This window comes from Panthera uncia, chromosome A2, assembly GCF_023721935.1.
Source record: "Panthera uncia isolate 11264 chromosome A2, Puncia_PCG_1.0, whole genome shotgun sequence".
NCBI lineage: Eukaryota > Metazoa > Chordata > Mammalia > Carnivora > Felidae > Panthera > Panthera uncia.
In genome coordinates, this window is record NC_064816.1 from 135,818,493 (window position 1) to 135,938,247 (window position 119,755).

Below are 119,755 nucleotides of genomic sequence, written 5' to 3' on the forward strand. Positions count from 1 at the left end.
TCAGACCACAGTGGTGAGAAGTCCAGAGAGCAATTCAATTCAGAGAGATCTTGGGCAGAAAAATCTGTCCTGTGTGGCAATGTCAGCAAGAGGGTTACAGAGTTGCAGAGAGGCATGAGGGGAGGGGTGGTGGGCAAGATTCCATCCCATATTCATAAATTTTAAAGATTAGAATTTAAGTTCATAATTTTAATTTTCAACAGCCAACACTTTATGTAGCTCATAAGCAGAAAACAGACATCTATACTGTGTTTGGATTTATAATATACAATCATTATTCGTCATCATCATCCCCCCAAAAGACAGTATTGTGACACATTGGAAAGACTAATTGAAACAACAATAGTAAAAACTGAATATGACAGACAATGAAACTTGTTCTAGTGTGTTGATAATGGTAACTAGCCCTGGAGTCTAAGATTTTGAGCTCTGCTTCATACTGGCTTCTATTATACGACCTCTGAAATGTCCTTATTTTGTGTTGTAAAATAGCCCAAAAGGATAGTTGGACAAAATTTTGTAAAAGCAGTAAGATTTGAGAAAGTATTTATTAGAGAGAAGTGTGAGGAAGAATAAAAAGGAATAAAAATAATGCCAGGAACATTTGAAGAATTAGAAAAAAAACTGTCAGAATTTAAGCTTTGTCAGAAAGGTATAACTGGATAAAATACAATGGAATTAAAGTGCTTAAGAAATCCAAGGAAAAATGATCTGAAGTTGAATAGGTAAAATCCACCCTCCTGAGTTATTTATAATTAGGTTGGATAATTTTCCAAAACTACAACATAGTCAAGGAAAGAAGAAGAACCAAAGCATCTTTTTCATATTCAGTCCCTCCAAGTACTTTTATGGTTGTGACTGGAGTTTTGCACTGTTTACAATCAGAGAAGTCCTATTTCTCTATAGCATCTTTTTCCACTTGTAAGAAATAATGTACTCATATTGTGCACAGCATTTTGTGGTGCGTAATACTACTAATCAATTTCTTCAAGCCAATCTTCTATCTTTCTACTGAACATCTACTAAACCATTAACCACCATTAGTTTTTCTTTACCATAGATAATTAACCAAGCTATAATTAGCTCTTAATACCCACATGTCAGTATACAGTGGTAACTTAAAGTGTTGGCTGATGGTGTTTACCTCAACTACAAATAAAGGGGGGAGGGGACTTTCTTATTTCCTAAAAAGGGCTTTTCTTGCCAGATTTCAGAAAAGCATACCTTTTCTCAAATAACTTGATAAAAAAATGATCTATGTAATAAAATCCAACTCAGATGTTAACTTTTCAGGAAGCCATGCCTGATTCCCTATAATCAGAATCAGTTTATATCTTCTTCTTTTTTTTGTTTCAAGAGAACTCTATTATTTTTTGATTCAAATAATGGTTTTGAATAACTGCTTCATCAACATAGGACAAGAGTCTCAGAAGTTGCCACTCAAAGAAATATCATCCACTTTTTCCCTTCAGCCACCAGCTCTCCTTTCTGGAGACAAGCAACATAATTAATCCTTGAGTGTCCCTCCAGATATATTTCTTAGTACTCAAACTATATACATATACATGAACAAATAAATATAAATACAAATATAAGTATATCCCTTTCTCAGAAAAATAATGGCAGTATTCTATACACATCTTATTTCTTAAAAATGTTAAATATATGTATGAATATGTATATAAAACAAATATATACCTTAAAGAATAATTATGGTATCTGGTGAATATCCATGTCAATATGTAGAAACAACTTCATTCTTTGTATAGTTGCATAATATTCCATTGGGTAGAAGCCCACAGTTTCACAACTTCTGAATAATGGACATTCGATTCCAAACTTGATGATTATGGGCAATGCTGCAATGAATAACATGGAAGCAGAATTTCTAGGTAAAAAGTTTTGTGCATTTGTAATTCAGATAGAAATTTCCAGTTTTCCGTTTCCTTTGGGAATGCACCATGGTCAGTTACTCTTTCCTCATTACAAACAATTTGGAGTCTGTGCCTGCACATTTTACCTTGCTCAGATTTTTACCTTGTTAAAATATGTATGCTATACAGAGAGATGGGTGCCATTTGTAAAAAAGCCAGTCCAACCTTAGTTTCAAAGACATTCCTGTCACAACTCAGGCAGGATATAAAATTAAGCCATTAAATTAAATTAAAATATTGTGATCTGACTACAACCTTTGGTGTCTCACATGCCTGCAGCTTCCACTCCAATCTTGTGCCCTGACATTCAGACCTAGTATGTGAAGAATCCAAGTCAAACTCTCCTGTGTAAGTATGGTTCCTGTCCCCAGGCCTGGGGTTCTGCCTCAGCTCCCCTTCCCTAGTTTCTGTTTGTTTACCCTGCCTAATATCCCAGTTCTTCCAGTCAATGACTTGGGTCATATCTTGGAGGAAGGGGGTGTTGTAAGTTATCATCTTGACTATGGACATTGAAAGGACTTATGTAACATTTCACAGACCACTAGATTGATTTACTGTTCACAAACATTAATTAGAAAGCTGAAGATTCAAATTAACCTAATGTTATTTTAAGGAGCTTAGTTAAAAACAGGTTGACAGAGGGAACATTTTATGCAAAACGTGGTCCTGAGACTTTGTGTGCTTTTCCAAGAAAGCTGTTGATCTTGGCTGCAAGAAATTTCAAGTCCTAAAGGAAAGTAATACTTTTTGACAAAGACTAAGTATATACACTCTTGCATAAGGACAATTATACTCTCTTTCAGATAACATTTCATAAAATGCAAATCGTTCTTGCTTCATAAAAAAATGTGGCCTTTCCCACTGAAGAGCGAATTTTCCATGAGCAAGAGCGACACTGAAATAGTCATTTTTATATACTCACAAAACTTAAGTTTATCTTTTAGGAAATGAGGGAAGAGAAGGGAAGTGGTTTTATACAATCAAGATAGTCCAGTAGTTTTAAATTTTGTTCAGACGGAGGGACATCAGTGCTCTTTGATGTAACACAAAATAGAGTTATAATAAAACTCAGTACCTAATGATGAATTGTGGGACTTAAAGGATATCATCATAGAGTGGATTCTATTTAAATCAATGGCACTGAGTTTTTAAGAAAAATGTAGGGGAAAAACTTAATTGAGAAACTTCTATCCATCAAAGTGTATTTTTTCTCCTGCTGGAACAGCCAATTTTCACAATGTTGATATTTCATGAGAAGAATTTAAGAAACATCAGGATAAGACACCAGTTACAATCAGACTAAGGCAGGAACATCCTTCAGAGGGAAAAACAGAAGCCTGTTATTGGCGTTTGCTTTAATAAGCTTTTATTAAAAGCAGATTAACAATTAGTTCTGCAGAGCTGAGGGTACAGCTTTGAACTCAGTGGCCGTGCTGTAGCTTCCATTCTGATAAATATTTATGCTTATAGTTCTATTATTAGCAAAATATCACTTTGGCCAACCCTTTCCTCAAAGGTTTGGAAATAAAACATTGCATTTTTAAATTTCCAAAAAAACGGGGTTCATTGGGATCCCCATTTAGGGATTAGGACTTTGAGGATACCTTTTTAAACCTTATGGATTTAGAGGCAGACACTTGGCACCTTAAAGGTTTTGATAAAAAAAATCTCAATATCATGAAAAAAAGAAGAGTTGTAGATTTGGAAAATTAATTCCTTTCACAAATACATTACTGGATGGGTGTGTATGTTTTTCAAAGCATTCCCAGAGTATTCCCCTCTATTTAGAATTTGGAGTTGCAATCACAATTAAACGCAAACTAGCAGGATTAATTTATAGATTTATAATATTATTAGTTTTCATTGTGGCGATCATTAAAAACACCGTGAACTTCTGAATATCTGGATTCCACGACATTCATCTGTGTTCCGGATTATTCCAAGAGTCTCCTTATCGGCTTCTGCTGCTTCTCTCTTGTGCCCTTTCCCTTTCAGGCTGGCCTCAACACAGCAGCCAGAGGAATCCAGTTAAGCCCAGTTCAGACCAGGTCGTTCTTCTCTCAAACCTCTCTAATTCTTTCCCATCACACGTAGAGTGAAAGCCAGAGTCCCAACAAGGCCCTACAAGACCCTGTCTCTTACCTCTCTCTTTTATCCAGTCACCGGGTTGTTTGAAGTTTTTCAAACAGGGCAGAGATCCTCCTGCTTCAGGGCCTTTGCATTTGTGTTCCTCCCATGCTTTCCCAAACTTCCAGGCTTACTCCTTTTCTCTTTCAGATCAGTGAAGCCTTCCCATCTAAAATGAATCCTGCTTTATTTTTTTCTCTGCCGTTACCACCTTCCAAGGTACTATCTACTTTATATACTCATCTTGTTTATTGTCTGTCTCCCCTGCAAAGATTCAAGACTTGTAGGGCAGGGGTTTTTGTTTGCTTTGATCAGTATTCCTAGGACTTAGGGTGGGAACCTGGTTTATAGAAGGTGCTCAATAAAAATTTCCCGAATGCTCAGTAGTGTCTTTACACAGGTGTCAATGCCCCGAAGACTGCTGGGAACGCACCTACAGTTAACTGGGTTGGGTTTATTACGGGTTCCAGCAAGGGAAAATGCCCAGCATGAGAAACTGTGAGGTTGCTCAGTAAGAGGGTTGTCAGCAAGAGCCTATGACAGAACTCAGGATTTAGCTGAGTGACCTGGCAGAAGGTCTAAGAAAATGGAGATTTTCTCCATATTGGATGTTGTCAGAAAGCAAGCACATATCCATACTTGGGTAAGGAATAGCAGTCATTCCGGCAACAGGAGAGAAGGATGTTTGATATTTTATGGGTTGCACAGTGACCTTGTTTTTATGTGTGCTTGGACAAAATGAAAAAGTGGCCTTGCTCTGTCTCATTTTATTACAGTCTGAGATTAAACTTGTGTGAGGTCGGTATTCTGTGAAATTGTTTGTCTAATAGGGGAATAACACGACATAGTTCTAAGTGCCTCCAGTTTCTGAAATCTGGATGTTGCTTTTTTTTTTTTTTTTTTTTTTTTAACGTGTCACAAGCAACTAAACTTTTGTGGGGAAGGAGTGAGAGGGGAAATAGTAAATGGAGGATAGAAACTTCTCTGCAGACTCTTGTATCTGCACATGGCACGACTGTCTCTCTCAAGGGCCCCTCCCCCCCCTTCTTCACCATCCTTCACTGTCAGGATGGGGGAACCATAATGAGGTAAGGGTTGAGGCCTGCTTGATATAAGGCGGTCCCCACTTTTCTGTTATTTTTTCACATTCTCCTTTAGTGGGCTAAGAAGAACAGAACTGTGAAGCTGAGTCAGAGTAGTTTCAGCTAAACCTTCCTCACTATGGCTCTTCTCTCCAGCAGGGCACGGGTCTGAGGAGAAAACCACCTCCCATTACCCTCAAGTTTTCAGGGATGTGCCACTCTGCTGGGAATCATTTGTTCAGGGGCCTTCAAAATGTCTTCGCAGAAGTTTCCCTGTGGAAGGAAGGGAACCAGTTCTTCATACATGTTCCCAGAACAAACCCTGTTCCTATGAAGAGAAAACTGGTGATAAAATTTAGGGGAGAAGTCCAAGTGACACTCCTCACTCATCCCCACCCCAAATATCTTGCCAACTCTTCCTAAAATTCCAGCAATTAGAGATGTGCTTAAAGAAGCAGACCTTTCTGGGTAGATTGCAAGAGGGGGGGAGGAAGAAAGAAAAGGAAGGTTGCTGTTGGTGACTCATGGTTAAGGGTGGGTAATTGCACAGACTGTTACGCTGTCATGACTGGTCGAGATACAGGTAGAGCTCAGTGGGGATTTGGGTGGCACGGGCAGGATGAACTAAAGGGGGTCCAGAGGAGTTCTGAAGCAAAGGGCATGTTGGGAGGGAAGGCGTGCATAGGTTCCCTGGTGAAAGGGTGGGTAAGCAGGCAGCCAATGGCTGCATAATGGGGGCAGGGGACCAAAAAACTTTCCAGAGGTGCCAAGTGAAGGGATCTCCTCCCAGAAAGCCATGTTTAATTAGGAGAGTGACAGAGGGTGTACCAGCACCGTGACCTGCCTGCGTGGGAAGCAGAAAGCTGACACATACAGCAAGCAGAAGACACAGGCACTGAACTTTCCTTACTTACCTTGCCCGTATTTGTTGTATAATCCGTACATTTGATTAGGAGTTTGGCCTGCCACCTGCCATGGAGCGTGTACCTTCCAGTAACCAGAATAAGGGGAATAATAATGTTCCAGGATAAGGAGAAAAGAATAACTTGGTAACTTTGTAATGAATGGGTGAAGATTTGCAGGCAGTAATGAGGGGGCTGACCAAAGGGGAAACAATAATCAGTGGAAAGCTATGTTTTGAATAAAACCCAAAGCAGAAAGTGAGTGTTCTGATAGGTTGTGTATATATATATATATATATATGTGTGTGTGTGTGTGTGTGTATATATATACACTTTTTTTTGGTATACATTTATAGCCTTCTCTAACATGAGCTGAATTTTACGTTTAAATAAAAGCTTTTCCTCCCCTATTAATGAACACATATGCAAGTAAATCCATTTTTCTTATCCTAAGGCAGAATATAATAAAAAATCAAAGAAAAGGGACATTTTAAAGGACCACGATTCTTGTTGTATGCATAAAATTATATCCTCTTGAAAATACTGTTCTCTTCAAATAAGAATTTATACCTTCAGTGTGACATATTTCAAGTTACTAAGATAAGCAATCTTATCCATCTTCGTGTTGTGGAGGAACACATATTTATTCAATTCACAGATGAAGAAAATACCTCCATAATTCTTAAAAACTTATATATATATATATATACACATATATATACACACATATTTTAATGTTTATTTTTTATTTTTGAGAGAGACAGTGTGAGTGGGGGAGGTGCAGAGAAAGAGAGGGTCAGAGGATCTGAAGTGGGCTTTGCACTGACAACAGGGATCCTGATGAGAGGGTCGAACCCACCAACTGAGAGATCTTGCCCTGAGCCAAAAGTCAGGTAGCTCAACTGACTGAGATACCTAGGTGCCCCCAAACTGATATTTTGCTTATATCCATTTACTTAGCACTTCTTAAACGTCTTTGAATAAAGTTTTACACATTATTTTAGTAACTGGTCTGTTCAGGTTTTCTATTTTTCATAAATCATTTTAAATTTTGGCTTGCCTCAGTGTCCTAGGTCTCACAAATGCTATACGGTTTAGCTGGTGACATCTAGCGGCTAAAAATGATAATTACATACAATATGCAGCACACCGCTTTGCGGACGGAAATACTCAAAAGCCACAGATTCCATGGAAAAAAACCTCCGTCAGCCAGACTTCCTGGTTGTAACGAACCAAAACAAAACCTCACTGACTTGAGCAGAGAAGTGCTGTCCCATAAGGACAATCCTGCCACTTAACACCAACACCATGGATAGCAGGTTCTGAATGCCCCTGAGAGGCCCTGCCATTTATGGACGCCGGAATTTCTGGCCCCACCACCTTTCAGGCTTTTTGATTCCCAAGATCTCAATTCAAAGTCCAGAGTAGGATGGATCCTGACTGCGATTGCATATCAGCACCCTAGCTGCAAGGAAGGCTGGGAAAGCATCTCAACATTTTTGGCTTAGTGAGATAATACAAAGTTATTATAAGATTAAATGAGATGAATTTTTTATAAAGTACTTAAGCTTAATGCCTAGGATTTGATGACTTTTCAAAAATGATAATGGGTATAATTTTACATTTTTATTTGATCATAAGCTTTTTCAAGAGCAACCACAAGTGAATAACCACATCTTATTCACTTTGTATTCTGGGCATAGGGTCTGAAGTTCCATGAATTTTTATTGAATTGCATTGCTTGCCCCTGAATGGAAACTCAGTCACTACACTTGCTTCTGTATCTCAATTTATGTATAGTCGTCTTTAAAATCTAATAATCTACCAGTATTTGAGTCTTTTTCCTCAAAATTATCACTAATAGAAAATTACTTCTCCCTACAGGTCTTCCACAGTACCTTAAGGCGGAAGATAAGGTTTTATCTTATCATGAAAGTATTATCGGAAGGACAATTAAGGTTTTGTGTTGTTCAACCAATACATCTCACATCATGGCTGCTCATATTCTTTATTCTGAAGTCTATCTCTTCTCTAAAACCTGCCCGACTTCCAATTTATCAAAGGAAACCTTTTATAGCTGCTTGGAATGCTCCAACGGATCAGTGTTTGATAAAATACAATATAAGACTAAATTTGAAAATGTTTCAGGTGATTGGAAGCCCACTGGCCAAGGCCAGGGGACAAAATGTCACCATATTTTACGTCAACAGATTGGGATACTATCCATGGTATACATCACAGGGGGTTCCCATTAATGGGGGTCTCCCTCAGAACATAAGTTTGCAAGTACATCTAGAGAAAGCTGGCCAAGATATTAATTATTACATCCCTGCTGAAGATTTCAGTGGACTTGCTGTTATCGACTGGGAATATTGGCGACCCCAGTGGGCCCGTAACTGGAACACAAAAGACGTCTACAGACAGAAGTCAAGAAAGCTGATTTCTGATATGCAAGAGAATGTATCAACTACTGATATTGAATATTTAGCCAAAGCAACATTTGAAGAAAGTGCAAAAGCTTTCATGAAGGAAACCATCGAATTGGGAATGAAGAGTAGACCCAAGGGCCTATGGGGTTATTATTTATATCCTGATTGCCACAATTATAATGTTTATGCCCCGAATTATACTGGGTCATGCCCGGAAGAGGAAGTGTTGAGAAACAATGAGCTCTCTTGGCTCTGGAATAGCAGTGCTGCTTTGTATCCTTCTATTGGTGTCAAAAAATCTCTCGGAGACAACGAAAACATTTTGCGCTTCTCGCAATTTCGGGTGCACGAATCCATGAGGATCTCCACCATGACATCCCACGATTACGCTCTGCCTGTGTTCGTTTACACAAGGCTAGGCTACAGGGAGGAACCTTTATTTTTTCTTTCTAAGGTAAGACACCCCTTGCTGAGGGTGGGGGGGATTTCCTCCCTAACTCTAAAAGAAACATTTCTTTTGTTAATTATGTTCATTGAAGAATTCCCAATTAGTGGTCTTTTAGAAAGGAGCCTAATTCTTTGACTAGCCATCCTCTTAGACTCTTTACTTATGCAAACTGAATTTTAATGATCTTATTTAGAATTATTCTTTTAAGGAACATAGTATGGAGGGAAGGTTTAAAGGTGATAACAACTATTATTGCCTCCTCCCCAGCTTTGATGACCGTCCCTCGCTATTGGCCTTTATTGAAACGGTTGGTGGCAAACAGGCTGGGAAATCAGGGAGGATGTTTTAAAATGGAATAATTTGGGGCCCCTGGGTAGCTCAGTTGGTTAAGTGTCCGCCTTTGGCTCAGGTCATGATCTCCCGGTTTGTGAGTTTGAGCCCGGCTTCAGGCTCTGTGCTGACATCTTGGAGCCTGGAGCCTGCTTCAGATTCTCTATGTCCCCGACTCTCTCTGCCCCTACCCCCACTCACACTCTGTCTCTCTCTCTCTCTCAAAAATAAATAGGGGTGCCTGGGTGGCTCAGTCGGTTGAGTGTCCAACTTCGGCTCAGGTCATGATCTCGCAGTTCGTGAGTTCGAGCCCCGCGTGGGGCTCTGTGCTGACAACTCAGAGCCTGGAACCTGCTTCAGATTCTCTGTCTCTGGCTCTCTCTGCCCCTTCCCCCACTCACACTCTGTCTCTCAAAAAATGAATAAACGTTAAAAAATAAAATGGAATACTTTGCTCACACATGTGGAAGTGTAATTGGAAGCATTCTTGCTTCTGGCCTCACCATCTAAGGTCAAGAGAAAAAAAAAAGTTTTTCTTTTCATGTATAATACCAGTTTTCATAAAAGGTGTGAGGCACAACAATGCGAATATATGTAACACTACTGAATTTTACCTTTAGAAATGGTTTGGGTAATAAATTTTATATGTGTCTGTTTACCATAATTAATAATTTTTTTAAACTGAAAAAAGTTTTTTCAAGAGGCTTAAGGGTGAATCTGCAAAAATAGGTGGCTCTATGGATTTAGCCCTCCCCTTGCCCCCCCCCCCCCCCCCCCCCGGCCAATCAGGTGGGAGATGTGTGATAGTCCTCAGGCACTCCTGGCTGCCCAAGAACAAAGGAAAGGGGAAAAACAAAGGGTTAACTGATAGAGTTTATAGTCTGCAGGACCTAAGTCTCCATCACCCCTCCATAGTGATGTGGGAAACACAGGCAGGAGGAAATGGCAGATAGAAAACTAAATTTCCTTATAACCTGCAGCCCATTGACAAATACTTGAGGCTGGCAGAGTAAAACTTTCTCCAGGAACTCCCTGCTGTCTTAATGCTAATGCTTTCCTAAAGGGAAAAACAGCCTTAGCTTGACAATAGCTAGGCCTCCAGTATCCTGGGAATCTTCTTTAGCATATGAAAATCTCACTGGAAACTTCCCCAGGACTTCCCCCCACCCCCAATTCCATAGTATATAACCAGTTTCTCCTCATGGTCCTGGGGCAGCAACTCTTTCTGCCCATGGATCCTGTCCCTGTGCTTTAATAAAATCACCTTTCTGTACCAAAGACATCTTCAAGAATTCTTTCTTGGTCATTGGCTCCGGACCCCACAAACCCCACTGTCACCCCCAAAAAACCTCATCATTACCCACAAACCATAAGGGTAACTTTTAAAATAGATGAATTTTCAGCCCAATTTCTCTCCCTTTTTCTCCCTTTGCTACTGTAGTCACTCAAATGGAAACTTCTAGAGATAAAAATCTAAAAGTGGATGCCACTCTAATGGTTGGACTTGGGCAATTATGTGTAAACTTTCTATGATAAGAAAACTGGAGACTTGTTCAGGCTTTCACATGGGTATTTTAAGATATTACTGGGTACTATGAGTTTATCACACTTCTTCCTTTCCCACCATTACAAGTTTCAATTCACCAACGTGTATTAAGATATAAAGATGTTCTGAGTGTGAGATATCTAAAGGAGGAGGCTCAGGACATACCCAGGTGAGGGCTTTAGCATGACCACTAGGCATGTATGGTGCCTTTATTTTTATTTGTTTATTTATTTTTTAACGTTTTATTTTATTTTTGGGACAGAGAGAGACAGAGCATGAACGGGGGAGGGGCAGAGAGAGAGGGAGACACAGAATCAGAAGCAGGCTCCAGGCTCTGAGCCATCAGCCCAGAGCCTGGCCCAGAGCCTGACGCGGGGCTCGAACTCACGGACCGTGAGATCGTGACCTGAGCCGAAGTCGGTCGCTTAACCAACTGAGCCACCCAGGCGCCCCATGGTGCCTTTAGAGAGTACAGCTTAATCCTCAGAGGAGGAAAAGACGCGATGTATCAGGATTTGGTAGATGTTATGCCTTGGATGCCATTAATGAGACGAGTAAGGGAAAAAAAAATCTCTATTGTGAACTGGTATTTGTACTTCCCAGAAAAGTCAGCAACAAATGATCAAGGATGATAGGAAATCAGTACTGCCTGGTAGGTTTACAAAGTTATCTAGATCTTTACAAAATAGTCTTGACCCTGGAGCTTAAATACTACTTTCTTCTATGAAACTTCGTTTCGTTTTCTATATTTGGCTCAAACAAGTTTCTATCTTTAGTGATAATAAATTCACTTTTGGAAGAAACAACAAACTTTAAGGGACAAAGTGTTCATTTCAAAAGATTAGTTTAGACTATTGGTACATTCTGCACAGTCTGTAAACCTAGATAAGTTTCCTTGAGTAGGCACAGCCTCAGAAATACTTGTTCTAAGTAAAGAAGGAACAACAGTTAGGGTCTCATCTAGCAACAGTTCTCTTTGGCAGTCCCAGGACTCATTCTGTATCATTCTGAAAACTTTCGGAATGGCAAGGTATTTCCAAATGTTTTAAACCCTCAATTTACCCACCATTTTACTGTATTCTCCATAAAAATTCTGCCCACAAATTTTTAAAAACCTGATATTCATTTATACCAAATCATAAGTGACTAATAATGGCTTCCATGTCCAATCCTCTCAAAGATATCTGCACTGTATTCTTTTTAAGATTATTTATTTATTTTTGAGAGAGAGTGAGAGAGAGAATGAGTGGGGAAGGGGCAGAGAGAGAGAGGGCAGAGGACCCAAAGTGGGCTCCGTGCTGACAACAGAGAGCCTGATGTGGGGCTCGAAACCATGAACCATGAGATTATGACCTGAGCTGAAGTCAGACGCTTAACGGACCAAGCCACCCAGGCACCCCAAAGATATTTTAGTTTTAAGTAATCTTTACACCCACTGTAGGGCTCGAACTTAAAACCCTGAGATCAAGAGTTTTATGCTCCACTGACTGAACCAGCCAGGCACCTAGATATCCGCACTTTAGAGAGTGTGTGTGTATGTGTGTGTTTGTACATGTGTACACACGCATATACAGTAAAACCTTGGATTGTAGGTAACTTGTTCTGTGAGTGTTCCTCAAGACAAGCAAACTTTTCTAATAAATTTTAACTTGATAAACGAGTGATGTCTTGCCATACGAGTAGTACATGATGCCCAATTTCATATGATCACAACTGAGCCAATGGGTCTCTCTCTCTCTCTCAGTCTCTCTCTCTCTCTCTCTCTGCAGGGATGTGGGCAGTCATTTCCCATGCTCCGATGGTCGGTCTCAGGCTGCGTTGTTTGGCAGAAATCAGTGATTTTTCAGAACGTTGGAAGGTGCCCACAACTGGCACTCGTGTATTTTTCGTCAATTCAATGTACCTATGGACAGTTCTTTGCTTTTCCCTTCAAGAGTAAGCTTAGGAATGCTTTGCTTCATTCTAGGTCAGGCTACCTGCAGATAGAGACCATTTCCTCTGCTGCCTTATTTCCAGTTACATTAAATAGAACATATGGCAAGAATTTATTAATACTAAACTATAGTCAACATCCATTAGTGATGGTGCAAGTCGTCCTACACAATAACCTTCGTCTCTCTGGAGGGTTTGATATACAAGTGCTTTGGATTACAAGCATGTTTCTGGAAAGAATTATGCTTGCAAACCAAGGTTTTACTACAGTTAGGATTAGAAAAACAATTTATCAATAAGTAGCAAATTTCTTAAGCTGTCAGACCTCAGTGCCTCATTGTTTTAATCTATAAAATGGGACAGTATTACCTGCCCTACCTACCTATCAGGAGTATTATGAAAATCAAATGAGAACATTGTATATGAAAATTTGAGGCACTACAAAAATATATGTGGTATAGCTGTCACTTTTGAACAGGTACTGAAGCCTTAAACTCGGAAAGGGAATATGTAGGAATGGAATCTCAGTCAGCAGCCATTGCTTGATGGGATGACATAGGGGCAGTTAGCACCTTATTTCACATGAAAGATTGTCTATGCTACTTACATCTACACAACCTAAATATAACTTGATGCTATGTTTTAAAAAATAATGAAAGGACTTTTCTTGACTAATAGATTTAAAGATGTTTTTCTCTAAAATTAATTAACCTTCCCTCTGCTGGTGCACCAAGGGAAGCTCATTAGTGATGTTCCAGTTTCCCACAGTGGGCACCTTCCTTACATGCACTGTGCTGAGCATCAGGCAATGAAACCCGAGTATGGAGAAAACACTAGGACCTGGCCTGGAAGATTTGTTGCTGTTACATCATGCACTATTGTCTTATTTCTTCTTTTGTATGACATCCCTCATGTGGCTCATGCTCTCATGTGGTCCCTGTGTATTCCCAGAGGCATCTTACCTGTGACTTCCCTCACTGAAAAGTACCCTTGCTCTTTTGGTCCTCAAACATAGCCGCTCTGTGATTCATTCAACACCCTGCTCTCAGCTAGGTGACAGTGGGCTAATTTGGTAGACAAATTTGCATTAATATCTGGCATTGACTCCTCATCTCCAGTCAACATGTGCATGAAGACTTGCCATTTTGAATCCCTTCCAATAAACTCTACTCTGATAATGATGCTAAAGGACACATTGGGAAGAAACTAACATTCCCAACTGATAATCAACTTGGGAAGGTGTGGGTTTCACCACAAACACCTGCAGCTTCCTTACTTGCTGAGTATGGATCAATAACTATCAATATGAAATGCAAATGCTGTGTCTCCCTCTTTCCTCTGATAACAATGCTTTAACCCAAAGGAATTCATGGGAGATTTGGGGTTTCCAGCTCAGCATGGTAAGAAGCTTGGACGTTGCCACTCCATCCTAAAAAGTAAAAAGCAAAACAAACTGAAAAATCAACCCCTCTTAGATTCAAAGAGAAGTGAGGACACAGAGCCAATTGCTGCCCTCAAAGTTAGGCAGATAGGTGAGTATAGAGAATCACAGCTTATTAGGTCAGAAACCTCTGTGGGGACCACTGCCAGAGTTGGGAAACCTGAACTATAATTGACGAATTGCTGGAGGCTCAGTGTGAAGTCCAGGGGACTCAGTCATGGGTAGGGGGGATATACTTTTGTGAGTTCTACCTCCAAAAGCTTATCAAGTACTCACAGTGAATATCACAGAAAAATCTCATGCATCTGGTAGGGAGGAGGAGGAAAAGAACCATTTTGAATACTTGAGAGCCTTTTGTTCTTTTTTGTTGTTGCTGTAAGTTTTTTAAAATTTATTTTGAGGGAGACAGAGAGAGCAGGGGACAGGCAGAGAGAGAATCCCAAGTAGGCTCCTTGCTGACATGGGGCTTGATCTCAGGAACTGTGAGATCATGACCTGAGCTGAAATCAAGAGTCGGATGCTTAACCGACTGAGCCACCCAGCTGCCCCAGAGCCTTTTATTCTTGTTAACAAGGTCTGCCATCAGGAGAAGCTATTTTAACCAGAGCCAAACCCCCTGGGGACTTACCAGAGACTAAGTGAACTAGTGGAAGGGAAATACTCAACTCTAGTTGGCTCTAGTCTTCCACTAGGGAGAAGGCAAATGCCCTGCTCTAACCCCATCCTACCTGAGAAGGGGGAAACATAACTGATCAGCTTGTGAATTTCACAGTCCAGAGGCAAAAGCTCACTAAAAGACTGAGACTTAATCATAGGACTATAGAACCCTTCCATTCCCCCTACATCTTACTAACACATTACTAAGTGCCTATTTATAGCAGTTCCTTTTATGAGCTATTTACCTATCAAGAAAAGATTAAATCATGTCTAGCCATCAAAAAAAAAAAAAAAAAAAAGCTACAAGACATTCTAAAAGGCAAAAACAGAATTCGAAGAGACAGAGCAAGCATCAGAACCAGACTCAGCTATGGCAGGGATGTTGGAATTATCAGACTGGAAACTTAAATCAACTGTAATGAACATACAAAGGGCTCTAATGGATAAAGTAGAAAGCATGCAAAAACAGGTGGGCAATGTAAGCACAGAGATGGAAATTCTAAGGAAGAATCAAAAAGAAATGCTAGAGATCAAAAACACTGTAATAGAAATGAAGAATGTCTTTGACGAGTTTATTTAGTAAACTGCACATGGCTGGGGAAAGACTTTCTGAGCCAAAGGATATCTCAATAGAAACCTCCAAAACTTAAAAGCAAAGAGAACAAAGACTGAAAAAAACTGGAAGAGTCAAGAACTAAGACACCTGGAAAGGGTGTAACATACAGGTAACAGGAATTCATGGAAGGCCATTGGGAGATTTTGACCCCTCTGATTACATCGTGTGAATATGGCTTCATTGCATTCAAAGTGAGTGGAGGGAGGAGTCCTACTCCATTATATCTTTGCCAAAGGAGGCAATGGACACGGACCCAGTAGAGTACTCCTTCTGGGCACCACGTGGCTGGCTCCTCCTCTGTCCTATATTCATCATATCATAGATAATCTTCAAAACCATTTCACTTCCGCTAACTCATTAGAGCCTCATGAAACTCCTTCCTTTCTTGTTATGTCAGGTCTGACCTATTCAGCAGACACTGTGGTCACAGAAATGGAAACAGATGTGAGCCTGAAAGAGAAATTAGTTCAAACCAAAATCTCTTCCTTTTTTGAAGATTTCCAGGAAAAAAAAAAAACTTAAAAAAATGAGATTGTAAAGACTTCAATTTGAGTGGACTATAAGAGTGTCAGATAAGATTTATCTCTCAAGTGTCGATATTAATATAAAATGCCCCAGGTAAAATTCAATTATAAAGTTCTGGTTTTATTTCCCACCAAATCATCCAGTTACATTTTCCAGCATATAGTTGGTGGAAATTCATCCTTGGAGTAAAAGGTGAATGCTTAGTATCTTTTTTTGTTTTTTAAAGTTTATTTATTTATTTTGAGACAGAGACAGAGAATGACAACAGGGTCCGCACTCTCAGCACAGAGCTCGACCACACGGGGCTTGAACTCACGAACTGTGAGATCATGACCCACGCCAAAATCAAGAGTTGGATGCCTAACTGACGGAGCCACCCAGGCACCCCTGAATGCTTAGTATCTTAAACAGTGGGAGAGTATACTATAATTTAGTAACTTTATTTAGGAAGCCTACCATAGGAACTTAAATTAGAAAAACAACTGTTAGGGAAAAATCCGTTATATGATGGCCAACAGGACTGATAAGGAAATTTCAGCCCCTGCCTGAAGACTTCCCTTCCAGGTTCTTGTTCCCACCCTGTTTGCCTCAGGCACCAAATTACTACTAATGAGGAATGCAGAAGTAACAGACCGCAAATTGTCCCCTCTGTTGATGCTCTGGGCTCAAACGTCTGGAGAATGATCTCCTCTGAGCCCACCAGTGTAAAATAAACCTCCTCCTGCCTTCCAAGATCTCTGAATGCTGCTTGGTTCTTCTGCCGGGTGATCCAGACCAGTTCCCGTAACACAACTTCATACCTTTAAATCCTAATTTCCTTCTGAAATGGCCTTGCTTCATGTTAATCTTTAAACACTAAAACAATAATCTTTTAGGATTACAAAACCCAAATACCCCTGGTGAGATTCTATTTTTGTTTACCTTAACCATATTGAGAAAAAGGCCACGACTAGATGAATCACAAATAAGGCCCATTAAATCAGATACTTTGAAATGATACACAAATAATTTCGGAGACCAAATATAAGGGCTGGACCAAATCAGAGCCTGCAGGTCCTTAATACTATGTTACTTTGCCTGGCCTTGGGATCCAAGTGACACAAAACCCCTCTGAGTCACTGCGGGGGGTTGGGGGGGGGAAGTTCTCAGGAAGGGGAGGGGGGCGTTGCACACTGGAAAGAGAATTTAGCCAAAAGGAAGGTGAGGTATTCTTCACATTTAGAGAAGCAAACACTTTTGTAACACTCTGGGTCATGTACATAAGGCTGGTTTGTGTGCACGTGCCCCTAGTTGACTTCGATCAAACAGCTTCTGGTGGCTATTTACAGGCTGATTGTCATCGAAATAATACCTTGTTTGGCAAAATGCAAGTTCTTCTTCAAAAATATTTAACGTTTTTCCATATGATTATGGAGTGTAATTTTTGAGCCTTGGTTCATTCAATATGTGTGTTACTCTAAGAAAGTGGAGAATAAGGATGCTTGGCTGGCTCCGTTGGTGAAGTGTGCAACCCTTGCACATTGATCTCAGGGTTGTGAATTCGAGCCCCACGGGTGTAGAAATTACTTAAAAATAAAGTCTTAAAAAGAGTGGAAAATCATCCTATTATAATGAACTCAGCCTCCAACCCTAATCCCTGGCACGCTGTTTTATATCCAAATGAATAATAAACTCTACTCTCTTCAATCTAGCAAGATCTAATCGGTACTATCGGAGAAAGTGCTGCCTTGGGAGCTGCAGGCATTGTTATCTGGGGAGACATGAACTTAACTTCATCTGAGGTAAGGCAGTACCTCAAAGGCATAGTTAATATTATTTAAAGTATTTGTTCTTTTCTTCTAGAGCTAACTCCAGTTGCAACTCTCCTGGCTCCCACAATAAACCAGCTTTAGAATTTAAGTCCGAATCGGTGCCCAACACATAGAAGGTGCTCAATAATATTATTAACATTTGTTAAGATAGTAATCAGAATACTGACATTTTTTAACCATTCATTTATAGGCTACGGTTGTGCTAAATGCTCTTTGTTTTGGACTTAGTTACTTACTGGTCATAATAACCCTTATGAGGTAGGGCCTACCATCCTCATTTATAGAGGAAGACACAAGAGAGGAAATCCAACTAGAGTAACATCTAGTTAGGCTAGTTAATGGTGAAGCTGGCATTAACCAGAGTTTGACTCCGAAGCCCTTCCATTTAACTACTATTAAATGTGCTATATCCTATTTTGAGAAGAAGGAACAGATGGTATCTTTTTAATCTCCACATTGAACGTATTTGTCCTCTATGGGGAAATTAGCTAAAAATTAAGAGCGTTTAAAATGAGATTTATATGTCTCTTCAAATTTCTCCCAGTTCACATCTTACTCGAAGAAGTCTTCCTAGTTTTCCCCAATTCACATTAGTCACAATCTCTTCTGTATTTCCAGATGTTGTTTGTTTATATCTCTATAGTGTGATACATTTTCCTGGAATTGTAATACTTGTATCCTCAAAACTTTGTTAAATTGAATTTTTTGCAAGTTCATGATGATCTGATATTATTCTCAGAATTTCAAAGGCTCAGCTTGTTGCTGCCAAGATATCTTTCATGAAGCTGTGATAATATAAGGTTAGGTCTCCTCTGTCCAATAGGAGAATTAGGTAGAAATGGGAATTAGGTAGAAAAGGAATTCCTGACTCTCCAGGTGTGATAGTTCTCCTCCAGCCCATATGACTCACGAGAAGCACTTCATCAGGAAGTTTAATGCAGGAAGTGCATAAACCAGGTGGTCTCTGTTTAGAACACATAATGGAACCACAAAAAAAAGATCTAGTCATCCTTCTAAGCTTTCTTGTGTTTGAATTGTATACACAAATTCTAGAAGTCTAGAAGCCAGGGCAGTTGATATTTGAGCATAATTAACAGGAAAATCCAGGAAGCTACAGGTTGACAATAAATCGGTAGAATATGAGGATTCAGGTTCCTACACAACCATGAAAGGTACCACAACACCCAAAAGGTGGCCAGAGGACAGCAGCTGTGGCATGATTTCTAATTTAGGTTTGTTCTTTTTTTTCACATGCATTAACTTGGGAGCTAGAGGGAGAAAAAGAAGATGTAAATTGGAAGCAGGCAAGGTCATTATATGCTGACCCTGGGGCCCATTTGCAAGTTCAGTTGCTTAGCCCCTAGTGTAACAAATGTTCCATCTCCTGCCCCTTGGACCTTTCATCTTTTCTGATCTAGATCCCCTGTGTTACAGCACCTGAGCCTAAGAGATCAACCACTGACGCCAAGATGTTAGGTGTCACTCGAGTCCAAAGAACTGCCTCGTGGGCATAGATGTTCTAACCCTCCCGGTGCCAGAAAGAACACTAAACCCGTTCGTTTCTGCATTTCTAGGGTAACTGTACAAAGGTGAAGCAGTATGTGAGCTCTGACTTAGGGTGCTACATAGTCAACGTGACCAGAGCTGCTGAGGTATGCAGCCTTCACCTCTGCCAGAGTAACGGGAGATGCATAAGGAAGATATGGAACTCTCCGGATTACCTTCACTTGAACCCTGCAAATTACCACATAGAAGCCTCCGAGGATGGAGAATTTACTGTGAAAGGAAAAGCATCTGATACAGACCTGGAAGTGATGGAGGAGAAATTTTCCTGTCACTGTTATCAGGGATACGAAGGAGCTGACTGCAGAGAAACGAAGACGCTGGATGGCTGCTCTGGGGTTTTCTCTTTTTCCGGCTCACTGATAACACTATGCCTGCTGGTTTTAGCAGGTTATCAAAGCAGTTGGTTGTGAGATAATTGAGTTTAAAGGGAATTGTATGGCCTGTAATCACTCAGAGAAGAGAGGAAACTTAGGACAGTTTTTTTCTCTTATGAAATCCATTGAGAAGTATCATAAGTAGACATTATGTATGTCACTTAACATAAGCAGGAACATGCTGCTTTATTTGACTCCGATTTGGCTGAGAAACCAGATCCAGGAATAAAATCAATGCACTCTTCTTCATTACTGGAATGTTTAAGTTGTGTTTAAACCGGAGCTAGTATATTTTAGTCTTTATATGAACGTGTGTGTGTGTGTGTGTGTGTGTACACACATATATTTAATTATTGGTTTCAAAGACTGTTTTTTCTGGCTAGCAATTTATTAAAAAAAATTTTTTTTAATCTTTATTTTTGAGAAAGAGAGAGACAGAGTGTGAGCAGGGGAGGGGCACAGAGAGAGGGAGACACAGAATTCGAAGCAGGCTCCAGGCTCCAAGCTGTCAGCACAGAGCCCAATGCGGGGCTCGAACTCATGAAACGTGAGTCCATGACCTGAGCCAAAGTCGGACGCTCAACCGACTGAGCCACCCAGGCGCCCCTCTGGCTAGCAATTCATTAAGGACAGATTACTAATTATCTGATTCAACAGAAGAGGACACTGCAGGGTATGAACTGGTCACTCAGTCTACTGAAGAGGACCAAATGCAGAGTGTCTGTTCCAGCCTTACGTTCACACTGGGCTTCTCTTCCCCACCTGAGCTCACTGAGCACAGAACCAGGTCCTGGTGTGACTTCTCATAGGGGTGCAGAGATTGAGGCAAGGGGAGCTGTTCCCAATTCATTACAAAGCCGTCTCTTCTAATATGGTGCTTCTCTCACCCACTATGAGTCCTTCTCTTACAGACCCTGGCAATGTAAATACTGTGAAAGGCTTCAGAATAGTATCCACACTTGCCTAGACTGACATTGCTCTAGATCCAGAAATTGATGTTTTGCTAATAAAAAGGTGGTTTGTGTCTTTGCGAGCAAAAGTCATCACTAAAAGAAATATTTAATAAACAGTTAAGAGACCTAGAAGTGCTATTGGGAAGGGGTCCTACCAATAAATATTTGATATTTTGTCCCCATATATAAGTTTTGAGCAGTGTGGTTATAAGGTCAATTTGAACTTAATTTGAATCGTGGTTTCATTACCCATCTGGACGTGTGACTCTGGGCAAGTTATTTATATTTCCCATTTTCTTGCTGACATTTGATAATATAATTCTCACCTCAGTGAATTATTCTGCAGAGTAAATGGAATAGCATGTCCCATGCATACTTTGGCTCTTAATATATGTTGCTAATCTTCAAGTATCTCCCTTGATCACCAAAGTAATGGAAACACTTATGATAAAACAGGGTCTTGGGTAGTTTCCTCTTTCTGATGTTACGTTCTGTTTATAACCACTTATGCACTGTGTTCTCTTGAGAGGCATGTACAATTGATAGGATTTCCTTCCCCTGGAGAAAATCTCCTCCAAAGGTAAACCCAAGATAGGTATGATGCTATTTTGGAGGCATGAGAATTGATTTAGCCTCCTCCACTTCTTCTCCCTTTCTAGAAACATTTGCAGCCCAGGTGTGCTGTTTGAATTCCAGGTCCAGCTTGTCAAAGTTACCGACATGGTTAGGGTTCAATTTCTAAATGTGAAATACAAACAAAATGACATAAAAACCTTTTATAATACTATGAATTAAAAATATCATTGCACAGATTAACTTCTTTTTTTAATTTTTTTTAAAATGTTTATTCATTTTTGAAGGAGAGAGAGACCAAACATGAGCGGGGGAGGGGCAGAGAAAGACGGAGACACAGAATTCAAAGCAGGCTCCAGGCTCTGAGTTGTCAGCACAGAGCCTGACACGGGGCTCGAACTCATGAACTATGAGATCATGACCTGAGCTGAAGTCGGTTGCTTAATCGACTAAGCTACCCAGGCGCCCCACACAGATTAACTTCTTAAAAATTAAGATTTTTTCCAAATCAAAGTTGATATAATCACATAATAGAAAATTTGGAAAATAGAAAAAATAAGGGAGGTCACCAATAATCACTGTAACATATATTGGCAACTTTTGGTATATTTTTTTTTAGCATTTCTTCTAAAGACTTTTTTTACATGATTGTAATAATGACATATGCATAATTTTACATCCTGTGCTTTTCACTTAACCATGTTGTAAGTAGTTTTCATGCTATTTCATAATCCTCACCGATATTATTTGAGTATCATCTTTAAAGCCACAGAATAGTCTGTCAACTGAATGTGGAAAAATTTAATCAAATTTGCCTTAAGTTTTAAGTTAAAAAAAATTTTTTTTTAACATTTATTTATTTTTGAGACAGAGAGAGACAGAGCATGAACGGGGGAGGGGCAGAGAGAGAGGGAGACACAGAATTGGAAGCAGGCTCCAGGCTCTGAGTCATCAGCCCAGAGCTGGACGCGGGGCTTGAACTCATGGACCGCGAGATCATGACCTGAGCTGAAGTCAGACGCTCAAACGACTGAGCCACCCAGGTGCCCCAAGTTTTAAGGTTTAAATGTCAAGCTTTTACTACTTAGCCACCTAATCAGAGAATATTTCCCAGATTACCCTCCTAATTCATTCATTCACCTAATATTCAGTTTTTACATTAATCAATTTATTAAGCATTACTTATCAGGTACTATTGAAACATATCCTTGAACAAAACAAAGAACTTTGTCTTCTTAGAACTTACATCTAGATGGACATTAAACATACCAATTAGCAATTTAAAATATTTTTTAAGTTTAAAAAAAAATTTTTTTTGAGAGAGAGAAAGTGGGGGGAGGGGGAGAGAGAATCCCAAGCAGGCTCCATGCTGTCAGCACAGAGCCCATTGTGGGGCTCGAACTCATGAACTGTGAGATCATGACTTGAGCTGAAATCAAGAGTTGGATCCTTGCTGACTCAGCCACGCAGGTGTGCCCCGTTAGGAAATTTATATTAGATATGAAATCTATGGGGAATAAAAGAGAGAGCAGAGTGGGGAAGGATGGGATTTTTCATGTATTGAGCCTCACTGAGAAGATCCTGTGTGAATGAGAGAGAGTTAGCTATGAGAATGTTTGGGGGAACAGTATTTCAGGCAAATGAATCAGCTGGTACACATTTGATAGCAGGTGTGGTGTATTCAAGGAAGAGCAAAGAAGGCACTAGGGCTGGATCTTCTCTTCACCATTAACTTCCTTTTATTTTTTGGTTGGTAGCATTTATCACCATCTGACATAGTGTATATGACATATTTGTCTCTTTCTTTCTTCCCTTACTAGAATGTAAACTAGAAAAATGACAACTTCATTGTGTTCAGTATTTGCTAGAACACTACTTGCTACAGTGCCTACCACATAGTATGTGTCCAATAAGTATTCTGAGTTTTTTTCTTAAATTTATTGAGGTACTCCCTACGCCTCATGTGGGGCTCGAACTCATGACCCTGAGTCTGAGTCACATGCTCTTCCAAGTGAGCCAGCCAGGTGCCCCCCAGAATTAATGAATCAATCAATGATTCAGAAATCTGAATCAGTGGAAGCAATATATTTGTCATAAGTTTTTTTTTTTAAGTCTGCACATTAATAGTAAGTTATTGCAAAGCCATACTTAAGCATTAGTGTTCTATTCTAATCCTAGCACATTAGCCTCTGAAATCTGTAGTTTAACTCCACTGTGAAGATCTCAGACCTGAAGAGAAAAAATCGCTTGGCAAAGTCAAAGAGTCAGTTTGTAAAAGAACCCAATCTGGGGGTTACGGGATGAGTGAAATAGGTGATAAGCATCAAAGAGTACACTTATTACGATGGGCACTGAATAATGTATAAAATTGTTGGATCACTATATTGTATACCTGAAACTAATATAACACCGTATTTTAACTCTACTGGAATTAAAATTAAAAACTTAAAAAAAAAAAGAAAGAATACTTCCCACACCCCCAGCAAAAAACAATAACAAACAAAAAAAATGCCCAATCCAGAATCCGAGTTGCCTAATTTTCTTTCATCATAACTGGCTGTAATGGAATCCAAATATATTCATTCAGCTTTGATTATGAATTCAATGCTTTTCAAAAAATTAATTTGGGCTACTATTGCTAATTATGTTCAATCAAACTCCAGATATTCCAGTTTTAGATCCTCTGTTTAATTTGACTCACTTCTGGAAAGGAAATATACATCCTGAGCTGCTTTAATGACCACAGCTTCTTTAGATTGTCCTAACTTCCCTTTACGGAAACAACAAAGTACTTAGCCTCTCTAATCTGCCATATTCTCTTTTATAAAAGGAAGATAATAATGGTATCTTTTGTCTTTTTATACAGATGTAATGAAATCAAGTACGTAAAATACTTAGCATAAAACGTGGCACATAAAAAATCCCTAGCAAATGTTAGCTATTATTATCAAGTACTTTCAATATTGCTTCCCATAAAAGCTGTGATAGGCAATATTATCTCTATTTTGAAGTAGAGTTATGTATGATTTAGAGTATTGAAATGACTAACTTAATATCACAAAGAAGTATCGAAGCCTGAACCCTTTTTAAGGAAATTTAAAGTAGTTATCTTTTCATCAGATCTCAGCAGAATACAGAAGACTTATTTGTACCAAGTTTATTTTTACTAATTTACGGGGATACATAAATTACAAGCATACTGATTCTGTTTTCAGATAATCCATGCTTTTTTTGACCCCATGTAGGAAAACTGTTAAATTAACCAATCTACTAGCAATGTACCCTTAGCTTGCATAGTCTAAATATCTAAATGCCATTTACCTATAAAAGAAACCAGCGTCTCTTAGGAGAATGTCTGATTCTAGGTCTAAGACAGGAAATGTACAAAATCTGAAACATCTTGTTATACCATTAAGTAAGGATGCTATCAAGGATCACTAGACTTGTATCATAAATACTCACTAGCCAACATAAAGAGTCTTCCGCTGCCAAAGGTGGGAAAATTCAAGAATCACTAAAGAAATAACTGCAATGGATTGAAATGCATGAAATGTATTTAAATCCATGAGGTCAAAGAGATATTAAAGAAAAACCTTCATTGACTGCTTTGAAGAATGTTAAGGAACCAACCTATTATTCTGAAAACTGGTAAATAACAGGAAAGAATCAACCATTTATTGAGCTATTTCCTATATGAACTCTATATACCTCAGGGTAACCAAATAATGGAAGAGGGAAATTTTCTTTTTCAAGCCAACGAATGAAGAAGGCATGATAAAATTAGAATATAACCATTTTGCGATTCCTAATGAATTACTGGCTCAGGCACAGATCATCAATGGCTGCTAATATCATGAAAAGAGATAAAGCCAGACATTACCTACCACCTAACTGAAGTATATAACACTAGCTAAGAACAAATCCTTCCAGAAATCAAACAGAAATCTGATCAGCCTTCTACCAATTCACAGGAAGCATAAGGAACAAAGGAAAATGCAGAACAACATGACAGGGATATAAAGATCAAAATTCATATCCTAGGGAGCTTTGTAGGACAAATAATCCGGTTTTATCAACAAATACATTGTGAAGGAAAAAAAAAAGGAGAAAGAGCCAATATGTATATCAACATGGGCTTGTTAAATGAATTATAGTAGATTTATACAATGGGATAACGTTCAGCTTTAAAAGGGAATGAGGAAGTTCTCTGTAGGCTGATGTCAAAAGACGTTTAAAATACAGTTGTCTTGTTTAGGCTTCTTTTTGACTTCTGTCTAATCACATTGGAGGAAACTCATGATCTTATACATTAGAAATGTATTTCCAACCACATTTTAGAAAGACTTCCTGGAGACAGCTAAACTAATCTAAAGTTTCTTATGGTCTAGTAGGTATTGTACTCTGAGGTATACAAACACAAGGGCCATAAGTGATTGACCATCTAAACTCAAGGAAATGATAATATCATCAAGAAAAGGGAAACAGAATAAACCATTATTAAGCCATGTACCTCAAATAAAAGTAATATATATATCTATCAATATTTTTTAGAAATTTGCTTATTCTAAATTTGGAGTGGCAGCTCTATTATGTTACATTTTAAAATGATAGAATAAAATTTAATAACAGGAAAAATAAATACTGTGTCAAAGTGAATGTTAATATTGCGCTTTTTGTTTCTACTAGAGAACTAAATGTAAACACTTGCTGCTTCCTTTGTCTTTAATGTTAATTTTAAGAACTTGGAAAATTTTTAACGTTGCTGAACATTCGTTTACGAACTTGATACTTTGTTCTTCTCTGCAGAGCCAGGAACCATCAATTTTTCACTTCAAATATCCCTTTTATTATGCAAACTTAGAACTCTGTTCTTTGTGTCTGGAAAGTAAAAGTCTTAGGTCTTCATTGAGACCACTTACTCCATTTTGTTCTACTAAGATACTAAGAGAAGTAATTTTATGCATTCAAATTTATTGATACCCCCAAATAACTTATAATTCCTTTGTCAAGGAAAAATAGATAATAAATGTACTACATGTTGGAATGTGTTTGCACTCCTAAGTATAAGAGCATGCTATACTCTCACTTAGGAACATTTACTCATTTTAATTTGTGTGTATTCTTATAATCTATATTTCCCCCGGGATATATGAAATCTGCCCTTCCCCCTTTTTAAAAATATTAATTTATTTTGCCCTTTGGAGGCAGATAGTGCAAGACTGCTCTACAAAGTGCACAGGGGCTAAGAATTGTAAGACTCACTACTTGATCATCTTAAGACGGTAGGTGATATTCTAGCTATCACATCTGAATTCCAGGCAGCCCAACGGAAGAAAATCCAAAGAAGAAATAAAGCAAACACAATAAATCTCCTTTAGAATATTTCCCAGAAACTGGGGAATACCTGTTTATATCCTTTGGCAGAATTTGTTCAGTTGACCCCGTCCAACTGCAAGGAAGACAGAAATGTGGTCTTATTTCTGACAGCCATTTGGCTAGTTTAAAATCTATTACTATTAAAAAAGAGAACAGGAGATTGGAGAATAACGGACAGTCTATGCCACTCCTATATCCTGTACAATGGACACTTTTTTCATTCCACTTTCTTTTCCCCCTGTTCACCAAATCTTCCTGAACAGTGGGGACTATCTTGTTCACCATTGTATCTCTAGGCCAAACTCAGACCAGGCACATAGGAGGTACTTGAAAAATGTTTGTTAAAACAGAGAATAATAATTCAGTTTTTCCTAGCCAGAGATGCATGTTAAAATCACTTGAGGAGCCATCCCAAAACAAGTTACCACCTCCTGTGGAGTCAGAAGTCTTGAGCTGACATCATATTCTGAAAAAGCTTCCCAATCAGCTATAATGTGTATTCCTAGTGAGAAAAACATTAAAATATATAATAAGAGAAGAAAAAGTAATGTAATCTTTAAAAAAGAAACAAAAACATTAATTGGTATTCTGCTTCACATCCTAAGTGGTAGAGACAGAAAATAGATTGTTCTTAGGGATTGTGAGAGCCGTGATGCTGAGATGCTTGTCTGTCCCTCCTTCCTTCTTCTTTCTCCCTCTTTCTTCTTTCTTTTCTCCTTTCCTTTCTTTTTACCTTCTCTTCTTCTAGTTAAATTGGCATTTCTGTCCAGTATTTTAGTTCTTTTCACTTTAATTTCCCTAATTAAACATCATTATTATTTTTATTAAATATGGACATAGTTTGATTAGATTTACTTACATATTGACCTTTTATTCCCTCATTTTACTATTTTATATATCAAACTTCTGTCTAGGATTACTTTCCTTATTACCGAGGATCATTTTTTATAGTTCCATTAGTGAAAGTCGACTGGTGGAGAACTCTCTGGGTTTTTAATTTGTTAATTTCTTAATTTTACCCTTAATGTAGAAAGATAGTCTTGGTGGGTATAAAAGTATAAATGGATAGTTATTTTCCCTTAAGATTTTTGTAGATCTTTATCATAGTTTTCTATTGTTTTGGGGGATAAAAAACTTCTTTCTATCCAATTGCCTTCCTTTGTAAGTAATCTGGCCCATTTTACAATGTTATGTCTCGTTTTGGAGTTCTATAGTTTTGTTTAGTGTTTTTTTTTTCCTGCTTATCCTGTTTATCATTTGATAGTCTTTTGCTTAATCATTTTTATGATTCCATATTTTTACTTTTTAGTATTTAATTTTTACTTTATTTAGTACTTAATATTTGATAGTTATAATTCCTTGAACATTAAGAGATTCTATATCTGTTTTTTTTTTTTTAATTCTTGCTAACCTCAGTAATATTAGCTTGTTATTTGTGTGTTTGGTAAGTTTTGAGAATGAATCCATATTTTGTTGATTTTAGTCTGCGAGAATTTTAAGTGTCAAAATTTGGGTTGCTTTCCTCTAGAGAAGAGAAGATTTTTTTTTAAATTTAAAAATTTTTTTTTTATTTTTGAGACAGAGAGAGACAGAGCATGAGCAGGGGAGGGGCAGAGAGAGAGGGAGACACAGAATCTGAAGCAGGCTCCAGGCTCCAAGCTGTCAGCACAGAGCCTGATGCGGGGCTCGAACTCACGGACCGTGAGATCATGACCTGAGCCAAAGTTGGACGCCCAACCGACTGAGCCACCCAGGCGCCCTGAGAAGATTTTTTTAAATTATACAACTTGAGATATAATTCACATCTTATACAATTCATCAATTTTTTTTTTTTTTTTGAGACAGAGCATGAACGGGGGAGGGGCAGAGAGAGAGGGAGACACAGAACCGGAAGCAGGCTCCAGGCTCCGAGCCATCAGCCCAGAGCCCCACGCGGGGCTCAAACTCACGGACTGCGAGATCGTGACCTGAGCTGAAGTCGGACACTCAACCGACTGAGCCACCCAGGCGCCCCTACAATGCATCAATTTAATTTGTTATTTGTTATTTGTTATCATCAATTTAAAGCATCCATGTCAATGGTCTTTACTATAGTCACAGAGTTGTGCATTAATCACCCCATTAAATTTTAGAGCATTTTTATCACCCCACAAAACCCCCAAGCCCATTAGCAGTCAGTATTCATTTTTCCCCAATCCCTCCCCTCCAACCCCAGGGAACATGCACATGCCTGAGAGTGGCAGGTGGAAGAAAGCAGCCCTAAATTGGGTAATGCTCTGTCCTAGAGAAGTGTTTGTCACTAAAAGAGTCATGAGTCTTTCAAATGTTCTCAGCTTGATACTTACAAGATAAAATTTTACTTCACAAGAGGTAAAAGCAAGACCTTTCCTTAGTGGAGCCTATATCTTCCAAGAAGAAATAGTGTGAGATGCTAATGAGAGTCAATATCAGGGGCTATTTTCCAGTTGCTCCCCAGAAATATAGCAAAGACGTTCTTTATTAGCAATGCTAATAAAGCAAGGCTAAATTTAGCAAGGCTAAATTCTGTGTTCCTTAACCAAGATTAAGCATCCTCTTTTCAATCCATTGCCTCTTTTCATAGACTCCCAAGATCTAACCTATAGTTACTTATTTGGCCTTCAACTTATTGAAAACTGACTTTTCCCATAACTTTGGCACCATCAGGTTTGATTGTGAAAATCCAGGAAGAGGTGAGGGAAAGGAGAAAAAAAATTATCCGTGAATAATCATTAGTGACTAGGTCACGTTGGACTAAATTGTCCTGATTAGGTGGATTTCTTGTGTTGCTTAGTTTTATAATTAATCACAAGTAAATAATAAGAGATTTCCACATTGAAATGTTGGGTTTAAACTTCTCTATTCTTTCCTTTCGTTGACCCTTGACCCACATATTATTAATAGACACTGGCAATGCCACACAGATCCCCCAAGGTCCCTTACATAATTTGTTGTGCATCCCCCCTTCCATATTCAGTGTGCTTTCCATCCTCACTCCTTCCCGTTCAGTGTGGTTTTGCTTCCCACAGCCCTTCATTGGATCCTCTGTGTGAGCAGGCTTATACTGCCCTCCTCAGGAGCTTATTGAAATTACACCATTTTTGTCTACATCTCCTTTCTTCTGTTTCTTTCATTCTCTTGAGTGCCTTTTCCTGTGAAAACTTCCTTAATAAATCACTGCACAAGAAACCTTATCTTGGGTTAGCTTCTAGGGAACCTGACCTGAAATCTTTTTGCTCTCCAAATATTTAGAGTCAAGCATAAAAAAAAGGAAGTTTGCCTTTTACATGGAAGCAATATCACAGACAAGTTTAAAATACAAATTGGAGAACACACTTAGAACATGCGGGACTCCTGGAGTGGCTCAGTTTGTTATGTGTCTGACTCTTGATTTTGGCTGGGATCATGATCTCATAGTTTCTGGAATGGAACCCTGTGCTGAGCTCTGCACTGACAGCATGGAGCCTGCTTGAGATTCTCTTTCCCTTCTGCTCTCTGCCCCTCCCCTCTCACACACACACATGTGCTTGTGCATGCATGTGCACTCTCTCTCTCTCTCTCAAAATAAGTAAATATTTGAAATAATAAAAAATAAATAAAATAAATAAAATTGAACTTTCCTAAAAAAAGTGCTCTCTTTAAAGGACACTTAAGCAAATGAATTCAAAACAACCCAAACCTAACATGGGAAAAGGACATAGAAAATCACAGCAAAGAAACTATGAAATGGCTCAGTTTTTCAGAATAAAAGAAATAGCGATTCAAGTGACAATGAGATACCACTTTTGCATTACTTAGATTGGCAAAGCCTTTGCAAAGCGTAATAACATAGTGTTAGCTTGGATGTGGAGAAATCAGCCTTCTTAATTTTTGGAGGGAGTGTTAACTGTTAACTGATACAATATCTTTAAGAGTCCACATTATATACTAACTTGAAAATGGACAAACCTTGCCTTTTCAACCCTGATTATTTTTCTCATTCTTCTTTTTGAATTCTGTAATAACATTTGCTTTAGTCTCAATATTTGTGTCCCTTAAAAATTCATATGTTGAAATACTAATAGCCAGTGTGATTGTATTAGGAGGTGGGTCTTGTATTAGGAGGTACATGTATGAGGTCATGAGTTCTCATGAATGGGATTAATGCCCTTATTAATGCCTTAATGGGAAAAGACCCCACAGAGCCTGCTCACCTTCTTCCACCATGTAAGGATACAAAGAGAAGTCTGCAATCTGGAAGACAGCCCACACCCAACTATGCTGGCATCTAGATCTTAGACTTCCTGCCTTGAGAACCGTAAGAAATAAATTGTTGTTGTACATAAGGTACTGTGTGGTATTTTGTTAGAGCAACCCAAATGGATTAAAACAGTATTTATCGCTCTAAAATTGTCTCTTTATTTACTTGCTTATTGTCTCCTCGCACTAAATGCAAACTCCAAAGAGCTTGTCCCTTGTCCTCCCTAAGTCCTACATGGTGTCCTCCATGCCCGTGCTTCACATATAATAAATGCTCCATTTAAAAGAGTTGAATTGGGGCTTTTGAATGCTCAGTCTGCAGAGCATGTGACTCTTGATCTCAGTGTTCTAAGTTCGAGCCTCATGTTGGGTGTGGAGATTACTTAAAAATAAGATCTCTAAAATACAAAATAAAATAAAATAAAATAAAATAAAATAAAATAAAATAGTTTAAGCAATAAATTAAGTAATCAGCACCTATGGTATAGCTTGAGATGCCCCAGTGACTCTAGGACATCTCAATATTCTTCTGCGATGTCTGAAATTCTCACTTGGGCAAATAATGAAGACACTAAGGGAGCCTATTAAACTATTATATCATGAAAATCTAAGAAGAAGTAAATTAGCTAAGGAGTTGGAGCAAGAGACTGAGGTTGTGGGCCAGGTAAGATCAGAATCATGAAGTAGATCTTAATTAATTGCAAGCAAGTGGATGGCAGACTTTGGCAGCAGTGTGGAAAGACTTACTTAGGTTGTAGAGATGATAACCAAGAGAAGATTTAAGATAAAGTACAGAGGAGAAACCAGAATTGAAACCAAAGCAGAGAGAGTATTACAGTGTTCACCAGAATGTTCTAAGCAGAGAAGTGAAAAACAGTGAAAACCAGGGCATAGGGGAATATCCTTTAGTCATCAGAACACATCAAGCAGTGAGAAGCAGTGGGTTATAGTCCAAGCTTAGAGAGACCAGGCAGCCCGTGAGTGCAGGTCCAGAGGAGTTATGGGGAACCCACGACATTATTTCTGGGTGAAGAAGGGGAGGCATTGGAAGTGCCAGCCAATTTAGGCAAATTATGACAAAAATATTGGAGACTCCCTAGTTTTGTCACCAGTAAGAATATAGAAGGGGCCAGGGTTGAGGTATGCAACAATTCTATTCCTTCTGCTGGTACCCTATATTGACTACAGACAGCAATGCAACTAGAGACTGAGGGTTTCTGGACACAGTCTAGTTTTAGTCAAACCTCTGGTTTGGGACCTTGGTTCAAGCCACACCTCTTTGGGCTCTTTCTAGAGTTCTCTCCTTCAGATGTTAAAATTTGATTCTAAATCTTTGAAGATAGCCAGAAACATCTCACACATCACCCCAGGTAGCTTTTTGATGAAACAAATCTCTTGAACTGAAGAACCCACCTGGCCTCACAGCAACTGGTTTACCTTCCTCCTTTGAACTGCTGAGCTAAGGCCCTCCAAGACTTTGGCAACAGAGTAGATATGGCTCTGAAATCAGAACCTAAGGGATTCAACTGAGACTTGCTTGCCTGAGGAGGGGGAAGTGAGTAGTATCTATAAAACAGGGACAACACTTGTGCCTACTACCTCTTAGGGTTATTATTAGGAAGAGATGTGTTAATAAGTATAGCGTGTCTGAGAGAGAGAAGGGAAGAAGGGAGAGGGTGGGAAGGAAAGGATGAAAATGAAAATGTAGTGTTTATTTAACTGTCTTCTCAGATTTGAGACTGAGGCTAGACTCAAGCCACTGGCCCTTTGTCCTCTGTTTCCTCAACATACTTTAAATGACAAAAATGCGTAGGCTTGGTACTGATGAGCCCATAATTCGCCCATTCCACTCTCTGTTCCCGAGAAAGTTACATGACAAAGATATACTTAAATTTATCACTGTTGGCAAAATTAGAAGGTAACATACATTAACCAGGAAGTAAAAGACCACCATAAATAGTTCAAATTTACCTCTAATTTAGGGAAAGTGTCAGTCTTTTAGTCTAAAGGACTTCTAACTTCTTAGGTCCTGCGATATGGAAAGTTCGTAACTATGAACACAGCATTTCCATTTTCCTGTTCAAAACTGAGCAAATGAAGTAAAAATATAGAACCTAATTGCCACATTTATCTAATCATCTGGAGTAAGTGAACAAAAAACAATAGCTGTGCAAAAATATTAATCAAAGAGTACCCATTCTGTTAAACTTCCCTAAACCAAAGCAAGCTGGTGGTTTAGAAGTCAGAGGTCTGACTGCAACGAGGTCTAACTAACTGCGTACCTTTAAGGATACTTAGATTGGACTTGAATTCCTTCTTCTCAAGTGAGGTTGATTCTAATAGCAAAGTATAATGATTAATTATGCCAGTGGAACTATATCCATATCTACGTACTGTACTAGACAATTAAAATATTCAGTTTCCCTCAGAAAATATCCTCTTTCATATATTCATCTCCGTAATAATAGTGACTTGTCCAGCAAAAAGCAAGAGCTTCAGAATTAGCTAGAACTGGGTTGGTGGGCAAGTTATTTAATTTTTGCTAATGCTTACTTCCTCACTTAGAAAATGAGGATGATAATTCTTACCCCAGAGTGTTATGGAGACATTTGAATGCCATAATTAATTGTTTAGTAAAAATCCTTAAATGACTTCATAATTCATTATTGATTATCTGATTTTAGGGACTTGGTTGAAACTGCTTTCCTGTAAACAGTCTCTTCATGACATTTTAATTAGAGGCTTGCTCTACTTAGGTTACCATTTAAGATATAACAAATACTGCACATTTGTTTAAAGCAGTTTAGGCACCCAATAAATACTACTTGTATCTTGGATTTTTAAAGTTGTAGCTATTGCATATTAGGAATTAAAAACAAATGAGCCATACTCAATTGAATAAAAACAGTATTTTGGGGGGCACCTGGGTGGCTCAGTCAGTTAAGCATCCGACTTCAGCTCAGGTCATGATGTCGCGGTTCATGGGTTCGAGCCCCGCGTCCGGCTCTGTGCTGACAGCTCAGAGCCTGGAGCCTGCTTTGGATTCTGTGTCTCCCTCTCTCTCTACCCCTCTCCCGCTCATGCTCTGCTTCTCTCTCAAAAATAAACATTAAAATAATTTAAAAATATTAACAAATAAATAAAAACAGTATTTTTTCCCTCAAAATTATAAACATTCATTGAGTAACTAAAGTACTAATTATATTCAACCTCAAGAGACTCACTGCCCTTTAATTATGTTGACAAGTGAACCTGTGCCTTGGAAGTTTCTTTCTGAATCTTTGAAGTTATCTCGTTATCTGTTTGTTTTGTGTGTGTTTGGTTTTTTTTCAGCAAAAGAGTAGGTTTCATAAAGATCTTGTCACCATCCCCCGACCTCACACTTGGCCCATCCCCCAACCTCAGAGTTGGTCACAACTCTTCAAAAATTCTGAAGCAGAATTTCTGGTGCCGAAATTCTGTTTTCCCCATTCTCTCAGAATTCCATTTTTTCTTGTGCCGTCTTCCAGGAGGTGAGTCTCAGGGACACTCCCATCCCGTCATAAAGTAGCCAGATCCTTCGTTGCCAGTCACTCTGATTTCCTGTTTCCCTTGTCTCAGGTGAGAATCCTAGGGCACTTCTGTGCTCTCCTCGGTTCTCGGTGAAGAAGTACAACTGCTGCCTGCTCTTCTCATTTTCAAGGGTAAATGTGCTCAGGTTTTCATGGACTAGTGTAGGGGGACAGAAAGAACTATAAATATTAATGAATCCTTATAATGGCATTACAAGGTTGACTTTGCAGCTAATTTTTCTTTTCGGAGAGCACCTGTCACACATTTTGATATATGGGATGTACTAGATGTGTTTGTTTATTTTCGTAACGACAGCAGTAATGGTTATTAATGATTACTCGTATTCTCCTAGATGTGGTAAACATGCTAACAGCCAAAAGAAATTTGATGCTGAGTAATAATTTGTTAATTAACTATTGCTTCTTTGAGTTCTGGGACCCGATCTGCCTCCTCTTCTGTGAAGTGGAAGCAGAGCTAGCTGGTTTGGCCAAACTGATGCATAACCAGCAAACGTTGTGGAGGTGTCTGCATTCTACGCTAATAATTGGTTTTGCTATTCTTTGTTTTAAACGTCACTTATTCTTGTGTCACTTACTTATTCCACTCATCCAATTTAAACGGTCCGGATAAATGACGTTTGACAAGGTAGAAAAATATTTCCATCGGGCTGAGGGAGGAGTTTGAAGGCTGAGCTTGAATAGGTTGCTTTCCGAGTGGACTCCTCCACAAGATGCCAAGAAGCGATCACAGGCGAATTCATGCAAGGCACAGTAACGGCCAGCGCCAGTTGATCTGCTGGTAGAGTCATGATCCGGGAGACTTTCTCATGCAGGTTCCCTCGCAGAATGTGCTGGCTGCTGATGAATGCCATTGGCAAGGCACGGCCACGTCATCGGATGTGGCTCCACTGTGGTATGAATTTGTTGAGTGTCTCACTTCCACCAACCAGAACAATTCCATAATGCTCACATATTTAGAGTAAAAAATAACTTTTTTTTCAGTTTCCTAGAGAAGCTTTCATGTTGAAAGGTCTATGAATCATTAAATAGACCTTGGACTTTGCCTCCTTTTGTCATGCTTTTCCCCGCCTTTCATATAGAAGAGGGTGGGGGCAAGGGATAATATTAATAATAACAGGAACAACTTACTTTTTTTTTTTTTTTTTTTTTGGTATTTACTATGTGTCAGGTCTCAGGGAGGAACAAGAAATTGCCTTTACCCTGTTAGATTCTATGCCTGGAGCCTATAAATTGAACTGACAAAAGACAGATTAACGGGAGAAAAACATACAAACCTTAGTTAATATTTTTACATGTACATGGGAGACTTCATGGTAGTTTAGTCACTTATAAACGTTTCTTTGAGGAGTCTTCAGACAGATTGGATTCTTTTCTGGTTGCTGAAGAGATTAAATTAATGAGATCGGAGAACTTGACCAAGGCCACTTAATAAGAAAGGGCCTGTTCTTGGTATTCAAAACCCAAGTGTGTCAGACTCCAAAGCTTTTGCTATCAGAGTGGCTTGATCCATTCCACAGTAAAAAGTACACTTTCTACTGAGACCCAGTGTACACATATGTAAGTATATAACGGATGGAAAACGGTTCATAAAATAATATCCTTCTACGTGTGATGATGGTATTCTGGTGATTCCTATTCTGACCTGCCCTATTCTATCCTACCCCAGTCATTCCACTCTAGTCTGTTTCACTTATTTATTTATTTATTTTTAGAAACGTGCTCATTACAACCAATTAAATCAGTTTTATGGCCCACTAATAGTCTGTGGCCTGCACTTTGGGAAAAACATGTGAGGAATAGGCTTACCCAACATCACTTTCTTGGATAATCATGTTCACAACTACTCTCCTAAAATGCACAGGACTGCTTAGGTGATGTTTTAGCCTTTGTTCTGCCGTGCGTTTTTGTAATTATGCTTTGGCCACGGGTGGCCTCAGTGTGGAGGCGTTATCTGAGCTTCCCTATTTCCTTGAACTAGAAGCATGTGATCTCCTCTGAGGCCAAGTGGCAGCAGCCTCCCAACCTATAGGTGAAGATAAGGGGCCGATATCATTGTAAGGACAACTTTCACGGAGTTTCTAAAATTTGAAGTAAATTTTGCTGCTATGACTCTTCCTCTTACCTTCTGTCATTTTTTACATTCTTTCGAGGAGAGGTAGAGTCCTGTTACACCCCCAAACTTCTCCGTATCATCTAAAAATTTCAATATCCACAGTAAACATTTCTTTGGCATTCTAGGACTAGGAATTCACAATCCCTAAATTTTTCTAGCGATACTCCTAATCTAATTATATATACTGGCTTTTCTGGTTGCTGTAAGTCAAAAACAACTGTCTCCACACCGGACTACAGCTGTGTTTCTTATAGTTTGGGGTAAATGCAAATGAACCATAATAAGCAAAATTTCATAACATAGGTAGTCCAGCAGAAATAATATGCAAGTCTAGATTTTACAAGCTTCCTGTAAAAACTACTTCATAGGGAGTGAGATTGATCTAGGTATTACCAGTATATCTTTCAAGAGTTAATACCTAAAGATTGAATAATGTGAATCTTCCAGCTCTCGCATAGTAGAGCTAAAAGCGGAAACAACGTCTCAATCCTTTTTCTGGATCTGGGCTCCTTAACCCCTTGGCTGTGGGTGTCACTGGCCTTCTGGTCCCATTGGCAGATGAAAGACTCTGTTAAGATAGAAAGAAAAAAGTTAAAAGTGAATGTATGAATTAAAAAAAATTTTTTTTAATGTTTTTATTAGGAGCCTGCTATCTCACTAGGTGCCAAATATCTTAAATTGATAAGAAGGAAAATAATTGTCATATTGTCTTCTGAAACTGAGCTCGTATCTTGTTCCTTTTTTAAAAAAAAATTTTAATGTTTATTTACTTTTGAGAGGGCGAGAGACAGAGTGTGAGCAGGGGAGGAACAGAGAGAGAGGGAGACACAGAACCAGAAGCAGGCAACAGGCTCTGAGCTGTCCGCACAGCTGTCAGCTGTTTGTGTTAGACTATAGCGCTCACTTCGGCAGCACGTATACTAAATCGTATTAGACCATAGTGGCCACTTGGTTCTTTGATATAATCCCATGTGTAGATTTAGTAACTATAACTTTGACAATTCAGAGAAATAAAACCCAAAAGTCATTTGACTGGTCCAGGAAGAGAAACATTGGTTACTGCTAACAGAAGACCAAATGTGAACTCATAGCTCACGTTGTAGCTAGGATACCTTTGTGAACTTCATTGCGCGAGTCACCAGTAATCACAGAGGTACTTGGTACTCCTAAACTTTGACTTGATTGGTACTAAGGCCTTTTGCCTATTTTGCTAGGCAGCCGAGACATTGCAATTACAGGGAACTAGGGCTGGTCCCAGGTTTATGATGGTGGGATATTGGGTTGATGGCATGTCAGGCATTACCAAGCTCAGTCTGGGGCCTGGCAAGTGGCATTGCGGAGAGGATCTCTAGCAAAGCTATTGTGTTTTAACCAGCCTCTAGAATTTAGAGACTCTTTAAGACTTTATTCAATTATTCCAGTACTTAATTTCAGTCATATCTGGGTGTGTCAGTGCCTCATGCTTGGCTATAGAAGACATAATTGTCTTCTGAGTAATGTTTGAACTCTGTGGCTTCTGGATGCTATGCTTCATTTTTTGTTTGAACATTTTCATTTTAAAGTGGTACCATAAGCCATAATTTTGAATTTACTGAGATTCCAAGTACATTGAGTTCATTTACTTAATTAAATGATTAACTCATCAAGCATGCAGAGTAGTGGGGACTGACAAAGATTCTCTCTTGACTATGATAATCATGCTCATTGAACTCTCTTTTTGACTAAGTCTCAAACGCTGCTGAGTTTCTGCATCCTTCCCTGTAGAAGCTAGTTCTAGTAAGAATCCTGTTAAGTCAGTTTAGCAAGAATTCCCATCCTTCACATCTGGTCACCTGGGATATCTGATTAGGTCTCCTAGTTTCTACTATCCTCCAGGTGATGCCTGATCACCCTGGTCTGCCTTTAGCAAGAATCCTGTTAGGTCAGTTTAGCCAAAATCTTCCCTTACCCCAGATGTTCCCTCAGTAATTTTCCATCCACCGCCCCCCCCCCCCCCCCCCCCCATTTTGCTCCATGGCCGTAAAGTCCCACTTTTTCTTGTTGTATTTGGAATTGAGTCTAGTTCGATACTGAGGTCTCTTTCTCTTACTGCTCTGGTATTTTCTTTGCTGGCTTTGTAAATTCTGGATGATACATTTTGATTTTTGTTTGAACATCTTCATTTTAAAGTGTCCCCGTTGGCCGTAATTTTGAGTTTATTGAAATTCAGAGTATATCAAATTTATTTATTTAATTAACGAGCTCATGTATGTATCTATTGAGTATCAATTAAGTGGCTTGGAAATTTGAACAACAACCTAATCTTACAATTAAGGGTACATTGTATACATTCTTTCATAAGGTCTCTGGGGTCTACAAAGATATTTTGGACACAGAATGTCATTATAGGTCCATTCATGTTCTTTCCAAAGGAATTTTCTTCTTAGAATAAGATGAATTACTTTCTTATTTTCAATTAAACACTTTTGGTATTAAGCTATCTTGCATCTTCAAAGCTGAAATATTAATATCTTTTATAACATATCAATATAACTTGCTTAACGCTTCAACATTTAGAATTCATGCTTAATCATGCTGTGGTTTTCTGGCTTCTGAGATGTATTACTTTCTAATTATATCATGGCTCAACAGGACAGACTTTTATCGCATAAAATGAACATGTATAAATTATATCTCTATGTTTTACTATACCAATTAAATAAAATTTGATTTGGGGAACTGCTTTTGAGAGATTTTGTTATTTATTTGGCTCTCTTTTTTACTCTTCTCCCCTCTCCCTTCCCACCCTCGGGAAAGGAGCAGGCTTCAGGAAACTAGTGTTTTCCTATAAGTAACAAATGTCAAACATGGCTTTCTCTATCACTTTGAAAACATAAATGCTAATTCATTTTAATTTTGTAAGGAGAAATTACTTTTCCAGTAGATGCTGTACTTCCTTGAAACCAGTTCATTCTTCATCTATACTAGACTACGGGAAATCTTTCATTAATTCAAACAAATGCTTAACAGTCAAAACAACTGCAGTTAGGACTTGTTTTACCATTGGGTTCTTAAACTCATTTCAAATGTTAATAAAAGATTTATGGCATTTTTACATAAATTTTCCATCCTTACCAATCCTTTTTGTTGCTATAAGGCACTTGAATTTTCTGGGATTCAACACACACACACAGGTCCTCCTCCCTCCATCACACAACATCTTAAAACATTAAGTCTTTCCTTTTTTAAAAAAAAATTTAATGTTTATTTATTTTTGAGAGAGAGAGAGAGAATGAGAGACAGAGCAAGAGCAGGGGAGGAGCAGAGAGAGAGGGAGACACAGAATGTGAAGCAGGCTCCAGGCTCTGAGCTGTCAGCCTGGAGCCTGATGTGGGGCTTGAACTCATGAACAGTGAGATCATGACCCGAGCTGAAATCAGATGCTTAACCAACGGAGCCACCCAGGAGCCCCAAGTCTTTCCTTTTTAAAGGTTTATTTATTTTTGAGAGAGAGACAGACAGACAGATTATGAGTAGGGGAGAGACAGAGGGAGAGTGAGAGCCAGAATCCAAAGCAGGCTCCAGGATCTGAGTTGTCTGCATAGAGCCTGATGTGGGGCTTGAACCCATGAACCATAAGATCATGACCTGAGCTGAAGTCGGATGCTTAACAGACTGATACCCAGGTGCACTGAGATTAAGTCGTTCCTTAATTGACTGGGTGAAGAGTTCCTTTTTCTTACCCAACATGCTGAATAGTGAAGAGTATTTAGGTTTTTCTGGAGCAATTTCTGACCTGCTGACATTTCAGAGGAAAATTTTAAAATTTTGCTTCAAAAATAAGTTGTCTGTTTTTCTTTCCACTGCATAGCCCTATAAAGTGTCTGTGAAAAAGAATTAGAAGTTCTGTAATGTGCCTGTTTTTAAAACTACCTCTTTAGTAGAGGTAGTTTGACACTTAGTGCTTAGTAGTGGATAAATGGACTAAGAATGAACAATTTCTGGGGCGCCTGGGTGGCCCAGTCGGTTAACCGTCCGACTTCTAGCTCAGATCATGATCTCACAGTTCGTGGGCTCGGGCCCCATGTCGGGCTCTGTGCTGACAGCTCAGAGCTTGAAGCCTGCTTCGGATCCTCTGTCTCCTTCTCTCTGCCCCTCCCCTGCTAACACTCTTTCTCTCTCTCAAAAAATAAATAAACATTAAAAAAATTTAAAAAACTAAAAAAAGAATGAGCAATTTCTTTTTCTTTGTTTTTTAGAAGATTTTATTGTCAAGTAATCTCTATACCCAATGTGATGCTCAAATTTACAACCCCAAGATCAAGAGTCATGTGTTCCACCAACTGAGCCAGGTAGGGGCCCCAAGAATGAGTAATTTCTTTAGCCTTGAGGAGCTCCAGCCTGTGCAAAAATTATCTGTGGGAGACACTGACAAAGTTAAGACAAAAATAGCAGAAGGAACCAAAGGACAAGAATAATAATGATAATACTGAAAACACTAATACTAATACTAATAAAGGGAAAGGGGAAGAAGGAGTTGATTGAATGCCTCCAAAACTAGTATGAACTTCTCTTGTTTCATCAAGTGAATCATCATATCTATTTCTGGCCAAGTGATTTATTAGACATAGCTTAGTAAGAAATTTCCTAGAAAAAAAATCTTGCTTGAAGGCGCCTTTCTTTGCTGAAAGCATGAATAAATTTTTGCTGCAAGAGAAGAAAACTGCACATGGATTTTTCTGCTTGGGGGATGTTATGTTGGTCTCTTAAGTTTGCTCAGAACTCAGCTTAGATTACTATAACTTGTAACTGGAGGTACAAGTCAGCCTTTGAGTTGAAATTAGAGACCAAGTAGAACTTCAGAAATGATACACAGCCTATGAAATGTAATTAGTATACAAAGGCTACAAAAAGAATAAATTTGGGGCTGGGAGCTAACTCGAAGTTTTGCTTTGTACTTTTCATGTTAAAGAATGATTTCCAAAGTATTTATGGAGGTAATTTAGATACATTAAAGTTACCTTTAGCATCCTGAGGCTAGGGGCTATTTGATGAGTATTGTCACAATGCATGTGTCATGTTCAGTTGTTCTGGGGACAGTAGGGTAATGGGGAGTGAGGAGGTGCCGTGGAAAGACATCTTAAACCGTGGGGCTCTCCATCTTTTCCCCTCCCTTCAGTTCTCATTTGCTTTCACTGAAGTTATAATCTTGGCTTTATCAGTATTTGTCCACATTTCTGACTTTTCACCTTTATATTTATAATAATAATTTATATTCAAAATCTATAATAATTTTAATAGTAAGAGAATTGTATCCAAATTCAGTTCTTGGGCTGTCTGAGTGGCTCAGTCAGTTAAATGTCTGGCTCTTGATCTCAGCTCAGATCTTGGTCTCAGTGTCATGAGTTTAAGACCCGAGTTGGGCTTGTAGCCTACTAAAAAAAGTAAATAAGAATATCAGACAAGAGGTGTCCAAAGACAGCCCTGTGGCTGACTTCTACATCTATTAATTATGATTTTCTAGAAACAAAGCATTTGTTCTGGAAATAAAGCATTTGTTGTGGAAGAGCAGATCTTACAATTAAGCCAAGAAATGTAGCTGTTTTGTTTGATTTTTTCTGTCTGTGACTTTCTTCTCCTTACCTCAAAAATTCCAACTACTAAGTCCTTCAAAAAGTAAAACAAGAACCCCTTGAACAAGCATCCTAGCGAATAAACAGTAAGAAGGCGGATGGTTCTTTTTCTCTTTCCACTAAAGAGAAGCTGAGCTTCAAATCTGTTCTGGCAAGATTCTGGCATTAAATTTTTTTCTCTCCTAGTTTTTACTTGAAAAACTATATGGTAGTTGAATGAAAGAAAGTTAGAAGATCAAAAATATGTAGGGGCGCCTTGGTGGCTCAGTCGGTTAAGCGTCCTACTTTGGCTCAGGTCATGATCTCATAGCTTGTGACTTGGAGCCTTGTATTGGACTCTGTGCTGACAGCTCAGAGCCTGGAGCCTGCTTCGGATTCTGGGTCTCCCTCTCTCTCTGCCCTTCCCCTGCTTGAGCTCTCTCTCTCTCTCTCTCTCTCTCAAAAATAAACATTAAAAAATTTTAAAAAAATCCCATATTTATTTAAGCATCTCATCATTGGGGATTGAAGTTGCTTTTAATATTTTCTCATGTCACAAATGCCACAATACATAGTGGTTAATAATATACTGTAAGTGTCTGTACCTACCTACATAGTTTTCATTACAAAATAATTTTGGACTAATTCTCAGATAAAACATTCCTGGCTCAAAGGTTTAGCTAGCATGTGTTCCAGTGATAAAATTTCTTTACAGCAAGAATAAGAATTAATTAAATAGGATTTGGGGTGTAGTCAAATCTTGAGCTTTTAAATTTATTCTAAGACAAAATGATTTTTTAAAGGAATGTTAAATACTTGCCAATGCTTTAGGAAGACATTAAAACCAACAGGCTTCTGGCCTGGACACTACTGAAGACAAGTTTGGTGGTTGGCCTATGAAAGGACTTCTGGGTAAATATTACTGTTAGGAATTAGGGGGATATCAAAGGCTTAGCAGGAGTGCTTTAAAAGGGCAATTATTCAGACAATGAGCAAGTAGGACACTTGAGAAGCAATCTCATAAGTATAAATTGAGAACAAGCCTTATACATACTAGTGGAGAGATGCTAATTATCTGGAGTTAAGTCAGGTAAGATTTTTCTAGGGAGATGAGATTCCTGTGTTACGTCCCTACTAGATGCTCTAAATAACAGATGTTTTCTAGATGCTAACCCAGGTCTTCTCCAGTTCTGTGCCCCTAGGCTTTGTCCAGAGATGTATGAAGAAGAGTTAAATTTGTTTCATAAAAAAATTTACTTATTTTTGTACCTACACATAAATTGTGTGTGTGTACACAGATGTCTATGAATATGTACGTCTTTTATTTAACCTTTTACTCAATTTACTTTCTCTTGTACTAACACAATAATGCAATTCCATAGTTTCTGTCTTCCTCTCCCTTTTTCTCTCCACAGAAGGGGGTCCTGCACTCCATGCCTACACCTTTTTATCTCCCCTTGTTCACATACACCTCGATCCCACCAAGCTGTCTCCCAACACCTGTGGAGATCCTTCTGCCACTCCACAGATGGATTTTCTGGGTGTTCCAAGTGATCTGACCTCAATACAACTGTGTTTGAGAGGAAATCCCAGTCCCCCTATTTCCCCACCATCTTAACTCCTCCTCTATTCAATTTACTTTGAGATATGATGGAGCACTATTCCAAATAACACTTAAATTTGTTCCTCAGTAGGAGATTTTGGTTAATTCAATAGTTTCAAGCACACTTTTGATCTATTACGTCTGGCAGAAGTGACTCTACCTGCCCCCGTTCAGGAAAAAAAAAAAAAAAAAAGAAATCTCATGATTCAATGAAAGGTTGTTTTCAATTTTTGACCTGCCACTATAAAGTGGTCTTTCAAGAAATAACAAACCCAAATGAGAAGTTCAACTGAAATTAATTTTTATTTAACAGGCTTTTGCTAAGATATTGCTTGACACAGCATTCTGTACAAGTAGGAAGGCAAAATAAAAACAGCCACATTCACTTCTCTGTAGGCTCAGTAATGATCAGGGTAGATGAGACGAATGTCAGCTATTACAGGATTTGTATCCTACAGAAGAGAAAGTAACTTTATTGACTCAAACACAAGAGCCCTCCATCTTCAAAAATTGAATTATACTCCTGCACTTAATGTTAAAAGCTTGGTAAAGTTTCAGTCTCTGATACAGAAACATCAGGTAACAATATATTCTATATTTTCTTTTTTTTTTTTCAGTTATAGATGAAACAACTTGCAAAACATTCTTGAAACACGAAGCAAGAAGAGTAATATTTAAAAGTAACATGATCACTATACGTCTTTATCCATCAGTGTGGCTTCATTCCACTATCTCTTTTCTGTGCTTATATCTTGCATGAAATATTGGATAAGCCAAAGTGCGTAGGAAGAAATTTTCATAGTCATTCATCTCTGCAATGGGAATGCTCATGTTCAAGCGTATCTTCTTTAGGAGCTTTGTGGAGTCCAGTGGAGCAACACAGGCAGTGTTTACCTTCCTTCTGATTCCGTGTTGCTTGACTCAGGATTTCACAGCACCCCCTTTAATCCCAACTATTTCTTTCCTCTGGGGCTGGAATGTCCCAACTGAACGTTGTGCTACACAGTTTAATGTGCAGCTAGATCTCAGCCTTTTCTCTATAACAGGAAGCCCCCTAAAAAGTGCCACTGGACAAGCCATTACATTATTTTATGCTGATAGACTTGGTTACTATCCTCACATAAGTGAAAAGACTGGCCAAAGTATACACGGAGGAATCCCTCAGTTGGGATCCCTACAAAAGCACTTGCACAAAGCCAAGAATGACATTTCCCATTACATAGAAACAGAAGGTGTGGGCTTGGCTGTCATTGACTGGGAAAACTGGAGGCCTATCTGGGCAAGAAACTGGAAACCTAAAGATATTTACAAGCGTCTGTCTATTGAATTGGTTCAGCATCAACATGTACAACTTAATGACACAGAAGCAGCCGAGAGAGCCAAAGTAGATTTTGAAAACGCAGGAAAGTGTTTCATGCTAAAGACTTTAAAATTGGGAAAATCCCTTCGGCCAAATTATTTATGGGGTTACTATCTTTTTCCTGATTGTTACAATCATAATATTAAGAACCCCAGTTACGATGGAAGTTGCCCTGATGTAGAATATAAAAGAAATGATGAGCTCAACTGGTTGTGGAATGAAAGCACGGCCCTTTTCCCATCCATTTATTTGAATAGCAAATTCAAATCTTCTCCAAATGCCTCTCTCTTTGTCCGTAATCGTGTTCAGGAAGCCATTCGGGTTTCTAAAGTATCCAGTGCTAAACAGCCACTTCCGGTTTTTGTCTATACCCGTCCAGTTTTTACTGACTTGGATTTAAAATATCTTTCTGAGGTGAGTAAATCAAGGTGTAAGGGCTATGAATCAGTGTTCACAAATGGTGTTTAGGGAATTCAACATTATTTTTGAAGGGAGTGAAATTTGGCTTTAAATATCCTTTAGGAATATGCACACAGGTGGTAGTTCTGCATTATTATGTGAATGCAAAATAAGAATATATTTCATTTTAGTGTAATCATATAATATCTTAGCAACAATGAAAAAACTAGATAGCACAGACGATGTAGTAATTCAGTTCCCTTTCTTTTTATTTCATGGGTCTGCCCTTTTGTCAATAAGCAATTAAAATAATAACAGAAAAATCTATTTTTGTTATAGTAGGGTAGTGGTGGCATGAAAGATAGAAATAAATAGTGGGGAAAATATTTAAATTATTGCTTTGATGTTACTGTCCTATGCATAACATTTCTATTTTATTTCTGTTAACTCTTTCTGTCACTTTGCCAGGGTGACCTCGTGAATACAATCGGTGAAACTGTTTCTCTGGGTGTCTCTGGAATGATAATATGGGGAAGTCTCAATTTCAGCCAAAATGTGGTAAGTTTAATTGATAGGAAATCGATGAAAACATTTCTACTTCTAATGTTCTTGAGAATCGTGGTGGTACTGAATCATGAAATCAGTACTATGCTTGGCACATAGTAATGGGTGCTCAATTAATACTGGTTGCATCAAACTATCCTTCATTTGCGTGGTTATGTTATATGGCAGAAAGCATTGTACCTGTTTTCCAGTGAGGAAACAGAAATTCAGTGAAATTTATTCAAGTTCTCTAGGCTATCTGCCTAGTAAGTAGCAAAAACAGGACTACAGTCTCAGTTTTCTGACATAGTGTGTTTTTCTGCATTGTACTGTGACATCTCTCTCCTCAAAAAAACCTATGAACTAGTCAATGAAAGAATAGTCAGTTCATTCATTCATTCATTCCAGTTTATTAGGCACTTACTTTACTTCCTCATTTAGTCATTCAATGGCAGTTTATTACAGGGGTCAGCAGATGATGACCATGGACCAACTCTGACCTAGTACTTGCTTTTGTACAGCTCAAGGGCCAAGAATGATTTTTACCTTTTTATTTTTATTATTTTTTTTCTGAAGACTATGCAAAATTTAATAGAAAGAAAATGTTTCTATGCCCCGCAAAAAGAAAAGTGTGAAGATACAGGAAGCAAAATGTTTACAAGTATAGGTGACTTATATATATATATATATATATATATGCATATATATATATTAATGTTTATTTCTGAGACAGAGAGAGACAGAGCATGAGTGGGGGAGGCGCAGAGAGAGAGGAAGACACAGAATCAGAAGCAGGCTCCAGGCTCTGAGCTGTCAGCACAGAGCCCGATGCAGGGCTCAAACTCACAAACCGTGAGATTGTGACCTGAGCTGAAGTTGGTAGCTCAACTGACTGAGCCGCCCAGGCGCCCTGAGGTGACTTAAATGTTTTTCTTTACACTCAACTATATTTTCCTTTTTTTATCATTTATTTTTTAAAATTTAAATCCAAGTTAGTTAACATATAGTGTAATAATGATTTTAGGAATAGAATTTAGTGATTCATGTAACACCTCGTACTCATCTCAACAAGTGTCCTCCTTAATGCCTATTGCCCATTTAGCCCACTCCCCCACTCAACACCCCCTCCAGCAACCCTCAGTTTGTTCTTTGTATTGAAGAGTCTCTTATGGTTTGTTTCCCTGTTTTTATATTATTTTTGCTTCCCTTCCCTTATGTTAATCTGTTTTGTATCTTAAATTCCACATATGACTGAAATATGATACTTGTCCTTCTCTAACTTATTTCGCTTAGCATAATACACTCTCACTCCATCCACATTGTTGCAAATGGCAAGATTTCATTCTTTTTGATTGCCAAATAATATTCCATTGTATATATATACACCACTCCTCTTTATCCATTCATTAGTTGATGGACATTTGGGCTCTTTCCATACTTTGGGCATTGTTGATAGTGGTGATATAAACATTGGGGTGCATGTACCCCTTTGAAAGAGCACTCCTGTATCCTTTGGGTAAATACCTAATAGTGAAATTGCTAGGTAAGAGAATAGTTCTATTTTTAATATTTTGAGGAACCTCCATACTGTTTTCCAGAGTTTTGCACCAGTTTGTATTCCCACCAGCATTGCAAAATAGTTCCTCTCTCTCTGCATTCTCCCCAACATCCGTTGTTGCCTGAGTTGTTCATTTTAGCCATTCTGACAGGTGTAAGGTGGTATCTCATTGTGGTTTTGATTTGTATTTCCCTGATGATGGGTGATGTTGAGCATTTTTTCATGTGTCTGTTAGCCATCTGGATGTCTTCTTTGGAAAATTGTCTATTCATGTCTTTTGCCCATTTATTCATTGGATTATCTGGTTTTTGGATGTTGAGTTTGTAAGTTCCTTATAGATTTTGGATACTAACCCTTAGTCTGGTATGTCATTTGCAAATATCTTCTCCCATTCTGTCAGTTGCCTTTTAGTTTTGCTGATTGTGTCCTTCGCTGTGCAGAAGCTTTTTCTCTTGATAAGGTCCCAATAGTTCATTTTTTGCTTTTGTTTCCCTTGCCTCTGGAGACATGTCAAGTAAGAAGTTGCTGCAGCCAAGGTCAAAGAGGTTGTTGCCTGTTTTCTCCTCTAGGATTTTGATGGCTTCCTGTATTACATTTAGGTCTTTCATTCATTTTGAGTTTATTTTTGTGTATGGTGTAAGAAGTGGTCCAGGTTCATTCTTCTGCATGTCGCTGGCCAGTTTTCCCAACACCATTTGCTAAAGAGACCCTTTTTTCCAAAGGGTATTCTTTCTTGTTTTGTCAAAGATATACAGTTGTTGGTCCATTTATGGGTTCTCTATTCTGTTCCATTGATATTTGTGTCTGTTCTTGTGCCATACCATACTGTCTGGATGATTACAGCTTTGTAATACATCTTTAAGTCCAGAATTGTGATACCTCCAGCTTAGTTTCCTTTTTCAGGATTGCTTTGGCTAATTCAGGGTCTTTTCTGGTTCCATACAAATTTTAGGATTGTTTGTTCTAGCTCTGTGAAGAATGCTGGTGTTATTTTGATAGGGATGGCATTGAATATGTAGATTGTTTTGGGTAGTATCAGCATTTTAACAATATTTGTTCTTCCAATCCATGAACATGGAACGTTTTCCATTTTTGGTGTCTTCTTTGATTTCTTTCATAAGCTTTCTACAGTTTTCAGTGTATAGATTTTTCACCCCTTTGGTTAGGTTTGTTCCTAAGTATTTTTTGTTTTTTGGTGCAATTGTAAATGGTATTGATTCCTTGATTTCTTTCTGTTGCTTCATCATTGGTGCATAGAAATGCAACCTATTTCTGTACGTTGATTTTATATCCTGCAACTTTGCTGAATTCATGTATCAGTTCTAGCAGTTTTTTGGTAGAATCTTTTGGGTTTTCCACATCAATATCATGTCATCTGCAAAGAGTGAAAGTTGGACTTCCTCCTGGCCAATTTGGATGACTTTTATTTCTTTGTGTTATCTGATTGCTAAAGCTAGGACTTCCAACATTGTGTTGAATAACAGTGGTGAGAGTGGACATCCTTGTCATGTTCCTGACCTTAGGAGGAAAGCTCTCAGTTTTTCCCCATTGAGGATGATATTAGCGATGGGTCTTTCATATATGGCCTTTATGATCTTGAGGTATGATCCTTCTAGCCATACTTTCTTGAGGCTTTTTATCAAGAAAGGTTGCTGTATTATGTCAAGTGCTTTTTCAGCATCTATTGAGAGGATCATGAGGTTCTTATCCTTTCTTTAATTAATGTGATGTATTGCATTGACTGATTTGTGGATATTGAACCAGGCCTGCATCCTAGGAATAAATCCCATTTGATTGTGGTGAGTAATTCTTTTAATGTATTGTTGGATCTGGTTTGCTAGTATATTGTTGAGAATTGTCAAATCCATGTTCATCCTGGAAATTGGTTTGTAATTCCCCTTTTTAATGGGGTCTTTGTCTGGTTTTGGAATCAAGATAATGCTGGTCTCATAGAATGGGTCTGGAAGTTTTTCTTCCATTTCTATTTTTTGGAAAATCTTCAAAAGAAAAGGTGCTAACTCTTCTTTAAATATTTGGTACAATTCCCCTGGAAAGCCATCCAGCTCTGGACTCTTGTTTGTTGGGAGATTTAAAAAAAATTTTTTATACATTTATTTATTTTTGATAGAGAGATACAAAGCACAAGTGGGGGAGGGGCAGAGAGCGAAGGAGACACAGAATCCGAAGCAGGCTCCAGGCTCTGAGCTGTCAGCACAGAGCCTGACACGGGGCTTGATCTCACAAACTGCGAGATCATCGCCTGAGCTGAAGTCAGACGCTCAACCTACTGAGCCACCCAGGTGCCCCTGTTGGGAGATTTTTGATTACTGATTCAATTTCTTTACTGGCTATGGGTCAGCTCAAATTTTCTATTTATTCCTGTTTCAGTTTTGGTAGTTTATGTTTCTAGGAAATTATCTGTTTCTCCCAGATTGCCTAATTTGTTGACATATAATTGCTCATAATATTCTTTTGTTATTGTTTGTATTTCTGCAGTGTTGGTTGTGATCTCTCCTCTTTCCTGTGTGATTTTATTTATTTGGGTCTTTTCCTTTTTCTTTTTGATTATACTGGCTAGTGGTTTATCAATTTTGTTAATTCTTTCAAAGAACCAGCTCCTGGTTTCATTGATCTATTCTATTGTTTTGTTTAATTTTGTTTTTTGATATCATTGATTTCTGCTCTAATCTTTATTATTTCCCTTCTTCTGCTGGTTTTGGGATTTATTTGCTGTTATTTTTCCAGCTCTTTTAGGTGTAAGATTAGTTTGTGTATTTGAGAACTTTCTTCCTATTTTAGGAAGGCCTGGATTGCTATATACTTCCCTCTTATGACTGCCTTTGCTACATCCCAGACATCCCTTTGCTGTCATGTTTTCATTTTCATTGGCTTCCATGTACTTTTAAATTTCCTCTTCAATTTCTTGGTTAACCCATTCATTCTTTAGTAGGATGTTCTTTAACCTCCAAGTATTCATGGTCTTTCCAAATTTTTTCCTGTGGTTGCTTTCAAGTTTCAAAGCATTGTGTTCTGAAAATATGCAAGGTATGATCTCAATCTTTTTGTACTTGTTGAGGGCTGATTTGTGACCCACTATGTGTCTATTCTGGAGAATGTTCCATGTGCACTCGAGATGAATTCGTATTTTGTTCTTTATTATGGAATGTCCTGAATATATCTGTTAAGTCCATCCAGTCCAGTGTGTCATTCAGAGTCATTCAGAGTTTCATTGTTGATTTTATGCTTAGATGATCTGTTTGTTGCTGTAAGTGGGATGTTGAAGGCCTCTACTATTATGGTATTATTATCAATGAGTTTCTTTATGTTTATGATTAATTGATTTACTTATTTGGGTGCTTCCCATTGGGGGCATAAATATTTACAATTATTAGATATTTTTGGTGAATAGACCCCTTAATTATGATAAAATGCCCTTCTTCATCTCTTGTCAGTCTTTATTTTAAAACCTACTTGGTCTCATAGAAGTATGGCTACTCCAGCTTTCTTTTGATGACCATTAGCATAATAGATGGTTCTCCATCCTCTTAGTTTCAATCTGCAGGTGTCTTTAGGTCTAAAATCAGTCTTTTGTAAGCAACATATAGATGGGTCTTGTTTTCTTATCCATTCTAATACTCTGTGTCTTTTGATTGGACCGTTTAGTCCATTGACAGAGTGAGTACTGAAAGCCATTGTGTTGCCTGTTGAGTTGGTGTTTCTGGTGATGTTGTCTGGTCCTTTCTAGTCTTTGTTGATTTTGGTCTTTTTTGTTTTGTTTTGTCTTTTCTCCACGCAAAGCATCCCCCTTAAAATTTCTTGCAGGTCTGGTTGAGTGATCATGAACCCCTTTAGTTTTTGTTTGTCTGGGAAACTCTTTATTTCTCCTTCTGTTTTCAGTGACAGCCTTCCTGGATAAAGGATAAAGGAAATATTCTTGGCTGCATACTTTTCCAATTCAGCTTGTTGAATATATCTTGACATTCCTTTCTGGATTGCAAGTTTCTGTGGATAGGTCTGATGCACACCTGATCTGTCTTCCCTTATAGGTTAAGGTGTCCCCCCCCCCCCGCACTGTTCATAATTCTTTCCTTGTCTGTGTATTTTGTGAATTTGACTGTGATATGCCTTGGTGATGGTCAGTTTTTGTTGAATCTAATGGGAGTTCTCTGTGCTTCTTGGATTTTGATGTCTGTGTTCTTCCCCAGATTAGGAAAGTTTTCTACTATAATTTGTTCACATAAACCTTCTGCCCTTTTTCTCTCTCTTTATCTTTTGCGATTCCTATGATTCAGACGTTATTCCTTTTTAATAAGTCACTGAGTTCTCTAAGTTTTGTATCGTGATCTTTTGCCCTTGTTTCCCTCTTTTTTCCTACATCTTTATTCTCCATAATTCTATCCTGTAAATCTATGATTCACTGCTCTGCTTAGTCCATCTTTGTTGTTGTGGCATCCATTTGAGATTGCATCTCAGTTATAGCATTTTTAATTTTGTCCCGACTAGATTTTATTTATCTCCACAGAAGGGGAGTCTATGCTTTTTTTCAACCCTAGCTAGTATTCTTATTATCATGGTTCTAAATTCTAGTTCAGATATCTTGCTTATATCTGTGTTGATTAAGTCCCTGGCTCTCATTTCTTCCTTGTCTTTCTTGTGGGGTGAATTCCTTCATTTTGTCATTTTGGAGGAAGGAAAAAATAAAATAAAATTAAAATTAAATAATTAAAAACAAAACAAAAAAATCAAATAAAGGAAACTAGATTCTGGGTGAGTTTTGGTCTGCTTATTGAAAAAAATCTTGATAGAATAGAGAAAAAAGGGAAAGAAAAGGAAGAAAAGGTAAGAAAAAATTTAAAAATTAAAAAAATTATATAATAAAATAAAATGAAATAAAGAGAATGAAATGGAATAAAAAATTTTAAAATAAAAAATAAAGTAAAAAAATATTTTTCTCTTTTTGTCAAGTTCTGTGGCTCAAGTTATGCAATTTTTTGTATTAATCCTCAGATCAATTTCCTAGGTGTTCAAAATGGTTTGGTGCTGATCTGGCTGCATTTCAGGGACAAGACAGTCTCAGGGTCTCCATGCTGCTCCACCATCTATCCCCATTATTAATTAAAAAAATTTTTTTTAATGTTTATTTTTTGATAGAGACAGAGTGCAAGCAGGGGAGGGGCAGAGAGAGAGGGAGACACAGAATCTGAAGCAGGCTCCAGACTCTGAGCTGTCTGCACAGAGCTCGACATAGGGCTTGAGCTCACAAACCATGAGATCATGACCTGGGCTGAAGTTGGATGCTCAACCGACTGAGCCACCTGAGTGCTCCCCCCGTCATTATTAATTTTTTAAATGTTTATTTTTGAGAGAGAGAGAGAGAGAGAGAGACAGAGCATGAATGGGGAGGGGCAGAGAGAGATGGAGACACAGAATTTGAAGCAGGCTCCAGGCTCTGTGCTGACAGCTCAGGACCCACAAACAGTGAGATCATGATCTAGGCTGAAGTTGGACACTTAACTGACTGAGCCACCCAGACACCCCTGATTTTAACCTTTTTAAATGGATGGGGGAAAAAAGCCCCAAAGGAACAGTATTTATAAGAGATGAAAATTATGCAAGATTTAAATTTTAGTGCGTTATCAGTAAAGTTTTATTAGAACGTAGTCATGCTCCTTAGTTTAGGTGTTATGGCTGCTTTTGCAGTGCCAATAAATAATTGAAGAGCTATGGCAGAGACTGTATCATTCAAAACGCCGAAATATTAGAACATAGTCATGCTCCTTAGTTTACGTGTTATGGCTGCTTTTGCAGTGCCAATAAATAATTGAAGAGCTATGGCAAAGACTGTATCATTCAAAACGCCAAACTATTTACTGTCTGTCCCTTTACAGAATACTTTTGCTGACCCTTGGGTTATTGAACATCTCTTATGATTAATGCCAGATAATTGTTTAGGTGCTAAAAATATAGTAGAGAACGAAGCAAACTCCCTTCACCATGGAGCTGCATCCTCACAAGTGGATATACAACATAGAGAGGATACATCAGGTAGTGATAAACATAATAAAGAGCAATGAAGCAGTGTAGGCAGGATACAGAGAGATAAAATGGTGTTATGGGGCAGTCTGATGAGGTGCTGTTGGAGCAGAGATCTGATGGAAATCAGGGACCAAGTCTCTGGATGCCTGGGCGTGGTAAGTGCAATAACCTTCAGGCTGGAATGTGCTTGCCAAGGAAGGCCCAGGAGGTCAGTGTGACTGGAGTGCAGTGAGCAAGGAAGACAGAGGTAAGAGGTGTGGTCAAGTGAGAGGCAGAGCGTTGGATATAGGGCTTCCTAGGCCACTATGTGGCTTTTACTCTGAGATGGAAGGCCACTAGGAGGTTTGAGCAGAAGAGTTGCAATCTCTGGCAAACATTTCTTACTTAGCTGAGTTGAAGATTGATGGTAGCGGGGCAGGAGAGGGAGAAGGGAGAGCAGGTTGTTGATGGCTTGCACCACAGGTGCTGGCATGTGTTTTAAATATAACCTAACAGTAGAACAGAGAGGATTGACTGAGGGATCAGGTGACAAGGACAGATAAGAGAAGTGGTTAAGATGACTCCCAGGCTTTTGGCTTGAAGGAGTTGCCTCTGAGATGGGAAAGACTTTAGTAAAATGGTTTGGTGGGGGTTGGGCAGAGAGGAAAGAGCCGGGAGTGGCAAGAGGGTGCATAGGCAATTGGGAATTACTTTTTAGAAATATTACCAAATTGTTCGAAACTCCTCTAAGGGAGAGGAAAAGGAAGTCTTATTTTCCACAGGTTATATTTAGTATTGTCTATTTTAGGTAAAGTTCTGAGTAAAACTTGTTCCATTAGGAAAAACATGTCTATTTTTGTTCAGTATAGATGAATTGTATTCATTTTCTCCTAATGCATTTCTTTAGTTCAAAAAGCCTTTAACTGTCATCACCTAATCCTTTTCCCGCTTCCTTTATTTTCAACTTCGTTTAATTCTCTGTAGCAGGTCTTTCTCCCCCACCTCTTCAATCCTCTTGAGTCAAAACAGGAGTAAAGCTGTCGTCTGGACACTGCTGAATTGGAGCTGAACTTTTTCTTCTCTAACAGATGTGGAAATACTAGCCATGTAGGTGCCAGGGAGAACATCCCATGAAGTTCACGACCCAGGGTCTTCTCCTAGGATCTACAGAGAAGAGACTTTATACGGCACTCTAAGACCAGAAGAGACCTTTTGATCTTTTGTCCTTCAGATAGACTCGTTATATTGTTACTTCATTTATAAAAGTACTCAATAGTAGTCACCTTTATGAGAATCTTTCAAGGTAATCTGAACGTTTCTACCTACGTGGTAGAACTCTGTTATCTCTGACTTGATCACCCATAAAGAGAAATAACATAAAATATAAGTTTGGAGAAAGGTATATGTCCCTTTTGCAAATAGTTCATGTCAGAAAATTATTTAAAAATTATAATTTTCCTGAATATATTGTAATTTTCAGTCACTGTTTCTGAAACCTTTAAACTCTTTTCTCAAGGATCTTATTAATTCTATGATGGAATCACTTATAAATTCTCCATACTACTTACATTTTTTTTTTTTTTGAGAACTGAGAACTCCACCCTTAATCCGATGAGGAATGAATCAGGCATTCCCCAATTATTAGTATGGTGTGACATACTATTTAATTGTCACCCCTGGTTTTTTTTTATTGCACTTTAATATTAGATTTACATTGTTCTACATGACTGTCAGATCATCTTCAGTTTTAGTCATACAGGGACAGTTCTTCAACTTAAATATGGTTATTTTTACCTAATGACACTGCCTTGAAATTATCCCCTGTGGACTTTGTTTTATGTATTTCTGCTACTTTCCCCAATTTATGATTATTTTGAATGATTCTGAATGTTAGTTCTATCATTACTTCCGCTTTTTTTCTATGCCATTTGTAGTCAATAGAATCATGGATTACTTGTCTTATTTCCTCTGATTCACTGGCAACTGGAGAAACTGGTAATTGCAGGTTTAATGACTAAAAGTGACTTAAAACGATTGTTATTCGATGTAAGCAAACTATTTCCTTCTATTCCATTTTGTTAGATCCAGTGGTGTGCCAGGCAGCTCCTACTGGTCCCAGCTCATGAGACCTGATTGTTAAATATTCAGAAATTTTGTGAACTGATTGTTAAACACAATCATTATTAAAAATTAAATTATAAAGACTTAGAATGAAATTAATTACATTAAAAACAAAAGTAACAAATACTCAAAATGTATCAGTTACGTACTTCACTTTATTATCATCCATCCTGTTGAGGTTATGTACGTCTGTTGCATCTGTATAAGCAGAAAAGGTATGTACCAGTGTGCTTCTCTTCACCATACTTCCATTCTGTATGCTTGATTCCCAATTCTTCACTCAGTGATTTCAGGTTGATAGCTTAAAATTGGCCATGGTATATGTGTTTGCACCATGGATATTGACAAACTCTAAAAACCAGGTCCTATCTTTTAGAAAGCTAGTTTTAGATCCTTCCAAAGACTACATCTTGTGTGCGCAAATGATTCTCAAATCGTTCTCATCCTTCACTCCTCTTTTTGCCCAGCTCTGGTCTCTTAGGTCACCCAGACCGTTTTCTGAACTCTGTAAATTCTCCTATATCTTGGCCCTGGGGATACAGTGTTGAAGAATTTTGACAAAGTGTCTGCAATCATGGAGCTTATATTAAAGTTGGAGGGATAGAAACCATACACAAACAAGAAAAATATTTGATGTGATAAGTACTATGGAGAGAATTAAAATAGATGTAAGTAGATAGGAAAGGTGTCTGAGTTTCAATTAAAGCTGCAGTCTGATCGACAAGATTAAGTGACCGTGCTAAACATTAGAGGAAAGAGCACTCCAAGCAGGGGGGACGAGTAAGTGCAGTTTGAAACGAATGTGCCATGCTTATGAAACAACTAGTATGCCTAAGGCAGAGTGGGTAAGGGAGGGGCGCTCGAGAGGAAGGAAGGGTTACCTCACACCAGGCTGTATATAAGTTGGAAGAAGTTGAATTTTATTCTAAACACCATGCAAAACTAGGATTAAGAAGAGGTTTTCTATTGCTGCCATAATAGTGACAACATGCTTGGTTTAAACAGGAGAGAATTATTATGCTACAGTTCTATAGGTCAAAAGTCCAGCATGGATCTGAAGGGGCTAAAATCCAAATGTTTGTAGGGTTGCATTCCTTTCTAGGGGAGGAGCCTCACTTGCTCATTGGGGCTGTTGGTAGAATTCATTTCCTCATGGTTGCAGCAAGGAGATGTCTATTTCTGGCTGGCTATGGCTAAGGGTCATTTCCAGTTTCTAGAGGCCACTACATTCTTTAGCTCTTGACCCTGTCCTCTATCTGCAAAGCCAGCAATGCTGGGTTGAGTCTCCTTTACCTTGGAATTTGTTCTCTTTCTTCCATCTCATTTTTTTAATCCCCACTGGAAAATTTTCTACATTTTTAAGGACTCATTGATTAGATTGAGCCCATCCAGATAACTCGGGATAATCTCTCCATCTTGAGGTCCATACTCTTTTTTTTCTTTTCTTTTCTTTTTTTTTTTTTTAAATTTTTTTTTAACGTTTATTTATTTTTGAGACAGAGCATGAACCAGGGAGGGTCAGAGAGAGGGAGACACAGAATCTGAAACAGGCTCCAGGCTCCGAGCCGTCAGCACAGAGCCCAACGCGGGACCGAACTCACGGACCGCGAGATCATGACCTGAGCCGAAGTCGGCCGCCCAACCGACTGAGCCACCCATGCGCCCCTCTTTTTTTTCTTAATGTTTATTTTTGAGAGAGAGAGAGAGAGAGAAGGAGAGAGAGAGTGAGCACATGAGCAGGGGAGGAGCAAAGAAAGAGGGAGACAGAGGATCCAAAGTGGGCTCTATGCTGACAACAGAGAGCTCACAAGAGGCTTGAACTCACAAACCGTGAGATCATGACCTAAGCCAAAGCCGGACACTTAACCTACTGAGCCACCCAGGTGCCCCTCAAGGTTCATACGCTTATCTGTGAGTCATGTCTGTAATGTTCCTTTTGTCATGTGCGGTAATAATCACAGTATCCAAGGCAATAGGGTATAGACATTCTTGGAAGACCCTATTCTTCCTACCATCTATGGCATCATCTCAAGGAAGATAACAAGAAATAGATTCAAATGGAAGCTGCCAAGATTCTTCGACTCGCCTTCTGACCTACCACCACCACTTCCTTTGGTCTGCTGGGGACTGGCATAGCCAGCTCACTCGACGAAACTGCGGATCATGAAAGAAAGTGACTATCTTCTGTGTTTTTAAAAAGACAGTGTCCCAGTTTTAGAACGCACCAGTCTTGAGATGAATCATTTTCATTACTCATCACGCGTGCTCTGACAAATACGTATATTTGTAAAAGAGCTGTCATAATTCACCCGTAACATTTAATATAAAGTATACTCAGTTGAACCCGTTTAGTTGTTTTGAGTTAGCAGTTGAGAAACCTCTCTTTCTCATTCTGTTTAAACTTGTCCCACAAATATGAATCTTATTATATCTATTTATAATTTATTCAGGGCTAACCAATGACATATACTGGGCCTCATGCTAAGCACTTTCATATACATTGTATGTTTCCATCTTCACAACAACCATATGAGGTACCTGCTATAATTATCCTTATTTTACAAATGATGAAGCTGAAGCATAGCCAGGTTAATTGACTTGTTGATTGATAGGAAACCAAGACTTAGAAAGCTTGAGAGAGTCCCGAGGTCATACAGCTAGTCATTAATAGAACTGTGACCAGTCAGGGAAGAGGGGCCTCAGAGACCATTTTCTGACCACTTGCTCTGCCATCCTGCCCCATTAGTTTCTGAATTATTGAAGAAGTCCAAGGCTAGGTTAAAGTTAAGGTTCGACTGGTCAGTTATTCAGCGACATGAAATGGCACGTGAAACTTACCTACAAAAGTACAAAAACAGTTGGCACAATCTCGCTCGAGAGGGTAAAAAAGATAAACTATTTCCTACCTCTTGCTGGCTCTTGTTTTATCATGTTTCCTTAGAAACCGCTTACACAGTGAATTAATCCACGTCTGAGCTAACTTGTCCCTTGATATTCTAACCTTCTTATAATTTTACAGCAATCTTGCACAGAGCTTGACAGTTACATGAAGAATACGTTGAATCCTTACTTAATCAATGTCACCCTAGCAGCCAAAATGTGTAACCAAGTGCTTTGCCAGGAGCGAGGAGTGTGTGCAAGGAAAAATTGGAATTCAAGCGACTATCTTCACCTGAACCCAGTCAGTTTTACTATTCAACTTGAGAAAAGTGGAAACTACACAGTGCATGGGAAACCCACACTTGAAGACCTGCAGGAATTTTCCAACAAATTTTATTGCCTTTGTTATGCCAATGTCAACTGTAAGGAGAGAGCTGATATGGCTAAGATTCATACCGTTAAAGTATGTATGGCTGAAGATATCTGTATAGATGCATTTCTAAATGCAGAACCCAGCGATTACCATTCCAGGTGGAAGAAACATGACACTCTCGGCAATATCTTATCCTCCATCCTACCTTCCACAGCATCTCCATGTGTTCCTAGTCAAGATCTCAGTAGGTGCCGCAAAGCCAGATTTCTAGCTAGAGAAACTAGAGCCGACTCCACCCAAGTGGGCTATTAGATTGTATACATTCAAAACAGAACAAAACAAAAATAAACAACCTCTTCAAGTACAAGTTCAGTGCTTATTAAATTTTCTATCTACATACATTGTTTTAATATATTTCACATTTATATACATACATATTTTAATTTTTTAATATTATTCATTTTTGAGAGAGAGATGGTGAGAGGCAGAGAGAGAGGGAGACACAGAATCCAAAGCAGGCTCCAGGCTCTGAGCTGGCAGCACAGAGCCCGATGCAGGGCTTGAACCCACAAACTGTGAGATCATGACCTGAGCTAAAGTCAGATGCTTAACCAACTGAGCCACCCAGATGCCCCTCACATTTTTATATTTAGTAGTTTAGCTAGCTTAGATTATTTTTTTGGGCAAGTGATAATGCCTATATACTGGAAAATCTATATTTAAAATGTGAATCAAAACTCATGGCCAAGATAGTATTTTGATTTTATGAGCACAGATTGCTTTTTTCATGATTAAATTGAACTTGTGATTATTATTAATTGCTAAACAAAGGATATGTTGGCTAGCACCTTTAATTTTCAAAATTGTAGTCAGGATAGTGTTACTTCTAAATCCATTGATATCACATTTTGATTTTGGAAATCAAAATAGAATATTGGTTATTAATGTTACAGAGAATTTGTTTTGTAAGATGATATCCAACTTTGTATTATTATTATTTTTTTTAGTGTTCATTTACTTTTGAGAGAGAGAGAGAGAGAGGGAGAGAGAGAGAGAGAGAGAGACAGAGCATGAGTAGGGGAGGGGCAGAGAGGGACGGAGACAGAGGATCCGAAGCAGGCTCTGGGCTCTGAGCCGCCAGCACAGAGGCCGATGCGGGACTCGAACTCACGGACTGCGAGAGCATTACCTGAGCCGAAGTCGGATGCTTAACCGATTGAGACACCCAGGTGCCCCCAACTTTGTATCTTCTAATTGCCATGAATCTATAGCAAATATCTTACATACGGAGAATGTATATGTAGAAGTAACAGCTATCTGCTATATTCTTGGCTCAATCTATCAAAGACTGAATGTAAGGCCTATAACACTTAGAGGCCATTTTTCCACTGAGACAAGTGAAGATTTAAATAATGCCATTTCACTGCAAATGAATGTCTTTATAAGTAGTTTGTAATTTGTAATAAACATGTCAAGAAATTATTATGGTAATAAACTATCTTTTTAAAAAGTTTTTATTTATTTATTTTGAGAGACAGAGCACAAGAAGGCAGAGAGAGAGGAAGAGAGAGACGATCCCAAGCAGGCTTCACACTGTCAGGACAGAGCCCAATATGGGGCTCGAACTCACAAACGGGGAGATCATGACTTGAGCCTAAATCACAGTCGGGCGCTTAACCGACTGAGCTACCCAGGTGCCCTGGTAATAAACTTTATCTTTTAAAATGTAATATCTTAAGTGTATTTGTCTGTCTTAAGCACAGAACTACGGATTTTAGCCATTTCATCTTGACAGTTTGTTCGAGTTATGCTTTATAAAAAGGTAACCTTTAAACAGTGATTATATTGTCAACTTGGTACATGGTTTAATAGGTATTCAGTACAAGTATAAACAATAGGCTTATTTTCTTTCATTCATGATGGTCTTTGATAATCTTGTGTGCTTAAATGGCCTTATTTCATCTGAGCGTGCATTCCCATCCTTCATGAAGTATTTACTGAGTGTTTACTCCCTGCCAGGCTTGGTATTAAGTGTCACAGATTTAAGGTGAAATAGCATGGCTCTTGCATCAGTGAGTTTGTCATCTATTTGAAGAAGACAGATATTGACAGTGGGAAATGACAACACAGTCTGTGATAAATGCTATTATGGAAGTTCAGCATGCTCTGGCGTACAAATAAGAATTTGGAGGTGCCAGAGGAAAAATTCAAGGATGTCATGAAAGAAATGATGTGTCCACTACTCAGAAGACTGAAGAACGGTTAGAGTGGGGGCACAAGACAAAAAGAACTTCGGAAAGACTGAGTGTAGTTTTTACCGTGGCATACAGTAGATGATGACCAAATGGTGAAATCTTTTGTCTGCCAAACGAAAATTTGGACTTTACAAGGAAGACACTCCCAGACTTCTTAACTTGCCCTGTTTTTCCATGCCTACCTATCACAGTATGCTACATTTATCTGTTTTTACTCTCCATCACCTCCCTATAATGTAAGCATCATGAGGGCAGCTGTTTGGTCTACTTTCCTCTGGTGAACAGTAGCTGGGACTTAGTAGGGACCCACTAATTATGTATTAAACAAATAAAAGCCAATGGGAAACCACGAAAGAATTTTTAAAAGTGTCCTTTTATTAAATTCTTATTTATTTTAAAAAATATTTTAAGTTTTATTTATTTTGAGAGACAGAGAGAAAGCGAGAGCATGCATGAGCAGGGGAAGGGCAGAGAGAGAGAGAAAGAGAGGGAGAGAGAGAATCCCAACAGGCTCTGGGCCGGCAGCACAGAAACTGATGAGGGGCTCGAACTCACGAACTGTGAGACAGTGACCTGAGCCAAAATCACAAGTCGGACACTTAACTGACTGAGCCACCCAGGCACCCCACCACTAAAGAATTTTAAGTGCGGGAGTTGTCATGGCCGCTTTTCACAATGTAGGCCCTCTTGGACCAATGTTGCCCTTTTTCTTAGCTCTGTCTTTTATTCTCGCCTCCAATCACAATTCTATTGTCAAAACCATGTTTTCATAAGTAAACCATGAAAAGAGACAATTTGATAATGATCTGGGAAGGATACTCTATATGGACTAGTTTACTTAGAATACATAAATGGCTTTCAGATGATCAGGACTTAGAAAGAATGGAGGCTGCAAGACAAATTGGAAAAGGCATGGATTCTGGAGTTGGACAGTTGTAAGGGCAAATCCCAGCCTCCAACATTTATTTACTCACTATACAAGCCTGAGGGAACTAACCTTCTATTCTATATAATGGCAATGCTATATACTTTTGAGGATTCTTGAAAGGATTGACTAATATAATACACAGAAAGTATTTGGCCTCAGAACTAATTGTGTAAGTGTCTGTAGGAGGAAGGAGGTGGATATGTTTTTATTGGATGTGGGAAGGTATCTGTATTGCTGTTGTCAAGTGGAATGTCAAAACTGTAGACTTCTTCCATAGCAGACTTGGCCATGAACCCAGTAAGAAAAGAGACCACTAAACAGAAAAAGAGAGTTAGCAGGAACAATTTATGTAATACACAACTTTATATACGATCGGGTTTACAGAAGCAAAGTTGGATTTCCTCTTAGATCCCGTATTTTCACTAAGGATCCTGTTTGTATCTGAGACACAAATGGTATCCCTGCTCTTCAGGAACTTGCACACTGATAGGGATGATAGATATGTCAACCGAAATTGTCCATAGAATGTGGACTATACAAACATTTTAAAGATGGGAGAGCTATAGAAACATAGTTTCATCCTGTTAGCACAATATGCTAAAGGAATTGAGCAAGGTAGCTTCAAAAGATGCAGAATTCATTTGTTAGATACAGATTGCATCCCTAAACTCTCAAGTGTCATACAAAACCAGTCTCACAGGTACAGCAGAGGGCTTAGTTTCGAAGTTATTAAAGAAGGTACCTGCTTTTATTTTTGAAAGTGAACTGGAAAGGAGTACGGATATAAAGTAGACCATTTGGTTTATTATATAGATACATTCTATATTGTTGGAAGAAAGCAGACGTTTGCTAAGAGATCATGAGTAGTAATTTAAGGGTACTTGCTGAGTAGTGATGAAGACAGGAAATGGTGTTTAAAAAAGAAAAAAGCTCTTGGGGCGCCTGGGTGGCTCAGTCGGTTGAGCTTCTGACCTTTGATTTCAGCTCAGGTTATGATCTCACAACCATGGGATCTAGTCCCACATTGGGCTCTGCACTGGATATGAAGCCTACATGAGATTCTCTCTCTCCTTCTCCCTCTGCCCCTCCCCTGCTTACATGCGCATGCCCCCTCTCTCTCTCTCTCAAAAAATAAAATAAAATTTAAAATAAAAAAAAAAAAACTCTTGGCAGTGAACTTTGGATAAATATATCCATCCAGGAGAACTCATTGTTGGATTCAATATAGCAAACATTTGCTGACATAAAAGTGGCTAACAGGAAAAATGACATCCCATAGGAGTGATTAGGACAAAACAAAGAGTAGAAGTCCACAAAATGAGAAATATTTCCTTAATGCTCATCTTTATTAATGAGGTAGTCATGAAAGAAATTACTTTCCCCAATTTTTCTATAAATTGGCTGCTGGTAAAGTAATAGTGATCTTTAGATGGCATCTGACCTATTAAGGAAGAGGACAGTTAGGTACATATTATTTTGTGTAGATATTTGAGGACTATGAGACATTTACTTGCCATGTAACTTCGCACTGCAATGGAAGAGTGACTTCTGGCCTATATCCCTTCCACCCCACTCCCAGCTAAACTCAGTGAAGGCAAAGTATGTGCTTTGGATACTGTGACGTAGCATAATTCTTGGTACAGGGAGGGTGCTCGATAAAAAGCTGAAAAAATGCAAAAAAAAAAAAAAACTTAAAAAAAAAAAAAAAGGGGCGCCTGGGTGGCTCAGTCGGTTGAGCGGCCGACTTTGGCTCAGGTCACGATCTTGCGGTCCGTGAGTTCGAGCCCCGCGTCGGGCTCTGTGCTGACAGCTCAGAGCCTGGAGCCTGTTTCAGATTCTGTGTCTCCCTCTTTCTCTGACCCTCCCTGTTCATGCTCTGTCTCTCTCTGTCTCAAAAATAAATAAACGTTAAAAAAAAAAAAAATTAAAAAAAAAAAAAAGCTGAAAAAATGCAGGGGCGCCTGGGTGGCCCAGTCAGTTGAGCATCTGACCTTGTCTCAAGTTACGATCTAGACTTCAGCTTAGGTCATGATCTCACAGCTTGTGAGCTTGAGCCAGCGTTGGGCTCTGTGCTGACAGCTCAGAGCCTGGAGGTTGTTTCAGATTCTTTGTCTCCCTCTTTCTCTCTGCTTCTCCCCCTTTTGTGCTTTTTCTCAAAAACAAACACAAACCAAACAAACAAAAAAACCAAAACAAATGCTTTTCTCTTTGTTCATAATGATATGTTTTCTCTTTGTTTTTTTCTCCTTTGTTTGCAACCAAAGAGAGAGGGAAGGGAGGAGGTGGAGAGAGAAGGTGGGAGAGAAGAAAAAAACTCATCTGCCCAGATGTCACAAATGTCACAAATGTCATTGCCTCTTCTTGCCTCAGACTTCCTTTAAGAAGTAAAAAGGATGATGTCTCAAAATGGTGGTATTGTTTGGGATGTGTCAAATCCAATCTACTGTGTACTCACAGGTTATAGTACAAAGTCACTAAGATCTTAAGGTAAACTCTTTGAGGCATTAAATTTCCTGTAAGGAAAAAGGAAAGTTTTTTGTGATAGATCTTACTTCTGTATGACTAAACTTTGTTTAACATTTGATTCAAGATGGAGCTGTAAAAGTACTCAAAATGATTCAAATTATTATTGCACATTTTTAAGCTTCAATAATTAAAAAAAATTTTTTTTTTTAAGTCACAGGCAGTTAATCTTTCTATGACTAGATTAGGAGGGGGAAAAAAATGAAGACCCACTGGTAGCAGGAAGAAGCAAGAGACTTCTAGGGTCTGGCATTTGATGAGATAGATCTTTAGGTGCCGTGCATTTCCATTGTTTTTCCACGGCGGAACATTCAGCAGAGAGAGCACGCATGCCTGAAGCCAGGTTACTCTCATGTTCCGCAACGATGTTTGCAGGGTTTTTATTGCCACATAGTTGGCCGTGCCCCCAGACAAATGGGTGCTGGTCTGTTTCCCCCAGATCTTTATCCCAGTCTCCATCCCAAGGAGGACACTGCTATTTGCTCTCAGCCAGAGAGCAAGGTTCCTGGTTTGGTTGACAACATCCTGCTCAATATGACTTTTATCGTCATAGCTCAAGATATGATGACTGATTTCGCCAGATGCACCTGGTGGCGAGCACTGAAGGGAGAAGTCAAAATGGTCAAAACCATTTTGCTTTCGACATCAGGATGATTCTTTCTGCACTTGATAAGAGGGTAAGGAATCCTTTAGGCCCTGATCTGGTGGTTTTTATCTCAGGGGGATTGTCATAGCTTTTCATGGTCCAGGGAATAGATGTAACTTTCTTCCAGGTTGGAAATGAAGGAGCTGAATCCAAGGGCTGGGCGGAGACACGCTCTGCCTACAGTCAGTCCCTTTCTCCTCACATCCGGGCCCCAGCAACGCTCACTTCCATCCTGGATGTTAGCAGGTGGGGACCTCACTTCCTGTAGCTCTAATAACTTTTTTTTTAAAGTTTATTTATTTGATAAAGGAGGTGGATGGACAGAGAGAGGGAGATGGAATCCCAAGCAGGCTCCACACTGTCAGCGTGGAGCCCAATGCAGGACTTGAACCCACAAACTGGGAGGTCATGACCTGAGCTGAAACCAAGAGCTGATGGCGTAACAAACTGAGCCACCCAGGTGCCCTTCATAATTTTGTTAAATAGAATCACTTGTACAGTCTTTTATATTATGTTGTTCTAAAATCCTTTTTGTTCTTACAAAGTCATTGCTGCTTATGGTGAAATAATACAAAATTACACAGTGGAAAACTAAAAGTCCTCTTCCCTCCTCTCTCTACCAGTGATAACTCCCGGTTACAGTTTCTTCTATGTAATTCCAGAAATTTCCTAGAAATGTAAAAGCGAATGTGCGTGTATACTGTTAAAAGATAAACTGAGGCATATTAAAAATTGTAAGAGTTTATTTGAGCAAAAACTGATTCAAATCGGGCAGCACCAAACCAGAGTGGTTAGGAGGGCTCCGCAGACAAGGACCAGGGGAAAGACTCATACAGAGAACAGAAGGGAAGCAACGAAAGGAAATTATTGATTGGCTAAAGCTTTATGCCTATTGGCTGTTTATGACTGGTTGTCCCTAGTGTTTTAATTTTGTGACTTTGAGGCATCTGTAGGTTTAGATTTTGGTTTGCCTCTATAGGCTGCCACCGCAATGGAGCCACATCAGTCTAAGGGCATTTTTGTTTAATTTGACAATATATTTAACATAAATAGGCCTATGGTGTCCACAATGGTCTACAACTTGCTTTTCCCACATGACAATGTATTTGGAGTATCTGTAGTAACCACAATGTGCTTCACTGTACCCTATCTGGCAATTCTTTTCAAATTCTTATTGTTGGACGTTTCATTTTCTCAAGATTTTGTCTCCTCTGTCAAAAATGTAGTTAGCATTTGTATGTATGTGTGTGTGTGTGTGTGTGTGTGTATGTATCGGCACACTTTTGCCAGGCTGACGTGGAATTGCTAACGCAAAGGGTATGTGCATTTCCACGTAGACAGACACTGCAGAATTCTCTTCTAACACGTCTGTTTCAACGAAGGAACTCAGCAATAGCAAATGAGACAAAGAAAGTTTTCCTTCCCAACACTGGGCATTGTCAAGTTCTGTCGTTACCAATCATTCATAAACTTGGTTCTTAAATACTAAAGTTCATGTTTTTTCATAGTTTGTTAAGGGCATTCTTTTTTCTTGCCAAGACATTTCTTTCTTTCTTTCTTTTTTTTTTTTTTAAAGAGTAAAGCTCGTTTTGTTTCTCATTTATGCCCAGACTCTATTTTAGGAGATTGTTGCCATTTCTGAAAATGAACACAGACTTTCTCAGACATCAACCAATTATAATATGAAACAGGAAACCAAAGACCAGGTTTTAAAAGAACACTTTATTTCTTTTGCCTATTATTTTTCATGGGATATTTGGCTTTAATGATCGTTAGTATATTTTAAAAGTACATTAGTCACGAAGAGCTACAAATTCCTCTACCCACTGAATCTCATTGTTTTCATGAGCTATACAGCCGTATGAAGTTTTGGCAAATAACTCTTTTGTAAGAAGTATCTTTTAAATAAAATAAGACAGTTTTTCATGGGAAGCCTAACCCCTAGTAGGAAGATACAAGAATAAGCTAATCCCAGTTTAAACATTAGCAAGTTGTTGACTTTGGGTTAGTCCCTTGCCTTCTCTGACTTTGTTTCCTCAAATGTGAAAAGCCAGTTTTTGAGAAGACTAGAAAAAATAAACAAAAGTTAGCTAGTGCAGTGCTTGTCATCAGAATGGTAGGTATTTGGAAAGTGATCGTTATTTATCTGAAGGCTTTATATAAGATCCTGAGTTTTCCCTCTATTAGATGATTTAGAGTTTACACTTGGAATCTAAGACTGGCTTTAAAATTTTCATTTTGAGGAGTATTATATTCAATAAGACGTATTTATAATTGTTCTTTACTTAAAAAGGATAAGTAGGTTTGATTTGATTGAAAACAAATTGCCTACCTCTGGCACAGTGAGTTATTAGGCCAATATGCAACTATTATCAGAAAAAAATTAATACATCTAGGAGTTTCTGTCTTTTGACTGATGTGCTGTGTTTCTAACTAGACCCTATAAAATTTTAACACATTGTGTTAATCCAACTTTGTTCACTTACTTGGTTTCCAATTATTTCATCACTACAACACATTTTTAATAACAAACTTCAGAGTAGAAGGTAGCACATACAGTTTTTACTGAAATCTATTTCTTCCCCCACACCAACTTGCTAATCCTAAATAATAGATATAAGGACAAGGATGGGCTTGGGTTAATATATAATTATGTAACTTTTGGAGAACATATCATTATGGATTACTTTATTTTTCTCTTAATTGAAGATCAGAGAAAAGATTTCTGGGTTAGCCATTTTATAAAAGTAGAAAAAATCATTAAGATTATAGTATGTAGTATATACATATTTTTGAAAGTTGAGCAGCCAAAGGTATACTTTCTGCATCATATACAAAACTTAAATCCTTGAATGGTGAGAGATTTCAGTGACTAAAGATTTTAGTAATGTCTCATTCCCATTTGATGTTAAGAACTAGCTTTCCTGAAATTGTCAATCACTGCCCTATCACTCTTCATAAATAAGAAGAGCTTCCATTTGTTATTCAATATTTAATTATATGTTTTACACACAACTGCCCATTTATTTATTTATTTATTTATTTATTTTCCCATGAGGAAACAGAGCCTTAGATTAAGTGCTTCTCCATCGTCACATAGGTACAGCTGCAAAGAAGACCCTGGTGACTTTGACTTCCAAGCCTGTGCATTCTGCCATTACACAATACTGCTCTCCCGTCAGGTTAGGAGATGAAATAACGGTATGTCGGGCTGCTTCCAATTTCTTCTTTTTACTCCGCAGCACCATCTACCAACTACTGAGAATTTTTCTGAGTGCTCGACCCAGAGCGCAGGTGATCAAGGGGCACTCAGTTTCATCTGTACTTTCAATATGTAACTTTTATGGATTAAATGGGAAACTGGCATGCAAGGAAAGAGGGAGACTGGATAGGCTACCACAAGTTTGCCTCATCCTGACGTTCGTGACACACAGTGATAAACTGTACATTTTCAGCAGCAGGGGCAGGCGCGTAACCGTGTCAATCCCAAGGCCTTTTTAACAATTCCATCTCTATGTCCTTGAAGCTTTTGGTTTCAGAGAAGAGAAATGATAACTGGTCACACGCTAGTCCATTATGTCACCAGGAGAAAACCAGTCATTTAATCTTTCAGATAGAACATGAGGTATGAAGATGCTAAAAACAGAATATAAATAATTGCTGGCATGTGGTTGCTTTAGAAGTTTTATGTCTTTGAGAGATGATTTTCTAAAAATTTGCTTACTTATAAAACTGATTTTCAAGTGATTTTATTTTTCTTCAAGTAACAAATTTAATTTGGTGAGTATTTTGGCAGGGAGAGAAATGGTGGGTGGGAAAGTTAGTGATCATATCTTCCTGTGATCGTTTTATGTATTCCCGGTGGATAAGCTGAGCAATATTTTAAAATGTAGACTCTAATATACTAGTCGTGAAACAACATGGTGTATGAGAGAGACTGAAAGAGAGACAGAGACAGAGAGACAAAGAGAGATGGTGGGAAAGTAAGTGGTCAGAGACTGAGACAGGGATGGAAGGATAGCAGGATGAAGAGAGCAACAGAAGATTAGTCAAGTTCAGGGAAGTATGGGACTTGGTAGGAGGGGGAGTTGAGGCTGGAGAGGTAGATAGCAGTCATATATGGGGGTCTTCTGGGCTATGCTAATGAACCCCAAATTAATCCTTTAGGCAGCATTGAAATGGTCAGATTTGTATTTTACATCTGTTGGAGAATGCCTGTGTGGCTCAGTCGGCTGAGCGTCCAACTGAGTGTCCAACTGTTGGAGATCAGGTCACGATTTCAAAGTTCATGACCGGAGCTCCACATGGGGCCCCGTGCTGACAGTGCTGCGGAGCCTGCTTGGGATTCTCTCTCTCTTCCTCTCTCTCAAAATGAATAAATAAACTTAAAAACAAATCCGTGGAGAAGGTGAGGTAAGGAGATACGGGCTCTTTGAGCCTAGAGGCAGAAAACCAGTTGGAAGGCTGTTGCTATTATCTAGAGCAGAGACGAAGACGTCTTGAACTTCAAGGGAAGTTTTAGGGATGGAGAGAAGAGGATAGAAATAGAAATCAATAGATTGCTGGGGTGTGGGAAGGTTAGAGAAAACAAAGAATCTATGTGACACCAGGTTTCTCGCTGGGCTATATGCCACCCACTCCCAAGAAAGGAGCAGGGATGGTGAGCAGTGTGGGGACTCATTTGAGCATGTTGCATCTGAGGTGACTGTGAGGTATCCAGAGAGTTTTGTTGTTGTTGTTTTCATTTTTGTTTTTATTAATTTTTTAATGTTTATTTATTTTTGAGAGAGAGAGAGAGCAGGGGAGGGGCAGAGAGAGAGGAAGACACAGAATCTAATGCAAGTTCCAGGCTCTGAGCTGTCAGCACAGAATCTGATGTGGGGCTCGAAGCCATGAACTATGAGATCCTGACCTGAGCCGAAGTCGAATGCTTAGCTGACTGAGTCACCCAGGCACCCCTTTATTTTTGTTTTTAAGCCATACGATTTGGAAGCTCAAGAGAGAAAAGAAGGGCTGTGTCATTAATAAATAATAATAATAGTCGGAGAGATATAGTATGCCTAATATTTTGAGAAGATAGTGTCTGGAGTCAGACTACCTGAGTAACGAAGAACCATCATTTACTGACTGTGTGAGTTTGAGCAAGTTGCATAATTTCTCCGTGCCTTAGTTTCCTCATCTGTTGTGAGAATTAAATGAGTCGATACATGTAAAGCTTTTAGATCAGTGTTGGGCACATAGTAAGTACCATATACCGGTTTGTATTGTTGTTATTTTTAATTCAGCTCTCATTTATTGCACACTTGCTCTGGGCCACACCTATGCTGAGAACTTAGAGGCAGTTTCTCGCTCACGCTCCATAACACCCTGTGATGGTGATACTGTTGCATTCTAAAGAAACTCAGACCTCAGGAAGGCTGATCAGATTGCCCAAAGCAACCTACAAGAAGTAAAGGGCACAGCCAGGATGCAAACTCAAGCCTGAAGCACAACAGGAGTCCAAGGCCATTAAGGAGATACCTGAAACCATGAGAGGGTATAAAGGGAGAGGAGCCAGGAAACACCCACGTTCCTCCAGAGGTGGGAATAGGGGCAAAGAAAAGCAACTGACGACTTGCTGTGCAAAAAGCAGAAGCAGGTTAGCCAAGTCAGTTGTAGCCGGAGCCCAATAAAGTAAGGATTTACTTTTCAGGCTGCTTTTATAATTCCTCCTTTTCCTCTACCCCTCACATTGAGATTTTACATTTTACACTTCTGTGCATGAAAAAAAATTACTAATTAGACACACAAATCTTGACTCCTATACCAGAGGCATCACGTTATCTGATAGACTTAAAGTATGATGGAAGAACTTAAAACTTTGAAGCTCTGAGCTGCTGATCTATGTTAGAGCTGAAGAGCTTTCTCCTTCCTTAGGCGGTGGTCATAGGGATTAATAATCCTATCTGCCTCTGTGTCCCAGTTCAGTGTTACTTCCAGGGTCCCCCTAGCCTATTTTCATGGTCTTTGTCTGGAGTTCCTGGGATTTATTCTGTATATATGTTCTAGCTTGCTAGGGCTGCCCTAACAAAGCACTGCAGAGTAGGTGGTTTAAACAACAGAAATTTATTTTACCACAGTTCTGAAGGATAGAAGTCCCGGGTCAAGGAGTCCACAGGATTCGTTTCCTCCAAGGGGCATAAGAGATAGGTCTGTTCCAGGTCTCTCTCCTTGACTTGTAAATGGCCATCCTCTCCCCGTGTCTTCCATCCATCCTGTATGTGTTCAAATTTCCTCTTTGTGAGGATGCTAGTCATATTGGATTAGAAGCCACCCTAGTGATCTCATTTTAACTCGATGACCTCTGCAAGGACCTTGTCTACAAATAAAGTCACATTCCGAGGTACTGGGGTGGGACTTCAATATATGAATTTCGAAGGGACATAATATGGCCCACGAAAATATCAGTATCCTAATGATGTTTACTTTAATTGTTAAAGACTTTGACTTTGAATCCAGTATGGAAATGCAGTACAAGTAAAAAAAAAAAAAAAAACATATTCTCCCCCACCATTTTGTAGTATCAACGAAAGGAAACCAATTTTCATTTTACATCCTCCCAGTCAGATTTTCCTTTTCCAGGCCATAAGATATTTAATACAGAAGCTTTCTTCCTTGTCTTGATGAGGAATAGAGATTTGCCCTCAGTTTTAAAATTAATTTTCACGAGTGTACCTGCCCATTCAGCCAACTCTGTCTCTTGTGGTCAACATCCTTTAGGGAATGGGAAAACCATAACTACCATGACCAACATTCTGGGCATTAATTGCAGTTACTCTCCCAGGTGCTGTGGAAAGGGGGGCAGATTATAAAGATTCTCTGACCTCAAGATATGTTTAACTTCATGCTATTATTCTTAACCCTTTTTGTATCATAGAGGCTTTGGGAATCTGGTGAAAGCTAGCTTTTCTTCTCAGATATTTATATACAACGAGAAACAAAATTATGGATATAGCTGCTTTTGTTGCATTAGATCAAAACACTTTTATAAAGAATTGTGCCCTTTCCATCCTCCTTTACATGCAAAATTAATTTCAGGCAACTTTCTAAAAAAATAGGAAGAAGGAAAGAAAGAAATCCAATGTGTGCAAATAAAATTAAACCATAAAGTTTGTCTTTGCTAAAAAATAAACTTCAATGAGAAGGCATCTCTCCCATGGCTTGAATGAGAAGCTGAAATTACTGAATAGGGTCTGGCGTGATGTCTAGGTACCTTTCTGTAGACTTTCTGCTTTGACGGGAACACAGGCTGAAAAGCTGTGCTCACAATGGCATGTTGTGGCAAACAGAATCAGTTCATGTTCACAAAAGACACAGTGGGCTTATCGTAAGAGAACGCCAAGATATTCCAAGATTATCTGATGTGGATAGTGGATTTATGTTGTTTAATTTCCACCGGCTTCACGTCACTGAGTTTCGTCTTCAGCAACGGAATGCTGTTGATGTCAGCAAAGGGAAGATTAAGAGTTCATGTTTCAATTTTCAGGTTGTCTGATCAGAAGTACTTTAAAGAGTTGCGGGGTTTCAAGTTGTCAGCATATTTCTGTGTCACAGATTTGTAAAAGAGAAGGAGTTCATATTCTGCTTTCATTTCATGAGAAAACATTTTGAAAAGGCAATGATTCAAGGCACCAGCATTAACAAAGTTGATACCTTACCATAGACAAGCAGGGCCAGAGAAAGCAATGGGTGTAGAACTTACTGCATAAAGATTCTTCCTCTAAGCTGTGTCACAAGCACCACAGATGTTCTGTCTATTCACAAAGTGCCCAACGAGTTATATTTGCAGAAGAAACTTCTCAGCATTTCAAAGATATTGATGGATTTGAAATTTCTGAATGGACTTGCTAAATAGGAGTTTATTTTTGAAGGCATCAGCTGGCTGCATAAAGCAGCTTCCAATTCCTCCATTGGATGCCTCGAAACATTATTTTTAAAAAGTCGACCATCATGGAATAATTTCATTTTTTTGGAGGTACTGCTTTAACCTGTCTCCTTTGCCCCAAACCATATACTAACTTGACCATTTTGGGGGTACCCAGATTTTACCACTTACTTTGTTGTTATTTTAAGAGCAGGCTGATTCATTAGGGCCCACCCAATTTTGGTAAAGTCTTGACTTTTCAACCCTAGTCTTCTTTTCTTGGAAAAGATCTACACTTGCAAGTTTTTGGAAGAAAAATTCTGAGATACTAGTCCTGCATTTTTGGTTTCGCGTTCCTTCTACTGACAAGAAGTCATCCTGCCAAAACAACTCGGGCTGTGGTGTTCTGTCACACGTAGGAGGAAGCAGAGCCAAAAAATATTTGGTATTTCTTCCTTATTATTTTCTTTGACATTTTCTAACTTAAGCCAATCCTGATGTAAACAAAGGCAGATGCTCATCATCATAATGGCAGGACACATATTTTAATTCCTACCAGTGGAAAGCTGTTCTGACATATGCCAACACTGATGAGGATACAGGGCATGTCTATAGGAGCAGCCATAATAGACACAGAAATAATGTATTCACTAAGGTGTTTGGGGGAAAAAATCACATAAAAATTACTGTTGTGTGTGCGTTTCTGTCCCAGTGTACGTTCAAATGCATATCCATGTGCCTGATTCACAGACCTCCCTCTGATGCCCCCGCCATAGACCCCAGGTTAAGAGTGCTGGCATAAATGAGTGGACCGTATCTTCAACGAAACCCCAAATCCAGTGTGAGTCCAATGGTGGGAGAGACCCACTTTCCTGGTAGTCTTAGAAAAGACCTCATAAGTCCCCAAGAAGATAACATTGGAGCTACAACTTGAAGACTGAGCAGCAGTTTATTAGGGTGAGAAGAGGACCAAGATAGAAACTGAAAAGGGAAATGCCATAACCGGGGAAGTTCCGGTAGTGAGTGTGGATGACTCTAAGAAGCTAAGGGTTGTGTTGGAAATGTTTAGCTCTCAAGACAGAGAAAACTACTCAGGATTGAATTTGAACTCTGCTATTTTTCTACATGACCCTGCATAAGTTTTGTAATCTCCTTTTACCTCCATCTCCTCGTTTTTGATATGGGGATGGCAGATGAAAGTCAGCATGTGCTGGGACCTTGTATTTGTCCAAATAGGATTTCTTTCAACCTTCCTTGCCACACCAAGTTTATGGACACCCGATGAAAGGGGATACAGCCACCCTCCCCTTCATTTAGGGTAAATAGCGATAGTAATAATAGTTTTGGTAATTCTAATAGCTGGAATAGAACGAACCTATACTCTGTGCACGTGTTGTATTAAGTGTGTTGCATGCATCATCACGTTTCACTTCATAACATCTGAGGGTAGAAGCTGTCATCGTGTCCATGATGAGGAAACTGAGGTTTAGATAGGTTGAGACATAGCCGGAATTCCTCAGAGAGCAGACATAGAGCCAGCCTTATGTCAGGCTCTTTCCTCAACCTACCCTGTTTTAAATTTCCTCCTAAGCTAGTCTTCTTCAATTATGTCCAATGAGCTCCAATTATGTCCAATGTGCCTGGACACACCCTCTCTGGTCAGCCTCTCAGGCTGATGCTTCCCTTGGATGGTCTAGTCACATTTGATTGACTTCTTTCCACGAGGCTGCTTCTCAGACCATCCTGGCTGCACACACCTCTGTGTGCAAGTGACACATGTCACCACTTGACCTGGCTGCAGGTCCTTATGTGTCTGTGAGAGGGAATTCAATGCACTGCTGAGCTACTGTCAAGACCAAGTAAAATACTTTCCCCTGGAACATGCTAGAAACGAGTGCCCCTGTTACCTCCGAGTGACATAAAATTGTGTTAAGCAAAAGCTGTGACTGCCCCGGGTCTCACTTGTATGTTGAGAAAATTGAGCATGGGGGAGGACAGAGAACAAGAGGGGGGAAAAAGGAACAGCAAAAAATAAAACATTTTCTAAAATGGTGCTCATGGAGTGGAGGCTAGGTGCTTCTCTGGGATCTATACACACACCATGGTGGGTTTCTTTTAATTTCTTTTAAGGAATTTTGTCAAGTTATAATCAACTAGGGAGCTTGTCCTGCCTGAGGGAAATGACTCCAGTTGGAGCTAGTTTGACTTCACTGTTTACATTTCTGAATTTCCTCCCTTATATCTTCCTCTGTCAATGAGCTTATCTACCCAGCTCAAGGTTATAGGAAGAAAGTATCTTACTTGATATCTTAGTCTCTTTGGGCTGTTATAATAGAATTCCATGGGCTGGGTAGCTTATAAACAACATAAATTTATTGCCCACAGCTCTGGAGGCTGGGAAAGCCAAGATCAATGCACCTGCATGGTCATGTTTTGGTGAGGGCCTCTTCCTGGTTCACAACTGGCCCCTCCTCTCTGTGTCTTCACATGGTGGAAAGGCTAGGGAATCTCTCTGGAACTTCTTTTATCAACACGCTAATTTCATTCACGAGGGCTCCACTCTCATGAGCTAAGCAACTCCCAAAGGCCTCATCTACTAATCTCAATCTGTGGGAGAGTTAGGATTTCCCCATCTGAGATGCAGGGGGACACAAGCATTCAAACCATGGCAGCTAATTTCTGCCATTTTTGTTTATTTAGGTTGATTCTGTGAAGTAATATGGTAAAGAGTAATAAGGAACAGAAGCAGAAGATTGATCTTGGGGCCTGCCAGCCTCAACTTCCTGACCACCCCACCACTCTCAAGATTTGGGCTAAGGGTGCCATCAGCCACAGCCCTGTAAACCTCTTGGACTCATTCCTGATTCCAATTTGAAAACTGTCTTATGCTCTCTGCCACGGTGGATGTAATCTTTATTCCTGCTGAAGATAGTATATTGCAAGTCACCCAGATGGACCTTCTGGGTAGCATCATCTGCTTTTCTTAGTGTCCCTCAACCACGTTTTGACTATACAATATATTTTGGGCTAGACTGTATGTCACAGGAAAAGTTACAGATATAAATGAGCAAGTTACTTCTTTCAACCAAACAACCGAAGAGAAACTTTTGTCTGAAATCTCATAGATCACGTCTTTACCATAAAAAAAAAAATACTCATGTGAGCTCTTGCCTATATTAACCATCGGATTTCCTACATGAAAGCCTCTAAATGAGAAATTCAGAACAAAGGAACTGCTACATTTATGTTCGCAGCGCTGTGGACACAAGACGGAACACAGTGCTACCAGCTCCTTGCATTATGGCCGCCTTTGAAGTGACAGCTGACCACAGCTTCATCTCAGTCCGTTCCTACCCTGAGGAAGTCGTTTCAAAAGCCCAGTCACAAGAGCTTGTTATGCGCTGCCATGTTTACGATGATAATGCGCAGCCATGCTGTCAAGGCTGCTTCCTCTGCCCGAGACCAGGCAGGTTCTCAAAAGCACCTCAGGAACTTGTCACGAGTCCTCGCAAATCCCCCGTGAAGTGGAACATTTTTCATCTTCCTCCCAGCAGGAGGTCAAACATTTGTGTGCCTTGTTTAAGGTCACAGAGAAAGAGAAAGGCAGAGAGAGCCAGAGCAGACGGAAAGAACTGAGCGTGATGTTGGACCAATCTCGACTAGCCCCACAGAGTCAAGGAGGTGAGCACAGGTGGGATGCAGCAAGGCTGGAGGTGGTTTTCACAGTGACGATGTTGCAATTCAGGGGACAGGGATGCTGGAAGTATGTCCTGTGTCTTTCCCTGAGCTGAGAAGGCATCAGAGAACGGGGTGGGATGAGGAAGAAAGCGGGATCTGTCCTGGCGGGGTACAGGGCACAAAGAGACACCAGGGCTGAATGTTAAGTGATGGGGATCGCAGGGTGCCAAGTAGGAAAAGAGGCAGGGAAAGGTTTGTTTGGGGTCTGGGTCTTCATTTGTGTGGATGAGTGAATGACGACATGGACAGGTCAATACCATTGAAAGAAAAGGTTACTGTTACTCCCAGTTCTACTAGAAACAAGAGGCACGGCTCACACACATGGACACGTGAGGAACAGGAGGTTTGTGTTGGGAAGCAGAGGCAGGAGTGGGTGTGGGTGGGGGAACGCTTAGGTCGTGGCCTTTGTTGGGGTTTCTGTGGGAAAGGCAAGGCAGGACAGGGTCAAGAGTTTGTAATAGGCCATTTTTGTCAGGCTTGGGGATATAAGGGTGGTCTCCAGCTCCTGGGTGACTCAATTGGTTAAGCATCTGACTTTGGCTCAGATCAGGATCTCACAGTTTGTGCGTTCGAGCCCCACATTGGGCTCTGTGCTGATAGCGTGGAGCCTGCTTGGGATTCTCTCTCTCTACGCGCCACCCCCCCCCCCTCCCTCCCTCTATCTCAAAATAAGTAAAACTTAAATAAAAAAAAAGATTTATAGGGGTGGTCTCTAGTTGCCTGGTACCTGGCCCTGGTACAATTAAGACAGAGGAATATCGCCCGCTGGGGTGTGCAGACCAGATAGAGGAGAGAAAGCTTTGGATTGCTTCATTTGCTTATCAAATAGCATGCCCTTTGCTGTCTCTAGGAATTGGCTAGCCCTGGGAGGAGCAGTCTCTCCCCAGCCAGAGAGGTGTTTCAAGATGTCAATACGTGATAATACACAGAAAATTAAAAAAACATGATTAATATACCACTACCTTGGATTTATCAGGGAGGAATTACTTAGTATTTGTGGCAACCATTTCTTCTCTAATAAAAAGATGTTAATAAATGTCTTATGTGACACACACGATTATCATGAGAACAAAATAAGGTAATGGATAGTAGATGGAAAACACTTCAGAGAGTGAAAAGGTCATGATTCGACATAAGATGTCAGGGTCTTCCAGAGAGTCTCCCTCCTCCGCCCCGTGCTGTCATCAGGAGGCTCTGCCCAAGATAAAACAGCCCTTTGCTAGCCATCACACATGGCACCTGGGAAAGTAACCACCGCCGCCCAAATTAATTCTATCCATCTGAAGATGTGTCATGGCAACTCACAAGTCCATCAAATGAAGATATATATCTAAATGGAGCAAAATGTGAAGAAAAGAGGAGACGTACGGCTAACTCTACTATTCTTGCTGCATAGCTAGCTAGCATGGCTATGAATCAGGCAAATGCAGGTTTAAGATCTGGATCACACTTCTGAACACTTCTGGACCCCAGGTAAATGTCAACTCCCGTCTACGCCTCTTTCACCAGTACAATCAAGAAATTCTGATGAGGATAACATGAGCGAAAGCATGACAGAATTTAGTGAGATGCTTGGCATACAGGAAGTGCTCCCTGATGATAATAATAATATTAATAATAATTAGTAACTCATTAGCTGATTTATTATTATCATTAGGGTTATTCCTCACTTAGTTTGTATATAACTTCTACTTTATCACTGCTAATAATTTCCTCAAATTATATTTCCTGGGTGAAGTTTGTTATTCCCATTTAATAAACATTGAGTGCTTTAGGATTAAAGATATGTATTTTAAGATCAGTGAAGACCTGGAAATTACCATTGACTGTGATAAGGGCAAGATTACTCATTCTCCCTAGGCATCAGTTCCTAGAGGGTGGGAAGAGTTGCCAGCCATCCCCTAAATGTGGAGGATGTCATCCATATTAGGAATCTGCTCAGCTACATTCCAATCTCTAAGAAAATTATTCCATTAGAAGCACATTCTCTATAATACATTTGTTTCTTTTTCAGAGATCATTTCTAACTTGATAGCTCATTATTTTCCCCTCTCGTGATCTTACAACAATGACACTCCACAAAGTAGTTTCCTTACAGGTGTCCCACAGCCCATCTTTGTACCCCTGTGGGGACTCTGAAGACTAACACTTGACCAAGGAATGCCTTTGTTATTGGCCAATGTACTTGTGAAGTCTGTGTTTTATTTTTCCATCAAACTCAAAAGGGAATGCAGTAATACATATTCCCTAGAGAGATGAGATCAAAACAATAAGTTCTATAGTTTGTTGAACATGTGAACTATTACATTTTTCATATCATTATTATTATTGAGAGAGAAAGAGAGAGCATGCATGTGAGAGGCAGGAGGAGGAGAGGGAGAGAGAGAGAGAGAGAGAGAGAGGATCTTAAGGAGGCGCCACGCCCGATGCAGGGGCATGAACGGTGAGATCATGACCTGAGCCGAAATCAAGAATTGGACACCGAAACTACTGAGCCACCCAGGTGCCCCTAAAATGTTCATTTTAAGGTCAAAGCAGATTATAGAATATAATTCCTACTATAAACTTTAATGTGAGAAAATTTAGCAGGAAAAAACAGCTCTGAAGAAAAGTTACAATTCATCAAATTGCATAGGGTTGGTTTAGGTTATAGAAGCAAGGTAAATAAAAAAATAAGGATAAATAAAAAAAACCTTAAAAGACATCTGATAAACAAAGTAATGGGAATTACCTAAAAAATAAAACAAATTTTATCTGGAATAAGATTAGTATACTAATAAATGTCCTCCTTAATAGAAATATGTAGAGTTGCATCAGGTAATTTTTTTTTAGCTGAAATTCAGTGATTCTTTTGGATCACCTGTAGCTTACAGCTCTATCAGTTCCTAATTACTTCCACAATTGATGATTATTACTATAATTTTCTTTTTTCCTTTTTATAATAATTGTCTTATTGAAGTATAGTATACATTCAGAAAAATCTACAATCTACAGTTCAAAGAATCTATAGTTCAAAGCATTCTCACACAGAAACACCTTTGTGTTTTTGTCCAGTCACTGTCCTCTTCATCAAAGGTCATCACTGTATGGCTGTTATCATCATAGATTTGTTTTTCTACTTTATAATTTTATAAAAGTAAAATATACCCTTTTGTGGCTGCCTTTCTCTGCTCTGAACATTATTTTTGTGAGATTCATTCAGTGTTATAATGGTAGTTTGTTAATTTTCATTGTTGTATAATATTCTATGGTATGACTATCATATTCACGATACTATATTAACTACACTATACTATATAATCTCACTAATTTATATAATTAACCACTCCTATGTTATATCTAGGAGAAATGTGTAGAATGTGCACCAAAGAATGGGTTCCAATATGCCCATTAGAAGCACTAATCCAGCCTAAATGCCTATCAGCATATTTTCTTCCCGTCTGGTGGCTTGCACTTTTCCTCTCTTAATGGGTATTTTTAAAAATCAGAAGTTTATAATTTTTCCCTTATTTTCAAATTTAAATTTTAGTTAGTTAACATACAGTGCAATATTGGTTTCAGGAGTAGAATTCAATGATTCATCACTTACATACAACAACCAGTGCTCATTATAACAAGTGCCCTCCTTAATACCCATTACCCATCTAGCCCATCTCTCACCCACTCCCTCCATCAACCCTCAGTTTGTTCTCTATGACTAAGAGTCTCTTGTGGTTTGTTTCCCCTCTTTTCTCTTTTCCACCTCCCCTTCCATATGTCCATCTGTTTTGTTTTTTTTAATTCCACACATGAGTGAAATCATATGGTATTTGTCTTTCTCTGATTGATTTATTTCACCTAGCATAATACATTCTAGCTCCATCCATGTCATGCAAAGTACAAGAGTTCATTCTTTTTTATGGGTTATATATATATATGTATATGTATATATATATACGTATATATATATATGTATATGTACATATATATATATATATATATACGTATATATATGCCACTTCTTCTTTATCCATTCATTATTCAATGGATATTTGGGCTTTCCCCATACTTTGGCTATTGTTGATAATGCTGCTATAAAAATTGGGGTGCATGTGCCCCTTCGAATTTGTATTTTTGTATCCTTTGGGCAAATACCTAATAGTGCAATACCTGGATCGTAGGGTAGTTTTATTTTTAGTTTTTTGAGGAACCTCCATACTATTCTCAGGAGTGGCTGCACCTGTTTGTATTTCCACCAACAGTGCAAGAGGGTTTCCCCTTTTTCTGCATCTTCACCAACACCTGTTGTTTCTTGTGCAAATTTTAGCCATTCTGATAGATGTGAGGTGGTACCTCATTGTGGTGTTGATTGGTATTTCCCTGATGATGAGTGATGTTGAGCATCTTTTCATGCATCTGTCAGCCAACTGGATGTCTTTGGAAAAGTGTATATTCATGTCTTCTGTCCATTTCTTAACTGGGTTATTTGTTTTTTGAGTGTTGAGTATGATAAGTTCTTTATAGATTTTGGATAGCAACCCTTTATCTGGTATATTGTTTGCAAATATCTTCTCCCATTCCGTAGGCTGCCCTTTAGTTTTGTTGAAGAAGTTCCTAATTTTAATGTAGCCTGATTTATCAACCTTTTTCTCTAAGGATAGTGCCTTTTCTGTCCTGCTTAAGAAATCTTTGCCCAGACCAAGGTCATCAATAAATTCTGTTAACTTCTAGAATTTTTATTGTTTTAATTCTCGTATTTAGACTTGCCATCTCCCTAGATTTTATTATTTTCTATGGTGAAAAGTAGGGTCAAGATTAATTAGATATCCTTTATAGATGTACAATTTAATGTTTATTTATTTTTGAGACACAGAGACGGTGTGATCAGGGAAGGGTCAGGGAGAGAGGAAGACATAGCATCCAAAGCAGGCCCCAGGCCCTGAGCTGTCAGCACAGAGCCCAATGTGGGGCTTGAACTCACGAACCGTGAGATCATGACCTGAGCTGAGGTCGGCCGCTCAACAGACAGCCACACAGGCGCCCCTATAGGTATACAATTTAACTAGCACCATTTATTAAGGCCATTGTTCCTCAGTGTCACCTTATCCTACTGGTTGTAAATAGTGCTAACCAAGTGGAGTAAAACCTGAGAAGGTTTCCTTTTCTATCACATATACATCTTCATGTTAAATGTCTGGAATCTATGATACAAAATTTCTCTAAATTTTTGTTGTTGTTAAGGCAGACTTTTTAAGATGCATTTAATGATCTTTAAACCAAGGCCACTACGAGATTCAACCAGTCTTGGATTTTTGCCATAGTCTCAAGAAAGCAACTTAAATTGGTTTTTGTTTTTCTTTTTTCTTTTTTTTTTTTTTAATTTTTTTTTTCAACGTTTTTTATTTATTTTTGGGACAGAGAGAGACAGAGCATGAACGGGGGAGGGGCAGAGAGAGAGGGAGACACAGAATCGGAAACAGGCTCCAGGCTCCGAGCCATCAGCCCAGAGCCCGACGCGGGGCTCGAACTCAAAGACCTCGAGATCGTGACCTGAGCCGAAGTCGGCCGCTTAACCGACTTCGGTTAAGCGCCACCCAGGTGCCTCTCCTTTTTTCTTTTTAATAGTTGTCAGGAAATGAAAGGGATAATGCTTGAGGTCAAACTTCTTCCCCAAGATAAGATATTTTTGCTGAAAAAATCTGTACTTCCATAAAAAGAAAAAAAAAAAAGCAGACTTCTCACTGAAGTGTAATTAGCAACATGGAACTGGAAGATGTTTGTTTCTTAGGTTATTAAAAAAGATTTCTTTTAAATTTATTTTATTTTTTAAAATGTTTGTTTATTTATTTATTTATTTAGAGAGCAAGCAGGAGAAGGACAGACAGCAAGAGAGAAAGAGAATTCCAAGTAGGCCTCGCACTGCCAGCACAGAGCCCGACCCGGGGCTCGATCTCACGAACCATGAGGTCATGACCTGAGCTGAAACCAAGAATCTGATGCTTAACCGACGGAGCCACCCAGGTGCCCCTGAAAAAATTTAATTTGTAAAAAAAGTCTTGATTTTCAAGTTTCAAAAAAACTGCACACTTTGCTCAGGTGTCAGGAGAGGCAGCCTCACAGGTTGACAGAGTTGAAGGATACTGGGTTCTGAGCCAAGCTCCAGATTTCCCATTCCTGCTTTGTCACTAGATATTTTTTGCTACTCGTTTTCATTTCTCCCTTCATACAATTAAGTGATCCTGGTCAGTACTTTTTTTTCCTGCTGTGACTGTGTTTCATTGTGCAACCTACACGGATGTACATGCCTGTCACCATGTCACAGTCTGGCCCCTGTTCATTACTTTCGTTACCCTTATTTAGGAAGCTTTCCTGAAGGCAAGACAATAAAAGGCTGCTACAAAGGAATAAACTTTCATCTTCTGTAACTTACCAAACATAATTTTCAAGTCACTACTATTAAAAACTCACTCATAACCACATTAAGCTGAGAAGTTAGAATAGCCTATAATTCCTCATGAACGCTGCTTTTTTTTTTTTCAATTTTTGCTACCCCAAACCCTAGACACTATTGGCTTTTCTTGCAGTACAAAGAGTGCTGATTTCTTCCAGTAATTCTCAGGAAATGTGAAGTTCCTCCTCCATGTCCTCAGTTACTTCCACCTTGTAACCAATGGCAGGTATTTATTTGTCAAGAACTTAAAGGCTAAATTTCTGATTCTGAGACAGTGAAATTAATTTACAACTCGTAACACCATATTTCATTGAATCGAATACTCTGTCTTTGTAAGATGCAACATCATTTTAAGTTCCAGTAAGAAAGAAAAAAAAGTTCTCCATTAAACCATAAATGATCAATTGTAAGACCTACCGTATTAAAAAATATTAACATGCATAAAAATGTCTTGGAATCTATGAAATACAATAATCATATTAGTTCTCCAATTAAATGATTTGCTGCATCATATCCAAGAAAAAAATAGAGGTAAGAGCATGATAGCTCCCGAACTCTGCTGTTTGTTAGAAATACAGGGTGGAGGGGCGCCTGGGTGGCGCAGTCGGTTAAGCGTCCGACTTCAGCCAGGTCACGATCTCGCGGTCCGTGAGTTCGAGCCCCGCGTCGGGCTCGGAGCCTGGAGCCTGTTTCCGATTCTGTGTCTCCCTCTCTCTCTGCCCCTCCCCCGTTCATGCTCTGTCTCTCTCTGTCCCAAAAATAAAAATAAAAAACGTTGAAAAAAAAATTAAAAAAAAAAAAAAGAAATACAGGGTGGAGGGCACCTGGGTGGCTCAGTCAGACTCTTGATTTGGGCTCAGGTCATGATCCCAGGGTCGTGGGATTGAGCCCTGCACTGGGCTTCATGCTGAGCATGGAGCATGCTGAGCTGTCAGCACAGAGCCTGATGCGGGGCTTGAACTCATGGACCGTGAGATCATGACCTGAGCCGAAGTCAGACACTTAACCGACTGAGCCACCTAGGCGCCCCTGACCAATTATTCTTCTTTCTATTTTTCAAGATCTATTACTAAGTTAACAAGAATGATATAAACATAGTGTACTGTAAGTACAGCAAGTCATTTGATAAGCTTCCTATGATATCCTTGAGGACTTGATGATGAAATATGTACTGGATAATATGAAGTGAATTCATATCAAAGCGGATCAAAAAGCGGGGTTTTATCCTTGACCCTATCTTATTTATCTTTCTCACAAATGATTTGATTGAAAACATAATAACACGTTTGTCCAATTGGAATGTGACCAAAGCTAAGAGAGCTCACGAGCACTACAATCAAACTAAGATTGGCTGTATGATCTTGACATGCTGAACATCAGGGGAAAAAAAAACTTTAATTGAAAAACTGTGAGCTTTAATCTGGGGGCACCTGGGTGGCTTAGTCAGTTAAGTGTCCAACTTCAGCTCAGGTCATTATCTCCTGGTTCGTGAGTTCAAGCCCAGCATCTGGCTTTCTGCTGTCAGCACCGAGCCTGCTTTGGATCCTCTGTCTCCCTCTCTCTCTGCCCCTCCCCTGCTCACTCTCTCTCTCAAAAATAAATAAAAACATTTAAAAAATATATAAGCCAAACTGGTATAGTATATGTATAGCTGAGATGTCTGAAAAGCTCTTGAGCATTTTAATTGATTTGAACTTTATCATTATTATAAGGTATAATGTAACTGTTGAAAAGCTAAAAGTATTAGCATGCTGCCAGGAAGCTCACCAGCTCCCTTAATAGAATAACTAACTCCCCAGGCTTGGCAGTAGACAGAGAGTCTCCAGATAGAAATGAGCAGTGGGACGTCACAGCCTTTCTCTTACCCTTTAAGAGATTACACTGGTACTAGGGCACCTGGGTGGCTCAGTCATTTGAGCATCAGACTCTTCACTTCGGCTCAGGTCATGATCTCGAGGTTCGTGAACCTGAGCCCCGTGCTGGGCTCTGCGCTGACAGCCCAGGGCCTGCCTAGGATTCTCTCTCTCTCAAAAATAAGTAAATAAACATTAAAAAAAAAAAAAGAGATTACACTGGTACCAACAGCTGTACCCTATATATCCTTACTCTGGCACAAGCTATAATTTAATGAAAGGTGCTAGAAGACTGGAGAGAATTTGCACACAAAGACTACCTTACACAATCAGCCTCTGGGAATGGCTTTTTTTAAATAGCAGAACCTTGGCTCACCTCAGGATCCCAGGTGGGGGTGACCCCTTCCCTGCCCAGCCATAACATTGGGTTTCCTCGCTAACCGTGCAGTTGCCTTCCTGTGCACTAATTTCCCCAACAACCAAGAGTCCTCCAAACACTTCTAAAGACCCCACGTGGAGTGAGGAAGATGGTCCATTTCTTTCTCATCATAGATCCCTTTCCCAGGGCGTAATTTTACTCCCTGGATGTATCTTTTCCATTAACTATTGACATTGGGAACGACTACCTCATCACAGTGAGACCCTGATTTCTACTCTTGTGATTGGCATGAGAGCACACTTTGGCTTTACAAGGACAACTGTGTCATAACACAATAGTCCAACGTTAGTACGAGATACACACATATGGGCAGGGCAGGGTTGTCTTTTCTAACAAACCATAATATTATCTGCAATATTTGATTTTGCAGTACACCAAATCTTGAGCGTTATATTCGGTTTCTGAGTATCAAAAAGAGAGACTTTGACAAACTGCGGTGTTTCCCAAAGAAGAAGCTCAGTTTGAAGAAATTGGAGGAGTGAAGCTTGCACGGTAACCAGGGAGATGATAGCTTTGTTTAAATTCCATTTAGATGAAGAAACACCTGAAGGATGTCTGAACTTAAGGTTTCTTTCCTCTCAAAGATCTCTGACTCTCGACTTCTTCTATGTTGTTCTAGACAGAAGTATGAAGACCACTGGTATAAGATACAGGGAAGCTGACTCTGGTTCAATGTGATTAAAAACAAAAACTCTCAAATACCTAGAATTTCCCCCATAAAAAAGACTGCCTTATGATGTGTGCTATCTATTGTTTCAACTATCTTAAGAATTCTCTTGGAAGAAGAACTGGTTACTGAGTGGTAAATAGGGCAGCGTCTGCAGCTGGATGGCTTAGATCGAATCCTAGATCCACCACTTACTACTTGTGACTTTGGGCATGTTGTTCAAACTCTATTTCTCAATATCTTTGGCTGTATCATGTGAATAACAATAAGGTTGTTAGGGGGATAAAATGAGCTATAATTGACAAATTCTTGGAACAATGGACGGAAGATATTAAACACAGTAATTGCTGGGTGTTACCATTTTCAACGTTTCTGACATTCTTCACAGATAAGAAAAACTTCATTAATAGAATACTCAGATAGGTCAAATGCTGGCTGATGGGTTTCTTTGGCTGTGTGCTATGATTTAAATACCAATTTAGTAGAAATAAGGAAAAGACATTAAATCATTTGATGCTTTTATAAAAAAATTTATAATTTGGTGCATTTTAAGTGACTTTGAGTTATGTTTGGTTTAGCATTCAAAAAAAAATTAAGTACAAGAGTAGTAAATACATGAGATCATGACCTGAGCCAAAATAAAAAGTCGGACGCTTAACCAACTGAGTCACCCAGGCAACCCTGAAATAACACTTTTAAAAAATACCGAGTGACACAAGTTTCTCTGCACCACATCTCTTTTATATCAACCCTACATCTACAGGTTAGCAGTGTTTACATTTCTGTTCTTTTTCACTTGTATGTATGTTGCTTACATATGAAAATGAGCTTATTATCATAGAATTGTTTTCTGAATTATTTTTAAATTGTGTACTCAATGAAGGCAAAAGGAAATGTTGAGGAAATGATGCTATATTTTAAGTCAGGAAAGCTATGTCAGATAATCCTTTTCTTTCAATTAAAAAAATGTTCTTGATATGCATAACATTTTCCTTCATCTTCATTGAAGATAATGTAGCATGTAAATTATATAAGTAACACTAGCATCAATAATGAGTATTTATTTAGTGCTTATCACATATTGGTAAGATCTTGGGCTTAGTGTTTATTCTACGTTATTATTCTAACAAAATCCCTAGAATAGTCCTGTGTTAAAAAGAAAACCAGAGGCCCAAAATGGAGTCGCTTGTGCTAGGTCATGGCACCAAACCAAATTAGGTTAATACCTAACCTAACTGCAATTTCAATCACTGCTCAAAATGTACTCTTAAATAGGTCAGTCAGGAATTTTCTGGTCAGCATCGATAAGGTAGTCTGTCACATGGACCCTTCTTTGATCACCCAAAGCGAGATGAGGTAATCCACCCTGTAAGACCTTTTTGCCACCAAAGGAGGGTGACCACACCTGAAATAATCCTTCTTCCTTTTTGTGATTTCCTTGTTGTGGCTTTAAAAACCTTTCCCTTTCTATAGCCCTTTGGAGCTCCCCTCTACTTGTTCAATGCTGCCTGATCCATGAATTAATTAATAAAACCACGAGATCTTTAAAATTTTCAGTTGAATTTTTATTATTTGACTCCTGTGAGGTAACTCTTATTACCGCGTGTCATAGGTAAGGAAACAGAAACACGGATTACAGATGTCGGTAAACAGCAGAACTACAATTCTAACCCATGTCAGCCTCAAACCAAAATTTTGCTGTTTAACTTGCCACTGTTCCCAAGTATGCATGGCACAGTTGTAAAATGCAAGATCATTTTGGATAGTATGAACATAAACATTTTTTATTTTAAGAATTGTGTATTCATTTTAAAGCATTTATTTTACTTTTTTATTAAAAAATTTTTTTTAATGTTTTTATTTTTGAGACAGAGAGAGACAGAGCATGAGCAGGGGAGGGGCGAGAGAGGGAGACACAGAATCTGAAGCGGGCTCCAGGCTCCAAGCTGTCAGCACAGAGACCGACACGGGGCTCGAACTCATAGAGTGTGAGATCATGACCTGAGCTGAAGTTGGACACTCAACTGACTGAGCCACCAGGTGCCCCTAAGGCATTTATTTTAAAGAACTACTTCTCAGTAGGTCTCATGAGATGTAAGGGTACTGATCAAGAAAGAAAAGGATCCTGACATTGGAATGGTGACATCTGGGAATATTTAAAGAAAGCTAAGCCTCAAAGTGGCCTAGAATCACTCAACTTTTCTCTTCTCTGTTTTGAGGGAATAATTCTAATCCCTGGCTTTGCTGGAAATAGCTAACCATTTCCCCCTTATTAAGAAGGTGATGGCTCTTAACTAGTTTTAAGAATATGAATTTACAGAGCCTCACAGATAAAATGTAGATTTAGATTACAAAAAAAGAAAAGTTACAGCCAGAATTGACTGATTTATATTCTTAAAAATCTTAGTTGTTTCCTATATTCCTCCAGTGTAATAATTATTTCTCAGAAGCTGCTGTGGTAAGTTACAGTCTTAGCTCCTGATCCCTTGACTTCAAAAAGAAGACTGTATAGCAGGGGAGTCAGAAAATAACCCAATAATTTCCCAGCCATTATAAAATGGCATTTGTGACATATACGTCAACGGATGGCCTGCTGGTCTATGAGCAGCTATAATAGGTCTGCCTTATTCAAGGGAAAATATTCCCCGATGGGTTAGAGGGAATAGAAGCAGGAACAAGCATTCTAAGTAGGCAAAATAACGTGTAGAAACACTGCACACACAAAATAGCATGCACACACACTATGGTGGCAGGGATAATTCAAGAAAGGGCTTTATAGAGGTCTTAAGGTAGAGAGGGCAGTTGGAACAAGGAGGCACGATATGAGACTAGCTTTGTTAAAGAGACTTCCCTTCAGTGGTAAATCTTATTCTTCAAATTTCAACTAACATTTTAATTGCAATGTTTTGTTTTAATTGCACTTAGGTTTTTTAAATTTTATTTTATTATTTTAATTTATATCCAAGTTAGCATATAGTGCAACAATGATTTCAGGAGTAGATTCCTTAATGCCCCTTATCCATTTAGCCGAATCCCCCTCCCACACCCCCGCCAGTAACCCTATGTTTGTTCTCCATATTTAAGATTTTCTTATGTTTTGTCCCCCTCCCTGTTTTTATACTATTTTTGTTTCCCTTCCCTTATGTTCATCTGTTCTGTGTCTTAAAGTCCTCATATAAGTGAAGTCATATGATATTTGTCTTTCTCTGACTAATTTCGCTTAGCATAATAACCTCTAGTTCCATCCACGTAGTTGCACATGGCAAGATTTCATTCTTTTTGATTGCCGAGTAATACTCCATTGAATATATATACCACATCTTCTTCATCCATTCATCCATCAATGGACATTTGGGCTCTTTCCATACTTTGGCTATTGTTGATAGTGCTGCTATAAACATGGGGGTGCATGTGTCCCTTCAAAACAGCATACCTATATCCCTTGGATAAATACCTAGTAGTGCACTTGCTGGGTCGTAGGGTAGTTCTATTTTTAATTTTTTGAGGAACCTCCATACTGTTTTCTAGAGTGGCTGCACCAGCTTGCATTCCCACCAACAATGCAAAAGAGATCCTCTTTCTCTGCATCCTCACCAACATCTGTTGTTGCCCGAGCTGTTAATGTTAGCCATTCTGACAGGTATCTCATGGTGGTTTTGATTTGTATTTCCCTGATGATGAGTGATGTTGAGCATTTTTTCATGTGTCGGTTGGTCATCTGGATGTCTTCTTTGGAGAAGTGTCTATTCATGTCTTTTGTCCATCTCTTCACTGGATTTTTTGTTTTTTGGGTGTTGAGTTTGATCAGTTCTTTATAGATTTTGGATACTAACCCTTTATCTGATATGCCGTTTGAAAATGTCTTCTCCCATTCTGTCGGTTGCCTTTTAGTTTTGCTGATTGTTTCCTTTGCTGTGCAGAAGCTTTTTATTTTGATGAGGTCCCAATAGTTCATTTTTGCTTTTGTTTCCCTTGCCTCCAGAGATGTGTTGAGTAAGAAGTTGCTGTGGCCAAGGTCAAAGAGGTTTTTGCCTGCTTTCTCCTCAAGGATTTTTATGGCTTCCTGTCTTACATTTAGGTGTTTCACCCATTTTTAATTTATTTTTGTGTATGGTGTAAGAAAGTGGTCCAGGTTCATTCTTCTGCATGTCACTGCCCAGTTTTCCTAGCACCACTTGCTGAAGAGACTGTCTTTATTCCATTGGATATTCTTTCCTGATTAGTCAAAGATTAGTTGGCCATACATTTGTGGGTCCATTTCTGGGTGCTCTATTCTACTCCATTGATCTGTTTGTTCTTGTGCCAGGACCATACTGTCTTGATGATTACAGCTTTGTAGTATAGCTAAAAGTTTGGGATTGTGATGCTCCTGCTTTGGTTTTCTTTTTCAAGATTGCTTTGGCTATTTGGGGTCTTTTCTGCTTCCTTACAAATTTTAGGATTATTTGTTCTAACTCTGTGAAGAATGCTGGTGTTATTTTGATAGGGATTGCATTGAATATGTAGATTGCTTTGAGTAGTATTGACATTTTAACAATATTTGTTCTTCCTATGAAGGAGCATGGAATCTTTTTCCATTTTTTGTATCTTCAATTTTTTTCATAAGCTTTCTATAGTTTTCAGTGTATAGATTTTTCACCTCTTTGGTTGGATTTATTCCTAGGTATTTTGTGGTTTTTGGTGCAATTGTGAAGGGGATCGATTCCTTGATTTCTCTTTCTGTTGCTTCATTGTTGGTGTATAGGAATGCAACTGATTTCTTTGCATTGATTTTATATCCTGAAACTTTGTTGAATTCATGAATCGGTTCTAGCAGTTTTTTGGTGGAATCTTTTGGGGTTTCCATGTAGAGTATCATGTCATCTGCAAAGAGTGGAAGTTTGACCTCCTCCTGGCCAATGTGGATGCCTTTTATTTCTTTGTGTTGTCTGCAGAGACTAAGACTTCCAATACTATGTTGAATAACAGTGGTGAGAGTGGACATCCCTGTCATGTTCCTGATCTTAGGGGGAAGTTCTCAGTTTTTCCCCATTGAGGATGATATTAGCATTGGGTCTTTTGTATATGGCTTTTATGATCATGAGGTATGATCCTTCTATCCCTACTTTATTGAAGGTTTTTATCAAGAAAGGATGCTGTATTTTATCAAATGCTTTCTCTGCATCTATTGAGAGGATCATATGGTTCTTGTCCTTTCTTTTACTGATGTGATGAATCACATTAATTGTTTTACGGATATTGAACCAGCCCTGCATCCCAAGTATAAATCCCACTTGGTCGTGGTGAATACTTTTTTTAATGTATTGTTGGATCCAGTTGGCTAATATCTTGTTGAGGATTTTTGCATCCATGTTCATCAGGGAAATTGGTCTATAGTTCTCCTTTTTAGTGGGGTCTCTGTCTGGTCTTGGAATCAAGGTAATGCTGGCTTCATAGAAAGAGTTTGGAAGTTTTCCTTCCATTTCTATTTTTTGGAACAGCTTCAAGAGAATAGGTGTTAACTCTTCCTTAAATGTCTGGTAGAATTCCCATGGAAATTCATCTGGCCCTGGACTCTTTTTTTTTTTGGGAGATTTTTGATTACTAATTTGATTTCTTTACTGGCTATGAGTCTGTTCAAATTTTCTATTTCTTCCTGTTTCGGTTTTGGTAGTGTATGTGTTTCTAGGAATTTGTCCATTTCTTCCAGATTGCCCATTTTATTGGCATATAATTGCTCATAATATTCTCTTATTATTGTTTGTATTTCTGCTGTGTTGGTTGTGATCTCTTCTTTTTCATTCTTGATTTTATTTATTTGGGTCCTTTCCTTCTTCTTTTTGATCAAACTGGCTAGTGGTTTATCAATTTTGTTAATTCTTTCAAAGAACCAGCTTCTGGTTTCATTGATTGCACTTAGTTTTTTTTAAGGTTACCTTTTGGGTACTAAGAATACTTGTTTTCCTTTTACTGTAGTAATATTAATTTTTTTCATAATCAGTTTATTTAAAAACAGAGTAAGCTTTAATAATTTCATAATCAATACGATTATAGAGGTGCATAGGTTTTGAAAAAACCAGGAAGGTGGCATGGACAATGACTCCAGATTGACCAACTCTTTTTTTTCTTTAAAGTTTATTTATTTATTTTGAGAGAGAGAGAAAGTTCATGTCAGGGAGGAGTGAGAGAGAGGGAAAGAGAGAGAAAGAATCCCAAGCAGGCTCCTCACTGTCAGTGCACGGCCTGATGCGGGGCTTGAATCCATGAAATGTTGGGTCATGACCTAAGCTGAAGTCAGATGCTTAAATGACTGAGCCACCCAGGCGCCCCACCTTGAGAAAGTTTATACTAGGCCAGTGTTTGGCAAATTATGGCCCTTGCGCCAAATACACTCCTCCTTTTGTAAATAGCCTATCATTGGAACACAGTCAAACCCATTCAGTTATTATTGCCGATGGCTGCTTTCCCTCACACTGGCAGAGCTGAGTAGTTGAGACAGACAGTATAGCCTGAAAACCTAGAATACCTACTATCCAGACTTTGATAGAAAAAACTTGCTGACCTATCTACCAACCAAGCTATACTTGTAAAGCATTTTTGAAAACTTAGCAATCAGTATACTCATGACACAGATACATTTAACAGCTCAACTGCCCTTTCACTATGCTTGTCCCTTTTCTATATTCAAGACAGTTAAGTGCCTTTCTACAGGGCAGGAGCATTCCAGGACACCTAAGGCTGGAGGCCATGGGAGAACACTGGGCTATTATGAGAGTTTCTTTGTTTGCTGTCTGACAGGATGGATTATGTCTTCTGCTCAAATTCTGTTTGATCAGAAACACTGAGGCATAATAAAAGGAACAGATGAATTACTGAGGCCCTGAGGCTCCACTAAAGATTAGAGTAAAACTTGAACTTCAAAGGATCCTGGCGAAGAGGGAAGGTCGACAGCTTTGAACTCTCAATGGGGATGAGGCAGGGGACTTGGGACGAGGGAAGGTGGAAACCATCATTCCTAAATGAGCTTTTGCAGAGCAGTGTGGGGATTACTTCATGTGCAGGTCAAGGCTCTGCCACACGCTGGGTTCATGTTCTTTTTCAGCCTAACAAAGATACTCTGACTAGGTCTCCCATGATGAGGGTTCTCACCAGAGAACATTTCTCCTGGTTACCTGTGCGTGTCCTGTGAACGGGCGCAGGCATATCTCTGCATTACAGCTAGTTAATGTTAGGAGCTCTTGCTGTGTCCGGAGCCCTGTTTCCAGAATTCCACATCTATTATCTCACTTCCTCCTTACATGGACCCCGTGAAGCAAATACTACTATTATCGCCATTTTACAAAGGCAGGTGCGGAAGGACAGGGGTTTAGTAACTTGCTCAACATCACATAGCTGGCAGTTGGCAGAGTGGGGATTGGAGCCCAGGATTTGCCACCACTGCTTCTATTCTGACCTGTGCGTCCTGGTGAAGGCACAGTGTAAAGCCACACTCCCGTGCTTTGGAGAAAGAGGTCTTTTTTGAAGAAGTGAATATCAGTATGTCCCTGAAGAAGAGACAGGGGTCTGGGCCAGAAGCTGGGATGAGGAAGGTTGGCCTTGGAAAGGCTAAAGAAGGAATTCCTGTCCCCACACTTGGTCCTTTTCCCTCTTCAGATAAGATTTTTAGGGAGGCAGAAGTTTATTTTTTATATGTTTTTTTGAAATGTTTATTTATTTTGAGAGAGAATGAGACAGTGTGAGCAGGGGAGGGGAAGAGAGAGAGAGAGGGATGGGAGAATACCAAGCAGGCTCTGTGTTATTAGTGCAGAGCCTGCCTCCAGTCTACTCCCAACTGCGAGATCATGACCCAAGCTGAAATCAAGAGTCAGACACTTAACTGACTGAGCCACTCAGGCACCCCAGGAAGCAGAGGTTTAAACATTAGCTCTTGGGTGCAGACTGCCACAGTCAGCCCCCCATGTGGAAACAAGGCGTTGAACAAAGACATTTTAGGTGAACCAACGGGGAGCTATTGGAGATTTTCAAATAAAGGACTAATATATGTGCTTAAAAAAAAAAAAAGAGGGGAGCCTAGGTGTCTCAGTTAGTTGAGCCGCCAACTCTTGATTTCAGCTCAGGTCATGATCCCAGGATTGTGAGATCAAGCCCCATGTCAGGCTCTGTGCTGACAGTGTGGAGCCTGCTTGGGATTCTCTCTCTCTCTGCCCCTCTCCCCAGCTTGTGTGCTCTCTCTCTCTCTCTCAAAAAAAAAAAAAACAAACAAACAAAACACACAACAAAACAAAACAAGCCCTGCGGCTTTGTTGAAGATATACTGGAGGGAGGAATGTAGGAGACCTGAGTGGAGTCAAGTACACACAGTTGCAAACGTGCACAAAAGAGGAACCGGGAGAGCACGGTGTTGGTGCCATGGCCACCCTTGCCGTGGGGAGGTCAGGTAAGACGTGACTGCCTGGCTACCAGTTTGGTCACTTGGAGGTCTTTGGTGACCTTACAAGAGTATTTCCATGAACAGTGGAGACAAAACCTCATTGGAGTGGATTCACCAGAGAATGAACTGTGAACATGTAGACTGCAGGGTGGAGACTTTGTTCTCAGAGGAGTCTTGTCGTGAAGGGAACAGGCAATGAGTAGACACAGTTGTGAAGTCCCGGGGCATTTTATTTTGTCTTCTTTATCTTATTTTTTTTAAAGAAGGGTGCTATTCAAGTATGTCAACTGGTAAGTATGATCTAGTGGAGACAGAAAATTTGATGACACGGGAGGTAAGGGGATTACTGTAGGAGCAAAATCCTTGAAGTTTATAAGAAGTGGTCAGGGACAATGCACCAGTGAGGGGTTGGCCTTATCCTGGAACCCAGATGTTTACTCTTAAAAATAGGAGGAAAGCCAGACTATGTGGATTTGTAAATGTAGGGAGGCTGATAGTTTGGTTGATAGCAGGGAGGAAGATAAGAACGCTTTCATCCGACTGCCTCTATTTTCTTAGTGCCTAAGAAGCAAGGTCACCATCTGATGAGAAAATAGGAGAACGGGTATCAGGAGAAGGGGTATCAGCGCTTTGAGGAAACAGGAGGAGCTATGTGTGATATTGTGATTCATAGTAAGATATATATGTTTGGTCTTTCCCCCATTTCTGGAACAAAGTTCCTAAAATCCTTGGAATTTCCTAAGTGATGAGAGCAACCAACGTGTCTCTTATTATGTTAATGAGGTGACTTTTGGAAATTGCCTCGGGATGTAGGGATGGGGGCTGGTTACCAGGAGAACCCACTCTGTGGTGAGAGGGTTGAGGGACAGCACTGGAGATTGAATCAACGACCAGTGGTTTAATCAATCCTGTCTATTTAATGAAGCCTTCATAAAACCCCCGAACTATAAGATTTGAGAGCTTCCAGGTCGGTGAACTCATGGAGATTAGGGGAGAGCGGCATGCTTTGAGAGGGCATGGCATTTCTGGCCTCCCTCCATACCTTGCCCGGTGCATTCTTCCATCTGGTGCTCCCGAGTTATATCCTATTATAATAAACCACTGATCTAGTAAGCAGAATGTTTCTCTAAGTTCTGAGAGCTGCTCTAGCAAATTAATCAAACCTGAGGAGGAGGTCATTGGAACGTCTGATCTTATAGCCAGTTAGAAGTACAGGTGACAATCTGGGCTTGTGACTGGCATCTGCAGGGGGGTGGGGTGAGGGCAAGCCCTCAATATCTGTGGAATCTAATGCTATCTTTGGGTAGATAGTGTCAGAATTAAGTTAAATTATACTGAATTTTCAGACACCCTGCTGGTGTCCCAAGAATTGCTTGTGGTGTTGCAGAAGCCTCCCCCCACCCCCGCCCCCCATCTTGGAATTGAGTCCAGAAACACAAAAGATTATAAAATAGTAAGAGAACTACATGTCTAGGGAAAGTATTTGTATTGCCTGCCAGCATTGGGGTGCACTTGAATTCTGAGTGCTAAACTAAATATCAGTCCTTTTAGCTCCTTTCTCCCTATCATCAGCTGCTGGATGATGGAATAGACACAGCAGAATTTTCCAGGTTTTTGGAGTTTTGGAAAGATGTACAAGAGAGAGACAAGCAAGGGAGAGAAGGTTATATGCATGTGAGGGAAACCAGAATATGTCACCTCAAAATATCCCTCTTTGACACAAAATTTTTTTTCAGGCTGACAGCAATTAAGAAGTAGTAAATGTAGAAAAAGTTCCCCCTTTTCTACCCAAAGGCAGGAAATAAATTTTCCTTTTGTTGGAGACAGACTTTTATCAATCCAAAGACTAGAGAAATCTACAAATAGATTTTGTTAAACAAACCCTTATCTTTCTAATTGCTTCTTTGCCATTTACTACCTGAAACCCCCACCCCTTTGTTTTGTCCGTTCCTTGCAAGCTTGTTTCTTTGTCTGAAAGGTATAAAAGCTTCCTGCTCTGGTCATTTCTGTAAGAAAATATATTTCTGCTGTTTTAAGCCAACAAGTTTCTAGTAATTTATTACAGTAGCCCTAGGAAACTGATGTAGTCATATTATTATTAATCTAAGGATCCTTTATTTTAGCCTGACTAAATGGTAAGCAAGTCTAAATGTGATTACACAGCACAGTTGAACGTGGGCATTTCTCGTGCTCCAGGATTCCGGAGAAGGGAAGGGGGAATGGACTTCTTGCATGCGGAACAGATGGTGCAAAATCAGTAACTGAAACACACTTTCCTATCTTTTTTAAAGAAGTTTTATTTATTTATTTTAGTAATCTCTACACCCAATGTGGGGCTTGAACTCGTGATCCTGAGACCAAGAGTCACATGCTCTTCCGACGGAGCTGGCCAGAGGCCCCCAAACACACTTTTATAGCTTAAGGACCTCAACAGTTTTAGACGTTACGTCTTGCTCTCTTAGTGCACACCAGTGGTTTTCAACATGGGGAGAGTGCTGCTGGCCTCTAGTAGATAGAGCAGCGATGAGGTTAACATCCTACAGTGCACAGAGTAGTCTCCCACGACAAAGACTTACGTGGCCCAAAATGTCTAAAGTGCTAATGTTGAGAAATTTGAGAGTAAATATAAATATATTCCAGTTGCTCCTTCCTTTCAACTTAGCACGATTTTTGTTTATATCAGTACTCAGCATTGAAATTATCTTGATTGTTTACTGTTGAGCCGAGTCATGTACTATGTGGTTCCTTTTTATATAACTTTTGCTTTTCATGAAGGTGATCATTGACTCCTTTCTTTTTCATTTATATATTTTTCTTCATAACTACCATTAAATCCTCCTACAGCCTCAATTAGTCTCTCAGTATAATTTCTACATTGTCAAACTTGCCAATTAGTGCAAAGTTCTTTTTCTCCCAGAGAAGCTGCTTTCCGGAGCCTCCCGTTTTTATGTTCCAAGTTAGAAAAGGCTGCAAAACGGGCTCAGAGAGATTAAACGGGCAGAGGTCACACAGCTAGTCTGTGGCAGAGGTGGGACTCAAACCCAGGCACGGCAATCTGTCCCTTGCATTTCTTATTGGTGTCCGTTTGGATTGTCTGTGGGGCTCTCTGAACGGGTGGAGGTTGGCAGCCCAGGTGGCGAAAGATTCACCCAACGCAGAACAAAAGAGACAGAAGTGTATTGAATACACAGCAAGGGAGTGGTTGGCAGAGCAGTAAAGGAGAGACCGTCCGCAATGAGGTGGTGGTGCGGGGCCACAATTATAGGGTGGGGTGAGGGAATAAGGGAAGGTATGGAATTAACCCTATTTTGGTAAGTTTGGGAACTGCGCCTGGTTTAATTGGTGAGCTGTGGCCTACGGCTATTTAGAGATGGGTTGCTTAATGAGCCCCTTTGCACTGTCTGTTTGCATGTAGCTCAGTGGTGGCTGTGGCCCCTTTTTCCTACTCAGGTTTCCATCGTGCAAGCTGGTTGCCTGCAAGTGGCCTCTACATTAGCTATTGCCGAAAGGATGGTGTGCAACCAACCGTCCCCAAACTCAGTGCCTCAAGAAGCAATTATGTATTATTTCTCATGTGTCTGCGGATGGCTGGGGTTAGCTAGGGTTATCTGGGGCAGCTCATCAGCGGCTGATGGGCTCCATTTACCTACAAGCTGGCCCAGGCATGTTCTCCTGTCGACAGCAAAAGTGCAGGAAAACAAACCGAATTGTACAAGTGCTTTCCAGCCTCTGACGATCACATCCTCCTAATCTCCCATTGATCAAAGCAAGCCGCATGGCCAAGCCCAAAGTCAAGGGTCAGAAAAGTTCAGGATACCCATGAGGGTAGGGTGGGGGGAGCAAATATTAATTAACAATAGTTGTAGCTACCACGTTGGCTAACTAGTAAGATACATAAATGACAAGAAACTCTTATCAACATATCTAATGATGAATATACATCAGTTGAGATGTTGAAATCAGTTGAGATGTCTCAATTAGTTGCTTTTTGCTAAACACAAGCAATTTCTTTAGTCTTAACCATGAATTTTCACAGAAAATATGTAAGCATTAAAAGCATATTGATGAGAACAAAGGCAAGAAAAATGCAGTTTGAATTAAATCTCCTTACAGCTTGCAGCCCATGGACAGGCACCTAAAACATACAGAGCATGACCTTCTTCAGGGAGCTCTGGCTGCCTTAGTGCCTTCATGTTTTTCATTAAAGACTCAAAGTAACCTGATCTTAACAGCAGCTGCCCCTCAAGGTCCTAAAAGGGTCAAAATGGCCTAGAAAGTTACTTTATGTCTATCCCCTCCCTCCACAAACTTACAAGTATATCATCAGTCACTCCTTGCAATCCCAGGAAAGCTCTTCCTGCCCACACGTCCCATCCCTGTGCTATAACAAAATCACCTGTTTGCACCAAAACCGTCTCAAGAATTCTTTTACAGCCGTTCACTCTCGAACCCCAAACTTCCACTTTTTATCAATATTGCAATGCAGTATTGAATGTATCAAAACACTTCAATCTGATTTGTTTATTTGCTTTCTTGTTCTCTTTTGTAGTTTTTGAAATTTGCACACCTAAATGGGCATACCCATTTGAAAATAAAATGTTATAGACAACGAAATTGAACTAACTTCTTTGAACTTTAAAGTAGAACACTGGGGTGCCTGGGTGGCTCAGTTGGTTAAGTAACCGACTCTTGATTTTGGCTCAGGTCATTGTCTCATGGTTTGTGAGTGTTGGGCTCTGTGCTGACCACTGGGAGCCTTCTTGGGTTCTCTCTCTCCCTCTCTCCGCCCCTCCCCCACTTGCATGCTCTTACATACTCTCTCTCAAAAGAAATAAACTTAAAAAATAATAAAGTACAGCATTAAAGTATATTGCTCTCAGACTACATTAATATTTGAATGATAAAAATTCACAAATAATTAATATTCCTAGAATTAAACCATATCCATACTCTATAAACTTATAACAGCATATTTTAAAAATATGCTACTATAATGTGCTAATGTAACCATTGCTTAGGGACCACTGAATGATAAACACATTGAAAAAGAAAACAGGGACGTTTTAAAAGATGAAAGACTTGCAAATTTCTGTTTGAAAATTTTAAGCAAATTACTTTCAGGTACATGCTTATCTATTAAAAAATGTTAAAGAGTTCAACTGTATAAACCCCTTAATATACCTTGCGAAGTAATCAAAAGAACCCCTAGACCAAAACAAGAAAGTTATTAATATATATTTTTATGTATTATGTTTATATTATCATTTATTAGGTAATATTATGTAATTTTTCTACGATGCTGTATTTGTTTTAATGCGGATGTCTTTTCACTCTGAGATAACAGATAAGAAAGACAAGTAGAAAAACAGTGTTTCTATACAACCATAAAACCAGTCAGAGATATATTCTATTACTAAATCCTTCCCTCTTTCTTGTTTGTACTGCTACAGCCCACGGCTGAATGGGTTTTTCACTCTTTGTTTCCCCCCATGTGGAAGTAGGTCAGGTACCAGGACTTTCCCCTGTTGGAACTCCCGTGGAGGTTGAGAAACTGGAGAACGGGGTCGGTCTGCAAGTAGGCTCAGAGTCAGATCACACACATACTTACGGGGGTAGAAAATTAGGGTCCACTGAAGGAGTCATAGCCATCTGTGCCCTCCTGAAAAGTGCCCTTAACACAGGCCTGCTCGTAGTGCTTTCTTGCAAGCGGCAATTAGGAGACCTGTCTTCCCTCTCCTGCTGAAAACACACGCTCTGAAACCTCGTGTGCAGCAGCCTGAGGGCGGGTAATACAACAGGGGGAGCAGACAGACCGCGCACCCGGCCCGGAAGTGCCGCTTCTGCTTATTTGCTGACCCCAGGTCCTGGAACTTGCCAGCCCCAGACTTTAAATCCTGCTATTTCTTCCTGGGAGCAGATCGAAATCGCCCCGATCTGCGTTGTGTAGAGATTCCTTATAAAGCCACTTAATTTACAATTGTTGCTTTGTGCCTCTCAGTCGCTGTGAAAATATTAGGGTATTTGTGCTAATGAAAGGATTTTCTCACAGCCACCAATTTCTGGGGAGTGAGCCAAGGAATGACCCCGGAGCGCCCCAGTGCCCCTCCAGGGATCAGGTTTGTGACCTCAGGTGGCCCAGGATGAGTCGGTTTCCATTCACAGATACTTTGAGGTGCTCTCCAACCTCACCCCATTCTGAACCACAAACTTACAAGGTTGTTAGGCACCTTTGGTCTTTAAACACACACAATATACACACAGCCCTTTAAAAGAGGAGGGAAGCCAGCATCTGGCAAAATGAATGTGTGGTAAAATTAAAAACAGGAAAAATAAATTATGCCAGCTATTTGTTTTAAACAGAATACAGTAAAGTCATGGCGAGTTTTCACACGTGGCAACTCTGTCAGTCTTGACACTACTACATTTTAAGACAAAAATATTAGACAAAAATATGAAGATAATCATGGGGATATAACGTACAGCATGGTGACTGTATTGCATATTTGAAACTTGCTAAGAGACTAAATCTTACAAGTCCTCACCACAAGATGTAACTTGTAACTATATACATGTTAACTAGAGTTACCTAGTAACTCCTATGTATTTACAATATAAACAGATAGTGAATCATGTTGTACACCTGAAACTAATATAATGTTGTATGTCAGAAAGAAAGAGAAGGAAGGGAGGGAGGAAGAGAAAGAAAGAGAAGGGAAAGAATGAGGATGACACATTGTTTCATCTGGCACATGCTTAAGACTAAAAATTTTGGCATCCCAGGCCCTCCAATCCTTCCTCTACCACACCCACTGAGTCTCCAGAACCTACCTTCCAAATAACTGTCCTGTCCACTCTGCCACAGCCTTACTCAGACCCTCAGTATTTCTTACCTGGATTATCACAGCGACCTCCTGGTTTCACTATTCTCCCCCACTGCTGATCAGACTAATCCTCTAAAATCCGTATCTGCTTACAGACAGTTCACTCTCTCGTTTCGATTAAACATCCATAGGATAAATCAAATCTTGGCATAGAATACACATCTCTAAATAGCCTGACCCCTATTCCGGCCTTTAAAAAAAATTTTTTTTTAAATGTTTATTTTGAGAGAGAGAGAGAAAGAGAGAGAGCACGCGCAAGTGGGGGAGGGGCAGAGAGAGAGGGAGACACAGAATCCGAAGCAGGCTCCAGCTGTCAGCACAGAGCCTGATGAGGGGCTCAAACTCAGGAGCTGTGAGCTCATGACCTACTGAGCCACCCAGGCACCCCCACCCCGATTCCAGTCTTACCCTGTAGCCACTCCTACCAGATTCCCTGCCTCTCTACCTCTGATGGGAGTGTCTCAGCTCTCCATTCCCATCCCAGTCAGGTGTCTATCCATATGCTTGATTAAGGACAGAATTTGTTTGTGAAGGATGCAGCTACCTACTTCCTTGTGGTTATAGTGAAAGGGTACTTAATACCTACTGTCATCAATGAACTGGGAAGGACAGCATAATTCCAATCAGACTTTAAAGGAAGTCTTAACAAGCATGGAATTTTGAGATAAATAAATGTATCATTTATGCAGGTTTCCTTTGTTTTAAGCCTAATCCCAATAGGTAAAAAATATACTTAAAAGTATCTATTTTTTTATATGAAATTTATTGTCAAATTGGTTTCCATACAACACCCAGTGCTCATCCCAACAGGTGCCCTCTTCAATACCCCTCACCCACCCTCCCCTTCCTCCCACCCCCCCATCAACCCTCAGTTTATTCTCAGATTTTAAGAGTCGCTTATGGTTTGGCTCTCTAACTTTTTTTTTCCTTCCCCTCCCCCATGGTCTTCGGTTAAGTTTCTCAGGATCCACATAAGAGTGAAAACATATGGTATCTGTCTTTCTCTGCAGGACTTATTTCACTTAGCATAACACTCTCCAGTTCCATCCATGTTCCTACAAAAGGCCATATTTCCTTCTTTCTCATTGCCATGTAGTATTCCATTGTGTATATAAACCACAATTTCTTTATCCATTCATCAGTTGATGGACCTTTAGGCTCTTTGCATAATTTGGCTATTGTTGAGAGTGCTGCTATAAACATTGGGGTACAAGTGCCCCTATGCATCAGCACTCCTCGATCCTTTGGGTAAATTCCTAGCAGTGCTACTGCTGGGTCATAGGGTAGGTCTATTTTTAACTTTTTGAGGAACCTCCACACCGTTTTCCAGAGCAGCTGCACCAGTTTGCATTCCCACCAACAATGCAAGAGGGTTCCCGTTTCTCCATATCCTCTCCAGCATCTATAGTCTCCTGATTTGTTCATTTTAGCCACTCTGACTGGCGTGAGGTGATATCTGAGTGTGGTTTTGATTTGTATTTCTCTGATGAGGAGTGACGTTGAGCATCTTTTCATGTGCCTGTTGGCCATCCGGATGTCTTCTTTAGAGAAGTGTCTATTCATGTTTTCTGACCATTTCTTCACTGGATTATTTGTTTTTCGGGTGTGGAGTTTGGTGAGTTCTTTATAGATTTTGGATACTAGCCCTTTGTCCGATAGGTCATTTGCAAATATCTTTTCCCATTCCGTTCGGTTGCCTTTTAGTTTTGTTGATTGTTTCCTTTGCAGTGCAGAAGCTTTTTATCTTCATGAGGTCCCAATAGTTCATTTTTGATTTTAATTCCCTTGCCTTTGGGGATGTGTCAAGTAAGAAATTGCTGCAGTTGAGGTCAGAGAGATTTTTTCCTGCTTTCTCCTCTAGGGTTTTGATGGTTTTCCGTCTCACATTCAGGTCCTTTATCCATTTTGAGTTTATTTTTGTGAATGGTGTGAGAAAGTGGTCTAGTTTCAACCTTCTGCATGTTGCTGTCCAGTTCTCCCAGCACCATTTGTTAAAGAGACTGTCTTTTTTCCATTGGATGTTCTTTCCTGCTTTGTCAAAGATGAGTTGGCCATACTTTTGTGGGTCTAGTTCTGGGGTTTCTATTCTATTCCATTGGTCTATGTGTCTGTTTTTGTGCCAATACCATGCTGTCTTGATATTACAGCTTTGTAGTAGAGGCTAAAGTCTGGGGTTGTGATGCCTCCAGCTTTGGTCTTCTTCAATATTAAAAAGTATCTATTAAGAAGGGCCTCTGGGCATTGGAATTAAGTTAGATGTGGCCCATGGGTGGTAGGGACAATGGGGAGGAAAGAGAAAAGTACTGTCTCCTACACAACAGAGAAGCCACAGCAAAGGCTAATGCTCTTGGTTAGTGTGGTTTATGGAATAATTTTCATCCCTGATAAATCATAGCTAAATCTTCCCCTCTAGGGGTTCCTGGCTCAGTCGACTGAACAGCAGACTCCTGATTTCAGCTCAGGTCATGATCCCAGGCTCATGGGATCAAGCCCTGCTTTGGGCTCTGCCTTCAGCATGAAGCCAGCTTGGGATTCTCTCTCTCTCCCTCTGCCCCTCTCCCCTCTAGCTCACACCCTCTATCTCACTCTTTCTCTAATAAATAAAGTGAAAAAAAATTAAATCTCCCTCTCTAATTTGAAGCCAGTTTTTAAAGGGAAGTGAATTGAAGAGTTAGTTTACACACTTACATGCTCAATTTACAATTTACCTACACAATCTCCCTGCACAAATTTTGTATCACCATTTATTTGCTCAATAAAAGAAGAATTCAAGGAGGACTGAGCACAAAAAGACAAGATTAATCGAAACCTCCATTTATCTGGATGCCAATAGGGACTGACCCCACAGGAGAGGGTCATTCGTTAATCGAACAGTAACTGATCACGGTGGGGCCCAAGTGTTTGGTACCATATCTAGTTGAGTAAATTCTACAGACAACACCTAAGAGGGAGAAGGGGGCAGGGAGAATAGATGGCCAACAACAGAGGAAAGCCTTTAAAAAGAAAGAGATTAAGGGTATTGGGTAGCAGGATGGGCTAAATGGGTGAAGGGCATTAAGGGGGCCCTTGTTGGGATGAGTACTGGGTGTTACATGTGAGTGGTGAATCACTAGATTCTATTCCTGAAATCATTATTACACTATATGTTAACTAACTTGGATTTAAATTAAAAAAAAAATGTGATAAACTACTGATGTATACCAAAAAAAAAAAAAAAAAAAAAAAGAAGAAGAAGGAAGGAAGAAAGAAAGAAAAATGAAAATATCAACAACAACAACAACAACAAAAAGAGATTAGGAGATTATGGGACTCTAAAAAAGCACCATCAGATATAGGGAAGGACATCCTATTGTTTCCGAACACTGATGGGCTTTCTTTACACCTTCTTCTTTCACTCTAGTCCCATACACTCACTGATAAGTGAAACTTACACTTACACTCCTTTCCTTCTAATGCACAAAATCTTATATTTGAATTTCAACGTTTTGGTTTCCTAAGAGCTTTACGGTAAGTTGATACAGAGGATTTTGCTTTAATTTGAAGCTTATACAGTTTATTTTTTTCATTCTTTTATTCTCTCCTAGTGTCCTCCCAGGTTCATAAGGAGCATAAGAAATGCAGTGGTAAGAAGAGCTTCTATAATGCTAAGCTCAGGTCAGACATGCAGCTGTATCTCCACTGAAACCACTGCCTGTTTTGTGTGACAGTTTTGTTTAGATAAAGCCACAATTTAAAGCACCAAGCTCTTCCAAAAAACAATGTATGAAGACTGGAAATTGCAGAAGTGTATTGCTGACACTTACATGAAAGAAACTTAACAGAAATTCCCACAAAAGAGAAGAAAAAATTATCACGGATATTAAATAATGAATAAACATAAAATAAGGATGATACCTTGTGTTTATAGCTCAACGCAACTATAAAACTGAAACACATCTATACACTAATATAAAGCAAACCATAAAACAATAACAAAAAATAATTTAATATGATGGATGATATAGCTTTGCTGAAAGTCAGCTGCAGGTATTGGGTCTATAATGGGAAGATGTAGCTCCTGATATTGTCCTCTAAGTTTAGCCCTTTTAGTGTAGATATTGAGCGATATGGACACTGGGGTTAGGGACATAATGTAGAAGATTCTTATAGTACATTCATTCCTGTTCCCTCTGGAGGCTGAGGGAATAGAAAGGAATTAATGCAAATGACAAGTTCAGAGGAGTTTCTTGACTTTCTTGACCCCCTCACTGCACATAAGGTATGCAAGAAGGAGGAATCCAAGCCACTCCTAAATTTTGAGAAGCTGTTTGAATACTATTGAAATCACGGGCAAAAGCCATGCTTTTCTTGCAGAGTTACCAACAGTAAGATGATCAGAGTGAACCATGGCATAGGCTGACTGTTAGTTGATATATTTAGGGCAACCTTTTCCCAAGTGTATTTTGTGAGAGGCCAAAACACAAAACAAATGTTCTGTTGGCCCGCACTGTTACAGAGTAGAGTTGACTATCAAATTATTTATCAACATTTATCTGCTTTAGTGAATGCGCCTATTCAAGAAAGTTTGGTATTGGAAAAGAAAGTGGTTTTGTAGAAAGGCCATTTTGAATAGCTCACTTCAAGCGCTGACCTTTTCCATTTTGAGAAGTTTCTATTGACCTCCTGAAATGATTTGGGGGCAGTAAGTTGACCCTTGACAGAATTTCTTACCATTAAATTAAACATATTAGCTCCAAAATATGATTTGTGTCATAAAGTTTAAAAATCTGGAATTTATTTATCCACGAAGATTCCACCTAGCTGCCTCAACAAGAAGTTTTCACTCAGACTATTTCTAGTGTTTTGGGAAGGCTGATACTTTTAACACCAAGGGTGACTCAGAGGATGTGTCCCCTTACTGTACTGTGCTTTAATTGAAGAAAGAACATACTGAACATTTAAGCTGCAAACAGTTCCTAGGAGATCACCTTTCCTTCTGATATTGTGTCTAAATTGCCTGATTTGCACGCAGCTTCCAAAGTAATATATGAGTTTCTGGATTAAAAAACATTCTTTCCTTTGGCTAAAAAAAACAAAATACCTTTGTTATTTATGTTTTCGATTTTATGCCATCAAAAGCAAAGCATCACGTTGGCAAGCATATCTGGAGTTATTTATAGATCATCTAGAAATAATATTAGGAATTCATGTTTCTGAAATGGAAATGAACACCCTATAGACTTAATGGAAATGTGATTACCCAGCAAAAGTTGTAATACATTGAAAACTGATTTTGTACTCTCGAATACCATTGGTCAACTATTTTAAACACGAATCTTAAAATATATTGTATGAAATTAAGTGAATTGGCTCTGAGTAGCATTGCCCTTTAAAGCCTCTGTGTCAACTTGCAGAAAGCCCTGGAGACACAGTGTCTACGATCCAATGTTTCCAGACAGCTAATTTTCTGGGTAACAAGTAGACTCTGGAGAAAAAAAATAAAAATGGGGAGGTGCTCACTTAGAAATCTGTGTATAAATACTAAGAAAGGTTAAGATTAGGCATGGACAAAATAGAACTTATCTCTAGAGAGAATAAAAACCAGTGATGATTGGTTTACATAACTATGGAGGGATTAAGCAAACAAGATCGTCCTTTTTTCAGAGTCTTCCCCCCGCCCCCCGAAAAGTCATACTGCCTTGGACTTTCTGAGAGACTGATGTGTTGCTTAAAAAAATGCTGAAATGGAGTTTCATTCCTGTTCCTGAGTAGCTGGGTGGCAGATAGATTTCAATGATTTCATCTATGAGCTGTAGATTAATAATAATAGTAATAACAACAACCACCATACAGGGTCATTGTGGGAATTAAGAGAGAATATATGCCATGGACTGGATTTATCGACCTCCCCCCACCCCACCTTAAGTTAATATGTTGAAGCCCTAACCCCCCATGTAACTATATCTGGAAATAGGGCCTTCAGGGAGGTAATTAAACTTAAATGTGGTCATAAGGTTAGGACCCGATCTTGAAAGGATTAGTGTCCTTATAAAAAGAGACAACAGAGTCCTTGCTCTCTCTCTGGCACGTGAGGACACAGTGAGAAGGCACCTATTTGCAAGCCAAGAAGAGACCTCTCACTAGAAACCAATCCTGCTGGACTTCTAGTCTCCAGAACAGAGAAAGTGAATTTCTTCTGTTGTTTAAGCCAACCAGTCTATGGTGTTTTGTTATGGCAGCCAGAGCTGGCAAATACAATAAGGTAGGGTTATCAAGGGGAGGATCCATGTCAGACTTGCTTGTTTTTTTAATACCAGAGCATTCTCAGTGCCCTTTCTATAGTAGATACTCAATAAATTTTTACTGAACGAACGAGTACACAATTGAATCAAAATTACAAAAGTTAATCAATAGACATGCATTTGAATTCTCTTTGAGTAGAACTGGTTTCAGATGCTTTCTCTGGGTTCTTTATTGTATTGCATAGATTGGGCAGCAGATACATTTCGTGTAATGCCAATCTGGGTTCTTTTTCCTTCTCTACCTGTCCCTTTTCCTTCACCTCCTCCGTTTTCCTCCACTTACCTAGGTAGTTTTTTAGAGAATGCAGCTTGGGATCCAGACTGCCTGGGTCCAAATCCTGGCTCTACTGCCTGCGGCCTCAGGCAAGATGTTTAACTCCTGCATGTGCCAATAATAGCATATGTAAAAATGCAGATTATTACAGTACCTATGATTGGGTTGCTGTGGAAATTAAACAAACTGATACATGTCATGCTTAGAAAACAAATGGTGAGGGAAGCCTGGGTGGCTCAGTCGGTTAAGCGTCTGACTTCTGTTCAGGTCATGATCTCACGGTTCATGAGTTTAAGCCCCTCATCAGGCTCTGTGCTGACAGCTCAAAGCCTGGAGCCTGCTTCAGATTCTGTGTCTCCCTCTCTCTCTGCTCCTCCCCCACTCACACTCTGTCTGTCTGTCTCTCTCTCACAAATACATAAACATTAAAAAAAATTAAAAAAAAAAAGAAAACAAATGGTGAGCTCTCATCAAGGTTGGTAGTTATCAATTATTCCTAATCATGCTGTAATAAGACCTTATATGCCTTTCCTCTTTTCTACCTTCAATCTCTGTCCTGGTTCCTTCCCACCAACATTTTATATATGCAAAAACATCCCAATTTAGAAGATAAACATTGTTCCTTGAGCCCTTACCCCTCTTTGGCTACAGGCCAGTCCTTTCCCTCTACTTTATAGCCACTTTTAAGACAAGTCACATATGCCATTGTCATCATTTTCCCAAGCTGCACTCAGTATATTTCAGTTGAACACCCTCCTATCCCTGCCTATACTCCCCCATCCTGAATATCTTGGAATACAATGGTCATTGATTCTGTTTTTCATTTGCTTTAATTTCAAGTGGAATTGGATACCAAACATATCCTCCTTCTCCTTCTCTCTTCTGTTGTTGGCCAGACCCCATTCTTTGGCTCTCCTGCCTCTGTGACCATTTGTCCCCCCATCTCTTGAAGGTTTCTTCTTTACACTGGCTTTCAGATGTCCTCAAGGCTCTGAGTCTACATCCACTTCACGGCCAACTGCATCCGTACCTCTCCCTCTACCTGCACAACCATCCTATCACCACACTCTGTCTGTTGAGCCTCTTCAATGTCTCTCCGATTTATGCATGTAAATCCATCTCCACCATCAGTCCTGGCGCAGCCCACCATATACCCCTCGCTGTTTTTATATTACAGCCTCATAACTGGGTTTTTCTACCTTTCATCTTGTCCTCTCTTGGTTTTCATTCAAAAATGCAGAGTGGATCAGTTCTTTGTCTGCTTAAATCCTCTAAGTAACTTGTCAACACCCTCAGGAAATGGTCCCCCTCCTCTAATGTGCCCACAAGGTTTCCAGACCCGCCTTCTGCCCACCTTTCTGACGTCAGCCCTCACTCACCCCTCTACTATTCTCCTAATCCAGATTCCATGGGTTTTGAGTTACTCAGTGTTCTGATACTCACTTTTGCCAGGACTTTGAGCATCCTAGACCCTCTTCCTAGAGTCTCCCCACTACGCTTTCCAGTCCAGGTGGCTTCCCTGTTATTTCCTCCAACAGCATCTTTCTGTAACACAAACTTTTGTTTTCAAATCTGTATTCTTTGCTCCATAAGAAAGAGAATTATCTATGTCTTATTTACCTTTTAACACAATACACATTTAAGTATTTGTTGAATAGGTGAATGAATGAATTCTCCTCAATTTTCCTTGTGCTCATTTTTAATCCTTTGGTCCAAATATTTTGATCTGTATGATAGTTAATTTTATGTGTCAGCTTGACTGGGCCAAGGATGCCTGGGTATCTGGTCAAGTATTCTGAGCATTTCAGTGAGGGTGTTTGGGGATGAATTTAATATTTAAATCAATAGACGGGGTAAAGCAGATTGTCCTTCCTAATGTGGTTGGGCCTCATCCAATCAGTTGAAGGCCTGAATAGAACAAAAAGACTGACCTTCTCTAAATAAGAGGAGATTTTTCTTGCCTCACTGCTTTCTAGCTAGGACATTGGTATTTTCTTGTCTTCAGCCTCAAATTGAAGCATCAGCTCTTCCTGGATCTTAAGCATGCCAGTCTTGAACTGAAACTATACTATTGATTCTCATGGTTCTTAGGCATTTGGGCTCAAACTAGAACCTGTAATATTGCCTGTGCTGGGTCTCCAGCCAGCAGACTCACCCTGCAGGTCTCAGGACTTGTCAGCTTCCATAACTGTGGGATCCAATTCTTACAATAAACCTCTTTGTCTATCTATCTATCTATCTATCTATCTATCATCTATCTATATCTATCTATCTAGATATAGATCTCCTATTGGCTCTGTTTCTCTGAAGAACCCTGACTGACAATCTGCCAATAATATTTGGAGTTGGAAATATAGCAAGAAGTGAATCAGATACAAAGATAATAAAACATAAATGTTTACCACCTGCCACTAGCAGCAATTTTCTAAATATTACAAATTTTGAATTTATTTATTTATTTATTTATTTAATTTTGAGAGAGAGGGAGAAAGCGTAAGTGGGGGAGGGGCAGTGAAAGGGAGAGAGAGAATCTTAAGCAGGCTCCATGCTGCCAGTGGCGAACCCAACACGGGGCTTGATCCCATGAACTGAGATCATGATCTGAGCCTAAACCAAGAATCGGGTGCTTAACTGACTAAGCCACCCAGGCACTCCTGAATTTTATTTTTTATTTTCATTCAAAAGTTGCCAAAATCCAGAAGGTCATCGTCAAAAACAGTGAAAATCAAGAGACATCAATAAGCTGCAAATTGAGCACATCAGTCTTTAGGGAAGTGTCCTACATTAATACATATACTGCCCGTGAGTTCATGTGCACATCAGTTGTTTTTAATTCGTATTTCCAAAAGAACATTTCAAACTTATGTTCTCTGAACAGCCTACAAGTTTTAAAAATCTATAATGTAGCTAAAGCCTCTTATAAAGAACCACCTGAGTTCTGCACTTGACAAAAGTGGTTGCTGAATAGAAGAGGGAAAAATTGAGAGATTAAGCAACTCCTATCTTTTTTCTAGGCACATGGTAAGTCTTGTGTATGTTCCATAAATTAATGTCCTGTTGAAATCCCAGTTGCCACCTGGCACATTCCTGATTCCTGTTGCCACTATTGAATTGTCTGGCATGAGAATTCAGATAAGTTCATCATCACACCGACAAAATCTGAGCACCTGCTCTGTGCTAGGTTCTTTGCTAGGTGGGAAGAAAACATGAAGAATAACATATGCCTGCTCTTGAAAGAAGAGTAGGAACATAGAAAGAATGAAGAAAATTAAGAGCGAATTCAATGGTAGATTTCTGGTCTTTACTCTATTTGCCTTCATTTCTTTCTCACTCACCTTTAAGACAAATCATGGTATTTGGGAATAGCACAGATCCATGCCAATTATTTTTATACGAATGTGCAGGTGCATAAAGGGATCACTGGCCAAATGGCAGTTTACAGGAAAGAGATTTAGGAAAGAGATTTAGTGGAAATAACTACTATGATGTAAACTTTTAGAGATTTAACTGTATTTGTTCCAATACAGTTGGAACAATAAAGTGGTCTGAGCTGCTAAAAAAGCTAACAGTGCTTAATGTTGTTCCCATTTGCAGAAATAAAATGTCCTGATCAAAATAGGTAATAATTTCCCAATTGTATACTTTATTATCTATTGCTGAAACATTTTGGAAATTTTGCCTGGAGTAAAACAATTAAAACACATCTGGGAACTTTCTTCAAACCTTTGGTCCTCTTCTATGAATGACAAATTGGAAAAATGTGTGAAAATGACATGTGTGTCTTATTGTTAAGAACTTTCCAGCAACTAAAACTACAGAACGAAGAAATGGATTGGCCTGGGAGATCTGAGTAAGTACAATAATCTCTATCACTGGATGTGAGCAAGAATACAGTGGAAGGACACCTGTAAAAGATGATTTAGAAGGAATTATTCTATTGTTTGGGAGTTGAATTAGATGACTTTTAGTTCTCTCCTCGAGCTTTGAAGTTCCATGATTTCAGATTTTAGTAAGTTGTAGACTGTTTACCTATCCCATGGGTAGAACCTCCAAAGGCACATTATTAAAATTCTTATAGCATGTCCAATAATATCATTACACATGCACACAAAATCAATTCAGAAATTTTGTTGAATAATTATTAACGCAACAAAGGGTTGGTACACTTTGGTACTCGATCATACCTACGGTATGTGGTATTTCACAAGTTTAGCTTTTTCTTTGTAATTCAAATTGTACATGATATAAAGACTAAGAATACCGTTTATAATCTGAATTATTTTAGCCACAGAAAAATAATCCATGGGCTCTCTATCCCTTCCACTGTATCTTCTATTTCTGTCTTTTTTATTCTTTTGTTTCCGTCTTGTTTTGTTTGTTGAAAATATCATCATTACAAGTAAGTGCAATGATAGATTTTGTTAAATGCTTGCTTTTAAGTACTTGGGATCTGAGTACTTGCTCCAATGTACTCCAGGGAATGCTTTCATTTATTTTATCTTCCTGTCCATTCATTGTTTCTAATAAAAGGTTAAGACCAAAATAGTTCTCCTTCAGAAATGTACAAGAGCATATTTCATTTAACTTTAGTTCATAAAAGTTAGTGGAAATAACTACTATGATGTAAACTTTCTGCATATTCTTCTCAATGTTATTTTTCTCCAACAACAACTACTTTTCAAATATTTAAAGTTCTGAATCTGAGATCCCGTGAGACTAGCTCAGTTTTTATCATGGATATTAATAGTATGTTAATAAAATATCTCAGATGTAATATAAATGCCTGTTGGAATCCCATCAAAAGTGGGGCTAGTTCTCTCTTTAATATATAATTCTCTTTTTTTGATTGGGACAGTTGATCTATGACATCTTTCATCCTTCCTGACTAGCTACTTGCTTCTGTGACTCCTTTGGCCTCTCAGTTTCTTTCTTTTTATTTATTTTTAATTTTTTAAATATTTATTTATTTTTGAGAGAGAGAGAGAGAGAGAGAGAGAGAGGCACAAAGCATGAGTCAGCAAGGGGCAGAGAGAGAGGAAGACACAGAATCTGAAGCAGGCTCCAGGCTCTGAGCTATCAGTACAGAGCCCGTTGCAGGGCTTGAACCCACAAAGCATGAGATCATGACCTGAGCCAAAGTCGGATGCTTAACCGCCTGAGCCACCCAGTACTCCCTCAATTCCTTTCTTAATGCAGCTGTTTAGGTCAGTCAGAGGAAGCTACCAGGAAACTCCCTGGATGTCCCTACCAGTTGACATCCTGAGCAACAACCAAAGACAAGACTTTTTCTGGGTCCAACCAGATTGAGACGCCAGTGAACCAAGCAGGGTCCCTTACTATTTCATCTTCTACTCCTCTACCTGAAGGCAATGTTTCTTTTTTTCTTCTTTTTCTGAAGTAATGTCAATTACTGTCAAAGTTCTCAAAGCCCAGCTGCTTAGGCTCTGTGAAGGAAGCATCATTAGAAAAGATATAAGACCATATGTATCACGATGAAAGAATGAAACATTGATTATTTTTTAATGATGAGAAAATAGTCTTATAAAATGTTTCATTGCAATACACCAGCAGGATGAGTGATCTATAGCTCCTGAAAGCTTTGAAAAGCCTTGTTCCTTCACTGATAGACAGTGAGGTTTATCAGCTCAGCTGTTGACAGCTTACCCCATATTCGGTCTTTGCATGAAAAACATAATTAATACTGCCTTGAATAGTCCAAGCTGAGTTGAGAAACCATCTGTCAGAGATGTTGTCAGAAATTCCTGCCTTGGATGGAAGGCTGGATGTTATTAACCCTTATGGTTTCTTTCAACCCTTGATTCTCCTTAATCATGATAAAGATACACTTTTTCCAAATGGGAAAGTTGGTCCATGTGATGTTTTGATTCTAATGGAATTGTTAAAAGATGAAAATAAAATCTTTCTGTAAGTCAAAGATCATTCCCTTACTCTCACCCTCTCTTTCTCTCTAACGATTGTCTAAGAATTGACCATTTCTGCAGAGAAATTTAAAAATTGAGGGAAAAAAGTCTTTGTGTGTATATTATCTTTGTATTAAGAGAAAAAATCTCTAGGGAAGAACTTCTCTATACTCATCTCAGGTTAATTTATAATTTGGGGTGCTAGTGTCTGGAAAGCCACTGCCTATGTGACAGCTTCATGCTTCAATGTTAAAAATCAGAATGGGGCCAATTCTAGTGAATAGAGGTCCACACAAACAGTTGCTGTTTTTGTTGGTTCCTCTGGTACCAAGTCTAAGAATAGGAAAAAAAAAAAACTGGCAACACAACAGAAACCATCTTTTCCTTCAGCATAAACTGAGGCATGTGTTTGATGGAGGAGGGGAAGAGTGTTTCTTCTTACTTTCCTTCAGTAAAAGAGCTTAGTTCCATTAAGCAATGTTGGAAAATATATTGGAGATAGTATATTTAAAATTAATTTAAAAGGTAACGTCTTTTTAATGCCTTTTAATATAAACAAAAATTGATTTTATTAAAATGCTTTCAGATATTACGATACAATGATTTATCACTCCAAGTCTGGAGCATAACTTCCTTTCCAAGTATATTGATTTTTAAATGTATTTGGGAAGTGGGAAAAGAACCAGAACAGTCTACCAAAATTCTTCACTCTCGCACTTAAACAGAACCAGGCCCATTACGTTAATGGAGTCTATTTCAAAACAGTACAGAAAAATTATTTTTTCAAAAGGATAGAATTAACAACTAGAAGTGTTTCTTAAACAACAAAGGACAGGTCATACTTTTCTAAGCTGTGTTTTGCTAAGTTGAAACATGAAATGTCAAACATTGATAATGTTCAAAGTTAAGTACACTGAGTCATTGAAATGTCTGAAATGTTGAAATGGATTATCAATGTTATTGGAGTCTTTACAGAACCTAGAAACTTCTATGTTCATTGTTAACATGAAAAATGTAAAAGGTTCTATTTCTCTCTTTAGATTCAGTGCCTAGATAGAACTGACTTAAAATTTAAAGCACTTTTAGAAGAAAATTTCAGGGCTGTAGAAGTTAAATATGGGGCAAAAACCATACTTGTCCCTTTCCCCCCATGTTTTCTGTTAAGGACTTAATAGATGCTAAGGTGTTTAACTGAACTCAGAATAAATGTCTCTGCAAAAAATTGAATTTTAATTGTTGGGCTGTTTAGCTCTTACAGTGATGCTCATTCAGAATGCTATGTTAAATATGTAGCAGTAATTGTATGTGTTTTTCCTAGCTTGTGGTATAAGATATTATGTCTTTTGGTGTAATATTCTTATATCAAGATTATCCGACTTCAAATAAAGAACTCATTTCAGAGTGCTGCTTGAATATAAAGACTATCATCTGAGGATTAGAACTAGGCTGATTTCATTCTCGGAGCCTGGAGCCTGTTTCCGATTCTGTGTCTCCCTCTCTCTCTGCCCCTCCCCCGTTCATGCTCTGTCTCTCTCTGTCCCAAAAATAAATAAAAAAACGTTGAAAAAAAAAATTTAGAACTAGGCTGATTTTCAGTTATGCATCTTGGTATTCGCTCCATTGTTATTTTCCAGGGAATAAAAGGGCAACATGAAACAGCGGATTTGTTACTGGTGCCTGGCTTTGATGCGTCTTCCCCTGCACCTGTTAGTGGAAGGGAAGAGCGATACAAATTGTAAGGTGAAATCCACAGAAGATCCAAAATCAGAGGGGTCCGTAGAAAGAGGCATGACAGTGTTGCTGTTACGAACAGATGCTGGAGTACCGTGTACTTGGATTCAAGTCTAAATATTCAATAGCTGTATGTATGACTTGGGCAGTTACTTAAACTCTGCAGTTTGGAGTTTCAGGGTCTTCATTTGTAAGAGGAGGTTTGCTAGAGGTTTAAGTACGTGTGTGCGTGTGCGTGTGCGTGTGCGTGTGTGTATACATATATATGTATATAAATCTACACTTAAGATGTACATAATATTTTATATGTATGTATTATTTTATATATGGGTACACATTTACTTAAGATTATATATATCTTACTTAAAACTATATATATTTACTTCAGATTATATATATCTACTTAAGATGTATATATGATATATATTCATTTAAGATATATACATGGATATATACATATATTTACTTCAGATTTTATATATATAATAGAGCAACAACATCTTGGCAGGTGGTGTTACTTAAATATTATTATATTGACCTGTCACTTCTATAGCTGAACTGCTAATAAGTTAACACAATTGATTGATGTGATGGTTCTTTCCCTGTTTTTTCTTTGAAGTTTCAGTTACAGCAAAATGTCAATTAAGAAATTGAGTAAACATGTAATGAGATGCCCTACAGCAAGGTGCTGAGTTAATAGTCAGAATAATCACTTCCTGAATACATATGAATGAAGTCTTTGTAGAACTAGCCGAGGGGCTGTTAATGGGCTTTTGTTTTAGAGATGATGGATTGATATTCCAGGGATAGGCCTGATGGGAACCGTCCTAGCCACTGCCTCTCATTGCCTAGTACTAAAACAGTAGCCTTGCAAAGAAGTATAGCCTCAAATTTATCAAAGCACTAAGCTTGAGATTCATAAGGACAAAGATTTTGTCTGTGTTGGGTTATTGCTGTATCTGCAGAATATAGACAAATGCTTTGCAAATAGTGGGTGCACAATAACTATTTCTTGAATGAACTGAATGAATGGAAACCTTGACCTTTTCTTTAAAAGAGGTTTAACATGGGGTGCCTGGGTGGCTCAGCCGGCTACGCATCCAACTTCAGCTTGGGTCATGACCTAGAGGTTCATGAGTTTGAGCCCCATGTCAGGCTCCGTGCTGACAGCATGGAGCCTGGAACCTACTTCAGATTCTGTCTCCATCTCTCTGCCCCTCTCCTGCCGATGCTCTGTCTCTTTCTTTCTCAAATATAAAATAAAACACAAAACAATTTTTAAAATAGGATTAACAGGCTTTCTTTCTCACCTCTTGACAGATTTCTTACCCCAAGAATGCTGGCAAGCAGGAAAGCAGGGATGAGGAGCAGTAGAGTGCAGGAGAGGATATGAGTGCAAACCTGTACATTTAACAAGTATTCTAGAAGCCAAGGATGTGGTTAAACATTCACAGGAATGTGTGGTGTGGAGTGGTGCCACACTTCACTCAGATTCCGGTGTGTGTGTCACATTTGTATTACAAATATTTTGCTCAGTTTCTGACTAACTTTAGTGTCCATACTTAACACTTTGTCCACGCCAAGGCTTTCAGAAATCCTTTATGGCCAAGTGTCATAAGCTGACGCTTTTACTTTCTGCAAACACTTAGCTTCCTTTCAATAGCTGCTCTTCAACTTTGACCAGCTAAAATATTCAGTGTGACACGATCCATTTCACAGGTAGGGCTGATTATCTTGCATTACTTATAAGTTACCTTGCAACCTCAGAGAATGGATTAAAAAATAACATTCTCAAAATTATTCCTGAAAACCATCTAAATACATATTCGTTTTTACTACCATAGCAAACATTTTCTGAAAACAGAAATAAGCCCCTTTCATAGTACAGATGAGCTAATAGTTTGAAGCAGAAACTATTCATTTGTACACACTGTAAGTTTTTCTAATTACGTTTGTAATAAAAACTGAGAAGGTATTAGTCATCCTTTGCTGAGCCACGCCCAATTCTACTTGTCTTTTCTCACTATAATAAAAACAACAAACAATCTTAAAGTACATTATTAATCGATTAGACATGATTTCTTAAAATGGTTTTTACCATCTCATTTAACTTTGGAGCTTCCAGACATTAATAACGAGTCACCATAAAGCTATCACGGATTTATAATGCACATTACCACATCAAGGTTTGGCCCCAAACCTCTGTGGGCCCAGAAGCAAAAAGAAAGATGTTTACAAGTGAGCCGTAGCAGAAGTACACTGAAAACACGTATCTGTGGTCACGGTAAACAATTAGGCCAAAGGCGAGTATAATGAACATTTAGGTTCATTTTATTCCAAGGAATCGTTTCTATTCTTGAAGCGCCATGTAGCAAAAGTCCTTAGGGTTAGAACACTATTGAGTGGTATAACTTTGCTTGGACTTTGGGCATACAAGGTAAACATTTTACAACAAAAATTTACAGCCATAGATAACATAAAATCTAATCAATGTTAACACACTTGGCATTTAAGGCTAATCCACATTGGAAAACAATCATTTCCAGGATGGAGATCAAATATCTTAACACAGTGTCACCTGTCTGAGTTTAAAACTGTATCCATAGGATGTGTTTTCACATTTGTCAGTTTCTTTTTCACTTGTGTAGTAGAGGGAGGCACTTTAAGAGCTATTAACTGTAGTTTTAGAAGTACAAGATACTGAGTTTCAGCAGTGATTGGTAAGTATGGCAAGGAATTAAAATGAAATTGGATTAAAAAGAAAGTAAACAAACCATTAAATCAGAAAATTTCGCCAAATCTTGTAAAGATCACTGATTTCTGATCTGAATAACCTCCTCACTTAAAAAAAAAAAAAAATTAGTAGTTATCACCCACCTACGCCCCCAAAAGTGAACATACTACAGGTTCTGAAGTTAAGGTATGATGGTTTTACTGCTTGGGCTTGTAAGGGGTTTTCAATATTGACAAGTACTTTATGTCTTGAGCAGTATTTTGAAATATTGTATTATTATGCATAGGTTCCAAAGTGTCATAAAAACTAAAGGGTCCAATAAAACCTATTGTAAGAATTTAGTAAAACGTATAAAAATTAAAAGGCTAAAAAAACCCACTCCGTTTTAAACGTGTAAAAGGAAATCGAATTGCTTCGTGGGAATCCAGTGACTTTTGTTTTGTTTTGTTTTGTCTTATTTGGTCGGTAGGTACTGCACCCGCCACAACACGTTGGAGAGTAGGTCCTGGTACACACTAAGAAATATCCAACCAGGTAAATACATCAGGGTGATGAGGCCCATGAAATTGAGCGGGTAGTGAGAATAGTCCCAGGAACAAGCACCGCACATGCGGAGTCCCAGACCCCAGGACAACTCCCACACATAGACGAAGACCACGTAGATGGGCACGCGCTTCCAAGCGCTCCAGCCACGACTGCAGTGCAGGTGGAAGTAGAGCTTTTCCACCACAAAACTGCAGCTGCCATAAATAAAGAAGGACCAGAGCGACGTGTGGCCGCTGGTGGCCCCGTCTCCCTGCCCCAGTAAGTTAAAGAAGAAAGTGAAGAAGATCTCATCCAAAAAGCCGTGCATTCCGAAGAAAAGAAAGCGGAGCGGGTCCGGCAGCCCCTGACCGGAGGCTCCTCCGACGCCCCGAGTGTCTCGGGGTAGTCGCCTCCGGCCACCTGCAGCCACAGGGGCCCGGGCGCCCAGAGGGGCGGGGGGCGCGCCGGGCCGATGCTGCGGCTGCTGCCGCTGCTCTGGCTGCCGCCGGTACCGCAAGCGCAGGAAGCGCTTCAGGAACACATGGCAGTGGTAGAGAGCCAGCACATACTGCAGCGCTAGGTCCAGTGTCCCCGGCGCCGCCGCACCCC

The 119,755-nt window shown here is 39.2% G+C and overlaps 3 protein-coding genes and 1 pseudogene across 4 annotated transcripts in view; 2 read left to right on the forward strand and 2 right to left on the reverse strand.

Moving 5' to 3' along the window:
• Positions 1-7,935: 7,935 nt before the first annotated feature.
• LOC125931013 (hyaluronidase-4) lies at positions 7,936-19,916 on the forward strand. Its single transcript, XM_049643156.1, has 3 exons — positions 7,936-8,928; positions 17,661-17,750; positions 19,355-19,916. The coding sequence occupies exons 1-3, from the start codon at positions 7,975-7,977 to the stop codon at positions 19,754-19,756; spliced, it is 1,446 nt and encodes a 481-aa protein (XP_049499113.1). The 5' UTR covers positions 7,936-7,974; the 3' UTR covers positions 19,757-19,916.
• A 14,443-nt stretch (positions 19,917-34,359) lies between these two features.
• SPAM1 (sperm adhesion molecule 1) lies at positions 34,360-59,374 on the forward strand. Of its 2 annotated transcripts, none has more exons than XM_049641769.1 (4): positions 34,360-34,479; positions 44,376-45,532; positions 45,986-46,075; positions 58,774-59,374. In XM_049641769.1, exons 2-4 carry the CDS (start codon positions 44,576-44,578, stop codon positions 59,317-59,319), a joined length of 1,593 nt encoding a protein of 530 aa, XP_049497726.1. In that variant the 5' UTR covers positions 34,360-34,479; positions 44,376-44,575; the 3' UTR covers positions 59,320-59,374. The 2 variants fall into 2 exon arrangements, with proteins under 2 accessions (XP_049497726.1, XP_049497727.1); XM_049641770.1 differs by having other exon boundaries at positions 34,478-34,562.
• A 2,977-nt stretch (positions 59,375-62,351) lies between these two features.
• Positions 62,352-68,607, reverse strand: LOC125930460 (uncharacterized; annotated as a pseudogene).
• A 48,534-nt stretch (positions 68,608-117,141) lies between these two features.
• TMEM229A (transmembrane protein 229A) overlaps positions 117,142-119,755 on the reverse strand; it is a 3,349-nt gene continuing 735 nt past the window's right edge. The window contains exon 2 of the mRNA XM_049642294.1: positions 117,142-119,754. Within this exon, the coding sequence (XP_049498251.1) occupies positions 119,076-119,754 (679 nt within the window). The 3' untranslated portion in view covers positions 117,142-119,075. The remainder of the gene's footprint in view (position 119,755) is intronic.

Coding starts and splice junctions, on each gene's coding strand:
- LOC125931013 (XM_049643156.1), top strand. CDS start 7,975: ATGAAAGTATTATCGGAAGGACAATTAAGGTTTTGTGTTGTTCAACCA. Junction 8,929..17,660: donor CTTTATTTTTTCTTTCTAAG/GTAAGACACCCC, acceptor TCTTCAATCTAG/CAAGATCTAATCGGTACTAT. Junction 17,751..19,354: donor TGAACTTAACTTCATCTGAG/GTAAGGCAGTAC, acceptor CTGCATTTCTAG/GGTAACTGTACAAAGGTGAA.
- SPAM1 (XM_049641769.1), top strand. CDS start 44,576: ATGGGAATGCTCATGTTCAAGCGTATCTTCTTTAGGAGCTTTGTGGAG. Junction 45,533..45,985: donor ATTTAAAATATCTTTCTGAG/GTGAGTAAATCA, acceptor TCACTTTGCCAG/GGTGACCTCGTGAATACAAT. Junction 46,076..58,773: donor TCAATTTCAGCCAAAATGTG/GTAAGTTTAATT, acceptor ATAATTTTACAG/CAATCTTGCACAGAGCTTGA.